The sequence below is a fragment of the Hyla sarda genome, chromosome 8 (assembly GCF_029499605.1).
Source record: "Hyla sarda isolate aHylSar1 chromosome 8, aHylSar1.hap1, whole genome shotgun sequence".
NCBI classification, from domain to species: domain Eukaryota; kingdom Metazoa; phylum Chordata; class Amphibia; order Anura; family Hylidae; genus Hyla; species Hyla sarda.
The window spans coordinates 195193702-195337024 of record NC_079196.1 but is presented as its reverse complement, the minus strand read 5'-3'; the positions used below and the strand labels follow the sequence as shown (position 1 = coordinate 195337024).

Sequence of the window (143323 nt, the reverse complement as noted above, 5' to 3'; positions counted from 1 at the left end):
CCCAAGGTTAGTGGTACAAAAGGCCACAGCAGCCCTATATTTATTAACACATAACAATTTAAACATTGTCATAACATCAACTTATATGATCATCATACAACCGTAATTACATAGCCCAACTATGACAGTTCTTAAAACCTTCTCAAACCACCATAATTGCCACTCATGCCTCCAAATCCCTCTCACGCTACCGACACAATGATGGCGTGTGACACCTTACACGCCCCCGTTCCGCCTCAACAGCACAGCTTGCTGAACCACCTCCCTAATCTCTAAAATCTGTCCCCAAAGCATTAAGATGCACCCCATTTGAAGCCAAAAAATTCCAGAGCACCCCCCTCCAACTCACGATGCTGGATCACCAGCCCACCATTCCGAGTAACAAACCTACCGACTGCCTTGTTCACCTTGACTCTGGGCCTATTCGACCCAGCCACTGACCTCACCTGACGCCATTTCCTCCTAGCAACCATGTAGACCAAGATAATGCCTGGAAACATTGCCCACAACCTCAACAAATCCACCTTAATATCTTGCATCAGATCTCTAGACCTCCGAACCCCCAGGTCATTCCCCCCCGCATGCACCACTAGTACATCCAGGGCCCTATCCATCCCCACAAAAACTGGATATGCGGTAACAACCCAGACCACGGCAGCCCCCCTTTACCCAGCCAGTGCACCAGTACCGCCGAACGTGAGAACCCCAACTGACGGTCACCGCACCTCGGCCCGAACTCCCGCTCTAGCCACGTAGGAATGGCCGATAATCCAGATGAGACACGGACCGGCACCTGAAAGAAAGAGAAAAACAGGCAATACAAGCAACAACCACCATACAGCAAAATCTTACAACAAATGAGGCTGAACATAAACCCAAAACCGCTCCCACCTCCCAATGCGCTTAATTACATCAGCATGCAACCCCCACCGAGCCGCCTCAGTGGCAGCCCTAATACGGAAGGAGTGAGAGCAGTAATCCTCAGGCACCCCCCCTATCTTCGTCAAACACAGACGAAAAACCCGAACAAACTGAAAACACAATAAAAAACTCCCATCCGCATGAATCAACAAAGGCCCGTCACTCATAGGGCGAAGCGCCCAAAAAGCTCGAAAACACGTTATAGGGCATACCGCAGTCCCCTATCCCCCAAACACACATCCCCCGGCAAAAGGCAGCCAACCACCATCCTGCTCGGAGCCATCAGCTCAGAAATGAGAAACGCACCGCCCAATATACCCCCCCCATTTTTATGGAGATAATGCCTGCTACAAAATAAGCACAGGTATGGCTGGAATAGACTTGTTAAGCCCTAATGCACTGTGGTCAGCATAATAAGTCAATCTTTCATGACAGATGAACTTTAAAGAAGCACTCTGGAATTTATTTATTTTTTGGTTATATAGTGCAGCATAGGCTATTATTAAATATGTAGAGGTTCTTGTGTATGCCGTGTGCTTACTTGTTTTAGCTGATGTGGCAGACATGGATTTTTAGCCATATTGACTTCTGTTTCCCCATTTAAAATAATTTTCTACTGCTGCCTACATTTCTCATGAATCCTCTGGCTTTACAGAGAGAGGGTGGTGGAGTCTCATCCCTGCAGTTCCCCCACCAGGTGATTTAAACTGCTTACACTCATAAGTGGGTTGATTTTAGTTCACATAATGTGCAGTTTTAATGCATTTTCTTACTTAAAGTTCATGTGGTGGCCCAGTAAAGGAGATGTTACCCCATACTCTTGCTGCTCTGTCATGCAGCATTCTTCAGCGTCCCCGGGGCCCCTTGCACCTGTTTCCCCCCTGTAAATATGTTTTGCAGTGTATTGTATTATAAAATGTGTTGTATCTTTAAGAGTTATACCATGTGATATGTCATGTGATTGTTACCCAGGAGGTATCAGTGACCAGGTAATCCCAAGAGTGACCTATGGGCTCCCTGCTAGTCTCCCCCATATAAGCCCTGGGTGGAGCTTCTCTCTTTGAGCTCTGCTCTTCTGCTAAGGCCCCTTTCATACTACAAAATTACTCCGTTTTAAAAATCCGTTCGAAGTTCCGTCTGAAAATCGGCTGTAAAACGGCCGTTACAAAATCCCATTGTACTCTATGGGATTTTTACATCATCCTTTTTAACCCGTTATAGCCCGTTATTTCTAACGTCCGTTATTTTGTGACGGAAGATAATAACGGGAGAAATAGTGCATGCACTATTTCTCCCGTTATTATCTTCCGTCACAAAATAACGGACGTTATAAATAACGGGCTATAACGGGTTAAAAAGGATGATGTAAAAATCCCATAGAGTATAATGAGATTTTCTAACGGCCATTTAGGATTTTGTAACTGCCATTTTACAGCCGATTTTCAGATAGAACTTCGAACGGATCTTTAAATTGGAGTAATTTTGTAGTGTGAAAGAAGCCTAAGCTGAGGTCCAGTGCAGTCGCCTAGTGTGTGTGTCCAGAGTGTTGGAGACCTCAAAGTCAATTCCTGCAGCCACCATCAATTCAAGTAAGATAAAATCACAGCTTTTTGAGTCGTCAAGTCAGTCCCTGTCATCTGTCAAGTCAGCGTGGTCTGCATTCAATTGTCCAGTCCTACTACAAGTCCCAGCAAGCCCTGAAGGTCTCTGCATCACTGGTCACCTCCTGGGGCCCTGGCTGAACAGTATAGACTTTACGAACTTTCTACTCTCAGTAAAGCTACTGTTGTCCGGAACTTAGTGTCGGAGTCTTTATTGCCCCAGTGCCTAGCCCAGGATCTAGTGGTATACCTTCGGGTGGTATCGTGGATAAACCACGCCCTGGCATCACGAATACAAGGGGTTAATTCTATCTGCTCCTAGGGTAACAACATCTGCCCTCATCACACCCTGCTACCACAACTTTTGGCGTCCTACGAACAGGATATGGGTGTGCGCCACAAGTCCTCCCCTAATCTGAACTGTGTCCAATATTGTCTGCAAAAACCGCATGCTGATGTGATTTAAGTCTGCACCAAGAAGTGTATGGGACTTTGCAAATGAAAAGTAGATTATTCATGGCGCTTGTGAAATAGAGGGGGAGGTGAAGAAAAGACCAAAGAGCCACCCTGTGTTGCACAGGAGAAGACTTTGCTGACCGGACCAAAACAGGAAGTTCCCAAAGTGCAGCCATATTGGAGGTTCCGGCTGCTGCATCCGGGTCTTCCGATATCCGTCAAGCACCCAGTGTGAGGACCTGCTAACATTAACTCATTAGTACCTGAAAGTCTGGTCGCAAGACGGATTACAACCGGGTGCCTGCAAAATAGAGGGGGGAGCATCCATTACAGTACCCCCATCAGTCAAGTTCACATCGCTGCAGCACTTCACCAATCATCTTAAAGGGGAGAGCACCTTATTCTTCTTAAACCGACAGCACACTCAAAACTCAACAAGATGTCAGAACCCAGCTCTCCAGATCAACCAGGCTACAGCGCCCCTTTGTCTCCAGCAACGAGGTCATCACCTGCCCCAGCAGCCAGGATCTTGTCAGCTCACCTGCACTCAGCATCAACAGTCCTGGTGTTCCAGTGTCTGCACCGGTTTTCATGGGGAACTCTGTCCTCCCTATCTACAATGGAGGCCCCTTCACCCTGAGGGATTTCAAAGAGAGAATACAGAGTTTGTTTGTCTTTTACTCTTTCCCTCCTAACCAACAGGTGCAATTGCTCACAGGACGACTCCAGGGACCTGCACTAGAGGAAGTCCGCACCTGGCCAGCCTCCGAGAAGGCGACTGTAGAGCAGATCTTTGAAGGACTGTACCAGGTATTTGAGTCACATTGAGGTACGTCTCCGGCTGTATGAAAGGTGACAAAAGCCAGGTGAGACCTTGAGAGCATATGCCATAGACCTACAGAATGCCCTAGAGACTGTCCAAAAACTAGATGGTATAACTCCTGAACAGGGAAATAAAGTTTTAATGGACAGATTTATTGATGGGGCTCATAGTAAGTGGGACAAAGCCAAGCTGAGAATGTTAGCGGTCCAAAACCCCAACTTGTCCTTTCAAAAGACTGTCTATCCAAGTGATTGAGTCCGGGACTGATTTAGAGGAAGCTTGTGCGCCCCTTACACCTGTTCCAGAGCCACTAGGGGCAGTAGCCAGATCTATAGCACCTCCGTCACCATCCCCCGCCCCAGTGCCCTCTACTTTGCCAGCCACTGCAGCCTCAGATTTACAGACTGTTAGGCAGGACATTGAACAAATGGCTAAGGCTGTGAAGGAGCTTGTCTCCCGGGTTGCTCCACCTGACCGTGAACCGCCCCTGCCTAGAAAACCTGCCCCTGCTCCCCGCAATTTCAATTACCGCAATCCTCCATCCAATAGACCCTCGGGGACTCAAAGACCCTTTCGCACTTACTGTAACAAATCAGGACATTGGAAAATGAAATGCTGGGATTTAAACTGATTTCCCCAGAGGTCGAGGACCGGCCCTAAGGAAAACAGTCATCAGGTCCAATCCCCAAACGACCTAAGTCATGACTCTCACTTTATGTCCCCTCCTGCCCCTATGTAAAAGTTATTGTAGAAGGTGTACCATTGGAGGCATTGATAGATACAGGGTCACAAGTGTCTACTATACCTAAGGGTAAGTTAACACGAGTGGATCCCCAGCGCGTATTACGCTGATACGAGCAGACACACTGCGATGTTCGATATACTCGCACATCGCGGCAACTCTCGGCCTAGCTCATAGAGCAGGGGGAGCGGCCGTGATGTGTGCGATTAGCACATCGATTCAGTGTGTCTGCTTGTAGCGGCGTATTGCCGCTCCGAGCAGACCCCTGTAAAGGCAGCATACAACGGTCCTTCAGCGGCGAATCCGCTCGTGTGAATGTACCCTAAAAGTGTTTTCTATCAGCATTGGGATGCTAGTTTATTGTGTGAGCCTGATGATATTAAATTACGAGTAGTTGCGGGTAATGGGTAACTAGTCCCCAGACATGGATACTGGGAGCCAACTATTCAGTTGGGTAAGCATGTACTTACCGGGCAGGGAGTGATTGTAACTAATGTGACAGATAAGGGGTCTGCTGAGTTTATATTGGGGATTAACATTATGAAGAATTGTTTCACTGAAGTGTTAGATGCCTTGCATGCCTCTCTTCCCCATAGGTCCCCTTCAAGCCAACGGGCTGCTCAGCACCACTTTAAAGTTCTACAGACGGAGCAGAAGTTTGCCAACAAGCAAGGTGAAATCTGCAGTATGAGTTCAAGACATTAGGTCAGTGACTTTACAACCCTACACGGAGACCATCATCTGGTGTTGTGCATGTCCCCGGAGTCAAGAATAAGGACTATCAAGCCCTGCTGGAACCTATGCAATTGGAAGATCATCCAAGGTCTTGTTCAAGCTGCGAGAATCCTTGTCACTGTCACCAACGGGAGAGTCCCGATGCGGTTAGTAAACCTGTCTGATTCTGCTACTGTCTTGCCCAAATACACTCCTGTAGCCCAGCTGTACCTCCTAGAGTCAAAAGACATTGTGATAGAACATCTGGCGGCCCAACAGTGTGCAGCTCAAGTGGTCGAAGGATCCAGTGTGAGCCCTCCAGAGCCCTGGTGGGCGCAACTCCAGGTTGGAGACGACACTACCCCAAGGGACCAAGTTAATGGAATCATCAATGTTGCCAAGAGGTACAATTAGGCTTTCAGCAAGCACCCCACAGACTTCAGGCAGACTTCAATGATTCAGCACCGAATCCTAACAGGTGACAGCCCACCTATCAAGGAAAGACACCGTCCGGTCACGCCCAGCATGTATCAGACTGTCAAGAAGATGCTGGCTGACATGAAAGAGGCAGACTTAATCCAGGAAAGTCAGAGCCCCTAGGCGGCGCCACTTGTCCTACTCAAGAAAAAGGATGGAACCATCCGATTATGTGTCGACTACAGGAAATTGAACAATGTCACACATAAGGACACTTACCCATTGCCAAGGATCGAGGAGTCACTCTGCCCTCGGGTTGGCTGCTTACTTCTCCACCCTGGCTTAAAGTGGTGGAAAACATTTTTAATTTATTTGATTTTTTTTAAATCAACGGGTGCCAAAAAGTTAAACAGATTTGTAAATTACTTCTATTAAAAAATCTTAACCCTTCCAGTACTTGGTATATGCTACAGTAGCTGCTATATACTACAGAGGAAATTGTTTTCTTTTTGGATCTTTTTTCTGTCTGTCCACAGTGCTCTTTGCTGACACCTATGTCCATTTTAGGAACTGTCCAGAGCAGCATATGTTTGCTATGGGGATTTTCTCCTGCTCTGGACAGTTCCTGACACGGATAGAGGTGTCAGCAGAGAGCACTGTGGACAGACAGAAAAGAAATCCAAAAAGAAAAGAATTTCCTCTGTAGCCGCTAATAAGTACTGAAAGGATTGAGATTTTTTAATAGATGCAATTTACAAATCTGTTTAACTTTCTGGCACCAGTTGATTTAAAAAAAAAAAAAGTTTTCCACCGGAGTACCCCTTTAACCAGTGGATATTGGCAAGTGCCCATGGCCGTGGAGGATCGGGAGAAGACTGCCTTCGTGACACCCATGGGACTGTTCGAGTTTAAAAGTATGCCGTTTTGGCTGTTTAGTGCCCCTGCTACTTCCAGCGTCTGATGGAAAGGTGCCTGGGCCATCTGAATTTTCAAAGTGTCCTATTGTACCTGGACGATGTCATTGTGTATTCCAAGTCCTACCAGGAACACCTTAGCCACCTGTCAGACGTCTTCCAAGTCCTGATGAATCATGGGCTGAAGATCAAGCTGTCAAAGTGTCACTTGCTCAAACCTCAGGTCCACTATTGGGTCATGTTGTCAGCGCAGAGGGAGTCCAGCCTACTCCTGAAAAAGTGGAAATTGTCAAGAACTGGCCGACCCCGAGCACAGTGAAAGATGTCAGGAGCTTCCTGGGGTTTGCTGGCTACTACCGCCGTTTCATTCCCCACTTCACCCAGATTGCAGAACCCCTCACAGCTCTCTTACAGGGTACTGCGAAGGAGAACTACAATGGAAGACTACCTGTTGAATGGGCTGAAGAGCAAGAGACAGCGTTTTGATCTCTCAAAAGTCTGCTGACAGAACCACCCATCTTGGCGTATCCAGACTACAGTCAGCCGTTCCGGCTGTATACTGATGACAGTTTTGAAAATCTGGGAGCAGGAAGGGCAAGAGTGAGTAATTGCCTTTGCCAGTCGTAACCTGCGAGGAGCAGAGAAGAACAATGCGAATTACAGCTCATTCAAGTTGGAACTTCTCGCCCTGGTGTGGGCCGTGACCGAAACGTTCAAAGACTATTTGGCCGCCTTGCCAGTTACTGTCTACATGGATAATAACCCGTTGGCCCACCTGAACACTGTCAAGTTGGGTGCCATCGAGCAGCATTGGGCTACAGGATTAGCCATCAAGTACAGAAGCGGCAAGTCAAATGTCATTGCCAACGTACTGTCTAGGATGACCCCGGCGAAGGATCCCCTGTCAAAGATGTGTGGAAAGACTTGGATATGCCCCATTCTACCAATGGTTCATGAACCAGAATGTTGTGACCGCCCTCATGGACGGTGAACCCAAGTCCGAAAAGGTTAAAGAAGACCTATACACCTGGAAGACTCTTCAGGACGAAAGTCGAGTCATGGGGGATCTGTATGACTACCTTCTGGCGAAAAAGGTACCAACCCATCTACGCCGAGCACAGTGTGACTACGAGCTGAAACGTCTGTGGCAAGGATTGTTGTACCTGTTGTACCGAAATTCTTTGGATCCAGTCTCTGGTGATCGACTTCATCAGATTCTGGTTCCCCAAAGAGATGCGGCGATGGTCCTCAACGCATACCAAGATCAGTTGGGACACTTTGAAATCCACAAGACCGAAGCTAGTGTCAGGCGAAGATTCTATTGGATTGGAATGCGGAGCGACATTGAGAAATGGTGCAATGAATGTGCTGTCTGTAACGTCACCAAGAACGTGCGCAAGGATGCAAGAGCACCCCTCCATTCCATCCAGAGTGAATGGCCTAACCAATTGGTCGTGCTAGACCATGTCAAGTTGTCTCCTACCTGGTCCAGGTACACCTATGCTCTCACCATGGTGGGTCACTACTCTAAATAGGTTGTCATTGTCCCCGTCAAAGATCTCACCGCCAAGACAGCGGCACAGATGTTCTGCTCCAATTGGGTGCCAACCCTCGGGTGTCCGGAGTCTGTCCTAATGGACCGTGGAACGGCCTTCGAGGCCCAACTCTTCCAAGAACTGCGTCAAGTCCATGCCTGCAAGAAACTCCAGACTACTGCTTATCACCCCCAGGGGAACGGGCTCTGTGAGCGCATCAATCACGTCTTTATCCACATGTTGCAAGCAGCCTCCATGTCAAGACGAGAAGAGTGGCCCTGACTGCTGCCCAAACTATTGGAATTTATAATAACACAGTCCACTGTTCTTTGGGGTACACCCCTTTCTACTTGATGATGGGGCGACATGGACAGCTGCCTAAAGACCGAACATTTGGGTTTCCAAGCCCCGTTCAATAACTCTCTGCAAACCTCCCTGGAGTGGGTCTCTGACCACCAGAGAAGAATCCAAGAAGCCCAAAAAATTGTTGGCAAGAAGATGGGCGAGGCTCAGTAAAGACAACGACAGGATTATAATTGTCATGCCTCTGCCAAAGCACTTCAATAGGCGACAAAGTGTAGCTGCGGAAGTTTCCAAGAAGCCATAAGTTATACTCTATCTGGGAGACAGAATTGTACACGGTGACGGCCATACCCAATCCAGATTCTGAAGTGTACGAAGTACAAAAGCATAGGTATAACCGGATCAAGTTGTGTCTAAAAGAAGATCTGCCAGTGCTCCCAGCACCACCTCTTCCAGCCGTCAAACCTGCTAGAAAGTATGTCCCAGGCGAAGGGATCCATCTATGGATTTCCCCATGTTTTCTCCTAGTCAGCCTGCGATCTTCTGTGTCTCATCAACCCCGGGGCCGGTCCAACTGTTCCAGACTCTCCAGAAGTAGTGTTGCGCAGGTCCCAAAGGTCAACACAAGGACAAATTCCCCCAAGGTACAAAGATTAGCTCACAATGTAGTGTACATGGTTATGTACCACACATAGTCAGTTCATAAGAAAACATTTAAGTTAGGACTGTAACTTTACTTGTAGTCCCAGTCCACAAATGTCCAATGTATATATATTTATATATCTGTCTAACATTTTACTGTCCTTTTGTACAGGGTACTCTACTGGCCAGAAGGTTCCCCTGAAACTAAAAGTAAGACACGTGTAGAGGCAGAGTACATTATGCAGAGGTAAAATGGTTACCGCATTTTCTGGTTTATTTATACAACGGGTGCCGCCTTATACGCCGGGTGCTGCAGTCAGCCAGGACGTCAGGGGTATGGATTATCCATACCCCGGACGTCCCGGTCGAGATTAACTTCCTCCGTCACATTCGGGACATCCCTGTGTCCCGGAAAATCTTTTCACAAAAACGCAGGGGCCGCTGGGAGGTAGCGCATGCAGGGACGTCACTGCATGCGCCCATAGCAACAGCAGAGCAGAGAGGACGCGCGGGCATGATGTTACCAGCACGCCATCTTCGGTGCTCCGACCACCATTCCTCTGGTCCCGGGACCTACTGCTATGGCCTATAGGCCATAGCAGTAGATCGTGTCGCCACAATGGATGAGCAGTGGTCAGAGCACTGAAGTGGGGCAGTATACAGACATATAGCCTACAGACATACACTGTATATGGCTGAAGGCTGTATGTCTGTGGGGGAACTATACTGCCAACTTAATGTGGGGAGAACTATACTGCCAAACTAATGTGGGGGAACTATACTGCCAACCTAATGTGGGGGAACTACAGCCTAATGTGGGGGAACTATACTGCCAACCTAATGTGGGGAACTATACTGCCAACCTAATGTGGGGGAACTATACTGCCAACCTAATGTGGGGGAACTATACTGCCAACCTAATGTGGGGGAACTATACTGCCCAAATAATGTGGGGGAACTATACTGCCAACCTAATGTGGGGAACTACAACCTAATGTGGGGGAACTATACTGCCAACCTAATGTGGGGGAACTATGCTGACAACCTAATGGGGGGGGGAAACAATACTGCCAACCTAATGTGGGGGAACTATACTGCCAACCTAATGTGGGGACACTACAACCTAATGTGGGGGAACTATACTGCCAACCTAATGTGGGGGAACTATACTGCCAACCTATTGTGGGGGAACTATGCTGACAACCTAATGTGGGGGGAACAATACTGCCAACCTAATGTGGGGGAACTATACTGCCAACCTAGTGTGGGGGAACTATGCTGACAACCTAATGTGGGGGAACTATACTGACAACCTAATGTGGGGGGGGACTATGGTTAGGTACCGTAGAGGGGTAGTCTTATACGGCGAGTATATCCCAAACTCTATATTTTAACTGTAAATGTTCGGGGTCGTCTTATACGCCCAGTTGTCTTATATGCTGAAAAATATGGTATATAGTATCACACTACTTGTTGAGTTCTGGGAAAAAGTGTTAAGAATCGAGGGGCCCCAGCAGCCAAGGCATTGGGTAGATAGCCTCTGGCAGCCCAATCTGCCAACTTGTGTGTATTGTGGTCTAAAATGTGTTCCTAGAGCTGTTACAAAGCTCATTAATCCCACATGTTTACCAAACAAAAGAGCATGTATGGACATTTGCAGTGCTACATGGACTCGTTTCTACCTTGTTCTGTAACCAGACCTGTGAAGGACATTTTGCACAATGCCCCAGGAACTGTCACTAGGCCCCAGTGACCACTTCTGTCCTCCCCCCTTCAGGACTGGGCGTTGGGGACAACTGTATTAAAGAGGGGGAGTTAGTGGTGGCCCAGTATGGGAGATGTTACCCCGTACCCTTGCTGCCCTGTCAGGCAGCGCCCTTCAGTCTCCCCAGGGCCCCTTGCACCTGTTTCCCCCTTGTACATATGTTCTGCAGTGTATATTACTACAAAATGTGTTGTATCTTTAAGAGTTTTGTCATGTGATTGTTACCCAGCAGGTATCAATGACCAGGTGATCTCAAGAGTGAACTATGGGCTCCCTGCTAGTCTCCCCCATATAAGCCCTGGGTGGAGCTAGCTTCCATCTTCTTGATCTCCTGGAGCTTCTCTCTCTTGCTTCCTGCCGAGGTCCAGTGCAGTCGCCTAGTGTGTCTGTCCAGAGTGTTGGAGACCTCAAAGTCAAGTCCTGCAGCCGCCATCAATTCAAGTAAGATAAAGTTACAACTTTATGAGTCAAGTCAAATCAGTCCCTGTCATCTGTCAAGTCAGCGTGGTCTGCATTCAATTGTCCAGTCCTACTACAAGTAGCCGCAAGCCCTTAAGGTCTCTACATCACTGGTCATCTCCTTGGGCCCTGGCTGAACTGTATAGACTTTACCATCTGTCTACCCTCAGTAAAGCTACCGTTGTCCGTAACATGGTGTTGGAGTCTTTATTGCCCCCATGCCTAGCCCAGGATCCAGCGGTATACCTTTGGGTGGTTTTAGGATGAACCACGCCCTGGCATCATGAATACAAGGGGTTAATTACATCTGCCCCTAGGGTAACAACATCTGCCCTCATCACACCCGGCTACCACATTCATTTTTCAGAGAAATATTGCCAAGAGGTGAAAGTGATTTGGCCGATAATCACAGTTGAGGTGTTTTATAAAGTCTTCAGGCTGTGTTCAGGCATTACTTTTTTACTGTATTTTTGACACATTTTTACTGTGTTTTTGCTGTAGTTTTTGCTGTACAGATAAAATGTTTTTAGCACGATTTGTGCAATTGCAGTAAAATAGCAAAGTATTTTTTCTAGGATTTTGGGCAGCTCACTGCAAAAACATAAAAAACATGGCAAAAGTGCAACATTTGAACACAGCTCTAGAGAAGGTGTATAATAACTATATATCCTGGTCCCACAAAGATAGCAGCAGTGGTATACAGATAGAGCTGGATGGGGAGGGGGTCTGTGAGCTGCCAGGAGCGATGTTATACATGATGATGTTACCCTGCATTTTACAGAAATCAGCTGACGCAGGACTGACCACTTTCTGAGACACAAAATGCCATTTTCTGGTGGTTTTAATGCTGGTCACATGACCCAGGCACAGTAATGAAAAGAATCCATGCAGCTGCGTTGAAATGAAACAGATGACGCTGTACAACTAGTGATGGTGAGTGTGCATAATATGAGCATAAAATAAAAATTTGGAGTGCTTGTTTATGTAAAAATCACCATTAAACATTTGAAATAAATGAGTAAAGAGAATTCAGTTTATACATAAGTCTAAGGATGAAATCTTAACCCCCTTAAAGGGGTACTCTGCTGCTCAGCGTTTGTAACTCTTACGAATGCTGGAGCTGTCGCCGGGAGCTTGTGACCTCATGCCCCGCCCCCTCAATGCAAGTCTATGGGAGGGGGCTGAGCAGCGGAGTACCCCTTTAGGGACACAAGACATACATGTGTGTCCTGCGTCTGCTGCCGCAGTATGAAGCGCACTCAGGAGTTATACTTGGTTCATACCAGGCTTGTCCAGGCTTGGACCCACAGCTAATGCCAGACATCACTAATCAGGTAGATGTACAGCATTTACCCTTTAGATGCTGTGCTCAAAGTTAATTGCAGTGCCTAAAACTGGCAATATGCATGTGCTGGTCAGGTAGGGAAGCTGATCGGGGCCACCGTGATAAAGTCAGAGGTCCCTTGCCATGCTCCATGCTGTCGGATTGGTGGTCCAGGAGTACAGGCAGCCTGTATAAGCGGAGCACCGATAACACTGATTAATGTTATGCTATAGCACAGCATTGTTCAGTGTTTGCAATAGAAAGATTCCATGTAATAGTTCCCTCCTATCAGGACTAGAATATTGTGAATGGTGTACATCGAGGGCGTATCTGCCTAATACACACTCCTGACTGTATAATCCCGCCCATCACCTAGTGACTTTGATTATTAAAATTAAAGGGGTATTCCTGCCAAAGACATCTTATCCCCTAGATAAGATTAGATGTCTGATCGCGGCGGGGGCCAGTGCTGCCCCCCGCACAATTTCCATGCAGCACTCGCATTCTATGCGGGGCTGCTGCCCCAGTCTCGGAAACCTCTGTGTTTCCAGGACTGGAGACGTGATGTCACGCCACGCCCCCTCCATTCATGACTATGGCCATCACGCCCCCTCCATTCATGACTATGGCCATCACGCCCCCTCCCATAGACATGAATGGAGTGGGTGTGGCGTGATGTTATGTCTCCAGTTCCGAAACACAGAGGTTTTCAAGACTGGAGCAGCAGCCCCGCATAGAATGGGGGTGCTGCACGGAGATCACAGGGATATGGGATAAGATGTCTTTGGCCGGAATAACCCTTTAAGTTCACGCCCATCTGACTGATTGCCTGAATTGTCAGACAAACTTATAGTTTCCTCATATCTCATGAACAGAAGGGCGGATCAAGAAACTGTAAAAAAGTGCATGATCAGAGTTCTTCTTTAAGGGATAAAAGGGAAACTGACAGCAGCATCACCGGCACAGACCTGGCGCTGCTGTCCCCTTGGTGCCCTAGTTCTTCTTTGTAGCTGGCCTGATGCACCCTTCTGTACATGCTGTGAGACCCCGGGCGTGCGTGGTGATACTCCGGGCCGGCTGTGTCAGAGATCTGAGCGGGCATTCAAGTGGTCTCACAGCATGTAGTGCCTACAAGAGAGAGACCAACGTCTGCTCATCTGATCGATCAGGCTCATGAATAGAATAACAGAACAGCAGTGAAGACTGACACACAGGAAAGTAGGAACAGAACGATGTAGGATTCAAGTGCTCCCCTTTGGTCACCCAGCATCTGTCTCACATCTGGAACAGCTGAATACAATGCTAAAGAAAACCTGGGGGACTTTTAATGCAGTTTAGATTTCTGGGCTCCAAACACAATCGGGGGGGGGAGTTATCAAAACCCGTCCAGAGGAAAAGTTGACCAGTTGTCCATAGCAACCAATCAGATCGCTTCTTTCATTTTGCAGAGGCCTTGTTAAAAATGAAAGAAGCAATCTGATTGGTTGCTATGGGCAACTCAGCAACTTTTCCTCTGGACGGGTTTTGATGAATCTCCCCAATGACTGGGGTATCAGGGAGTTGTATGCGGCGTCCATATCATTCCCCCATGACTATTAGTCCATCACTTGACTGCAGTTTCCTAACAGTGTCAGCTTCCTTTTACTCACTGATCATAATACTATTGTGTCACCGCTGGACAGGATGTCACCCATAACCCACAGGACACTATTTTCTACTCTTTATACTGCTCTCTATCTATATCCATAGTTCCTCCAACTGTTGCATATTTTTTCACATGATAACATTTTAAATAGTTAAAGGGAACCTGTCACTATAAAAAAAACGTTCCAATCTATCGGCATTATGTTAGAGAGCAGTAAGATCTGAGCATATTGGTATATATATCGTTGTGGGAAAAACTTTAGTATAACATATAACTTATTAATTAGATTCCAAGTCTTTCTATTCTTAGGAGTCCAGTGGGTGGTGTCACCGCCCACTGGACTCCTAAGCATGAAAAGATCAGAGATTTCTATCACTAAATGACAGGTTATACTGAATCTTTTCCCACAAAGATATATATATATATATATATATATATATATATATATATATATATATATATCTCAATCTGCTCAGCTCCTCCTGCTCTATAACATGATGCCAATCAATTAGAAATCATTTTCATGGTGACGGGATTCGTTTAATATATAAATATTCTTCATCAAGAAGTTTTCTCCAATGTAATGGTAGATTTCAGATATTCTATTTCAGATATAATACAATTCTTTAAAAAAAAAAACTTGCTGTGGTTTTGGCTCCCATGACAAATAGTTACCAGGAAAGTTGCTCATTAAACTATAGCGGCAACTATAGGTGAAAGTATCACATGTGGCCATTCATAGGGATGCCTTGTATTGAGAGATTGCACTGCTTAAAGGGGTACTCCACTGGCTAGCATTCGGAACTAAATGTTCCAAACACTGTTTTCACGCTGCGGGGGTCAGTCACGCCCCTCGTAAACGTCATAGCCACGACCCTCCATGCAAGTCAATGGGAGGGGGCGTGACGGCCGTCACGCCCCCACCCATTGACTTGCATGGAGGGGCATGTCAACCCCCCTCAACGCTAAAACTGCCTTCGGAACATTTAGTTCCGAACGCTGGCCAGTGAAGTACCCCTTTAAAGGAGTTCTCCAGTTGACTAAAATGTATCTCCTATCCAAAGTATAGGGGATAAGTGTCCGATTGCGGTTGGACCCCCAACGATCTCTTGCATGGCACCCCAGCTCTCTGCATTAGAGGAGCTGTGTCAACCACACTCCCGACACTCCCCCACCACTATAGGAGAGCTGTAGATACCTGCAGATACCTGCGCACTGCGTATTTATGGATCTCTCATAGAGATACATGGAGGGGGAGTGCCGGTGCGGGGGTCGACATAGCTGTTTTCATGCGAAAAGCTGAGGTGCTGGGCGGGAGATTGTGGGGGGTCCAAGCGCTCAGACCCCCAGCGATAAGACACTTATCCCCTTTTCCATTTTAGTAAACCGGCATACTTCTTTAATAGCAATACTCAGCTATAAGCAGGAGATCCCTTAATGTTTCCGAGCCCTGATATAGACATCCCTGTTAATAAAACATTAAATGTGACCCCAGCCTATGATTCCCTGCTCAGTTATTAGGGGTCCGCGTCTTGTTTTCCTGCACATGTATTAGCCTGATATTGTCTTAACAATCCAGAATCACTCCGGTCTGCCAGATGCTGGAGACTCAGATACTGGAGCAATTAGTGATTATTCAGGTATCGGCTGCTGTCAGCGCTGGGAGGAATGACAAGCAATTGAGGCGTATTTAGGTCTGGTGAGATATTAGCTGAAACTGAAATATTAAACTGGAAACAAATTTACACAACCCCAGGCAGCACTTAAACACAAATTGCAATTGTCACTTTCTGCTCTGGGTATAAATAATTGTTTCCAGCTCCGCAGCTCAGGTTCTAGTAGCACAGTTATGTTTTCTATTAAATGTGTTATCTGTATGGATAGAACCTGGAGACGGGAAGTGACACTTCTCTACTGACAGGCTGGATATATATATATAAGTGTTATTCCCTGCCTAAAATATCCAGCTGCCTGTAGTAGATATGAGATAGATAGATACATAGATAGATATGAGATAGATAGATAGATAGATAGATAGATATGAGATATATAGATAGATAGATATGAGATAGATATGAGATAGATATGAGATAGATATGAGATAGATATGAGATAGATAGATAGATAGATATGAGATAGATAGATAGATATTAGATAGATAGATATGAGATAGATAGATAGATAGATATGAGATAGATAGATAGATAGATAGATAATAGATTATAGATAGATAATGAGATAAATAGATGATAGATGGATAGATAGATAGATAGATAGATAGATAGATAGGTAATAGATAGATAGAAATTAGATAGATTATAGATTATAGATAGACAGATAGGTAATAGATAGATAGAAATTAGAAAGATAATAGATTATAGATAGATAGATAAATAGATGATAGATAGATAATAGATTATATATAGAAAGATAATGAGATAGATAATAGATAGATATGTGGTGGCCCAGTACAGGAGTTGCCCTCCTGTAACCTTTTCCGGCCTGTGTGGCGGACTCTATTTTAGTGCCCCCTGGGTCCACCTCCATTCTACATACCCTAAATGGTTAACAATGTTTTAACTTTAACTAACTTTCTGATATTAATGTGCTTTTAAATGTGGTTACTAAGTCCTATGTAACCAGGGAAGGTGTCAGTGACCAGGTGACTTGTGGGGGACCTATGGGAGTCCTCCAAATTACTCCCATATATTGCAGGGAGGAGCTAGTAGAGTCTAAGCTGAGGAGCAGTACAGTCAAGACCTGAGAGTGTCTGGTGTAGACCAAGGCCTAACCATTCAGCCATGCTTCCACCAACCGTGTACCCCTTCAGGTGAAAGTCAAAACCTGCTAAGCAACCACAGGGGAGAGAAGTCTAGTCTAGTCAAGTCTAAAGTCAACGTGGGACTGCATAATTGATTTCAAGTCCACTACAAGTCCCAGCGAGCGTCTCCTAAAGTCACTGGTCATCTTGGGCCTAACTGAGCTGTAAAGACTATAATACCTGTCTGCCTCAGTAGAGGATAACCACGCCCTGGCGTCACGAACACAAGGGGTTAATGCCATCTGCCCCTAGGGAAATAACATCTGCCCTTCATCAACACCCTCACAACAGATAGATATGAGCTAGATAGTTAGATAGATAAATGTAGATAGATAATAGATAGATAGATAATAGTTTACAGATAGACAGATAGAGCGATTGATTTGAGATAGATAGTAGATTATAGATAGGAGATAGATATGAGATAGATAGATAGATATGAGATAGATAGATAGATATGAGATAGATAGATACGAGATAGATATGAGATAGATAGCTAAGGATGATAGATAGATATGACATAGATAGATATGAGATAGATAGATAGATATGAAATAGATAGATAGATATGAGATAGATAGATAGATATGAAATAGATAGATAGATATGAGATAGATATGGATAGATTGATAGATATGTATATTTGGAAACTTTTTTAACATCCCTTGTAGATAGATGATCAATAAATAGAGAGAAATGTATAACAACAAATAAAGAAAGAAATGGATACATAGATATATTAAAAGATCATAGATAAATGATCAATAAATTTATTCTCCCAAAAGACAGCCTAACATAGACATCAAGAAGTAGCCTTTAAAGGGGTTCTCCGGCGCTAAGACATCTTATCCCTTATCCAAAGGATAGGGGGTAAGATGCCTGATAGCGGGGGACCCCTGTGATCTTTCACGCAGCACTCCGTTACCATCAGCATGTTTGCTCCAGGTCTGATGACTGGCGATCACGGCTCGGCCCCCCCCCCCCCCCCGTGTGACGTCACGCTCCACCCCCTCAATGCAAACCTATGGGAGGGGACGTGTTAGCTGCCACTCCATGCAGGGGTCGGCAAGCCCCCTTCCAGCAGACTGCCGGGGCTCCATTCAGGAGATTGCAGGGGGGCCCAGCTGTCAGACCCCCGTGATCTATAACTTAGGGGATAAGTTATCTTTCACTGCACTACTTCTTTAATGGGAGCGCTGGAAATACACGAGTGCTGGACACCGCTGCATACCATTCTTCTATAACATGACTTACACCACACATCATGTTACTCCTATTTTGATCTTATTAACCAATCAAGGCCATTACTGGCAAATAAACGCATTACAGCAACATACACTGCTACATAATGGCATTGTGTAACATTTGGAACACGTCCATATCTCCCATACAGGCAAATTCTCGTATATCCGACTCCAGATCCCCCCATGGAATATCCCCTCTAATGTAAATAACTGACTAGAGGAATTTGTTAAGAGTTTCTGCCATGATGTCCGCCCTTGGGGACAGAGGAGCTCGAAGAACACTACCCACAATGAAATGTATCCCAGTCGCTTGTACTTTATAAAACCCCACTTTACCATGTTATTAGTGGACACTCCAAGAAAGGTTTTATTCCCATAGGTGAGAAATACTTAACAGCTAAGTTAATTCAATCTAATAGAATTGAGTTCCTGTCTCTTTCCTCATGGTCGGTAATGGACGGCCCACTAATGTAGGCTTCGTGTGGCTCGCATTGTTTGGGTTGTATTATTATTACTTTTGGAAGCTTAGGGATTTGTAGTTTGGATGATGGAACATGGAAGGATTAAGTGGAAACTAAGTCTTTATGTATCGTGAAGAGCCGGCTAGCTGCGGGTTGGATACACCTACATGAACAATGTTGTAGCTCAGAGTGGTCAAAACTGGAATCTGTAGTCGTAACTAATCGTATAAACAAAAATGTAGATCTGGCATTTCGGGTAAAAGGAGATATATATTTAATTACAGCAAAGCGTCATATAAAAAACGTGCAGAACAAAAGCCAAGGTATTGAATAGAGTAACTGATAGACGTGTCTCTGGCTATGCTAGCCCTTACTCAGGACAAGATCATGAATAAAGGCTGGCGTAGTCAGAAACGCGTTGGTCTGTTCTTCTTCTGCACACTTTGGCTTTTGTACTGCACGTTTTACTGGATTTAAATAAATATCTTCTTCTTTTTCTTTGCACCGATGACATCCTTCCGGCTGGCGGCCATCTTGTGGGAATGTTGGACTACCCACGAGAGGGTGAAGCACCCCTAGCGCGCCGACGCGCCACCGTGGTGAAATTTGATAAGGCAAGGGGTTTTGGTACCCTACTAGATTGCAGACTTGGGGGAACCATCCTGGTGAACAGAAGGGCCGTTCAACTGGACTATCAGCCCAAAAGTTACCACTCCCTGGAGCGGGCAGAGATCGTTGAGTACACCCCTGTCAAAAGTCTGTGGGGTGAATGGGCTGCAGCAGTCACGAGGCCCGAGAATCCTACTCAACTTCCCTTTACTTATTTCCTGTCGGACAACTGTGAGGCAGACCCACACAGAATCAGGCCGATGAGGCTGCCTACCACCGCCTGTGAAGAAGGGTTCAGAGCACCCATCATGAACCCCAAGTATCTGCCGAGGTACTACTCTGATGTGTCAGCGACAGAAAATGTGCCCAGGCCTATTTCCCCCGGGCACCAACCACAGAAGTGCCTAAGCCTACTCCATGCCCATAGGTTTGGACTAACCAACAGGCAGCAACCACAGATGTGCCTAGGCCTACTCCATGCCCAGAGGTTTGGCCTAACCAACAGGCACCGACGGAAGTGCAGCGGCCTACTCCACTTAAGGAGGTGAGGCTGGATCAACCGGCACCAACAGTGTTACCAGTGGCCTCAGCAGCGGCCATTAACTTTGTGGTGAGCGTTAACCTCTCTGTCTCACAATCCCGGCTCGCCAATGTTTCATGGGACACTACTATTCATCCCATGAGAGAGTCCCCACCTAGCGCTCCTCGCTATATGTCCGAAGGGAAAAAGAATCCCGATAGGCGAGGTTGGGAATCACGAAGATACCCTGTTTAAGCCATTAATTTTCTTTTGCCTACCATTAACTGTTTGGTACCCAGTACCTTTGTTTTTCAACAGACTGTTCTATTCCCGATATCACCTGTACAAGAAGAAAAGTGCCTGGCAGGACTATGCCATGAAAGTTCCTGGTTTAGCAACGTAACCACTTAAGTTTTTGCCTGGCCCCTAGCTGAGAGACTCCTTGTCCAAGGAGATCCGTGTAAGTGAGTGCCCGGCCTTGGTACAACCGTGTTATATTATGGACCCCTGAAGTAGGTGGACTGCTGATCCTTATGTGTCCGTTTATTGTAAATAGTCATAGTAATATATTTTTGTGTGCTACAGCTTGCTCTTTTTGAGTGTTGCTGTGTAAGAGGGGGCGTGAAAGAGGAGTTTCAAAAACTGTGATTATCTGTTGTGCGGAGTGAATCTGTGGAGTGGGTGCGACTGCCTATAGCCCACATTCTTATTTTGGGTAAGTTTTTCTCTTTTGCACATAGTGGGATAACTGTTAGAGTTTAAACACCCTTTTTCATTTTTTTTTTTTTTTTTTTTTTTTTCTTCTCTGTTCCACCTCTAGGGGGAGGAGGAGTAGATTGGGCACAGGTGTATAAATCTTAGCTTGGGACTCTTATTGAGAGCTTGCTCTTTTTGAGTGTTGCTGTGTAAGAGGGGGCGTGAAAGAGGAGTTTCAAAAACTGTGATTATCTGTTGTGCGGAGTGAATCTGTGGAGTGGGTGCGACTGCCTATAGCCCACATTCTTATTTTGGGTAAGTTTTTCTCTTTTGCACATAGTGGGATAACTGTTAGAGTTTAAACACCCTTTTTCATTTTTTTTTTTTTTTTCTTCTCTGTTCCACCTCTAGGGGGAGGAGGAGTAGATTGGGCACAGGTGAATAAATCTTAGCTTGGGACTCTTATTGAGAGCTTGCTCTTTTTGAGTGTTGCTGTGTTAGAGGGGGCGTGAAAGAGGAGTTTCAAAAACTGGAGTTTGAAAGCAGGAGGTTGAGATCGCTGTGAGTTTTAATTTTTGAACCCACAAGGTCTACAAAAAATTTTAAGTGTCATTTTGACTGTCTGTTTTTTCCTATACATTTGTGAAATCCCCATAATTAGATGGCCTCCATGTTGGAAAATGCAGTCCAATGTACATCCTGTTCAATGTATGCAATCCTTGAACAACAGTTTGAGGGTGCATATTGTTGTGCGAGATGTGTGCTAGTTGTCCGTTTGGAAGCCCAGATCCTGCATCTAGAGGGGCGACTGGCAACAATGAGAAGCATTAACAACATGGAGAGGAGTCTCCTGCTCACTGAGCAGGCACTCTCGGGAATAGAGGTGGGGGAGGACAGTGGGACGGAGTTGCAGGACAGTCAGGCAGTTAGCTGGGTTACAGTTAGAAAGAGGGGTAGGGGAAAAAGTGTCAGGGAGGCTAGTCCTGAACTGGCACACCCCAACAAGTTTGCCCGCTTGGCAGATGAGGGGGATGCCATTACAGAGCTAGCAGAACTGCAGCAGGATACCGCCTCTGACCGCCAGGGGGGTGTCTGCTCCAGTAAGGAGGGAGGGAGGAGTACAGGGCAGGCCAGACAGGTACTAGTGGTGGGGGACTCAATTATTAGGGGGACAGACAGGGCAATCTGTCACAAAGACCGGGATCGCCGAACAGTGTGCTGTCTGCCTGGCGCACGAGTTCGGCACATCGCGGATCGGGTTGACAGGTTGTTGGGCGGGGCTGGAGAGGACCCAGCAGTCATGGTACATATTGGCACCAATGACAAAGTAAGAGGTAGGTGGAGTGTCCTTAAAAATGATTTCAGGGACTTAGGCCGCAAGCTTAAGGCAAGGACCTCCAAGGTAGTCTTTTCTGAAATACTACCAGTACCACGAGCCGCACCAGAGAGGCAGCGGGAGATCAGGGAGGTAAACAAGTGGCTCAGAAGCTGGTGTAGGAAGGAAGGGTTTGGGTTCATGGAGAACTGGGCTGACTTCGCTGTCGGTTACCGGCTCTACCGTAGGGACGGGCTGCACCTCAATGGGGAGGGTGCAGCTTTGCTTGGGGAGAAGATGGCTAGAAGGGTGGAGGAGTGTTTAAACTAGGGACTTGGGGGGAGGGAACCTACAGCAAAGAGGGGGAAGATAGTGTAGATAGAGAGGTGGGAATTATAAATGTACCTGGGGGTGGAGCGGAGGGAGGGGTTAGAATAGTTAATAGGAATAAGCTTCATAGGAAAATAAAACTTACACCCTTGAATCCCATTAACCCCAATAACATAAAGGATGGAAATGTAAAGTGTATGTTCACAAATGCCAGAAGCCTAGCAAATAAAATGGGGGAGCTTGAGGCCTTGATACTGGAGGAACATATTGATATAGTTGGGGTCACTGAGACATGGCTGGACTCCTCGCATGACTGGGCTGTCAATCTGCAGGGGTTTACATTGTTTCGCAAGGATAGAATGAACAGAAAAGGTGGTGGAGTCTGTCTGTATGTAAGAAGTGGTATGAAAGTCAGTGTGAACGATGCCATAGTGTGTGATGATTCTGAGGAGGTGGAATCACTGTGGGTAGAATTACAAAAGGAGGGAAATACTGAAAAAATAATATTTGGGGTAATCTACAGACCCCCTAATATCACTGAAGAGATAGAAGTTCGGCTTCATAAACAAATAGAGAGGGCCGCCCGGGCAGGTACAGTGGTAATAATGGGAGATTTTAACTATCCAGATATAGATTGGGGTCCGGGGTTGGCTAAAACTACAAAGGGGCGACAATTCCTAAATTTATTGCAGGATAATTTTATGGGCCAGTTTGTGGAGGACCCAACAAGAAGTGATGCCTTGTTGGATCTGATCATTTCCAACAACGCAGAGCTGGTTGGTAATGTAACTGTGCGGGAAAACCTTGGTAATAGCGACCACAATATAGTTACTTTTGACTTAAAATGTAGAAAACAAAGACAGGCGGGGAAAGCAAAAACATATAACTTTAAAAAGGCAAATTTCCCTGGGCTGAGGGCTGCACTACAGGACATAGACTGGGGGGAGGTGTTCTCAAATACTGATACAGAAGGTAAATGGGACATCTTTAAATCAACTCTAAATAACTATACAGCTAAATATATACCAAAGGGGAACAAATATAAACGATTGAAACTAAATCCTACATGGCTGACACATGATGTTAAAAGAGCAATAAACAGCAAAAAAATAGCCTTCAAAAAATACAAATCTGATGGGTCAGCGATAACATTTAAACAGTACAAGGAGCTTAATAAAATCTGTAAAAATGTAATAAAAACAGCAAAAATTCAAAATGAGAGACAGGTGGCCAAAGAAAGCAAAACTAATCCTAAATATTTTTTTAGATATATAAATGCAAAAAAACCAAGGACAGAGCATGTAGGACCCCTTAATAATGATAATGGGGAGGTTGTCACAGGCGATCAAGAGAAGGCGGAGCTACTGAATGGGTTCTTTAGTTCTGTATACACTATGGAAGAAGGAGCTGACATTGGCCAGGTCAGTGCTGGTAACACATCATGTAATGTACTGAACTGGCTTAATGTAGAGATGGTACAAGGTAAGTTAAGCAAAGTAAATGTAAGCAAATCTCCAGGGCCGGATGGACTACACCCAAGAGTTCTTAGAGAGGTAAGTTCAGTAATATCTGTACCCCTGTTCATGATATTTAGAGATTCTCTGGTGTCTGGTATTGTGCCAAGGGACTGGCGCAAGGCTAATGTGGTGCCAATCTTCAAAAAAGGCTCTAGGTCTTCCCCAGGAAACTATAGACCGGTAAGTTTAACGTGCATTGTGGGTAAATTGTTTGAAGGACTTATAAGGGATTACATACAGGAATACATAGGGGATAATTGTATTATAAGTGATAGCCAGCATGGGTTTACTAAGGATAGAAGTTGTCAAACCAATCTAATTTGCTTTTATGAAGAGGTGAGTAGAAGCCTTGACAGAGGAATGGCTGTGGATATAGAGGGGAGGGGGGGGGGGGGCTGTGTATATAGAGGGGGGCTGTGGATATAGTGTTTCTGGATTTTGCTAAAGCATTTGATACTGTCCCTCATAGACGTCTGACAGGTAAGTTAAGGTCTTTGGGTTTGGAAATTTTAGTTTGTAACTGGATTGAACACTGGCTCATGGATCGTACCCAGAGAGTGGTGGTCAATGATTCGTACTCTGATTGGTCCCCGGTTATTAGTGGTGTACCCCAAGGTTCAGTACTGGGACCGCTGTTGTTTAATTTATTTATCAATGATATAGAGGATGGTATTAACAGCTCTGTTTCTATCTTTGCAGATGACACCAAGCTTTGTAGCACGGTACAGTCTATAGAGGATGTGCATAAGTTACAAGATGACTTGGATAGACTAAGTGTCTGGGCATCCACTTGGCAAATGAGGTTCAATGTGGATAAATGTAAAGTTATGCATCTGGGTACTAATAACCTGCATGCATCGTATGTCTTAGGGGGGATTAAACTGGCAGAGTCACTGGTAGAGAAGGATCTGGGTGTACTTGTAGATCACAGACTACAGAATAGCATGCAATGTCAGGCTGCTGCTTCCAAAGCCGGCAGGATATTGTCATGTATCAAAAGAGGCATGGACTCAAGGGACAGGGACATAATACTCCCCCTTTATAAAGCATTGGTACGGCCTCACCTGGAATATGCTGTTCAGTTTTGGTCACCTGTCCATAAAAGGGACACTGCGGAGTTGGAAAGGGTGCAGAGACGCGCGACTAAACTAATATGGGGCATGGAACATCTTAGCTATGAGGAGCGATTAAAGGAGTTACAATTGTTTAGTCTTGAGAAGAGACGTTTAAGGGGGGATATGATAAACGTATATAAGTATATTAATGGCCCATACAAAAAATATGGAGAAAAACTGTTCCAGGTTAAACCCCCCCAAAGGACGAGGGGGCACTCCCTCCGTCTGGAGAAAAAAAAGTTTAGTCTCAAGGGGCGACACGCCTTCTTTACCGTGAGGACTGTGAATTTATGGAACGGTCTACCTCAGGAACTGGTCACAGCAGGAACAATTAACAGCTTTAAAACAGGATTAGATACATTCCTGGAACAAAATAAGATTAATGCTTATGAAGAAATATAAAATCTCATCCCTTCCCCAATATCGCGCCACACCCCTACCCCTTAATTCCCTGGTTGAACTTGATGGACATATGTCTTTTTTCGACCGTACTAACTATGTAACTATGTAACTATATACAGCAGGTGAATGTGCCTGGGTATTTCTTGTGTTGCTAAAAAATGTCTGGTAAAATATCAACAAATGTTTAATGTTTATTGTACGGAAATATCAATTCCTGTACACAAGGTTCACATTTTCTTTAAGGTGTTATAGTGTTCATCTCAAGGTGCCCTCCTAGCTCCACTGGGAGTAACAAACATTGTCACCCTTCACTAATACCCACAGGGAAACATTCCCCTCAGATAGCAAGACTGACTGCACTCGTAAAATACAGTGTACACATAGTACATTTCATAACTATCACTAGTGTACTTCCCCATAACATTCAGTACACATAATTCCGAAAAGTATCTCACAAAAACAACAAAAATGTTTCTTAGGTACTGTAACATGCAACATCTCAGTTCCATACCACTGTTTATGCACTAATATGTTCTTTTGTCTCCTACGTGTTCAGGAAGCTCTTCCTGGCCAGAAGTTACTCCTGTAGCTAAATAAAATGCACGTATCCAGAAAGGTAACAGTATGTAAGTGTTATCTAGTCAGAGTTCTAGGGGTAAGAGTGTAATACCTATAGACCCTAGTAACTAATAGTGTTGAGCGGCATAGGCCATATTCGAATTCGCGAATATTCGCGAATATATGGACGAATATTCGTCATATATTCGCGAATATTCGCATATTCGTTATATTCTCGTTTTATTTTCGCATATGCGAAAATTCGCGTATGCGAAAATCAACATATGTGAATATTAGCACATACAAAATTAGCATACGCGTAAATTCGCATATGCGAACATTAGCATACACGAATTTTCGCATATGCGAATTTTCGCACGCCAGTCTCACACAGTAGTATTAGAGCCTTCTTTACACCACACAAGCTGGAAGCAGAGAGGGATGACCACTGTGATGTGCACTGTGAAGAAAAAAAAACAAAAAAAAACCGAATATTCGTAATTACGAATATATAGCGCTATATTCGCGAAATTCGCGAATTCGCGAATATGCGATATTCGCGAATAATATTCGAATTGTGAATATTCGTGAGCAACACTAGTAACTAAGGCACTGGGCAGAAAGCCTCAGGCAACCCAATCCAAAACAAGTGTATAACTTAGGTAATAACTATGTGGTATAATAAATATGCGGTATAGAACAAAATAATAAGTGAGATTATTATTCGAGGTCGGGATATGAGGATGGGATTTAAGGACTGGATATGAGATTGAGATATGAGGACGGGATATGAGTATGGGATGAGGTTGGGATAAGAGGTCGGGATATGAGGATGGGATGAGGTTGGGATATGAGGTCGGGATATGAGGATGGGATGAGGTTGAGATATGAGGCCGGGATATGAGGATGGGATGAGGTTGGGATATGAGGATGGGATGAGGTTGGGATATGAGGATGAGATATGAGGACGGGATATGAGGACGAGATATGAGGACGGGATATGAGGATGGGATGAGGTTGGGATATGAGGATGAGATATGAGGACGGGCTATCAGGATGGGATTTAAGGACTGGATATGAGGATGGGATTTAAGGACTGGATATGAGGACAGGATATGAGGATGGGATAAGGTTGGGATATGAGGACGGGATACAAGGTCGGGATATCAGGATGGGATTTAAAGACTAGATATCAGGATGGGATTTAAGGACTGGATATCAGGATGTGATATGAGGACAGGATATGAGGTTGTGATGTGAGGACATAGAAACATAGAATGTGTCTGTAGATAAGAACCATTTGGCCCATCTAGTCTTACCACAGGACAAGTTTATCCGGCTCGACAGATTCCTGGTTACCACACGGATCCTGTATCACTGATCCCAGGATCCGGAAACTCAAGCGAAGAAAGAAGCAATGGATCCAGTGGTTGCAGTAAAATCTTACTATCATGACCTAATCACCCTTAATCATGGCCATGAAACGCGTCGGCGTTATGACTGCTCATGTCAAGTGTCTGTTTGCATGGATGTCTAAATAAATACGAATAAGATTTTACTGCAACCGCTGGATCCATTGCTTCTTTCTTCACTTGAGAGGCCCATCTAGTCTGTCCAATAGACAGGATATGAGGACGGGATACGAGGTTGGGATGTAAGGGCATACAGGTGTGGTATGGGGTGTGATGCAGGGCAGATGGAATTACCCTAGGGGCAGATGGCATTAACCCCTTGTATTTATGATGCCAGGGCGTGGTTTATCCTCAATAGCACCCGAAGGTATAGCGCTGTATCCTGGGATAGGCACGGGGGCAATAATAACTCCAAGTTACGGACAACGGTAGCTTTACTGAGTGACAGCCAGGCCCATGGAGGTGACCAGTGACTTCAGAGACCTTAAGGGCTTGCTGGGACTTGCAGTGGTTTTGGACAATTTAGTGCAGGCGGGGGAGACTCTGGTGGGGTCCCATTGGTCACCCTTAAGTCACCTGGTCACTGATACCTCCTGGGTTACAATCACATGACAACTCACATGACAACTGGTGATCACATGTTAACCTTTCTTAACCCCTTCCCACTACAGGACGCATGCATACGTTCTGCACGGGCTCCCGCAATAGAACCGCATCATATCGCGTTGGTCCCGGCAGCCAATAACGGCCGGGCCCCACGGCTAATACCGGACATCACTGATCGCGGTGATGCCCGATATTAACCCTTCAGACGCGGCGATCAAAGTTGATCGCCACGTCTAAAGTGAAAGTAAACTTTGCCAGTTAACTCAGCGGAGCTGTTTGGGACCACCGCAATGAAATCGCGATATCCCGAACAGCTTGCAGGACAGCCGGAGCGTCCCTACCTGCCTCCTCGCTGTCCGATCGCCGAATGACTGCTCCATGCCAGGCAGTGATCAGTGTAGAAGATCAGTGTGTGTACAGTGTTATAGCCCCCTATGGGAGCTATAACACTGCAAAAAAAAAGTGAAAATAAAGTGTTAATAAAGATCATTTAACCCCTTCCATAATTAAATTCAGAATCACCCCCCTTTTCCCAATAATAAAAAAAAATGTGTAAATAAAAATAAACATATGTGGTATCGCCGCGTGCGTAAATGTCCGAACTATAAAAATATATCGTTAATTAAACCGCATGGTCAATGGCGTGTGCGCAAACAAATTCCAAAGTCCAAAATAGCGTATTTTTGTTCACTTTTAAGCCCATAAAAAAAGTGAATAAAAAGCGATCAAAAAGTCCAATCAAAACAACAATGATACCAATAAAAACTTCAGATCACGGTGCAAAAAATGAGCCCTCATACCGCCCCATATGCAGAAAAATAAAAAAGTTATAGGGGTCAGAAAATGACATTTTTAAACGTATAGATTTTCCTGCATGTAGTTATGATTTTTTCCAGAAGTGCGACAAAATCAAACCTATATAAGTAGGGGATCATTTTAATCGTATGGATCTACAGAATAAAGATAAGGTGTCATTTTTACCAAAAAATGTACTGTGTAGAAACGGAAGCCCCCAAAATGACAAAATGGCGTTTTTTCTTCAATTTTGTCACACAATGTTTTTTTTTTCCGTTTTGCCGTGGATTTTTGGGTACCACACAGGTGTCATGCAATAGACTTCATGTGACTGCAGCTCCCAGCATGCCTGGACTGCTTTTTGGCTGAGAATTGTAGTATTGCAACAGCTGAAGGCACCCTGTTTAGGAAACACTGAAGTACATGAAATGCTTTAACAGGGAAAACACCTTTATGTAAAACCCAGCAGCTTAAGGTCATCTCTGATGACGTCCTATGAGGAAATACCTGTGTGTTCATACTGATCTGGGGCTGCACGTGTTGTTGCTGACATGGCCTCTGATTTCACAATCCTGTAAACTACTGGAATAGACATCAGGCGCTGTGTATGATTTACATGATGATAACATATACAGATGTAGCAGAGCGAACTTGTCACAGTTTTTACTAAGATTTTCCAAAGCAGCCAAATGAGGCCGTGCTGCAATTCCTGACACAATGTTGTTGGATCAGGAATAGGGCTGCTTAAGAAAAACACAGGGACCCCTTTGTTCTAGACATCAGTTTAGGGGTCAGTGTGAGGACCCCCCCCCCCCCCCCCCCCAATTAGACATTCATTATATATCTGCTTGATATGCTATGTGCACACAACTTAAAGGGGTACTCCACCCTAGACATCTTATCCCCCGCGATCTTTGACCCGGCACCCCGACGTTTTCACGCTCTCCATTCATGTTTACGGGAGGCGGTGTGACGGCCGCCACGCCCCCTCCCATAGAAATGAATGGAGAGAGCGTGACGTCATGAACGCGGCTGCCCGAAACTGGCGTTCTGAACATAAATATTCAGGACACCAGGGTGCCGGACCAAAGATCATAGGGGGTCCAAGCGGCCGGCTCTTCCGCGATGAGAGATCTTATCCCCTATCCTTGTCTAGGGGCGGAGTAACCTTTTAAAAGGTTTACCCGCAAAGGAAAAACTTTTGTTTGGCTTTGTATGTTTGCCCACAGTCTATAATTTTAATAGTAGTTTTTTTGAACAGTGAGAGACAGAATAAGAACAAAAAAACATATTTAAAAAAGGTTTAAATTGATTTGCATTTTACTCAGTGAAATAAGTATTTGATCCCCTATCAATCACCCGGATTTCTGCCTCCCAGGTATCTTTTATAAAGGTAACGAGCTGAGATTAGGAGCACTCTCTTAAAGGAAAACAGTCATCTCTTCACCCACACTAAACCCAGTACAACGGAGGCTTATAGTGTGGTGGAACAGGAGACAGATGAGGGGTTAATGGGTTAAATACGTACCTGCACTCCGGAGATCTGTCCCTCCGAAGATCTCCTTCCATCTTCTGTGAATTGCGCGCTGGAGCCGGGCCCGCCAGCTCAATATGAATATTCATTGCTGCGGATCATGTGAGCAATGCGCCGACATGGACCACGAAAATGAATATTCAAATTGAGCCGGTGGGCCCGCCTCCAGCGCGCAATTCACGGAAGATGGAAGGAGATCTTCGGAGGGACAGATCTCTGGAGTGCAGGTACCTATTTAACCCATTAACCCCTCATCGGTCTCTTGTTCACCCACACTATAAGCCCAGTGTATTGGGATTAGTGTGGGTGAACAGATGACCGTTTTCCTTTAAAGGGAGTGCTCCTAATCTCAGCTTGTTACCTGTATAATAGACACCTGTCCACAGAATCAATCGGTTTCCAAACTCTCCACCATGGCCAAGTCCAAAGAGCTGTCCAAGGATATCAGGGACAAGATTGTAGATCTACACAAGACTGGAACGGGCTACAAGACCATCGCCACGTAGTTTGGGGAGAAGTTTACAAGGATCGGTGCGATTATTATCAAGTGGAAGAAACCCAAAATAACAGTCGATCTCCCTTGATCAATGGATCCACCTCGTGGAGTTGTAATGATTATGAGGACGGTGAGGAAGACGCCCAGAACTACACGGGAGGATCTTATCAATGATCTCAAGGCAGCTGGGACCATAGTCACCAAGAGAATAATTGGTAACACACTGTCATGAGGGTCTCAAATCCTGCAGTGGCCGCAAGATCCCCCTGCTCAAGAAAGCTTATGTACCGGTCCGTGTGAAGTTTATAAATGAACATCCTCCCGTGTAGTTCTGGGCGTCTTCCTCACCGTCCTCACAATCATTACAACTCCACGAGGTGGATCCATTGATCAAGGGAGATCGACTGTTATTTTGGGTTTCTTCCACTTGATAATAATCGCTCCAATTCTTGTAAACTTCTCCCCAAACTACTTGGCGATGGTCTTGTAGCCCGTTCCAGTCTTGTGTAGATCTACAATCTTGTCCCTGATATCCTTGGACAGCTCTTTGGACTTGGCCATGGTGGAGAGTTTGGAAAACGATTGATTCTGTGGACAGGTGTCTATTATATAGGTAACAAGCTGAGATTAGGAGCACTCCCTTTAAAGGAAAACGGTCATCTGTTCACCCACACTAATCCCAATACAGAGGTTAATTGGCAAACCTCAAATTTGCTTACCCCCTCCCGTGTATTATATTAGTGCCATGTTAATATTTGATTTGATCATTATGCAGCATTGTCTATAGCTATGAGGACCCCTTTCCATCTTCACTGGAGAGGTCACTTAGTGGTTCCAAACTGTGGCCCTCCAGATGTTGCAAAACTTCAACTCCCAGCATGCCGGGCATGCTGGGAGTTGAAGTTTTGCAACATCTGGAGGGCCACAGTCTGAGACCATTGCTTTATATGGTCATGTGTAGCGGCCAACCAACAGCACTGTCCCTCCACAGCGCCCCCTCAGGGTTCAGCCAGTCACGTGCTCATAACACTTTTGTGAAACTTTTTTGATGGACACTTGTCTCATTCTAGAGACGGAAACGGTGACGTCATCCCTGCAGCCATGACAAAACATTTCCATCTCCAAGGAGCCACAAGGTGTGATGACATCATCGTCATGCCCCGCCCACCCCATTACAGCACAGAACATTACCCTTTTGCGACAGCCAATTACCCGCCTACTCGCTATGAGCCACGCCCATAATCCATTCGCTATTCTGTTTCAACTAAGCTAATCACCGCCCATCTGTCAAAAGCCACGCCTACAAGCCTACCTGCTTTCCAATTACCGCCTACTCGTTGCTGGCTTCGCCCACAGTAAATGTATCCTTGTTACAACGAGTCACCACCCACTCCACACAAGCCCCGCCTCACAAGATATTCCACCGCAAGTCTGCACGGGGGGTGCAAATTTTCACCTCACACCGCCGCTCTCATACAACTAAACGAATCCCGACACAAGCCCCGCCTATAACCCAATCCAAGTTTAACAGCAACAGCCAATTACCGCCCACCTAATACTAGACCCGCCCACAAGCCGTCCACTATTCTATTAGAACTGAGTTTATCACCGCCTATCTGCCATAAACCACACCCTCTATCCGACCGCTATTCTATTACACTAAGCTAAGCACCGCCCACAACCTATTCCACCGCTCTCTTCTTACTTAGATAATCCCCGCCCAGCATACACAAGCCCCGCCCACAAAGTCTTCTGCCGCTGTGAGGTGGTTTTTTGCGCCCCCGTAGATCCATGCGTCCGCTCCTCCCCCAGCTCTCCGAACATTTCCGAAGCTAGAGCTGGGGCAAGGGGAGGCAGGCGCAAAAAACCACCTCACACCGCTATTTTACTACTGAGCTAATCCCCGCCCTGCCGATACAAACCCCGCCCACAATGTTTTTTCGCCGCTCTCTTACAACTGAGCTAATCCCCGCCCTGCCGACACAAGTCCCGCCTACAAAGTCTTCTGTCGCTTTCTTACAACTGAGCAAATCCCCGCCCTGCCGATATAAGCCCCGCCCACAACGTATTCCACCGCTCTCTTACAACTGAGCTAATTCCCGCCCTGCCAACACAAGCCCCGCCCACAACGTCTTCCGCCGCTCTCTTACAACGGAGCTAATCCCCGCCCTGCCGACACAAGCCCCGCCCACAATGCCTTCCACCGCTCTTACAATTGAGCTAATCCCCGCCCTGCCGATATAAGCCCCGCCCACAACGTATTCCACCGCTCTCTTACAACTGAGCTAATCCCCGCCCTGCCAACACAAGCCCCGCCCACAACGTCTTCCGCCGCTCTCTTACAACGGAGCTAATCCCCGCCCTGCCGACACAAGCCCCGCCCACAATGCCTTCCACCGCTCTTACAATTGAGCTAATCCCCGCCCTGCCGACACAAGCGCCGCCCACCCCCTGGTTCTGTGTTGTTCGGCTGGTCACAGGCTCACACGCTGAGCTCCGGTTGGAGGTGACAGTGTTGTGCGCTGCTGTGTATGGAGGACACCACGTATCTGTGCTGAGGGGAGCGCTACACCTCACCGGAGCCCTATACAGTAAGCTGCTCTTACATTGCTTCTTACGCATCTAATAGACTATACTATTATACTGAGCTTTATTCACTTCTGGCATCTGCTGGAAAGTTGGAGATCAACAGGTCCTACTAGGTCTGTGGGGGTTACTTGTATCGTTTTTGCCACAACTGGTGCAAATTATCACCAGATCTAGTTTAGATTTAATGTCCAGCATGCGCAGGGTTAATGCATGGTAACTGTACACGAGGGTGACAGCAGAGATCGTCAACCTGTGGCCAAACTACAACTCCCAGCATGCCCTGACAGGCTATGGCAATGCCATAACTGTGGACGAGTGTGACAACAGATATTATTAAAGTGTGGTTCGCTGGCTGTTGCAAAACTACAACTCCCAGCATGCCCTGCCAGGCTACAGCATGCAGAGGGTTAATGCTAGAACTTCAAATGAGTTAGACGGACGGAGCCTATCAACCTGTGGCTCTCCAGCTGTTGCAAAACTACAACTCCCGGCATGCCCTGATAGGCTATGGCATGCACAGGGTTAATGCCGTAACTATAAACGAGCGTGACAGTGGAGGTCGTCCACCTGTGGCTCTCTGGCTATTACGAAACTACATCTCCCAGCATGCCCTGTCAGTCTAACATGCAGAGGGTTAATGCTATAATTGAACGCGTTTAAAGGGGTACTCCGGTGGAAAACATTTTTATTTATTTTTTAATCAACTGGTGCCAGAAAGTTAAACAGATTTGTAAATGACTTCTATTAAAAAATCTTAATCCTTCCAGTACTTATATGCTCCACAGGAAGTTCTTTTCTTTTTGAATTTCTTTTCTGCCTGACCACAGTGCTCTCTGCTGACACCTCTATCTGTCTCAGGAACTGTCAAGAGCCGGATAGGTTTGCTATGGGGGTTTACACCTGCTCTTGACAGTTCCTGAGACGGACAGAGGTGTCAGCAGAGAGCACTGTAGTCAGGCAGAAAAGAAATTCAAAAAGAAAAGAATTTCCTGTGGAGCATACAGCAGCTGATAAGTACTGGAGGGATTAAGATTTTTTTAATAGAATAGAAAATTTTCACCGGAGTACCACTTTAACAGCAGAGATCAATCAACTCCTTGCTCGCCAGCTGTTGCAAATCTACAACTCCCAGCATGCCCTGACAGCCTGCGGCTGTCAGGGCATGCTGGGAGTTGTAGTTTTGCAACAGCTGGCAAGCCACGGGCTGAGGATCGCCGTAATTGAAGACCAAAGTTCTTGGTGTCTATGATCTCTGGCTGTGCTTTGTACGGATTGGTTGTGTATTGTATGTACATTAGTGAATGTATGGTTGTCAGGGGGGCCCTATCTGGGGGGGCCACACCACGGATCTTACAGGTTTGACCTCAGTTTGTGTATAGGGGCTTCCAGATCCTCAGAGGACATCATAATTTTAAGGGGTACTCCGGTGGAATTTTATTTTTTTAAATCAACTGGTGCCAGAAAGTTAAACACATTTGTAAATGACTTCTGTAAAAAAAAATATTTATCCTTCCAGTACTTATTAGCAGCTGTATGCTACAGAGGAAATTTTTTACTTTTTTTTATTTCTTTTTTGTCTTTTCCACAGTGCTCTCTGCTAACACTTCTGTCCGTGTCAGGAACTGTCCAGAGCAGCATAGGTTTGCTATGGGGATTTTCTCCTTCTCTGGACAGTTCCTGATACGGGCATCAGGTGTCAGCAGAGAGCACTGTGGACAAGACAAAAAATTCAAAAAGAAAAGAATTTCCTCTGTAGCATGCAGCTGCTAAAAAGTACTGGAAGGGTAAAGATTTAAAAAAAAAATAAAATAAAAGGAATTTACAAATCTATTTAACTCTCTGGCACCAGTTGATTAAAAAAAAAAAAAAAATGTTTAGCAGTGGAGTACCCGAGTTGGGCGAGGGCGAAGGCAAACTGCATAAGTCGCAAACTAAATCTTTGTACAATATGGCTGCCACTTTACGGTCCTGTACAGCGGTGGGTCGACTATAAGAAAATGACCGATTCGCAGGTTGTGAATGCATGTGACTTACATTGAAGTCAGTGCCGGCAAAGATGGATTTTTTTGCAATAGTTGTTCTGCGGTCACGTCAGACAAGGGGTTGTCATATACGGTCCTTCGCGCAATCAAAGGCGAAGTCGCCATGTTTTCCTGCCCTGAGGATTGGGATCCTTGACGACTTTAGCCGTGAAACTGGCCACGTGGGCAGAGATCGCCATGTTGCACTGTTTAAATTGTAAGTGAAAATGAAAGTGAATTGGTTTGTGTGGTGACCCAGAACTGATCACAATAGGTTCCAGAAACCTGTTAGGACAGACCGCGTTTCCTCCACTTCATGGAGATCTTTGGGCGGGCATCCCATGTGGGAGCCAAAACCATTGTGTGACTCCGGCCTTATACAGCTTCTGCTGAGACCGTACTTGGATTGGTAGTGATGTGCACATCCATACTACTATCTTAAGTGTTGACTTATTAGGAGGTCCCGGTTGCGATTTACATTTCTTCTTTTTTTTTTGTTCCGGACAGAGCCAAGAACCTTCTATTCCATCTGGTCAGACTTTCTATTAGTCATTTATACTGTGCTCAGTCCCAATAGGTCATTAATGGGCAAGGATACCTTAGATCTACTAGGAGAAATACCTTTAAAAGCCACATTCCAGCCGCTCCGGTCCAGGTAGATGTCCCCAGTACAGTCCAGGTTGATTACCACGGTACAGTCCAGGTGGGTGTCCCCGGTACGGCCCAGGTGGGTGTCCCCAGTACAGTCCAGGTTGATTACCACGGTACAGTCCAGGTGGGTGTCCCCCGGTACGGCCCAGGTGGGTGTCCCCCGGTACGGCCCAGGTGGGTGTCCCCCGGTGCGGCCCAGGTGGGTGTCCCCCGGTGCGGCCCAGGTGGGTGTCCCCCGGTACGGCCCAGGTGGGTGTCCCCCGGTACGGCCCAGGTGGGTGTCCCCCGGTGCGGCCCAGGTGGGTGTCCCCCGGTGCGGCCCAGGTGGGTGTCCCCCGGTGCGGCCCAGGTGGGTGTCCCCCGGTGCGGCCCAGGTGGGTGTCCCCCGGTGCGGCCCAGGTGGGTGTCCCCCGGTGCGGCCCAGGTGGGTGTCCCCCGGTACGGCCCAGGTGGGTGTCCCCCGGTACGGCCCAGGTGGGTGTCCCCCGGTACGGCCCAGGTGGGTGTCCCCCGGTACGGCCCAGGTGGGTGTCCCCCGGTACGGCCCAGGTGGGTGTCCCCCGGTACGGCCCAGGTGGGTGTCCCCCGGTACGGCCCAGGTGGGTGTCCCCCGGTACGGCCCAGGTGGGTGTCCCCCGGTACGGCCCAGGTGGGTGTCCCCCGGTACGGCCCAGGTGGGTGTCCCCCGGTACGGCCCAGGTGGGTGTCCCCCGGTACGGCCCAGGTGGGTGTCCCCCGGTACGGCCCAGGTGGGTGTCCCCCGGTACGGCCCAGGTGGGTGTCCCCCGGTACGGCCCAGGTGGGTGTCCCCCGGTGCGGCCCAGGTGGGTGTCCCCCGGTGCGGCCCAGGTGGGTGTCCCCCGGTGCGGCCCAGGTGGGTGTCCCCCGGTGCGGCCCAGGTGGGTGTCCCCCGGTGCGGCCCAGGTGGGTGTCCCCCGGTGCGGCCCAGGTGGGTGTCCCCCGGTGCGGCCCAGGTGGGTGTCCCCCGGTACGGCCCAGGTGGGTGTCCCCCGGTACGGCCCAGGTGGGTGTCCCCCGGTACGGCCCAGGTGGGTGTCCCCCGGTACGGCCCAGGTGGGTGTCCCCCGGTACGGCCCAGGTGGGTGTCCCCCGGTACGGCCCAGGTGGGTGTCCCCCGGTACGGCCCAGGTGGGTGTCCCCCGGTACGGCCCAGGTGGGTGTCCCCCGGTACGGCCCAGGTGGGTGTCCCCCGGTACGGCCCAGGTGGGTGTCCCCCGGTACGGCCCAGGTGGGTGTCCCCCGGTACGGCCCAGGTGGGTGTCCCCCGGTACGGCCCAGGTGGGTGTCCCCCGGTACGGCCCAGGTGGGTGTCCCCCGGTACGGCCCAGGTGGGTGTCCCCCGGTACGGCCCAGGTGGGTGTCCCCCGGTACGGCCCAGGTGGGTGTCCCCCGGTGCGGCCCAGGTGGGTGTCCCCCGGTGCGGCCCAGGTGGGTGTCCCCCGGTGCGGCCCAGGTGGGTGTCCCCCGGTGCGGCCCAGGTGGGTGTCCCCCGGTGCGGCCCAGGTGGGTGTCCCCCGGTGCGGCCCAGGTGGGTGTCCCCCGGTGCGGCCCAGGTGGGTGTCCCCCGGTACGGCCCAGGTGGGTGTCCCCCGGTACGGCCCAGGTGGGTGTCCCCCGGTACGGCCCAGGTGGGTGTCCCCCGGTACAATACAGCACCGCCGTTTTGGATACAAGACCAGTCCTTAACCCCAGTATTAGGGATTCCACATCACTGTTGTCTTCTTATATGGTTTTCCTCTGGAGGACTTCTATGGTCCTAGGAAATGTCTGAAGGGGGGTCTACCAGAGGTCTCTTTATAGGCCAACATTAAACATTATTATAGTCCAGACAAGACCTGATGATGTTGTGTCTAGTCTAGTCTGTGTGATGGCGTCTGACGTGTTGTGTGATACCTGCACTTCCTAAAGACTGAGTCAGATCCTTGTCAGCCGTTGTGTAGATGTCGCCCATCGCACTACTCTGTCATCTGCTGTAGAATTATCTTAGTCTTCCAGTTTGCTGCTGGTCCATCTCCGATCTGTCTAAACTTGTTGGACTAGTAGCATCTATAATGTGACTGGAGGTATCTTACTATGGAAAAAAGAATCCGGGTGACCTTGGGTTCATCACAAACCCCACTAAATCTGTGTGCAATGTCGTCATTGTGTATCCTCAGGATAAACCATCAGTATTAGACAAGCGGGGGTCCGACTCATGCCCCCCTACTCAAACACCCAGCGAACCTATTATTGATCGCCTATCCCAGTGGTCTCCAACCTGCGGACCTCCAGATGTTGCAAAACTACAACTCCCAGCAGGCCCGGACAGCCGTTGGCTGTCCGGGCCTGCTGGGAGTTGTAGTTTTGCAACATCTGGAGGTCCGCAGGTTGGAGACCACTGGCCTATCCTATTCCCAGTGTACCCAGGGCCACATGCCCCACCTGCCCCATTGGAATTAAAGGGGTATTCCAGGAAAAAAACTTTTATTTTATTTTTTTTATATCAACTGGCTCCAGAAAGTTAAATAGATTTACTTCTATTAAAAAATCTTAATCCTTTCAATAATTATGAGCTGCTGAAGTTGAGTTGTTGTTTTCTGTCTGACAACAGTGCTCTCTGCTGACATCTCTGTCTGTCTCGGGAACTGCACAGAGTAGAAGAGGTTTGCTATGGGGATTTGCGGTGTCATCAGAGAGCACTTAGACAGAAAAGAACAACTCCACTTCAGAAGCTCATAAGTACTGAAAGGATGAAGATTTTTTAATAGAAGTAATTTACAAATCTGTTTAACTTTCTGGAGCCGGTTGATATATATAAGTTTTTTCCTGGATAACCCCTTTTAAAGATGTTGTCCAGGATTAGAAAAATTATTTTTTTCTTGCAAGAACAGCACCCCTACTGTCTACAGGTTGTGTCTGGTATTGCAGCTTGGCTTTATTGAAGTGAATTGGACTGAGCCGCAGTACTACATACAACCTGTGGACAGGAGTGGTGCTGTTTCTAATCCTGGGCAACCTCCTTAAAGCTATGTACCTGAAAGTGTTTTCCTCTTTATTAACATTATGTGCTTTTATGTATTTTGCAGTCACCTCAGAGATGGCTGCTATCAAGGCTCTCCAGCAGTGGTGCAAGCAGCAGTGTGATGGCTATCGCGATGTTACCATCACTAACATGACCACGTCCTTCAGGGACGGACTGGCTTTCTGTGCCATCCTACACAAACACCGACCGGACCTCATGTAAGTATCTTCACACTGTGTCCATTTCTGTGATAAATTGTCTTCTGAATATTTTCTTCTTGAAAGTGTATCTGGTCTATTGTGTATTCACTCTCTTATTATACAAAGTCCTTATGAGATTGTATCCGGTCCCTTATATCCCACAAAGTCCTTTATGAAAGTGTATCTGGTCCCTTATATCCCACAAAGTTCTTATGAAAGTGTATCTGGTCCCTTATATCCACAAAGTCCTTTGTGGGATATAAGGGACCGGATACACTTTCATAAAGGACTTTGTGGATATAAGGGACCAGATACACTTTCATAAGAACTTTGTGGGATATAAGGGACCAGATACACTTTCATAAGAACTTTGTGGGATATAAGGGACCAGATACACTTTCACAAGGACTTTGTGGGATATAAGGGACCGGATACACTTTCATAAAGTCCTTGTGAAAGTGTATCTGGTCCCTTATATCTCACAAAGTTCTTATGAAAGTGTATCCGGTCCCTTATATCCCACAAAGTTCTTACGAAAGTGTATCTGGTCCTTTATGAAAGTGTATCCGGTCCCTTATATCTCACAAAGCCCTTATGAAAGTGTATCTGGTCCTTTATTTTCCCACAAAGTCCTTATAAAACTGCATCTGGTCCTTCATATTCTGCAAAGTTCACAACGGGCCAAGGTAACCGTGTGATGCTCAAAGCTTCTCCTGCGAAGCATCAGAGGCTATGACTGCGATCAGACATCTTGTCTCCTATCCTGTGTAATCTAAGCAGCCTGGTCTCCAGTCTAAGGGTATGTTCACACTGCGGAATCTCCGCTCGCATTATTCCGATAGCAGAGATTCCGTCAGGCGGCCGCCGCCGAAGATACTTTGCAGGAAGGACCTCGCTATGCAGTACTCGTGGAATTCCGCGCAAAGAATTAACATGTTCTTTCTTTGCGCAGAACAATTTCAGCAGAATTGTCTGCCGCTGAAATTCCGCCGTGTGAACATTCCCTTAAAGAGGTTATCCGGCCAAAGACATCTTATCCCTTATCCAGAGATCTCCTAGGCTGGATACAATTGTAGCAAAGTCACAAGACCAATCACAGGCCTCCAACAGGACACTATGAGGTCTTAATTGGGGTCAACCAGCTCGCGCAACGTGTTGTTGATATAAAACACATACTGTATTTTATTCGGACCAAGATTTCCTTTAGTATCATTATGTGGGCTCTCTCAAATAAAATACATGTTTTATATCAGCAACAAGTTTCGTGAGCTGGCTGGCCCGAATTAAAGGGGTACTCCACTGGCCAGCGTTCGGAACACTTAGTTCCTCTGTGTGCGCGCTGTGGGGGTCGGCCATGGCGTGATGTCCCGGGGGGGGGGGGGGGGTAGTTGATCCCCGCAGCGCGCACACAGCATTCAGAACTAAATGCTCTGAACGCTGGCCAGTGGAGTACCACTTTAGGACCTCAAATGTCACAGGGGGGGGATGTGACAGAAGGGGGGGGGGATGTGACAAGGGGAAGGAGAATGTGACAAGGGGGAGGAGAATGTGACGGGTGTGTGACAAGGGGGAGGAGAATGTGACGGGGGGAGAATGTGACGGGTGTGTGACAAGGGGGAGGAGAATGTGACGGGGGAGAATGTGACGGGGGAGAATGTGACGGGGGAGAATGTGACGGGGGAGAATGTGACATGGGGGAGGAGAATGTGACATGGGGGAGGAGAATGTGACGGGGGAGAATGTGACAAGGGGGAGGAGAATGTGACAAGGGGGAGGAGAATGTGACAGGGGTGTGTGACAAGGGGGAGGAGAATGTGACGGGGGGAGAATGTGACGGGTGTGTGACAAGGGGGAGGAGAATGTGACGGGGGAGAATGTGACGGGGGAGAATGTGACGGGGGAGAATGTGACGGGGGAGAATGTGACGGGGGAGGAGAATGTGACGGGGGAGGAGAATGTGACATGGGGGAGGAGAATGTGACATGGGGGAGGAGAATGTGACATGGGGGAGGAGAATGTGACGGGGGAGAATGTGACGGGGGAGAATGTGACGGGGGAGAATGTGACATGGGGGAGGAGAATGTGACATGGGGGAGGAGAATGTGACATGGGGGAGGGAGAATGTGACATGGGGGAGGAGAATGTGACGGGTGTGTGACAAGGGGGAGGAGAATGTGACGGGGGAGAATGTGACGGGGGAGAATGTGACGGGGGAGAATGTGACGGGGGAGAATGTGACATGGGGGAGGAGAATGTGACATGGGGGAGGAGAATGTGACGGGGGAGAATGTGACAAGGGGGAGGAGAATGTGACAAGGGGGAGGAGAATGTGACAGGGGTGTGTGACAAGGGGGAGGAGAATGTGACGGGGGGAGAATGTGACGGGTGTGTGACAAGGGGGAGGAGAATGTGACGGGGGAGAATGTGACGGGGGAGAATGTGACGGGGGAGAATGTGACGGGGGAGAATGTGACGGGGGAGGAGAATGTGACGGGGGAGGAGAATGTGACATGGGGGAGGAGAATGTGACATGGGGGAGGAGAATGTGACGGGGGAGAATGTGACGGGGGAGAATGTGACGGGGGAGAATGTGACATGGGGGAGGAGAATGTGACATGGGGGAGGAGAATGTGACATGGGGGAGGGAGAATGTGACATGGGGGAGGGGGAATGTGACATGGGGGAGGGGGAATGTGACATGGGGGAGGGGGAATGTGACATGGGGGAGGGGGAATGTGACATGGGGGAGGGGGAATGTGACATGGGGGAGGGGGAATGTGACAAGGGGGAGATGTGAAATAGGCGGTGGGCATAAAATGGGTAGGTAGATGTGAAATGGAGGCGATTGGACATGAAATGGGGGGCTTTCACCATTTTTTTTTTTTTAATTATATCGCATCGTATCTCGAAATCGCAATCGCACATTTTCCCCATATCTTGCAGCCCTACTTTGAACCCAATAAAGCAGTGGTCTCCACTGCAACTGTTGTAAAACTACAATTCCCAGCATGCCCGGACAGCCGTTGGCTGTCCGGGCATGCTGGGAATTGTAGTTTTGCAGCACGTGGAATTTAATTTTCACATGTGACCTTAATGCATTTATCTGGAAATAACGTCGCCTGGTGAAATAGACGGGAACCTGTCCGGCGCTGTCATTTGTGCCCTGAAGATAGGGCGTAGATGTTCCTCAGAAGTCAATGGGGCATTCATGAGTCTTGATGAGGAGGGACGCGTTGCGTGTGTGTGTGGGCAGCGCTGGAAAATGTGAAAACAGGCTGTTATTGAGCAGTGCGGAGGAATAATGTCCAGCCTGTTACATGTGCCAGGGCACAGTACATCACATTATGGCATTGATGAATATGTTCCCTGCAGATGACCTCGAGCTGGCAGGAGGACATTTAAAAGTTATTACACTTTATCAGGAGTTAGTCCAACATTCTGTGCAAAATATCAAACTTCGTTTTGAACATTGTGAGACGGCACCTGTTGTGTGTGGACATTAGGTATCAGGAAGCACCTATCTTATCCAGGGAAAGCTAGGTGAGATATGGGAAATCCAGGAAAGAGTTAAATCTCTAGTAAAAGTTTTGGTAAGTCCTGTTATTGGGCTTGTATTTTAAAGAGTACCTGTCATGAACTTTTTAAAGGGGTACTCCGGTGAAAACCTTTTTTTCTTTTAAATCAACTGGTGCCAGAAAGTTAAACAGATTTGTAAATGACTTCTATTAAAAAAATCTTAATCCTTCCTGTACTTATTAGCTGCTGAATACTACAGAGGAAATTCTTTTCTTTTTGGAATTCTCTCTGATGACATCACGAGCACAGTGCTCTTTGCTGACGTCATTATAATACTAATAATAATAACTCTTTATTTATTGTTGTCCTTAGTGGGATTTGAACCCAAGACCCCAGCGCTGCAAGGCAGCAGTGCTAACCACTGAGACACCATGCTGCCCTTAGCATACATCTGCTATGCACGGTTACTAAAATGGACAGAGATGTCAGCAGAGAGCACTGTGCTTGTGATGTCATCAGTGTTCCAAAAAGAAAGGAATTTCCTCTGTAGCATTCAGCAGCTAATAAGTACTGGAAGGATTAAGTTTTTTTTTTTATAGAAGTAATTTACAAATATGTTTAACTTTCTGGCACCAGTTGATTTAAAAGAAAAAAGGTTTTCACCGGAGTACCCCTTTAAATGTTATAATCCTCCCAGATCACTGCCCCCATCATGATAAACCATCCCCTGCCTTTATTTTTATTATTTGTTAGTTTTCTACCTTGATATTGCTCTGTATTTTCTGCTAAGATTCACAGACTGGGAAGGGGCGTTCCCCAGCAGGCTGTGAGATCATCTAAAGCCATACAGGGGAGAACTTCCTCCCTCACTCTGCTACACACAGCCCAGAGCAGTTCAGTGTGAGATGAGCTATGATTGGATAAGGCTGCACCCCCTCTCAGCACTCCAGACTGCATTTCCTGATTTTGGACTTCTGCCAGGCCAGTAGGAGTCCAAAGTCTGTGCAAGAGATGGGGAAAATGTGCTCTGGACAAGTAGGGAGACACCTAGTGGCAGCTTTTTTAAATACAGTGTCTTAGCAGCAAATACAGCTGACAGATTCCCTTTAATCATCATTTATAGAATAATAGATTCAGACACTATCTATACAAAACCACCAAGAAACACCCACTTTGGAACATATTTTTTATAAACAAATCCAATTTTTTGTTTTGCCCGGGCTCTCTGTGGACTTGGTTCTTCACATTATTATTATCTTTCTGCTTTAAAGGGGTACCCCGCCCCTAGACATCTTATCCCCTATCCAAATGATAGGGGATAAGATGTTTCATCGTGGGGGTCCCGTCATTGGGCATCCCCGCAATCTCCCCCAATATTTATTTAGAGCATTGGGTGCAGCGCCAGAGGCTCGTGTTGTCTTGCCCCCTCCCATAGACTTGCATTGAGGGGGAATGGCTGTGATGTCACGAGCAGGGCGTGGCCGTGACGTTCCGAGCCCCCGCCTCGCATCGCCAGACATCCAGCACGGAACGAAGTTCGCTTTGTGCAACCAAATGTCTGGGGTGCCGCAGCCGAGATCGCGAGGGTCATCCGTGCGGGACCCCTGCGAGCAGACATCTTATCCCCTATTCAAGATGTCTAGGGGCAGAGTACCCCTTTAAAGGGGTATTCCAGTAAAAAACATTTTTTTTTTCAAATCAACTGTCTCCAGAAAGTTAAACAGATTTGTAAATTACTTCTATTAAAAAGTCTTAATCCTTCCAGTACTTATAAGCTGATAAAGTTGAGTTCTTTTCTGTCTGACCACAGTGCTCTCTGCTGACACCTGTCTGTCTGTCTCAGGAACTGTCCAAAGCGGTTTGCTATGGGGATTTGCTCCTACTCTGGACAGTTCCTGAGACAGACAGACAGGTGTCAGCAGAGAGCTCTATGGTCAGACAGAAAAGAACTCAACTTTATCAGCTTATAAGTACTGGAAGGATTAAGACTTTTTAATAGAAGTAATTTACAAATCTGTTTAACTTTCTGGAGACAGTTGATATGAATTGTTTTTTTTTTTACTGGAATACCCCTTTAAGGCTTGAGATCACAATTCCTTTCATCTGCAGAACTTCAACCAACCATTAGGTTTTGTTCTTAAAAGCTAAACCTATAATGTGTGACCTTTGAGCTGCCATAAAATGAATGAGTGATGTGTTTTTTATTTTATAACGTTTATAAAAGTGCAGGCCTATCTGACTTTTCTGATGTATCCTCTGATGTCCTGGTTTAGGTCAGGATTGGGAGTTTCAGTTGTCGGAGTGCAGCAGGAATTTCTAAATCGGAATGATAAAATTAGAGTTTGGTGAAACACATTACATGAAAGTAAGTCAAGTCCATCATGTCAGGTGGGACCTTCTGACTAATGTGTATAGGGGTCTCCTGACTCTCTTCTGAGGGGTTGGATTTTATGATCCCCAAATCTTTGTTCCTGCTGAGCCAGGTAGTTGTTTCCACCCCAATCCTCAGGACCCACCAGCATTTAGTTTTTTTTATAGTGACTCCATTGGAATAGAACAGGGAACATTGAAATCCTGGACTGATGGTGGGGTTTGAGGACTGGGTTGAGGACCTTTGATCTAAAGTGTACGGCCACCTTCACTCTTCTCTAAACAAGTACTGTAGTGTTCGCTGTATCTGAATGTTAAATGTAATTTTCTACTTCAATATTGCATCTATAGGCATTGTCCTATAAAGACAACACCTTCCTTAAAGGGGTACTCCAGAAGAAATAAAAACTGGTAACAGAAAGTTAAACACCTTAGTAAATTACTTCAATTTAAAAATCTTAATCCTTCCAGTACTTATCAGCTGCTATATACTACAGAGGAAGTTGTGTAGATCTTTCCTTGGACCATAGTGCTCTCTGCTGACACCTCTGTCCATGTCAGGAACTGTCTAGAGCAGGAACAAATCCCTATAGCAAACTTCTCCTGCTCTGGTTTGTTATTGTCTTTATACATCTTAGTCTGAATAAAGTTTATGTAGATGTAAAATGTTTGCTTTGTAGGTGTTCTTTTAATTGCTGGTGACCATCGTGCGCTGACAGCCGGTGGTTACATCACCTGTCACAATGCGAGATCCCTCTGCACCAGTACTATTACTTATTCATGCATCAGAACTGTCGGCAGGGACTTTACCTGGATCATTTCCTTCATTTTCATGTACTCAGGGATTGGAGGTCTTCTTATATTTACAATCATGCACGGGGCTTCAGTGTTAGTCAGTGACCACTTATGTTTAAAGGGGTATTCCAGGAATTTCTTTTATTTGACTATGCTAAAGGGGCTGTAAAGTTAGTGTAGTTCATAATATAGTGTCTGTACCTGTGTGTGACGGTTTTCTCACAATTCTTCTGTGATTTTCACCCCAATATTTATTTTTACCAGCATACAAAATGACTCTTCTAAAGCAGGCACATCTAAAGTAGGGATCGACCGATTATCGGTATGGCCGATATTATCAGCCGATAATGGCTATATTGGGCATTATCGGTATCGGCAATTACCTTGCCGGTAATGCCCCGCACCGCGACCGCCCCCCACAACCCGCCGCACCGCGACTGCCCCCCCCGACCCGTCGCACCGCGTCGCACCCCCCCACCGCCCCGGCCCCATTGCCTCCCCCATCCCCGGTTTTATAATTGCCTGTTCCCGGGGCCCATGCTACTTCTTGCTCCTGCTGCGTCCTGCGTTACACTGTGGCAATGACGAGTGACGTGCGCGACGTGACGTCACCGTCAGTGCGCACAGTGACAGTTCAGGAGGACGCCACCGGAGCCAGATGTGGAGTGGACCCCGGGAACAGGTAATTATAAAACCGGGGATGGGGGAGGCAATGGGGCCGGTGCGGTGCGGGGGGTCGGTCAGTCGTGGTGCGGCGGGTCGGGGGGCGTTCGCAGGTGCAGTGCGGTGCGGGGGGTCGGTTGGTCGCGGTGCGGCGGGTCGGGGGGGCGGGTGCGGCGGCGGTTGCGGTGCGGCGGGGGGGAGCGGTGGTGATAGGTCTCAGGACCCCCGGACAGGCAGGGGTAGAGAAGCGGGTGGCGGCGGCGGCCTATGGCACTGCAAAAGCCACTGCAGTGCATTGATTTAAAGCGCCCGTTTTAAATCAATGATCTGCAGCGGTGTCGCGGGGGGATCAATAGCCGATAACTTATACCGGAATATCGGTATAAGTTATCGGCTATCGGCCCTAACCTCCACCGATTATCGGTATCGGCCCTAAAAAAACGATATCGGTCGATCCCTAATCTAAAGGCACCCTGTAGGGGTCCTTCAGCGGGGGGATCTGCAGTGTACAAAACGCTGTGGATCAGCTCGTCTGAACGTACCCATATAGGTGCAGCATTCCGGGAGTTGGAGGATTGGTTGGATAAATACCGGCCATTGCATTGCCGGTTGCCATGTGCCGGTAAAATACCGTCCATGTTTCCACCCAAGGCTCATTGTGATTTTTGCTATGGGGCCTCAAGTCTCCATTTGCAAACTAAAATAGAAGTATTTAAGTAACATATTCAAATGTTAACAGGAAGACGTTGCAAATCCCTGGGTCCAGTCCAAACAAGGTTTAAGAACCGCTGGGTCAGAAAATTGAACATACAGAGACTTAGTTTCTCCCGGCAGCCGGTGAGGAGAGGATGTGCGCTGTCATCCTTGTAAAGTCTGCCGTGCAGGAAACTTCAGGAAGCCGGATAAAACAATCCTAATGCCTTCTATTTTGGGTGCTGGGGTCTCCAAGTCACTGGGCCTTTCCTCCCACTTGGTATTTTTTCCGGTTTTGATCACTGGAGCGGACTTGTTCTTCTACGTCTGGCTGATATCACACAGCTGTCCTCCTAGATAAAAGGATCTGCTTAAGAGATCTGCAGAAATGGGGGAAGAGAGAGACTAATTCCGAGGAGGGAAATGTAAATCAGGGATTCCTGGAAGTTGTCAACCCATGGCTGCTCTCTCAGGCTCTGGAAGCTGCTGTAGAAGAAGCAGCAGTATGGAGGACATTATAGAGCATAGAAGGCTTACTGGAAGTTGTTTTGCAACAGCTGGAGGTGCCACGTTTTGGAGACCAAGGCTGTAGGTTACGGCTCTCTTAATGCAGAACATGCAGTAACCAGGATGTCCATATTAATTGGTCAGTGGCCGTTGGCGGTTCGGGCATGCTGGGAGGTTTAGTTTTGTAACATCTGGAGGTCCATAGTTTGGACACCACTGTTCAAGACTCCGATTTAGCTTTGTAAAGTGCATGTTCTGCAGGAGATGTCTCCCGGGTGCTTGGTTCTATAGGGAACCAACAGGCCGTTCTACCTTAGTCAGGATTTTATGAACTAAAGCTTTGGCTGTGAAGTGAAAGTCTAGGCTTTAAGGAATAGATGCACCAAGAAAACCCTGTTCAGGATTAAAGTCTATCTATAAAGATAGCAGCAGTAGCATACAGATAGAGTTGGAGGTGTATAACTACTCTATACTGCTCCTGATATCTCTATGAGATCAGAATATATAGTTGTAATATACCTCCCCTCCAGCTCTCTCTATACTGCTGCTGCTGTTTTCTCTATAGGATCAGGATATATAGTAGTTATACACTTTGCCTCTAGCTCTATCTGTATACTGCTGCTGCTGTTTTCTCAGGATCAGGAAATATAGGGAGGTGTACAACTACTATATATCCTGATACCATAGAGATAGCAGCAGCAGCAGTATAGAGCGGGAGGGGAGATATATACTGATCCCATAGAGATAGCAGCAGCAGTATATGGATAGAGCTGGATTGGAGATATATATACAGTGATCCCTCAACTTACAATGGCCTCAACATACAATAGTATCAACATACAATGGTCTTTTCTGGACCATTGTAACTTGAAACCAGACTCAACTTACAATGCTTTGGAATCTGCAAAACGTGTCAATGGCTGGAAGAACCGACCAATCAGAATGGGCATTCCCTGGTAAAACATCTGTGCATGTACTGACTGGTGTCTGGTAGCGCCCCCTACAGCACAGGGAGGTATTACATGTTCTGTACTCTTTACCTGTGCCCCGGTTAGCTTCTTCTTTGGGCATCAGGTGAGGGCGGCTCCATTTTCCTTTTTTTAGACATTGCGTGTTCTGTACAGGACCCTAAAGAAGCTCCTGTCCTCTACATAGACCAGTGTTTCCCAAAGAGGTTGCCTCCAGCTGTGGCAAAACTACAACTCCCAACATGCCCGGACAGCCTTTGGCTGTCCGGGCATGCTGGGAGTTGTAGTTTTGCAACAGCTGGAGGCACCCTGGTTGGAAAACACTGACATAGACAGTGATTACAGCTCCCAGCAGATCTTTCTTACTTTTATATGTAAGGATTTGCTTTATCTGTATTCGTTATCTACTTATTTTTCTTTAATCCTCACTTTTTCCTATTTTTTTGATGACATTTTGCGGCTTCAGAACCAATTACCAGGTTTCCATAGAGTTATGGTCTCAACATACAATGGTTTCAACATACAATGGTCGTCCTGGAACCAATTAATATTGTAACTTGAGGGACCACTGTATATGTATATGTATGTATATATATATATATATATATATACCACCAGGCAAAAGACCTAACCTTTAAGTACTTTGAGGCAGACTGATTGCTAGGGACATCTCCCCCCATGACCCTGATTTAAAATAAAATAAATAAAGGAGTAGTTGGGCAGTGGATTCATAGCAACCAGCCTGTCCCAGCTTTTTACCTCCAAACTGCATTGTTACTGTGATGGTCCGAGAGGGTGAAATACAATTTGGCAGCTACATATTGTGACCTACTACTTGTTTCTCATGTAATCTATTCCAGTGTTATCCCTTGAGATCTTATTCAGTAATCTGGACATATGATCCTAACCAGATGTTGTGCACGGCTCGGTCACCCCCCCCCCCCCTCCTATAAATAGTTTGCGGTAGTGAGTGGTCAATGCACTGGGACTATCATCAGCATGTGACAGCGCCAAGAAGGTGGAATTTGTGGTCACTGACATATACCGCATTTGTGGAGCGTCTGCCAGCAATGATGTGGCAAGAATGACTCAACAAATTTTCCCAAGAAACTGTTGTTTTTCTGCTAGTAAGTGTTTTCCAACAAGGGGTGCCTCCAGCTGTTGCAAAACTACAACCCCCAGCATGTCCGGACAGCCGAAGGCTGTCCGGACATGCTGGGAGTTGTAGTTTTGCAACAGCTGGAGGCAACCTGGATGGGACACACTGTAATAAAACATTTTTTTGATTATTTTGCCCTTTTTATTTTTTTTTTCTGCAACATATGGAACGAGGCATTTAGTCCTTTACAAGGTAAAGGTCGGATAATGACACGTTATACAATTTTCTAATAGGCAGATTTGTGCTTTTTGTCAGGCAGCCAAAATGTTCTGCTTCAACTCTGACTGTGGGAAATGAAGCAGGGGGTTTGGAGCTTTGTACCAGGAAAACTGAATTCTGGCCCTATAAATGCTTGTTGGAAAAATAGGCGGGCCAAATTTATTATTATTATTATTATTTTTAAATCAACTGGTGCCAGAAAGTTAAACAGATTTGTAAATGACTTCTATTTAAAAATCTTAATGCTTCCAGTACTCATCAGCTGCTGTGTACTACAGAGGAAGTTGTGTGGTTCTTTTCAGTCTGACCACAGTGCTCTCTGCTGACACCTCTGTCCATGTCAGGAAATGTCCAGAGTAGGAGCAAAGCCCCCACAGTAAACCTCTCCTGCTCTGGACAGTTCCTGTCATGGACAGAGGTGTCAATAGAGAGCACTGTGGTCAGACGAGCATACAGGGGCTGATAAGTACAGGAAGGATTAAGATTTTTAAATAGAAGTAATTTACAAATCTGTTTAACTTTCTGGCACCAGTTGATTTAAAAAAAAAAAAAGTTTTCCAGCGGAGTACCCCTTTAAAGTGTATCAAAAGTTTAGATAGGTCAGGGCCCTTAAAACTTTCTCCATTCTGTAGATATAGCCAGGGGAAGCACGCAGATGTGGACTTCGCTCCTCTACTCACTCTTCACACTCAATGCTAAGCCAGGTAATAAAGAGCATGGCAGTGCACTACATCCAGCTATATGTAGAGATCAGTGGGAGACTCAGTACTGAGACCCTGACTGATCTAAATTCTTTGGGACATGTAGAATTTTTCTAATGACAAGAATACCTTAAAGAGTACCTCTCATTAACTTGATAAATGTTATAATCCTCCCAGTTCACTGCCCCATCATGATAAACCACCCCCTGCCTTTATTTTTATTATTTTTTAGTTTTCTACCTTGATATTTCTCTGTATTTTCAGCTTAGTCTCAGTCAGATTCACAGACAGGGAAGGGTCGTTCCCCAGCAGGAGTGACATAATCTGAAGCCATACAGGGGAGAACTTCCTCCCTCACTCTGCTACACACAGCAAATGGCAGTTAAATGTGAGATGAGCTATGATTGGATAAGGCTGGACCGCCCCCCCCCCCCCCTCAGAACTCCAGACTGCATTTCCTGTGTATGGACTTCTGCCAGGCCAGCAGGAGTCCAAAGTCTGTGCAAAAGATGGGGGGAAATGTGCTCTGGACAAGTAGGGGGAGACACCTAGTGGCAGCTTTTTAAAACACAAATAAAAAAAAACATAGAAAACTTCAAATTTTTTGTGAGGGGGGGGGGGGTGAGAATGGTAGGGCATGTTGGATTTCAGCATGCGTGATCCTTTAATTTTTGGGAAGATAAGCCAACAAAAGTGTCTGGCAAGTGCTTTGAAGGCCCCCCCCCACCCAAATTCGGAAGACATGCACATTCAGTTGAGCAGAGCGTGCATGTGTTTGTTGGGGGAAGCTATCAGGAGAAATTGTTGTTGGTCGGGTAAGTTACCTGCTGATATGACCCATTTTTGGCTGGTGAATGGATGAGGGATGTAGCTAGAGGATTGAGGGGGGAGGCTCCCGCTGCAGCCTGATGATTTTGCAGAAGGTAGATATGGCAGAACTCTTGGGATACACAGACAGAGAGAATTGAGAACCCTCTCTATTATATATATATATATATATATATATCTTTTTTCATTTTTATTTTTTGAATTGTATAAAAAAATTGGATCAAAGAAAAGAAGATCAAGGGAAGAAGTGTTTTTTGTTGAAGTTTCAGTGTTTTAGTGTTCCTTTTATGTGCCATTATTCTGGGCCTATTTTTCTGTCTGCTGTGCATTGTTTGCATGTCCTGTTTCATTAGCTATGAGATCTTTATCTGGGTGCTGTGGTCCTGTCAGTCCTGAATGCTGTGTTACAGGAAGCACCTGGATACATACATAAGGGTCGGGCCATGCAAATGATTTGGGGATGTGACTGTATGGTGGGTTGGCCTGGCTGTACAATCGCAGGTACAAGGATGCCGACCTCTGATGTGCCCCGCCGGTGACTCACGTCGTAAATCTTTTGTCTCGTCACCATTGTTGTGGGATTTTTAGGGCTGATGTAATTGACTTAAAGGTTGGCTAATTGCGGCCATAAAATATTCCTGGGAATTACATTGGAAGGGGGGCTGGATACACGCTGGTGAAGCTGGTCGTACAGTACGGGGCAGGATAGGTTCTAAGGCTGGGCTCTGTGCCACTCAGCTGGGGGTCTGACCATTAGCCAGGAATGTATGTGACCGGAACCTTCTCCATATCACATGTCTTTTTTATTATCCTCCCAGTTTCAGGTCATTATTATGTCACATGAGGTTATCTGTTTATTTTCCCAAAAGTTTGATAGATCTCATGGGAGCAAACCTACCAAGTAGGAAAAGGGAGAATCTCTTGGTGCTAAAAAAAAAGAAATATTATAATTACTTCTCACTCATTTTCTCACTTTCTCACTCTTTGCACTCTTTCTTTCTTTGTTTTTCTCTCACTATTGTCTCTCGTTTCATGCTCACTTTCTTCTCTTTCTCTCTTTTACTTCTCTCTTTCTCTCTTACTTTCTTCTCTCTTTCTCTCTCACTTTCTTCTGTTTCTCTCTTTTACTTCTCTCTTTCTCTCTCACTTTCTTCTCTCTTTCTCTCTCACTTTCTTCTCTCTTTCTCTCTCACTTTCTTCTCTCTCTCTCACTTTCTTCTCTCTTTCTCTCTCACTTTCTTCTCTCTTTCTCTCTCACTTTCTTCTCTCTTTCTCTCTCACTTTCTTCTCTCTTTCTCTCTCACTTTCTTCTCTCTTTCTCTCTCACTTTCTTCTCTCTTTCTCTCTCACTTTCTTCTCTCTTTCTCTCTCACTTTCTTCTCTCTTTCTCTCTCACTTTCTTCTCTCTTTCTCTCTCACTTTCTCTCTCTTTCTCTCTCACTTTCTTCTCTCTTTCTCTCTCACTTTCTTCTCTCTTTCTCTCTCACTTTCTCTCTCTTTCTCTTTTACTTTCTATCTCTTTCTCTCTTTTACTTTCTATCTCTCTTTCTCTCTTTTACTTTCTATCTCTCTTTCTCTCTTTTACTTTCTATCTCTCTAGCAGTGATACAAATCTGTGAGTAAATTTTCTGTCAACTAGGTTGTGGAAACCACATTGACGAGATGCAAAATGTCGTACTTGATGTAATCCACACTGACATCTATGTAAGATCCACCACATTGGGGCCTTTATATCTCTCAGATTCAGCCCTGGTTGGTCCTGTTGCATGCTGAGAATCTGTGCAGAAATCTCCTGCCTAGTTGGGTCATGAAAAAGGCATGATAGGAAAAAATATCGCCTGAAGTCGGCTGCAACCTTGCACTAGGGCTGAGCGATATATCACGACATGTCCTATTTGTGACTATTTTGATGGGGGAATGGCTATGATGAAATGGGGGGGGGGGAATGGCTATGATGTAATGGGGGGGCGGGATGGCTATGATGAAATGGGGGGGGGGGATGGCTATGATGAAATGGGGGGGGGATGGCTATGATGAAATGGGGGGGGGATGGCTATGATGAAATGGGGGGGGGGGATGGCTATGATGAAATGGGGGGGGGGAATGGCTATGATGAAATGGGGGGGGATATGGCTATGATGAAATGGGGGGGGAAATGGGGGGGGGGAATGGCTATGATGAAATGGGGGGGTGGTGGCTATGATGAAATGGGGGGGGGGAATGGCTATGATGAAATGCGGGGTGGCTATGATGAAATGGGGGAGGGAATGGCTATGATGAAGGGGGGGGATGGCTTTCATGAAATGGGGGGGGGGGAATGGCTTTCATGAAATGGGGGGTGGCTATGATGAAATGGGGGGGGGGAATGGCTTTGATGAAATGGGGGAGGGGTGGCTATGATGAAATGGGGGAGGAAATGGCTATGATGAAATGGGAGGGAATGGCTATGATGAAATGGAGGGGGAATGGCTATGATGAAATGGGGGGGGGGGGGTGGCTATGATGAAATAAGGGGAATGAGACATCAAATGGGGGAAATATCACAATTATATTGCAGTCGCCATATGACCTTTTCCCCAATACATGCAGCCCTACCTTGCCCCATAATAGGGGCCCTCATTTTGAGGTTTGCCATAGCTCCCTGTGTTTGTGCCAATAACCTAGAAAACCAAATTCTTCAGATCTTGCACAATCACTAGTAGATCAGTTTTTTTTCTTAAGATAGTGCCCTTTTTGGACAAACAAATTCTGCACGTCTCTCCCTTACCTCCGAATCTTATTGACGCCCCTCTCGGACGTATATTTTCCTATGAGAACCTGAAGCTTCTCGTGAAATCTCCTCTGACCCATTTTCGCCTACAGAAGGTTTTGTTTTTACATGTTTTCTAAATAAACATGAACGGGCAAATCTGGGTGTGCGAGAAAGTTACGCAGAAGTTTGTCTTCACTTTTATGGTTTTTGCCGTTGAGTCAGTCAAGTTTATTGTTTAGATACCATTTCGGTCCCTGGCATTTGCGGGCCTCGTGCTTTAATCCAAAGGTTGGTTTCATGCCCGGACGGCCATTGTCTGTCTGGGCATGCTGGGAGTTGTAGTTTGCAACAGCTGGAGGGCCGCAGTTTGGACACCACTGATGTAGGACATTCCACGTTTTTTGGCAGCTCCCCAGGCAGTATGCAGATCATGGGGGTCCGACATCCTACGCGTAGTTGGTCACGGTTTTTCCTCTATATCCTCTGACTAACATCTGGCAGCCCCTATAGACATTATATAGGGGGAGATTTATCCAAACTTGTGCAGAGGAAAAGTTGACTAGTTGCCCATATCAACCAATCAGATCGCTTCTTTCATTTTGAAAAGGCCTCTGAAAAATGAAAGAAGCTGAGTGGTTGCTATGGGCAACTGGTCACTGATTACTTTACACAGGTTTGGATAAATCTCCCCTTTTCTATGGCCAAGTTCACATTTAGTTACAAGATAAAACCTTGATATAAGGTTTTACCGTGTGACTGGGTAAAATAATAATTATTAATTTCTCTTTTTTATTTTTTTTAATCCTCCAGAGATTTCAACATTCTTAGCAAGGAGAATGTCTATGAGAACAATCAATTGGTAAGTTCATATTTTGTTTTCTCATATTTAATATTATTTATATTGACAATGGTATTCTATAAGGCATTGTTTCCCAACCAGGGTGCCTCCAGCTGTTGCAAAACTACAACTCCCAGTATGCCCGGACAGCCTTCGGCTGTCCGGGCATACTGGGAGTTGTAGTTTTGCAACAGCTGGAGGCACCCTGGTTGGGAAATAATGACATAAGTCAATTCATACAAGTCTCATGACTATGTGATTTTTAAGACCGAATTCCTGGCAATAGATTTGGTTGAGTTACAAATATTTCAAATATTTTTTGTTTCTTATAGATTGAAGTTGATAACATGTTTGCATCACCTAACATTCAATATGAATGGGCGTGCGAGCTTCACTTAAAGGGGTACTCCGGTGAAAACCTTTTTTCTTTTAAATCAACTGGTGGCAGAAAGTTAAATACATTTGTAAATTACTTCTATTGAAAAATCTTAATCCTTCCAGTACTTAATAGCTGCTGAATGCTACAGAGGAAATTCCTTTCTTTTTGGAACACTGATGACATCACGAGCACAGTGCTCTCTGCTGACATCTCTGTCCATTTTAGCAAACATGCATAGCAGATGTATGCTAAGGGCAGTATGGTGGCTCAGTGGTTAGCACTGCTGCCTTGCAGTGCTGGGGACTTAGGTTCAAATCCTACTAAGGACAACAATAAATAAAGCGTTATTATTATTATAACATCAGCAGAGAGAACTGTGCTCGTGATGTCATCAGAGAGCATTCCAAAAAGAAAAGAATTTCCTCTGTAGTATTCAGCAGCTAATAAGTACAGGAAGGATTAAGATTTTTTTAATAGAAGTAATTTACAAATATGTTTAACTTTCTGCCACCTGTTGATTTAAAAGAAAAAAGGTTTTCACCGGAGTACCCCTTTAAAGGGGTACTTTGGAGGGAAAAAAGGTTTTCAAATCGACGTATGCCAGAAAATGAAACAGATTTGTAAATGACTTCTATATAAAAATCCTAATCCTTCCAGTACTTATCAGCTGCTGTATGCTCCAAAGGAAGGTGTGTAGTTCTTTCTAGTCTGACCACAGTGCTCTCTGCTGCCACCTCTGTCCATGTCAGGAACTGTTCAGAGCAGATGCACTTCCCCATAGCAAACCTCTCTTGCTTTGGACAGTTCTTAACATGGACAGAGAGAGATGGCAGCAGAGAGCACCACTGACTTGCATCGAGGGGGCGTTGTCGTGACGTCACAAGCTTCCGGCGCTGCATCGGATGCACTAAACGAACGCCGGGTGCAGCAAGGAGATCGCAGGGGCCCCCCCCCGCGATCAGACATCTTCAAAGGATAGATGATAAGATGTCTAGGGCCGGAGTACCCCTTTAAGATCAAACAATATGACTTCACTTCCTGATATGACTTGAGCAAAAATGGCCGCCAAAACAAAACAAAAAAAATATCAGTATGGGACATACTGATATTTTTCTAGTTTTGTTTTGGCGGCCATTTTTGCTATAGGACTAAAGTAAGTATTGTTTAGTATTGTATGAAGTTGTGAGCATAGAAGACGTTATTAGCACAGGGTGGACATCCCTTGGAGACTTGTCACCCGCTGTGTGTTATAATGTGTACAAGAAGTTGTATTTGTATATATGTTGTGTAATATAGATAGATAAGACAGTGCTGAGCTGCTGATGGTAGATTTAAAGGGGTACTCCGCCCCTGGCATCTCATCCCCTATCCAAAGGATAGGGGATAAGATGTTAGATCGCCGCGGTCCCGCTGCTGGGGACCCCCGGGGATCGCCGCTGTGGCACCCCGCTATCATTACTGCACAGAGCGAGTTCGCTGTGTGCGTAATGACGGGCGATACAGGGGCCGGAGCAGCGTGACGTCACGGCTCTGCCCCTCATGACATCACGGCCCGTCCCCTTAATGCAAGTCTATGGCAGGGGGCGTGATGAACGCCACGCCCCCTCCCATAGACTTGTATTGACGAGGGTGGGCCATGATGTCACGAGGGGTGGAGCCGTGACGTAACGATGCTCTGGCCCCTGTATTGCCCGTCATTACGTGCAGAGCGAACTCGCTCTGTGCAGTAATGCTAGCGGGGTGCTGCAGCAGCGATCCCCGGGGTCCCCAGCAGCGGGAACCCGGCGATCTGACATCTTATCCCCTATCCTTTGGATAGGGATGAGATGTCTAGGGGCGGAGTACCCCTTAATGGATAATGTCGGCTGTTTGGGGTCCACTCTCCAGCTCCCTATGTAAGGCTGCATTCACACCACGTTTTTGCAATACAGTTCCCGTATCAGGTTTTTGATGAAAAACGGATTCCTCAAAACCGGACTAAACTGTATCAAAACATGTGTACACATTTTAATCCGTATACAGTTAAAAACCATATACGGCTTAAAAAATAATGTCCGGTTGCATCCATTTTTTAAGAAAAAAAAAAGTAGACGTTTTTAACTTTTCACTCCATTATGAATAAAGTTTCACTTGTTTGATTTGAAATTCCAAGAAAAAAAAACTGTGCAAATTCAAAAACCGTATGGTGAAAGCCGGATGGAACCATAAGCACATACTGTTCTGTATGGTTCCCATTGACTCCCATGTTAAAAAAAAAAAAAAACGTATACAGTTTAATACAGTTTTTCACCCGGACCAAAAACGTGGTATACTACGGTTTTGGGTACGGGAAAAAAACTGACAAAACCATATAAGACGCAAAACGGATACAACTTGATGCATCTTTTGGCATACGGTTTTCAATGGAGAGTCAATGCATATGGTTTCCAGTACGGTTCCGTACGGTTTTCACATAGAAAATGTATACGGGAACTGTATTGCAAAAACGTGGTGTGAATGCCGCCTAAGAACAGATCTAGTAATGCTGCGCTCATTGTTGTAAGTTAATGTCTCCCATGAGTCCCTTGTTATCCTCCATGCTGCAGGCTTTCCGTGTTGCTGAGGAACAGCTTGGGATTCCAGCTCTCCTAGATGCGGAAGATATGGTCCAACTTAAGGTCCCAGACCGGCTCAGCATCCTGACTTACGTGTCCCAGTACTACAATTACTTCCATGGACGGTCGCCCAGTGAGTAACCAGCCTTATTTATCATTGTATTTGTTAGCGATGCAGCTGTGGGGGGCACAATGGTACCTGAGATGGCCCCTCTTCCACATTACACTAGTATGGCACATGGTGGGTTGGGGTCTACATTGGGGCCCAGGAACGTGTTATTCCTCTGGCATCTATTTTGTAAACCATATAAACTATGTCCATTTCTGTTTTATATGTATAAAGGTTCCCTAAGCTATACACCGTACCACATGCTACACAAACACTCCACTCCATCACTCGAGTTCGAAGAAACAAAGTAAAAAAAACAACAACATATTGCAGTCTATGATCGGGGGAGGGGCGTGGGATCAGTTGGCGTAGGGGGGAGGGCGGATGACAGGGTCAAACTACTGGGCAAATGTATGGGGAGGTAGGGGAAGCAGAAGGCTGTTAAAGGGGTATTCCAGGAAAAAAACTTTTTTATATATATATCAACTGGCTCCAGAAAGTTAAACAGATTTGTAAATTACTTCTATTAAAAATCTTAATCCATTCAGTACTTATGGGCTTCTGAAGTTAAGGTTGTTCTTTTCTGTTTAAGTGCTCTCTGATGACACGTGTCTCGGGAACCGCACATGCACTAATTTTTCTTCCATCACAAGAAATGGGAAAATTAACGGCCATTATTTTTAACATTGAAGTCTATGGGTTACGGATGAGCCTTTATGTCATCTGTTTGCACACAGTTTATTATATCCGTTATTATTTCTGAGCATGCTCAGAAGAGGTGACATCAGCAGACTCCTGCAGTGCTGAGGGAGGACTACTGCTCCCATCATGGAACAGACTTGTTTCCATGATGGGAGTAGAAATTCCCTGGCTGTGGGAATCTGCAGACAGCTGGGGAGGCTAGATTAGTGTTTGTACTACTACCCCCATCATGGAACAGAGTCTGTTCCATGATGAGAGTTGTAGTACAGGGGCTGAGGGATTGATCGCATCTGGTTTCACTTCTGAGACCCGATGCGATCAAAAGTTATTAAGCAGGGGAGCGGGCAGCATGCTCCCCAACCCTGCGATGTATCAGTGTGTTTTAACTTTCATTTTTGAATCCCCCGCAGGGAGAGCTGAATGGCCGATCAGGACTCTCAGCGAGAGATTGAAAAAATGAACTTTGAGAGTAGCAGGGGCCAAAGAGCACTGTGGGGGGCAAGATATATAGCGCTGCAGAGGGGGGGGGGCAGACATATAGCCTATATATCTAGCCCCCCAGCAGCGCATTAGATATGACCCCCGCCTGCGCATTAAATATATACCCGCTGGCGCATTAAATATATACCCCCCCGCCGACGCATTAAATATATACCCCCCCGCCGACGCATTAAATATATACCCCCGCAGCGCATGTATATGTGCCCTCGCAACTCTACTATATACACATGACCCTACCGCCGTATGAATGAAAAGTATTTCTATTAACAGCGCATGGAGTCGGCTCCCGGCAATATCCGCTGCTAATAGAAATACCTTTCATTCATACGGCGGTAGGGTTATATGTATATAGAAGAGCTGTGGGGGGCAGACATATAGCGTTATCTGCCCCCCCAGTGCTTCTACATACATATACCTATACTGCCATATGAATGAAAGGTGTTTCTATTAGCAGCGGATATTGCCGGGAGCCGACTCATGCGCTGCTAATAGAAATACCTTTCATTCATACGGTGGCAGGGGCATATGTATATAGAAGAGCTGTGGGGGGCAGACATATACATGCGCCGGCGGGGGTATATATTTAATGCGCCAGCAGGGGGTATATATTTAATGCGCAGGCGGGGGTCATATCTAATGCGCTGCTGGGGGGCTAGATATATAGGCTATATGTCTGCCCCCCCCCCCTGCAGCGCTATATATCTTGCCCCCCCACAGTAGTAGTACAAGCACTAATGTAGAGAATTTCTACTCCCATCATGGAAACAAGTCTGTTCCATGATGGGAGCAGTAGTAGTCCCGGCTGTGGGAGTCTGTAGGCAGAGGTGTTTGGCCATTATTTCATCCGTTATTAAACGTCGTTTTTACACAGAAAACGGACATTTAATAACGGATGAATGCTCATAGTGTAAAAGCAGCCTAAAAAGTCATTTATCGATCATATGAGCCGCTGTTTTTATATATATTTTTGTTATGTTTTTATATCAGGTTGTTGTTTATAAAGGCAGATCCTTAGTATTGTGTCCTCTGAGGCTTATGGGGCTGGTTTTTGTGTCTATTTGAGGCTGTTTTCAGATAATAGGTGGCACTGCTCCCCCCTCCTCTGTGGGAAAGCCCTCTATAGCGGGAGAAGGGTATGAAAAGGATCAGTCTCCCGGGAGGATTGTTTCAAATGTTTTCTATTGTGCTCCTCCTATGAGGGTGAAACTTCTTCCAGTTTGCAAGCGTTGAGGAATGTGCGCTGACAAAATGACCTCTGCCCCTCACCCCGGCATCCTGCTTTAATACCTAGAGCATAAAAAAAGTCATGTAGTCTTGAAAAATCATTAAAAATAAATAAATTAATGAACACATTACCGTATTTTTCGCGGTATAAGACGCACTTTTTCTTCCCCAAAACTGGGGGGGGAAAGTTGGTGCATCTTATACGGCAAATACACATTAAAACCGGCGGTCCCTGCGGCCATCAACAGCCGGGACCCGCGGCTAATACAGGACATCACCGATCGCGGTGATGCCCTGTATTAACCCTTTTAGACGCGGCGATCAAAGCTGACCGCCGCGTCTGAAGCCCAGCTTCTCAGTCGGGCTGCTCGGGACCGCCGCAGGAAAATCGCGGCATTCCAAACAGCATACAGGACACCGGGAGGGACCTTACCTGCCTCCTCGGTGTCTGCTCCGTGCCGGGATGCCCTGCATGGCCGGCGCCCTCCTTCCTCGTCATCACATCGTCGCGCATGCCGCCCCGTCATCCAGTAGGAGCGGTGTGCGTAGCGACGTGACGGCAGGGACTGAGAGCGGGGATACTGGGCAGCAGAGACGTTCCGGAGTGACAGGGACACCCCGGGGAACCCAGCAACAGCGATGGATGGTGACTGGTCCGGAGCGGCGGGGACACGTGAGTACTACCTCCTATACCAGTGGTCTTCAACCTGCGGACCTCCAGATGTTGCAAAACTACAACTCCCAGCATGCCCGGACAGCCAACGGCTGTCCGGGCATGCTGGGAGTTGTAGTTTTGCAACATCTGAAGGTCTGCAGGTTGGAGATCACTGTCCTATACTTTACATTGTATTTGGTTCAGAATCTTTATTTTCTAGATTTTTATGCTTTAAAATTGGGTGCGTCTTCTATGACGAAAAATACGGTAAATAAAAATGAAAAAAAAAACGTGACCTAACACACCAGGCAACCATGCTAGAGCTACCTAGTTTGGTGGGATCTGCAAGGATGTCCGTTAGATGTCATTCATGATCATTGGAGGTCAGTGGTCTCCAAAGTGTGGGCCTCCAGATGTTGCAAAACTACAACTCCCGGTTGGAAGTTGTAGTTTTGCAACAGCTGGAGGTCCACAGTTTGGAGACCAAGGCTGTAGGTTGTAGCTTTCATAATGAAGAATATGCAGTAACAGGGAAATTAAGTCCATTATAATTGAAGGCCAGTGGTCTTCAAACTGTGGACCTCCTGATGTTACACAACTACAACTCCCAGCATGCCTACACAGTCAACAGTTCTCCGGGCATGCTGGAAGTTGCAGTTTGCAACAGCTGGAGGTCTCCAGTTTGGACACCAAGACTGTAGGTTATGACTCTCATAATGCAGAACACAGAACATGCAGTAACCAGCCGAGGATGCCCTTCGGATGTCATCCTTGATAATTGTAGGTCAGTGGCCTCCAAACTGTGGACTGTTGCAAAACTACAACTCCCAGCATGCCCAGACAACTGTTGGTGGAAGGTGTAGTAAAGGGGTACTCCAGTGGAAAACAATTTCTTTCAAATCAACTGGCTCCAGAAAGTTAAGCAGATTTGTAAACTACTTCTATATAAAAAATCTTAACCCTTTCAGTACTTATCTTTTAGTTGCTGTATGATCCAGAGGAAGTTGTGTAGTTTGTTTCAGTCTGACCACAGTGCTCTCTGCTGACACCTCTGTCCACGTCAGAAACTGTCCAGAGTACGAGCAAATCCCCATAGCAAACCACTCCTGCTCTGGACAGTTCCTGACGTGGACAGAGGTGTCGGCAGAGAGCACTGTGGTCAGACTAAAAAGAACTATTCAACTTCCTCTGGAGCATACAGCAGCTGATAAGTACTGGAATGATTAAGATTATTTTATAGAAGTAATTTACAACTCTGCTTGACTTTCTGGCACATGTTGATTTGAAAAAAAAAATGTTTTCCACTGGCGTGCCCCTTTAAAGAACATCCGAATGTCCACAGTTTGGAAACCAAGGCTGTGTAGGTTATGGCTTTCTGAATGCAAAACGTGCAGTAACTGTCAGCACCAGCAGGGTTAACAGGTGCTGACAAGGTGTTGTTTGCTAGGTTGCTGGGCTACGCCCTGCTGTCTGAGTGGCTAGCTACTGATTGACCACATGTGCATCTCCCTATATTACCAGGCATCAGACACTGGGAAGATGCCTGTGAAAGCAGTCATTACCTGAGTAGCTAGCATTCCCTTATTCCCTTGTATACCCGGCAACTTGACTTGTGGCTTCCTATCTGACTTCTCTTTGGTTATAGCGATTCGGCACCTCTTCCCACTCCTGGCTTGACTCGGTTTGACTGACATTGACTTTATGTGTGTATGTTTAGTTTGTCTTTGTTAGTTGCTTGTTTCCCTGTTGCTCCTGACAACTGACAGGATTGTATTTAATTGTGTTGACATTTTACTCCCCTCACTTATTTAGGAAGGGATTGTCGACCAGTTTCCGGCCTATCATTTAGGATAGGCGGACAAGTAGGCAGGGACAAGGGCGTGGGTGAGCTTAGCGAGCACTCCTTCCCTGCCCATACGTGACAGTAACAAGCTGAGGATGTCTCTTTGATCCCTGATAATTGAAAGTCAGGGGTCTCCATGCTGGGCTCTCCGGGCATGCTGGGAGTTGCAGTTAAAGGGTACCTTCCATCAAAAGAACTTTTGATATGTTAGAGATTAATGTATACAGAATAACTTTCCAATTGCATGTTATTAAAAAAATTTTCTTTCTATTTAATTTTCCACTTAGAAAAAATGACCACTAGGGGTCTCCCTACCTGTCCTGGCTGCAAGCCCGTTTTTATAGATTTCAGACTCATGCTAGAGTCCTAAATCTCAGACTGCAGCCAGGACACAGACAAGCTCAGCACTGCTCCCTGCCTGTCAATCAGACAGGCAGGAGCCAGCACTGTGCTCATAGCACAGCAGAGCATACTCCTGACTGCCTTACTGCATGGCCTCATTCATTTTACTATCTTTCTTCTCTCTGCACATGCAGTTGTAAACAGAGAGGAGAAGATTCAGAGCTGCCAGCTGAGCTTGTCTGTGTCCCGGCTGCAGTCTGAGATTTGGGACTCCAGCATGAGTCGGAAATCTATATAAAGGGCTTGCGGCCAGGACTGGTAGGGAGACCTCTAGTGGTCATTTTTTCAGAGTGGAAAATTAAATAGAAAGAAGCATATTTTTTAATAACATGCAATTGGAAAGTTATTCTGCATACATTAATCTATAATATATCAAAAGTTTTTTTGATGAAAGGTACCCTTTAAAGAACATTTGGAGGTCTACATTTTGGACACCGAGGATGTAAGTTAAGGCTTTCTTGTTGCAGTAACCTGCCGAGGAAGTCCATTAAATGTCATTGATTAGGGATCGATCGATATCGATTTTTTTAGGGCCGATACCGATAATCTGTGACCTTTCAGGCCGATAGCCGATAACTTATACCGGAATATCGGTATAAGTTATCGGCTATTTCCACCCTCCCCCACCCGGCCCCGCAGAAGCCGCTGCAGATCAATGATTTAAAGCGGGCGCTTTAAATCAATGAACTGCAGTGGCTTTTGCGGGCCAGAAACCGCCGCCGCCGCCGCCGCTGCCCCATTGCCTCCCCCATCCCCGGTTTTAGAATTACCTGTTCCCGGGGTCCGCGGTACTTCTGGCTCCGGCGGCGTCCTGAGCTGTCACTGTGCGCACTGACTGTGACGTCGCATTGAGGGCGTCACTCGTCATTGCGCTGCGCAGCGCGCAGGACGCCACAGGAGCCAGAAGTAGCGCGGTCCCTGGGGCCCAGGAACAGGTAATTATAAAATTAGGATGGGGGAGGCAATGGGGCAGCAGCGGTGGCGGTCTCTGGCCGGCGGTACATTATCGGCATATGGGCAAGGTAATTGCCGATACCGATAATGTCCAAAATCGTGAATATCGGCCGATAATATCAGCCAAACCGATAATCGGTCGATCCCTATCGATTATAATTGAAGGTCAGTGGTCTCCAAATTGTGGACTTCCAGATGTTACAGAACTACAACTCTCAGCATGCCCAGACAGCTGTTGGCTGTCTGGGCATGCTGGGAGTTGCGGTTTTGGAACATCAGGAGATCCACAGTTTGGACACAAATGTTGTAGATTATTGCTTTCTTAATGCAGAACATTCAGTAGCCAGCCAAGGTGGTTTAATTATCCTTGGAAAAGTCCCTAAGATCACACTTCTCAGTCCCAGTTATGGGAAATCGCAGGCTCCGGGAATGGTGATATAACTAATTACAGATCTGTTCAATTGGAAGGAGATATTAAGTTCCGCCATACTGCTGCGGTAGTGCTGGACTATACCGTACCAGCCAGCCTGTTCCCTTCCTATGGAACAAGTAAGTTCCTCTAAGGGTGGCCTTACACTTTTATTGGACTGCATTTATTGCCTTAAAGGGGTTCTCCGGTGCAAAACAATTATTTTTTCAGATCAGCTGGTGCAAGAAAGTAAATTTCTTCTATTTAAAAATCTTAATCCTTCTAGTACTTATCAGCTGCAGAGGAAGTTCTTTTCTTTTTGAATTTCTTTTCCATCTGACCACAATGCTTTCTGCTGACACCTCTGTCCGTATCAGGAACCGTCCAGAGTAGGATAGGTTTTTTATGAGGATTTTCTCCTACTCTGGACAATTTCTGACATGGACAGTGGTGTCAGCAGAGAGCACTGTGGTCAGACAGAAAAATTAAAAAAAGAAAAGAACTTCCTCTGGAGCATACAGCAGCTGATAAGTACTGGAAAGTTTAAGATTTTAATATAAAAGTAATTTACAAATCTGTTAAACTTTTTGGCACCAGTTGAGTAAAAAAAAAAAAAAAAAAATATAGTTTTCCACCGGAGTACCCCTTTTTAAAGGGATATTTCCATTTATCACCTGGCCAGCTGCGCTCCTTGGTTGACTTCAACTCGTTTCTATACCACCCTACCCACCCTTTATATTCTCTTTTTGGCATACTTACCTTAAAGGGGTTATCCAGGAAAAAAACTTTTTTTTTATTTATCAAATGGCTCCAGAAAGTTAAACAGATTTGTAAATTACTTCTATTAAAAAAAATCTTAATCCTTTCAGTACTTATTAGCTGCCGAATTTGAGTTGTTCTTTTCTGTTCATGTGCTCTCTGATGACACCTGTCTCGGGAAACACCCAGTTTAGAAGCAAATCCCCATAGCAAACCTCTCCTACTCTCCTGTGCAGTTCCCGAGACAGACAGAGATGTCAGCAGAGAGCACTGAACAACTCAACTTCAGCAGCTGATAATTATTGGAAAGATTAAGATTTTTTAATAGAAGTAATTTACAAATCTGTTTAACTTTCTGGAGCCAGTTGATGTATATAAAGTTTTTTCCTGGAATACCCCTTTAAAGGGTATGCCCCTATAAAGGGGTATTCCAGGCAAAAACTTTTTTATATACATCAACTGGCTCCAGAAAGTTAAACAGATTTGTAAATTACTTCTATTAAAAAATCTTAATCCTTCCAGTACTTATGAGCTTCTGAAGTTAAAGGAGTAGTCCAGTGGTGACTCAGTGGTGAGCAACTTATCCCCTATCCTAAGGATAGGGGATAAGTTGCAGATCGCGGGGGGTCCGACCGCTGGGGCCCCCTGCGATCTCCTGTACGGAGCCCCGACAGCCCGCGGGAAGGGGGCGTGTCGACCTCCGCACGAGGCGGCGGCCGACACGCCCCCTCAATACAACTCTATGGCAGAGCTGCAGTGCTGCCTTCGGCAATCTCCGGCTCTGCCATTGAGATGTATTGAGGGGGCGTGTCAGCCGCCGCTTCGTGCGGGGGTCGACACCCGCTATCTGGGCCGAGAGTCGGGGCCCCGTACAGAGAGATCGCAGGGGGCCCCAGCGGTTGGACCCCCCGCAATCTCAAACTTATCCCCTATCCTTAGGATAGGGGATAAGTTTTTCACCACTGGACTACCCCTTTAAGGTTGTTCTTTTTTGTCTAAGTGCTCTCTGATGACACCTGTCTCGGGAACTGCCCAGTTTAGAAGAGGTTTGCTATGGGGATTTGCTTCTAAACTGAGCGGTTCCCGAGACAGGTGTCATCAGAGAGCACTTAGACAGAAAAGAACAACCTTAACTTCAGAAGCTCATAAGTACTGGAAGGATTAAGATTTTTTAATCAAAGTTACAAATCTGTTTAACTTTCTGGAGCCAGTTTATATATATATATATATATATATATATATATATATATATATATATATATATTATAAATTTCCTGGATAACCCCTTTAAGCCTCAGCCCAAAAAGTTCCCTGAGAAATAAATCATTGCTGGATTTTCCACTCTTTTTATTTTTTGGCGATTTCCTTCTGTGTTTACACCTGATTTCTTTCTAATTTGTGCTGTGGATTAAGGTGTGTACTTCTCGGAAATCAAATATTTCCTCAATAAATACACAAGCTGTTTAAATAGAAGTTGGCTGCAGTTCTGTCCTAAACCTGCCACGGAGGAGGCTTCAACATGTTCTTGTTCGGCTTTCCGGCTGGAACTGTTTAGTGGGGAAAAAAACAAAAAAAAAAAGTTCTTTAATTCATTTAATTTCTTTTTGTTACTTGTGCGCGGGGGTAATGAAGGAAACGACATTTGTATTGTTTAGTTACAGACGCGTTTTGTGCTCTAAGACGTCTGTAGGAAACACTTCTTGTGTGATTCCATTATCCTTCCTAATCGCTGGTTAGCGCTGCATACATAAATACCTTGGCTCCGATTTCTGGCTAAGGATTAAGAATAATAGAATGATTAGATGCCAAAGCCAACATGATGCCTAAAAGCTCCAGGACATGGCTGTTATCAGCAGTACCTGGGCTTTGTACATGCAGGGCCCCTTTAGGCTCTCTACCTCCTTCCATCCATCTTGGATTCCATTATTATTCTATTCCCATGGATCTAGGAGTCCCATACGGATGTCTGTAGAATGGGAATTAAGACCCATTGTAATAATAGGGCCCATGGGATGACTGGGCACCAATAGCAGGGCCACCTATACTGACTGCAGATCATTGTTTCCCAACCACGGTGCCTCCAGCTGTTGCAAAACTACAACTCCCAGCATGCCCGGACAGCCTTCGGCTGTCCGGGCATGCTGGGAGTTGTAGTTTTTTAACAGCTGAAGGCACCCTGTTTGGGAAACACTGGTGTAGATGACTGGGCTAACCCAACCATGTATAGGTAGAGAAGCAGCTTGAGTTGTGCTATAGCTACCGCAGTAGGTATGCCTTAAAGGGGTTATCCAGGAAAAAAACTTGATATATATATATATATATATATATATATATATATATATATATATATATATATATATATATATATATATATATATATATATAATATATATATAATATATATATATATATAATATAATATCAACTGGCTCCAGAAAGTTGAACAGATTTGTAAATTACTTCTATTAAAAAATCTTAATCCTTCCAGTACTTATTAGCTGCTGAATACTACAGAGGAAATTCTCTTCTTTTTGGAACCCAGAGCTCTCTGCTGACATCACAAGCACAGTGCTCTCTGCTGACATCTCTGTCCATTTTAAGAACTGTCCAGAGTAGGAGAAAATCCCCATAGAAAACATATGCTGCTCTGGACAGTTCCTAAAATGGACGGAGATGTCAGCAGAGAGCACTGTGCTTGTGGTGTCAGCAGAGAGCACTGTGTTCCAAAAAGAAAATGATTTCCTCTGTAGTATTCAGCAGCTAATAAGTACTGGAAGGATTAAGATTTTTTAATAGAAGTAATTTACAAATCTGTTTAACTTTCTGGAACCACTTAATAAAAAAATAAAAAAAAAGTTTTCCAGCGGAGTACCTCTTTATGGGGGCATAAGGGGCTTTAAGGTAAGTATGACAAAAATAGAATATAAAGGGTGGGTGGGGTGGTATATAAATGAGTTAAAGTCAACCAAGGAGCGCAGGTGGCCAGGTTCTAAATGTAAATATCCCTTTTAAAGGGGTACTCCGGTGGAATTTTTTTTTTTTTTTAAATCAACTGGTTCCAAAAAGTTACAGATTTGTAAATTATTTAATATATCAAAATCTTAATCCTTCCAGTACTGATCAGATGCTGTATGCTCCAGAGGAAGTTCTTTTCTTTTTTGAATTTCTTTTCTGTCTGACCACAGTGCTCTCTGCTGACACCTCTGTCCATGTCAGGAACTGTCCAGAGCAGGAGCAAATCCCCATAGCAAACCTCTCCTGCTCTCGACGGTCCCTGATACGGACAGAGGTGTCAGCAGAGAGCACTGTGGTCAGATAGAAAAGAAATTCAAAAAGAAAAGAACTTCCTGTGCAGCTGATAAGTACTGGAAGGATTAAGATTTTTAAATAGAAGAAATTTACAAATCTGTTTAAATGGGCACTGTCACCAACTTTATTTTTTGATATGTTGTAGTACTTATGTACTACAACATATCTCTAATATACTTTTATTATTATTTTTTTCATTAAAAAGGTTTAATTTACATTTAAAAACCAGCCACAGAAAAAGGACTGATTTTGAAGTGGCAATCAGTCCTTTTTCAGTTAGGCTGCACTCGCTCCCTGCCTGTCAATCAGACCGGTGAGAGCTGGGAGGCCACTCCTTCCGCACATCGCCGCCGCATCCTTGCCGCCGCTGTCCCTGCATGCCCTCTGCCGGACTCTGCAGTAACTGCAAGTCTAATGAGGGAACCGGGTATGCGTGGCGGGGCGGGGGGATGGGGGAGGAGGGAATGGGCTATTGCTGTAGCGGGGGGTGGGGTGAAACGGGCTAGCTAAAAAAAAAAATAGGATGGTGGGAGCTACCCTTTAACTTTCTTGCTTGCTGGGAGTTGTAGTTTTGCAACAGCTGGAGGCACCCTGGTTGAAAAGCACTGCTGTAGGTAAATGACAAGGAGCTACTGATTTTAAGATCTCACAGTATTTTATTATCAGCAGATGCCTTATTATTATTTTTAATATCCTTTATATCATTACATTTTTACATACTATGGTTTTAGAGTTTTTTTTGTGCAACAAGTTAAAGCATAGAAAATGGTATACCGAAGTGACATTTCAGGAAATGTGCCCCTGCGCAAAATGTATCAAATGCTCTCCGACCATTTCATCAATGTGGCGCATGTACATGTTAGCACCGCACAAAATAAAGTTAAAAAAGGTTTCTCTACACCAATAATGATACATTTACCTCTATATGTATGAGAAGGTATGAGAAAAGTCCTAAGGGGGGGAGATTTATCAAAACCTGTCCAGAGGAAAAGTTGTCTAGTTGCCCATAGCAACCAATCAGATCTCCTCTTTAATTTTGCAGAGGGCTTGTTAAATATGAAAGAAGCGATCTGATTGGTTGCTATGGGCAACTAGGGAACTTTTCCTCCGGACAGATTTTGATAAATCTCCCCCCTAGGTTAGATGTGAACACGTGGAGGGGGTATATGAGAACAGGGAGGGTTTATGTAATCACAATAAGGGGGGGGGTGTATGGGGTATGTAAGCACAGTAGGGGCTGTATGCATAGTTAAGGGGGTATGTGAACTTAATGAGGGAGGTATAAGGGTATGTGAGTGCAAGAGGGGGGATAAGTGAGCACAATGAGGGAGGTATGGGGGTATGAGAGTACAAGAGGGGGGGATAAGTGAGCACAATATGGGAAGTATGGGGGTATGTGAGTACAAGAGGGGGGATAAGTGAGCACAATGAGGGAGGTATGGGGGTATGAGAGTACAAGAGGAGGGATAAGTGAGCACAATGAGGGAGGTATGGGGATATGTGAGTACAAGAGGGGGGGATAAGTGGAGGTATGGGGATATGAGAGTACAAGAGGGGGGATAAGTGAGCACAATGAGGGAGGTATGGAGGTATGTGAGTACAAGAAGGGGGATAAGTGAGCACAATGAGGGAGGTATGGGGATTTGTGAGTACAAGAGGGGGGGATAAGTGAGCACAATATGGGAAGTATGGGGGTATGTGAGTACAAGAGGGAGGATAAGTGAGCACAATGAGGGAGGTATTTGGGTATGTGAGTACAAGAGGGGGGATAAGTGAGCACAATGAGGGAGGTATGGGGATATGTGAGTACAAGAGGGGGGGATAAGTGGGGGTATGTGAGTACAAGAGGGGGGATAAGTGAGCACAATGAGGGAGGTATGGGGATATGTGAGTACAAGAGGGGGGGATAAGTGGAGGTATGGGGGTATGAGAGTACAAGAAGGGGGATAAGTGAGCACAATGAGGGAGGTATTTGGGTATGTGAGTACAAGAGGGGGGATAAGTGAGCACAATGAGGGAGGTATGGGGATATGTGAGTACAAGAGGGGGGGATAAGTGGAGGTATGGGGGTATGAGAGTACAAGAAGGGGGATAAGTGAGCACAATGAGGGAGGTATGGGGGTATGTGAATACAAGAGGGGGGATAAGTGAGCACAATGAGGGAGGTATGGGGGTATGAGAGTACAAGAGGGGGGATAAATGAGCACAATGAGGGAGGTACAGGGGTATTTGAGTGCAAGAGGGGGGATTAGTGAGCACAATGAGGGAGGTATGGGGGTATGTGAGCACCGTGGGGGGTATGTGAGCACAGTGAGAAAGGTATGTGAGCATATAGTATAACCCCTATGTCATCCTCATGTCCACCCCCTCCCCCATCCATCATTTTGTAACGTTTGATAAAACTATAGGAGTATCTATCATTAACTTGTTTGACCTTCTCTTCCAGTTGGAGGCATGGGAGGTATAAAGCGTCCTCCGCCAGACACTACTGAAGAACCGGCCGGAAAGAAACAAACCAATCATGTACCTCAGCCCAAACCCACTCCCCAGCCGGCACAAAAGGGCGGCCCAGCTGTTGTGGAGAATGCTCCAGTCCGAGCGGTAAGGCCTTACACGTTGAGTTCAATCCCATTAACCCCCATCGTTCTGAACTGCATATCCCATCATCCGACAATACCTGCCCAGGTTCTGTAATTCCTCAATCACCAAAGAACCAGTTTTAATATCCTATTCAGCTGTTGTTACATTTTTCTTTTGACATTGACTATACAGGTTACAAGGTTTTACAAGTTACCGTAACCCATACAAACAGGTGATCACGAACCTGATCTCATTCTTCTATCTTTTCCAGGGTTCTCTATGTTGACATTAACATATTCCTTATCTGTTGAACATTGTAATTGAACTTTTCTTTTTCTTTTCTTTAGGGCATTAGAGAAATTAATCCTAACAGTACAGTAAGCAGCAACTGTGCCATCTGCGGTAAACATGTCCACTTGGTTCAAAGGCACATGGCTGATGGCAAGCTCTATCACAGGAATTGCTTCAGGTAAGTCTTGTAGACATAGCATCCATGACCGGTGACTACTGTACCATGCGAAGGACTTCTGTGTTATACTTGGCTATTCAAAAATACTGTATGTTGTATTTTTTCAGGTGTAAACAGTGTTCAAGAACATTGCAACCAGGGATGTATAAAATGGGAGACCATATGGGTATATTAGTCTGCACAAATCAACACTGTAACACTCCCTCCCCTACGTCAAATAGTGTTTCATCCAATGGACCATACACACCTGTAGTATCTTCTTCAGGTGGTAATCGCAGCAATCCAGTCACAACTAGTCAGCCAAGCAGCACCCCTACCAATAGAACTTGGCAAAGCACCACAAGTCCATCTATGTCAGCACCAACCAACAGGACAGCTGCTGGCTTTGCCAACAAAAACACTACTGATGTCCGTAACACAACAGGGCAAGAGTCTGGATATAGTCAACCAAGCAGCACCCCTACCAATAAAATTTGGCAAAGCACCACAAGTCCGTCTGTCCCAGCATCGACTAACAGGACTGCTGCTGGCTTTGCCAACAAAAACACTACTAATGTACAAAGTATAACAGGACAAAATTCTGGATATAGTCAACAAAGCAGCACCCCTACCAATAAAACTTGGCAAAGCACCACAAGTCCGTCTGTCCCAGCATCAACCAACAGGACTGCTGCTGGCTTTGCCAACAAAAACACTACTGATGTCCGAAGTACAGCAGGACAAGAGTCTGGATATAAGACCACTCCTACTGTACAATCCATGGTCATTAAGGAACCAACCCCAACAAGCACAACCAAACCTGAATCCACAAACAGGACCGTATTGGGATTGTATGTTAGCCATGAATCTAAAACTAATTCCTCTAGTCCTTTGGTCCCAAAGAACAACATGGCTTCCAACAGTCCGACCACTAGCTATTTACAGACCAGCAAAGAAAACAAAGATACTAGTAACTCTTTGTTGTCTCAGAAAGACACCCAAAAAGATTTAAGACCTACTGGACCCCAAACCAAATTGACTGGCACCTCAGGAAATGTCATAACGGTGTCTTCTCTGTCCACCGGAAAGTGGTCTCCTAAAGAGGAAACAAAGGAACAAGATACCCCTGCAAAGCCTTGGCTTTCATCAGCTGCAAAAAATAAAGAAGCCCGTGAAAAGTTTTTTAAGTCAAGTCCTGTTGTTCCAGAGCCAACAACCAGTCATAATTCAACTGGACCAGAATCTCCCAAAATATCTGTGTCCAACGGGCCTGGTAGATCGCTGGTTATTAATGTAACACCACAACCATCTGAGAACAATGCTGGAAAAGATAAAGCCAGGAACTTTCTTCTGCAAAATATACCCAAGTCCTCTCCTAATACTGACGCATCCAGCAGTGTATCCACTCCCAAAAGGTAAGGTCGGCTTGTTTGTTGTTTTCCAGTTGTATTTGTGGTGGCATAAATAGTTTCTTTAAAGGGGTATTCTGGGTTTATACATCTCATCCCCTATCCTTTGGATAGGGAATACGATGTATGATTGCAGGGGTCCCGCCCCTGGGGACCTCTGCGATTTCGGTGCAGCCTCCGGTATTCTGTGCCAGGCACTGCCTCTGAGATGGGGACGTGAGGTCACGTCCACGCCCCCCTAATGACGTCACCCCACGCCCCCTCCATTCATGTCTATGGGAGGGGGCGTGACAGACCTCCCGTAGACTTGCATTGAGGGGCGGGGCGGAGTCGTGACGTCACGCTCTTCCGCCATTGTGGTCGGGATCTGAAGCCTCCAGCGTTGCAGGTGTGAGGTGGAAGCCGTGCAGGTGGGTGCTCCAGCCGAGATCCCGGGGGTCCCCAGCAGCGGAACCCTGGCGATCTGACATCCCCTATCCTTTGGATAGGGGATAAGATGTATAAGGGTGTGGAGTACCCCTTTAATAAGTTATATGATAATGGGTTTTCTAAACTTTAATCCAGTGTGGTCAACTTTAAAGGGGTACTGCATCCATAAGATGTCTGATCGTAGGGGCCCGCCACTGGGGACCACCGGGATCTCCCTGCTGCACCCGGCATCCTTTTAGAGCGTCGGGTGCATCGCTGGAGGCTCGTGGTGTCAGACCCGCGCCCCGCTTGTGATGTCCCTGGCTATGCGGGGTGGAGGCATGTGACATCACGGCCATGCCCCCTCAATGCAAGTCTATGGGGGGGAGGGGGGGCGTGATGGCCGTCACGCTCCCTCCCATAGACTTGCATTGAGGGGGCATGGCTGTGATGTCACATGCCTCCACCCCGCATAGCCAGTTATCTGGCAGGGAGCAAAGCTCGCTCTGTGCACCAGATGTCTGGGGTGCCACAGGCGAGATCGTGGGGATCCCCAGCGGTGGGATAGAGATGTCTAGGGGCGGAGTATCCCTTTAAGATTTTACACAGCTGTAAAGGCCACTTTAGACCATTTTGTAGCCAAAGACAGGCACAGCCAAATTGACCATGGCCGACATCCATCACCATTCAAAATGGATTTGAAGCTCAGAAAAGACCTACGTAAAAAAAAGCTCTATGCTGATCAAGTCAAAATAGAGGGGGCCACATACTTCATTGTTTTTTAACCAAATAATATTTTAGGTTACAGGATCCTCAGCCAAATGGAACAACTGTTTCTACTCCAAAAACTGAGCCTGAGAAACCTGTTCCTAAGGAAAGAAAAAGTAAAGTGCCAACATCTGTGTCAAGTCCTGATCCCCCAAAAAGTAGTCCGTCACCTGGTATCAGCAAAGGATATGGAACTCCAAGCTCTAATAATAATAGTCCTGTTCCAGCACCTCGTACACAACCGGCACAGCCTAGTGTTCTCACCCCTGCCAGAGTCCAGAAGGTTGAGGAGTCCTCCCCAAAAAGTAAGTTCTCTACCATTACAGGTCTTGAGTTGGGTTGAAGAAAACAAGTGGACAATTTGGCTCCATCTGCACATTCCAGCACAGTGTTTTCTATCCTCCCTTCTTTATCTGATTGCTTTGGCGTTCATGCCAACGTGGTTCATCGGTAATTTTGCCCTCGTTAATTTTTTTTGTTTTTTACATTTCAGCACAAAATTCTGACAGTAAAGTGGCCCCTGAGAACTGGAGGGCAATGCTGAAGTCTGTGGACAAGAAACCTGTAGTTCAGCGGTAAGTTTCTGTGGAATAGCGGTTGTTTAGGATTAGACAACAGGGTTCACTTTAAATTATTTTATTTTTTTAACCAGCGCCACTCTTACCCATGGGCTGAGTCTGGTTTTGCAGCTTATTCCGTTTCACTTGAATGCCAGACACAGCTCATCAGCAAAAGCTGTCTCTGAAAGGGAAACAGATCCTTATTTTATTTTTTTTTTAACTATGGACAACCCCCTTAAAAAAATAAAAAAATAATAGTTTTTAGTATTCTGATAAAAAATGAATAGTACCCAAGCTACTGAAGTAGCAGTTTCCTTAGGCCAGTGGTGTCCAAACTGTGGCCCTCCTCATTTTGCAAAACTACAACTCCCAGCATGCCCGGACAACATCAGGAGGGCCACGGTTTGGACACCACTGCCTTATGCTTTGAACCCCTACATTGACTCATTCTTCATATTTTTGTATTCCGTTGATTGTGTACCTTCTGCAAAACTGATCTCAAAGTGAGCTGCGCTTTTGTGCGTGTTTCTGGAAAGATTAAGGGTGGCACTTAAACCTCAGGTGCGGGACTTGCTGTGCCAAAAATGGGGATTTAAATGTTATATAATATGTTAAATGTGGACTGCTCCATGGTGGCCCACAAGGTCAGTCAGTGGACACAATTTTGCATCCAACTAGGGTTGCCACCTGGCCGGTATTTTACCGGCACAGCCAGTATTTTGTCCGGTATCCAACTCCCAGAATGTTATACCATATACTATACCAGATCGTCCCAACCAGAGAGCCTCCAGCTGTTGCAAAACTACAACTCTCAGCATGCCCGGACATCCAACGGCTGTCCGGGCATGCTGGGAGTTGTAGTTTTGCAACAGCTAAAGGCCACCCTGGTTGGGAAACACTGACCTATACTATATACTACTATATAGTCCAAAATGCTGGGAGTTGTAGTTTTGCAACAGCTGGAGGCACCCCTGGTTGGGAAATACTGACCTTTACTATATACTAATATATAGTCCAACATGCTGGGAGTTGTAGTTTTGCAACAGCTGGAGGCACCCCTGGTTGGGAAATACTTACCTATACTATATACTACTATATAGTCCAACATGCGGGGAGTTGTAGTTTTGCAACAGCTGGAGGCACCCCTGGTTGGAAAACACTAATCTATACTATATACTACTATATAGTCCAACATGCTGGGAGTTGTAGTTTTGCAACAGCTGGAGGCACCCCTGGTTGGGAAACACTGACCTTTACTATATACTACTATATCGTCCAACATGCTGGGAGTTGTAGTTTTCGTTTGGGGCAGCTGCTGAGCCACAGGCTGTATCAGGGCATGCTGGGAGTTGTAGTTATTAACTGCAACTCCCGATTTTAATTTAAAAAAAAAAAAAATCAATAAGTCACATAAAAAATTGGCACTGTTAAAAACTACAGATCGGGTCGCAAAAAATATTCCCTAATACAGGCCGTATAAGGAGAAATAAATAAGTTATAGGGGTCAGAATAGGACAACATTTCCCCTGCATAGGTGTATCCTGTGATGTTACGCATATATAATTAATTATGCAAATTAGCATGGCCGGTATTTTTTGGTAAGAAAGGTGACCACCCTACATCCAACATCTTAGAACTTCCAGGGATTACTAGTGAAGAATTTGTGTCTCAGAATTTTAAGCAGCAGTATTTCCCTAAAATTAGGCACAGCTATATGGGCCTCTGGAATAGTTTAGATGTCTTGGTTCCTTAAATAGACTAATTTACATGAATTATTGTGTAACTGTGAATGATTAACTCCAGACCCAACCAAGTGTGGGCTTTGGGGATATTTGTATGGCTTTAGACAGATGTGTGTTTACAGCATGTGTCTGGGAAAATCCTGGGACTTTGGCACGACTGACCCCTCTGGCTGCAGAACTGCTCCCTGCGTGCCGAAAAACACTTTGTTATCGAGCCCGAGTCACCGCCGCTTGTTAACCACAGATACCACGCATATTTTACTCTCCTTGTTGCCTCTAACAGATGACGCATGTTATGTCCCTTACAGTACCGTGCATGAGCCGAAGCCAATCACAAAGGAATCGGAGAGCACTACAACTCCCAAGAAACAAACTACTGTCACCATCATCTCCCCGAGCCCTGCAGACAAAGAGAATAAGCCTGCTCAGCCGGCTGCACCCACTACCACGCCAGGTCCAGCAGTCACAGGTAAAAACAAAAAACACATTACTGTATGTATACACATCGGATTGGGATGTCAGAACATGACGGGACTACAGAGATAAGCGGCATGACATAAGCATTGCTTATCTCTTCCTGCAGCTGCTCTCTGCTACAGATCACTTTCCAATCTTTTTAGCAAGCCAGTAGATTTAACCCCTTAAAGGGGTTATCCAGGAAAAAAACTTTTTTTCATATATCAACTGGCTCCAGAAAGTTAAACAGATTTGTAAATGACTTCTATTAAAAAATCGTAATCCTTTCAGTACTTGTGAGCTGCTGAAGTTCAGTTGTTCTTTTCTGTCTAAGTGCTCTCTGATGACACGTGTCTCGAGAACTGCCCAGTTTAGAAGCAAATCCCGATATCAAACCTTTTCTACTCTGTGCAGTTCCCGAGACAAGCAGAGATGTCAGCAGAGAGCACTGTTGTCAGACAGAAAAGAACAACTCAACTTCAGCAGCTAATAATTATTGAAAGGATTAAGATTTTTCAATAGGAGTAATTTACAAATCTGTTAAACTTTCTAGAGCCAGTTGATATAGAAAAAAAATTAGTTTTTTTCGGGGAATACCCCTTTAATTACCAGTTTTATTTTCTGTTTGTTTTTCTCTTCCCTTGTTTTAGGAACCAAAACTTTTTTTTTTTTTTTTATAATGATGCGGCTGTATTAGGCTATTTGTAATGCGGCTAAAATTGTGTTTGTTTGCCGCAGTTTAGGTATGTGTGTGTGTGCATATATATATATACATATATATGCATATGCTGGGAGTTGTAGTTTTGCAACATCTGGAGGTCCACCAGTCTACTACTATTCTGCTGTTGCATGTACCAGAAGTGGCATAAACCTTGCTTGTTGACATCTGTTGGGTGAATAGAGTAACATGTATATATCTGACGTATACTCAGGGCGCATTCCCGGTAAAAGTTGACCTCTACTGTGATGTGAAAAGTGTGTAAATTGTGTTAAAAAAATGAATGGGACCTTGTTGCCCCTTAGCAACCAGCCAGTGACCACACTTATTCACTTCAGCTTCCAAACTGAAAGCTGATCTCTGATTGGTTGTGATAAGTGAGGCCCCTCACCCTTCCTCCCTTGTTATGTGTAATCCCATCCTAGTATGTACATTGATAAATATGTATTCTGCTCTCTGACTGTGCTTCTTCTCCTTCTGTCTTTTGTTCACTTCTTCTCAAACTTAGCTGAACATGTAAAGTGAGATCACATAGTCGTCCCCTAAGGTGCGGTGTCTTGGGTGAGCCGGCTGCATTGACCTTCACTCATGGCGTTCCCTTCACGCTGTGATATGTAATCTATGCATGCTCCGTGTGCCGTGCTTTGACCCCCTGCATGTGTTTGGAATTCAGCCTTAAAGTGAACCATGATTTGCATTAAATAGATTTATAAAAGTGATGTCTAGGGAATCTAGAAAGTGGTTATCTTCACGAAACAAGGGCTTATCCAGGACTAGCTGAGTGCCCGCCATTGCCCGGTCTTCCTACCTAAACCTTGTAGGAAAAGCAATAATGATGCTCCATCCTCATATATCCCCATATATCTTGTCTTTGTATACCCTCCTCGTATCCCCCTCCACGTATCCCGACCTCTTTTCCCCTCCTTATATCCCGTCCTCATATCTCGTCCTCTTATCCCCTCATCATTTACAGACCTCATAGCCCCTCATCATTTCCAGACCTCATATTCCACCCTCATATCCCCTCCTCCATGCTAACTATTTTCTGCACCTGTCTGCTGGACAGTCAGCAGGATGTTTAAAAGTCCCGGCAAATCTCTGCAGCCCAAGAGTAATGTGATCATGAGATGTACCGGAGGTCCCATAAACTTGCATTAGACTTCAGACTCAATTCAAACCCTGACCCTTTCATAAGGGGGTGGGTTAGGGTTGAATTAACTGTACTTTATTTTTAGTTGACATATAAATATCATTTGAATCAGGTTGTGTGTGGTATTGTACCTCATTTCCATTAAAGTGAATGAAGCCGAGTTGTAATACCACATGTAACCTGTGGACAGATGAGGTGCTGGATAAGGTGAGGATAACCTCTTTAATTCTCTCATTTCCTACCTGGATGAGGACATAAATCATACCGATCCTGTTTCATGAATAGAATGCCAAAACTAAAGTGAAGCCTGACATCAAGTCAAAGCAATAGGGAAGCAAGGTTAAATGTATGTATTATCAGTGTGTGTGGAAAGCTGGGTGACACCACTGAGCATGAGTGACTGTCATGTCTATCCAGCATATGTTACACCATGATAATCCATAAACAGCTGACTTGGGAGCGCTGCCATTCCATTGTGATGGGATCCCAGAATGGTCAGTCTCCGGAATACCTCCTACGTGTGTCCGCATGCTTCTGCTTTTCTCAGTAAAACATGTCTCAACCACTCTGTTGCGTGAGAGTGTTGTCTTTTCTTCCCTTTAAAGAGACATAAGATTTGGTATGAAGAGCGTGAGTGTGCATGGGGGTAGCCATAACGTCCGGGGATAGTTTATGATTTACCATCCCAATGATATATCCATCTGCTACAGATGTACAGAATTGTTTGTTATCTAGTACAATGTTCATTGTGATATCATCCTGTGTTTTCCCTGGGACTGCATGTAGACTTTGTGCGTCAGTATAAGGGGTTGTCTGAGGCTCGGATGGGGGGGGGGGGGGGGGGTTATAGAACACAGGGAACCTATGGATTATTAAAAAAAAGCAAGATACTTTCATATCAGGTCGTGTTCCGATTCTTCATCTTTTCTCCTGACTATGTAACCCTGACAGACCACATCAAAGGGCTCATGCTAAGATTAAGAGCAGGGGATACCTAGCTGACTAATGGAATCCCAAACGATCACAAGAATGCTGGGAGTTGTAGTTTTGCAATAGCTGGAGACACACTTTGTGTCCCCTATAATGCCCTCATGGTTTCCCAAGAAAAAAAACAAAACCACATACTCCCCTAACCCCGATCCCACGACAAGTGAAGCAGCTGAGGCCTCCGTATTAGCTTGGGTCAGGCGCCAGGACACCAATGTTATTTTCATCACCTTAGTATCTTGTAAGTTTAAAGGGGTATTCAAGGAAAAAACTTTTTTTTTTATAGATCAACTGGCTCCAGAAAGTTAAACAGATTTGTAAATTACTTCTAGTAAAAAAAAATCTTAACTTCAGAAGCTCATAAGTACTGAAAGGATTAAGGTTGTTCTTTTCTGTCTAAGGGCTCTCTGATGACACGTGTCTCAGGAACCGCCCAGTTTAGAAGCAAATCCCCATAGCAAACCTCTTCTAAACTGGGCGGTTCCCGAGACACGTGTCATCAGAGAGCACTTAGACAGAAAAGAACAACCTTAACTTCAGAAGCTCATAAGTACTGAAAGGATTATGATTTTTTTTTACTAGAAGTAATTTACAAATCTGTGTAACTTTCTGGAGCCAGTTGATATATAAAAAAAACGTTTTTTCCTGGAATACCCCTTTAAGGGTATGTTCAGCCTGCGGAATCTCCGATCGCGGAATTGTGGTAGCGGAGGTCCCATCTGGCAGCCGCCGCTGAAAATACTTCGGCGGTAGGACCACACGGCACTGCACCATCACCATTGACGGCTATGCAGTGCTCACGGAATTCCGCACAAAAAAAGAACATGGTCTGCAGTATGAACGAGTCTCGCGGAAGACCCATTCACACTGATGGTAATGTTCACAGCGCGGAATTCTACTTGCAGAATTCCGTGGGAATTTCCGCCGTGTGAACATACCCTAAAGGGGTACTTCGGAGGAAAAAAATTTTTTCACACGAACTGGTGCCAGAAAGTTAAACAGATTTGTAAATTACTTCTATTGCAAGCTCTTAATCCTTCCAGTACTTATCAGCTGCTGTATACTACAGAGGAAGTTGTGTAGTTTTTCCAGTCTGACCGCAGTGCTCTCTGCTGACACCTCTGTCTGTGTCAGGAACTGAAAATGACCAAAATAATAAAGAGCCTAAAACTAATACTTTATTGAGATGATTTAAAAGCCACCAAATCAACTGATGTTATCCCAAAACACATAAAAAAAACGTGCCCCAATCATCAAAAAATGGACTAAGGTGAAAATAGAGCCACCGTAGTAGAAGCAGCAGATGGTGGGTGGTCAATATTCAGCACATGTTTATCACAAGCCACTCAATCTAACTACTACCATATACAGTACATAACTCTCAACGTGTTTCTACTGAAGGTATTCTCAGCGTCATCAGGAGAGAACACAACAATATTGCACAAACTACACTTAGCCCAAGTAATTAAAGGCGAAGTGTAAACCGAGGGGTTAAATGGGTACTCCACCCCTAGACATCTTATCCCCTATCCAAAGGATAGGGGATAAGATGTCTGATTGCGGGGGTCCCGCAGCTGGGACCTCCCTGATCTCTGTGCAGCACTCGACGTTCATTTAGAATGCTGGGTGCGTGCAGTGGAGGTCGTTAAGTCACGGCCACACCCCTTCTGATGTCACACCACGCCCCCTCAATGCAAGTCTCTGGGAGGGGGCGTGGCCGCCACGCCCCCTCCCATAGACTTGCATTGAGGGGGCGTGGTGTGACGCCCCAAAGGGTGTGGCCGTGATGCCATAACGCCCGCTCCAAGCGTTCAAAAGAAAATGTTCCGAGCGCTGGGGCAGCAGAGTACCCCTTTAAAGCAGTCCTGGTGTATGCTATCTAAACATCAGAATTTAGATTGCACGCATAGTGTTAATATTGCACATAATATATATTGCACAACACTTAATGCAATAGAATAATGTATATTAGACAACACTTATTGTACTAGAATATCCACTGCAAATTCCCTTATTGCACATATAGTCATATTGCACATATAGTCATATTGCACATATAGTCATATTGCACATATAGTCATATTGCACATATAGTCATATTGCACATATAGTCATATTGCACATATAGTCATATTGCACATATAGTCATATTGCACATATAGTCATATTGCACATATAGTCATATTGCACATATAGTCATATTGCACATATAGTCATATTGCACATATAGTCATATTGCACATAGTCATATTGCACAGAAAACATCTATTGCACACAATCCCTATAGCACCTGAGTAACTGGTGATGGTTTACATTGGGGGCCGGTCACCTAACCAGCCTCACATTACTCACTGCACCCCTTGGTGGAAGTGTGGAGCAGCGTTCAGTGGAGCTAGGTACGTCCAGTCTCTTCAATGGCAGAAACCAGTCTGATGACAGCGTGCGCTTATGGCGTCCTACGTTATCAGAGGCTGCTAGGAAATCTCGACGCCCGCCGGATGACGTCTTCTTGGCTCGTCTCCTGGCAACCTCCCAATGCTAGCGCTTAGGTCAAACACGCCCCCCGCCCACCCAGAGGGCTTGCCCAACAGAGTTTCCCATATACTGTCAGACACGGCTTAGTGCGCGCATCATAAGGATTAATTGGACTGGTGAAATGTTAGTACACAGGATACAAAAACTGCGGCATAGAACAATCAAAGTTAAGAATAGTTATTAGTAATTAAAACTGGTGACAGAAAGTTAAACAGATTTGTTAATTAATTCTATTTAAAAATCTTAATTCTTCCAGTACTTATAAGCTGCTGTATGCTCCACAGGAAGTTCTTTTGTTTTTAAAAAAAAATTCTGTCTGACCACAGTGCTCTCTGCTGACACCTGTTCATGTCAGGAAATGTCCAGAGTAGAAGAAAATCCCCATTGCAAACCTCTCCTGCTCTGGACAGTTCCCGACATGAACAGGTGTCAGCAGAGAGCACTGTGGTCAGACAGAAAAGAAATTAAAAAAGAAAAGTACTTCCTACGGAGCATACAGCAGCTGATAAGTACTGGACGGATTAAGATTTTTTTAATAGAAGTAATTTAAAAATCTGTTTAACTTTCTGGCACCAGTTGATTTAAAAAAAAAAATTGTTTTCCACCGGAGTACCCCTTTTTAAAGGGATATTTCCATTTATAACCTGGCCACCTGTGCTCCTTGGTTGACTTCAACTCGTTTTTCAGGGGAGTACCCCATACCCCTTTTATGAAAAAGTATGACCTGGACCATATAAATCAATGGTTAGATCACAATTAGTTATGAATATAAAAAAGTTATTACAAAAAATAATAAATTATATTGAAGGGGCCTGACTAAAAGGAGGGAAGGGACTGAATCCCCTCCAAAAGTAAGAAAAGTCCATGTCAAGAACTGTCCACAGCCGGAGCAAATCCCCATAGCCGACCTCTCCTGCTTAGAAAAAATGACGCTAACACAAGATCCTCGGGCACCAAATTAGAAGTCCAGGGATATTAGAAAGTATCTTGCTTTTTAAAAAAATATTTATTTTGTCCCCCCAGTGAAATATTTTTTCCATGTTTTTCATGTCTTCCCTTATAATTTCTTTCATCTGTCTAGAATGGACTAAACTGGCACCCCCTAAGAAGAAACTTCTGGTTGCCAAAATAGACCTGATAAGTGATTGGCCCAAACCTGAGCAAAAGTGGCAAGATGGCCCCGTGATCCTTGACCCAGAGGTGCCAAGCTGGCGCTCACACAAGATTCCTGCAAATGACATCTCTGGTAAGGTCCATGTATAACATAAATCATGTTGGCATTATTCTGGATTATGTTAAAGGGGTATTCCATGAAAAAAAATTTTTTATTATTTTTTCATATCTTCTGGCTCCAGAAAGTTAAACAGATTGTAAATTACTTTAAAAAAAATCTTTACCCTTCCAGTACTTCTTAGCAGCTGTATGGTACAGAGGGAATTCTTTTCTTTTTGAATTTCTTTTTTGTTTTGTCCACAGTGCTCTCTGCTGACACCTCTGTCCGTGTCAAGAACTGTCCAGAGCAGCATAGGTTTGCTATGGGGATTTTCTCCTCCTCTGGACAGTTCCTGATATGGGCATCAGGTGTTAGCAGAGAGCACTGGGGACAAGACAAAAAAAGATAGCATACAGCTGCTAATAGGTACTGGAAGGATTAAGATTTTTTTAATAGAAGTAATTTACAAATCTGTTAAACTTTCTGGCACCAGTTGATTAAAAAAAAAAAAAAAAAATGTTTTCCACCGGAGTACCCATTTAATCCTCCCAGTACTTATCAGCTGCTGAAGTTGAATTGTTCTTTTCTGTCTGACAACAGTGTTCTCTGCTGACACCTCTGTCTGTCTCAGGAACTGCACAGAGTTGCAGCAAATCCCCATAGCAAACCTATCCCGCTCTGGACAGTTCCTGAGACAGACAGCCTGTCAGCAGAGGTGTCAGCAGAGAGCACTGTTGTCAGACAGAAAAGAACAACTCAACTTCAGCAGCTGATAAGTACTGGAAGGATTAAGATTTTTTAATAGAAGTAATTTACAAATCCGTTTAACGTTCTGGAGCCATTTGAGATATAATATATAGTATTTTCATGGAATACCGCTTTAAAGGGGGTCTCGTACAGCTCTCCAGTGATCCCACACCTCCTGTTTGATCCACCCCCAAGGAACAAGGGCAGTCTTACATTGAAAAGTGCAAGAGCTTTTGTTGGCAGCTACCATATGGAGTACTGCCATATTGTGTGCAGATAATACTCCGTTGCTATATAGTGGCGCCAGCACTATAAACTGTCAATATATTATAATCTGTGCTCAAATAATACAACATAGGGCAGTATTTCCCAACCAGTGTGCCTCCAGCTGTTGCAAAACTACAACTCCCAGTATGCCCGGACAGCCGTTGGCTGTCCGGGCATACTGGGAGTTGTAGTTTTGCAACAGCTGGAGGCATACCGGTTGGGAAACACTGAGATAGGGGGCCAAATAATAGCTATATACTACTGTATATACATAAATTAATCTCATATGTATATAAACACCATACAATGTACACCATAAATAATACTGCTATACAAGGTGAACGGTTCGCCCCCGCACAGGTCACACACACCCCTGGCAGTATATGTCATATAGGTGTTGATGTTATTTTTAACTCTCTTGGAGAGAATGAAAGGGAATGCATGCAGACGTCCGTCGGGCTGAACACATGATCCCGGTATTGTGACCGGTTACACAAGTTTCTGCCTTGCCCGTGTGAGTCAATTTTGTGACCTAGGCGGCAAATAGTCATGGCTCGTATCAGCCGCGCACCTGCAATACCGCCTCCCCAGGGCTAAATTTAGAGGCCCGTCTTTATTTAGCCGACCATATTAAAAATAGATTAAAGGTGAGAAGCTCCTAATGATCTAACAAAGACTTTAATCATTTTATTAAGCGTATAAAATGGCTGCCCCAGAAATGCGCTCCGTCTCCTGCGCGGCACAGCGTTACGTGCTGGCAAGCGTCCTGTGTTCAGATTAAGTGAATTGGTTTTTTGTTTGCACTTGTGTTTCCTGACCCTTTGATCATTGTAGCTGTTTTGGCCCAAAACAGAGGTAGCGGGGCTGAATTTGTCCTATGATCAAGGACACAATGGGCTTCTAAAACGCCTAAGTGAGTGTGCTGACAGCTCTGTTCTCTAAACATTGTAAAGTTTATTTAAAAAAAAAAAAAAAAGAAAAAAAAAAAAAAAAGAAAAAAAAAAAAAAGGTTTCCCAGTAGACTCTTTATAGTGCTGAACACGATTCTTTGTATACTTGCCTGAATGTGAATTATTTCGGGGAAGCACCGAAATGTCATTTTGTTACTTTCTACAATGTGTGGTTCCACATATCGTAAAGTTACTATCTCATTTCTACTACAATTGGCGTAAAAGTAGCCATTCACATGATAAAGCTCATTCACATCCCATTCTCCTTTAAGGTGTACATTGTACAAATAAACATGCCGAACAGTGCCCAAGTATTAAAGGGGTACACAGATTGGAAAACATCTTTTTTTTTAAATCAACTGGTGCCAAAAAGTTAAACAGATTTGTAAATTACTTCTATTAAAAAATCTTAATCCTTCCAGTACTTATCAGCTGCTGTATGCTCCACGGGAAGTTCTTTTCTTTTTACATTTATTTTCAGTCTAACCACAGTGCTCTCTGCTGACACCTCTGTCAATGTCAGGAACTGTCCAGAGCAACATAAGTTTGCTATGGGGATTTTCTCCTGCTCTGGACAGTTCCTGACAGGGACAGAGGTGTCAGCAGAGAGCACTGTGGACAGACAGAAAAGAAATCCAAAAAGAAAATGATTTCCTCTGTAGTATTCAGCAGCAGATAAGTACTGGAAGGATTAAGATTTTTTTTTAATAGAAGTAATTTACTAATTTGTTTAACTTTCTGACACCAGTTGATAAAAAAATTAAAAATAAAAAAATAAACCTTTTCCACTGAAGTACCCCTTTAATGCTGTACAGCATAATATACTGTTTTGACCTGGCCCAGTCTTATGCTGGATCGTGCTGTCTGCACCTTCTTATGCTCCTCCCCTCTTTATGGCATACTGTCATACAGTGTATGAATAAACATGCCCATCAATGCCTAAATATTAATGCCGTACAGCTTAAAATACTGTTTGGACATAGGCTGACTTTATTTTGGATGGTACATGAAATACTGTTTGGACCAGGGCTGTGGAGAGGGTAGATAAATGTTCTGACTCCGCAATTTTTTGTACTCCCAACTCCCCGACTCCTCTGTATTAATATGTGAATGTATTAAAGTTTAAGCTAACAAGTTTTTATAGCCTTAGCTGAATGACAGCAGTTTTTCTAATGGTTTACAGCTTCAGTGTTGAACTATTGACCCTCCATTCCCTTCACTTATACAAGTGTCTCTAGTCCTGCAAAAAAACATATTTCCTTAACCCCTTATCAGTGAGAGGCTAGGTTACCCATGGGTTCCCTGTAACAGCAGAACACAACACTATGGAAAGTATAAGTATTGCCGTTGCGTGCCATATAGTGAAGCACATAAAAAGCATGCTTCTTCACGGTCACTTAACGTGTTCGTTTTGCGGTTACGTGAGGCACTGCATGCATTGGTCTTTATTCTTACAGTAGAGAAGTAATTAATTATAACTTTTTGTGAATTGGGACATTTAAACTTGCTTTATTTTTCATTCCAATCTAAATTTAGTAGGAGTCGGAGTCGGTGCATTGTTTGCCGACTCCGACTCCAGGTACCCAAAATTTCGCCCGACTCCTCTACTCCAACTCCACAGCCCTGGTTTGGACATAGGCTGACTTTATTTTGGATGGTACATGAAATACTGTTTGGACATAGGCTGACTATATTTTTAATCATACATGAAATACTGTTTGGACATAGGCTGACTATATTTTTAATCATACATGAAATACTGTTTGGACATAGGCTGACTATATTTTTAATCATACATGGAATACTGTTTGGACATAGGCTGACTTTATTTTGGATGGTACATGGAATACTGTTTGGACATAGGCTGACTATATTTTTAATCATACATGGAATACTGTTTGGACATAGGCTGCCTTTATTTTTGGAACTTCTGCCTACGTACAGTGGAGGAAAATTTAGTTGATTTAGTATGTTTGCCCACTGAGGGAGAAATGATCAGTCAATAGTTTTAATGGTCAGTTTATATGAACAACGAGAGATAGACTAACAACAACAAAAATCCAGAAGAACATATTTCAAATTAGTTATGGACTGATTAGCATTTTACTGAAATACGTATTTAATCCCTTATCAATCAGCAAGATTTCTGGCTCCCAGGTGCTTTTTATACAGGTAATGAGCTGAGATTAGGAGCACTCTCTTAAAAGGAGTGCAGCTAATCTCCCCTTGTTACCTGCATACCCCTAAAGCATTTGATTAGTTTAGCTCTGCTACATCTATACAGACTTTAATCTGAGGCATCTTGTCAATCTGGCAGCAAGAAACAATACGAAACTGTCCTCTACAGTTCTCCATTACTCAGTGTCCGATACATTTACAAAATATACCCTTCTATATTGGGATTTGAGGACCTAGAAGAAAACCTTACATTGCTTCTACCTTTTTATGTGTCCTCTACATTGTAGGAGCATTTTGCTCCATAACTTCTATGCTAATTTTATACCTTTTTATGCAAAGTATGTGCCTTGGATGACCCGTACAGGAAGGAATAAAACAATAGACTGTTGGTTTCCTCTTGGATCAGGAAGAAATGCAAACATGGGAGAGGATCAGTTATTTTTTAACCTGTTTATCCTACATATGCATAGCACTTATAAGCAGTGCGCTATTTCTCAGAAGATGGGGCAGTGCCCGAGACAAAAAGTGAACTAGCGCCCCCTTCCTTCCTTCCTTCTGCAGAATGTAGACTTGCAGATACAAACTGTGTAACTGCAAAAATGTCGCCTTCTCTGCCGAGTACTGGGGGAGGTGCATTTGGGTTCCAAATGAATACTTTGCACTTTTAGCCAACATTCTGGGTCAGATAAGGTGCACCATATTAAAATGTTTCCTATGCCAACATGACCCATTTACAGCTCCAAGTGCTCACAGTTTTTTTTTTTTTTTTTATAGTGAAAGATTCCATTACAAGACCAGTGGAAAACAGCGATACAATCTCTCCTAACAAGGTTTGTAGATTTATATTCTACCCATATAAATAGCAATTTTCAGGGAGGTATAACTAGATAATGCTGGGTTTTATGGCAAACTCTTGAAAGCTGCCATTTTGCTGTAGGCCTTCTCAAAATCCCTAGGTCAATACCTGCTTAAAGGGGTACTCTGCCCCTAGACATCTTATGCCCTATCCAAAGGATAGGGGATAAGATGTCTGATCGCAGGGGGTCCTGCCGCTGGGGACCCCCGCGTTCTTCCTGCTGCACCCGGCATTTGTTTAGAGCGTCGGGTGCAGCGCCGGAGGCTCGTGACGTCACGACCACGCCCCTCAATGCAAGTCTATGGGAGGGGGCGTGACGGACGTCACGCCCCCTCCCATAGACTTGCATTGAGGGGGTGTGGCTGTGACGTCACGAGCCTCTGCCCGTAGACTTGCATTGAGGGGGTGTGGCTGTGACGTCAAGAGCCTCTGCCTCTGCTCGCTCTTTGCACCAGATGTCTGGGGTGCCGCCCCCGAGATCACTGGGGTCCCCAGCAGTGGGACCCCCGCGATCAGACATCTTATCACCTATCCTTTTGATAGGGGATAAGATGTCTAGGGGCAGAGTACCCCTTTAAAGAGTCTACAGGTCACTGTAGGTCTTCAAAGTGGTAAAAGTCCCGATAAACTTGCCCTTGTGCCCTCCCTATATTTCAGCCCTGCAGGTACCCCATGGCTCGAGCTCTCTAGCTCCTGTGTCTGTGGTACAGTGACCTTAGTACACAGTGTTTGTAGTCTGAATAGTTCATCTGGATCATTGCAGACCCGTCCGGAGTACATCCCTGAAGAGGAGATCCAGAGACAGCTCCAGATCATTGAGCAAGAGCTGGATTACTTGGAACAGCAAGGAGTAGACTTGGAGAAGCAGCTGCGTAGTTGTGATGGAGGTAAGGCCTTTACTCGCTATGGTGCATTCTATGTGCTAAAAATACATGTGGATATGAATCTCATTGTTTTCATTGGGAATAGACGCTATAATTTACACTAATTACTGTGCACAGATTTCTCTTTTGCTCCACCTTTTAAATATGGCTTCCGTTGTTTACAAAGAAGCCAGGAATTGAATTTCAGCTATAAAGGACATAGTATCAAATAGTGAAATACATGGCAGAAATCAGAGGGCATGCTTTAGATTTCATAGATTGTGTATCAGTATTGCCGGTGTGAGGTGCTGAACTGCGTCCTATGCAGCTCTGCGTTGGCTCCTCCCCTCAGCTGTCCGGAGATTTCCGAAGATACATCGAGGGGAGGGGAAGGTAGAGCTGGGCAGCACGCAACTCTGCACCTCCGTGCGCCCTGTACACAACTCCCACCACGCACCTCCCTCAACAGGAGTGACGTTAATTTCACAGCCCCGCTCGCACCTCAGTCCTGCTCCTGTCAGTAGGAGGGACGTAGATTTTTACAACCCCGCTCGCACCTCAGCCCCGCTCCTGTCAGCAGGAGGGTCGTAGATTTTCATAGCCTGTGAATATCTGCATCCCTCCTGCTGACAGGAGCGGGGCTGAGGTGCGAGCAGGGCTGTAAAAATGTACGTCCCTCCTACTGAGGGAGGTGCGTGGTGGGAGTTGTGTAAGGGACTGAGGGAGGTGCAGAGTTGCGTCCTACCCAGCTCTACCTTCCCCTCCCATCACTGTATCTTCAGAAATCTCCGGACAGCTAATGGGAGGATCGAACTCAGAACTGCATAGGACGCAGTTCTGCACCTCACACCGGAACAAAAGACAAATGTTCCGTTATAGTACAGTTATGGAGACATTGTTGGTCATGATATCAAATGGCAGGAAAAAAACAACCCCTCTATTCTCCCATAGTGTGTGGGAAGGGGTTAGGAACTGGTTCCTCTACTGTCTATGATTTCTCCTCTCTATGGTTTTGTATGCCCCCCTTCCCTGCCTATTGCAGTATTCTTGCTCCCATTACCCTATATATAGCACCTCCTTACATGCTGTATACATGGAGGGTCCCAGTGTGATATATTCCTGGTGGGCCCAAGGAACCCCAGTCCGAGGCTGCATAGAGGACAGGAACCCCTAAGGTGTTAATGAATAGTGTTGTCCTCTCCTGTGTCTTGTAGATGAATCAGAGGATGCACTTATGGTGGACTGGTTCAAGCTCATCCATGAGAAACAACTTCTGCTGAGACAGGAATCTGAGCTGAATTACATGTGAGTATTATACTGTAAAATGACACCTGTACCTTCTGTATGGCAGCAGTTACATAGTAGAATACAGTCCACATGGAAGACATAAGATCTCGTCTTAAGTGAGTACCGTATATACTCGAGTATAAGCCCAGTTTTTCAGCTCGATTTTTTTGTGCTGAAAACGCCCCCCTCAGCTTATACTCGAGGGAACTCTCCGCCTGTCAATCCCTTCTCAGTGGTCTTTAACCTGCGGACCTCCAGATGTTGCAAAACTACAACTTCCAGCATTCCCGGACAGCCATCGGCTGTCCGGGCATGCTGGGAGTTGTAGTTTTGAAACATCTGGAGGTCCTCAGGTTGAAGACCACTGCAGCCTTCGTCATCATCCATACCCGGTGGGGAGGGTTAGCCGTTCCGGGCTGTTCATCTTCACCAGGAGGCCCTCTTCTTCGCTCCGGGCTGGCCCCAGACTAGTGACGTTGCCTTGACGACGACGCACAGGGACGTCCGTGCGCAGCAGACATCCGTGATGTCCCTGTGTGTCGTCTTCATGGCAACGTCACTAGTCCGGGGCCTCCCGGTGAAGATGGACAGCCCGGAATGACTAACCCTCCCCACCGCACGGTCCCTGCAGCATAGATTGCCTTGACCAGCTCACCCTTCCTTCCCACCGAGGGGAGGGGAGTACAAAACTAAAGGGGGGTCTGGATGATGACGAAGGCCGCAGTGGTCTTCAACCTGAGGACCTCCAAATGTTTCAAAACGACAACTCCCAGCATGCCTGGACAGCCATCGGCTGTCCGGGCACGCTGGGAGTTGTAGTTTTGCAACATCTGGAGGTCCGCAGGTTGAAGACCACTGATGAAGGGATTGACAGGTGGTGATGATGACGGGGTGATGATGACGGGGTGATGATGACGGGGTGATGATGACGGGGTGATGATGACGGGGTGATGATGCTGAGGGTGTTTATGACGGGGGTCTGGATGATGACAGGGGGGGATGATATATTTCCCACCCTAGGCTTATAGTCTAGTCAATAACTTTTCCTGGGTTTTTGGGGTGAAATTAGGGGCCTCGGCTTATATTCGGGTCAGCTTATACTCGAGTATAGACGGTAGGTTTCCTCTGGTCAGTTATGGTAGGTGTACACAAAATATTCCTACAAGGATTGGCCACTTTCCAGGTAATCTCAGGTCACAAGATATAAGACGCTTACTCTTGTGACTAAGTTTCTCTAGACGTGCAGACTTTAAATATCACCCAAAAGGAAAAAGCATTCAGATGGACTATAAAATCCCCCGAAGATGCTGTCTTTCAGCGAAACGTGTGTCGGGCCTAATGGGTGTCTCCCTTTCCTATGTACTTTGGCTTTAAAGGGGTACTCCGCCCTAGACATCTTATCTTATCGAAAGGATCTCCCTGCTGAACCCGACGTTCATTTAGAGCATCTGGTGCAGCGCCGGAGGCTCGTGACGCCACGACCACTTCCCTCTCGTGATGTCACGCGCCCCCCCCCCCCCCATAGACTGGCATTGAGGGGGTGCGGCCGTGATGTCATGAGCAGGGCATGACCTTGTCATCACAAGCCTCCGCCCTGCATCGCCAGTCATCCGGCACAGAGTGAAGTTGACTCCATGCATCGGATGTCTGGGGTGCCGCAGTAGAGATTGTGGGGTGGTGATCAGACATCTTATCCCCCTATCCTTTGGATAGGGGATAAGATGTCTAGGGGCGCAGTACCCCTTTAACTACCCCCCCCCCCCAGGGTTTCATGTGGGGTCAGCATGGGTTCGCCATTCATTGTTTTCGTTACCTTACCTGCTTGTCATACCTTTTTGTAATGTTTTCATCTTAGATTTTACCGGTATATCATGTTTCATTAAAATTCGTTTTTTTTTGTCCATTTGCACCTCTTTTCCTCTCGGGTGTGATCTTTAGACAGTGTTAGTTATGTTTCATTACGGGGCCACGCTGTATATTGGAGCCTTCAGATCTTGTGTACAACTTTATAATTTATTTACCTACACAGGGAGAGAACTTGGCTCTCTAAGAATCCAAGAGATAACATCCACACCATTCTGGCTAGTGTTTCTGAAGGACCCGATATATGTAGAAGATCCCTGTCGTAGAAGATCCCTGTCTACATCAGTGTTTTCCAACCAGGATGCCTCTAGCTGCTGCAAAACTACAACTCCCAGCATGCCCGGACAGCCAACGGCTGTCCGGGCATGCTGGGAGTTGTAGTTTAGCAACAGCTGGAGGCACCCTGGTTGGGAAACACTGATCTACATACTAAAGCTGGCCATACACAATAGAAAGAAGTCGGCCAAACCTGATGATTTTGGTCAGAATGGTAGATCTAATGTGTATTCGTACCTGATGGCAGAAAAAACAGTCAGGCACATTGGATTTCAATATGTCCGTTTCTTTTGTTCTCAATTAAAGGGGCACTCCACTGGATAACATTTTTTTTTTTTTTAAATCAGCTGGAGCCAGAAAGTTAAACAGATTTGTAAATTGCTTCTATTTAAAAATCTTAATCCTTTCAGTACTTATCAGCTGCTGTATGCTCCACAGGAAGTTCTTTTCTTTTTGAATTTCTTTTCTGTCTGACCACAGTGCTCTCTGCTGACACCTCTGTCCATGTCAGGAACTGTCCAGAGTAGGAGCAAATCCCCATAGCAAACCTCTCCTGCTCTGGACAGTTCCTGACTGTTCCTGTGGAGTATACAGCAGCTGATAAGTACTGGAAGGATTAAGTTTTTTTTTTTTTTTTTTTTAATAGAAGTAATTTAAAAATACGTGAGCATTAGCCAATACTCACCTTTCTGTATCAAGGCTGCTGTATTGAGGTACCATTGTTTGCTCCAGTATTATTTACATATATTTAATTTACAAATCTGTTTAACTTTCTGGCACCAGTTGATTCCAAATAAAATGTTTTCCACTGGAGTATAGCTAGCTGTATAATAGAGGTCTGAGGTAGTCAGGCAGCTGTTCTGTCCACCATGCTTTATACTGCAGCTTTTTTTATAAATCAAGTAATCAGACATTGTGAAAACTACTTGAATTAAAGGGGTATTCCAAGAACTTTTTTTTATATATCAACTGGCTCCAGAAACTTAAACAGATTTGTAAATTACTTCTATTTAAAAATCTTAATCCTTTCAATAATTATCAGCTGCTGAAGTTTAGTTGTTGTTTTCTGTCTGGCAACAGTGCTCTCTACTGACCTCTCTGCTTGTCTCGGGAACTGCACAGAGTAGAAGAGGTTTGCAATGGGGATTTGCATCTAAACTGGGCAGTTCCCGAGACAGGTGTCATCAGAGAGCACTTAGACAGAAAGAACAACTCAACTTCAGCAGCTCATAAATACTGAAAGGATTAAGATTTTTTAATAGAAGTAATTTACAAATCTGTTTAATTTTCTGAAGCCAGTTGAGATAGATATTATATATATATATATATATATATATATATATATATATATATATATATATATATATAGTTTTTTCCTGGATAACCCCTTTAAGTTGGGTATGGAACACAATGGGATTGCATAGTACAAAGCAGAAGATATAGCGGTAGAGTGATCTAGCTATGGGGTGGAGGTGTAGTATTAGCAGTGTCACCCCCTCTGTCACAGTGTTATAAATGTGACATTGCACTGGGGGCCCGAGATATCACAGCGTGACAATGTTGCATCCTGGTACACAGCGTGTAGTCCTATGATTGGAAAAGAAGCAATGTTATTAGGTCTTTTTATTATCCAACTATATGGCCACATTTATGGATCAAGTCCTATTTGGATACCAGAGCCGGCGGTTATACAATCCTGCGGAGCAGACGTTCACAGCGGCTGGTTTTCTTCTCCACCGTATGAAACACATGAAAGGTTTAATTCAATGTAACCGTTCCCATTGTATCGTAAACTGCGCTGGAAATTAGGAGTGGGCAGGGGGGTGTGTTTGTTGGCAGACGCCGGGCTTTGTAAACAAGCGCTGATTGAAAGATAGTAGCTTGGCTGCCTCTCAACGCTCAGACAAAGTATACAGCTCCTAATGGTTTTGTCAATGTTTTCCAGATCCAGACAGCAGGCTCTAGAGAACCAGCAGCAGGACGTGGAGACCGAGCTCCGCAACCTAATGAACAAGCCAGGTGAGGCCAGGAAAAGTGCAAGTCACCCGTGAGATAGCCTAGAGGTGTGCGCAGGGTGTGAGTCAGAACCGTAACCTCTTGATAAGCCGGAAACCCCGGGGGCCTAACGTTGGCCTGATCTGTAGAGCGACACACCATAGAATGGAATGGAGAATAAAGGAGCAGCCGGTAGGAAAATAAAGTGCAGGGTTAGACAAGTGAATGTTCCGGATCATGTCAGCAAATCCATAGTCAATTCTATATATCAATGCAGAGTGTAGAAAGCAGCTCACCGGCACTGCTGCAGCTTGTAATATGTGGTTCCGATACCACGCTCCTCCTGGAGAGGAAGATGCCGCACCGGCGACCACAACTGTGCCACTCAAGATGGTGCTCAGTCAGAAGAATAGGAGAACTTCAACATAAAAGAACAGAGAGACAAGACGGCACTCACCATACAGTAGGGGAATTTATTCTTCAGTTGCGTACATACAAAGACAGGTTGGGGAGTCAGGCAGACAGCGGGAGACGCATTGGGATGACCATTTTGTGTGTAATGACTCACTTCCTCGAGCGTCGACTAGAAGTGCATCATTATGCACGAAACGGTAGTCACGATGCTTCTCCCGCTGTCTGCTTGACTCCGAAATGACCGTTTTGTGCGTAATGACGCACTTCCTCTAGCCGACGCTGGCATCAGGTAGTGCATCATTACGCACAAAACGGTCATCCTAATGCGTCTCCCGCTGTCTGCCTGACTCCCTGACCTGTCTTTGTATGTTCGCAACTGAAGAATAAAGTACCCTACTGTATGGTGAGTGCCGTCTTGTCTCTCCGTTCTTTCATGAATTCTATATGTGCGTAAGACTTTTTTTTTTTCTCAGTTGCGAACATACAAGGACAGGTCGGGGAGTCAGGCAGACAGCAGTAGATGCTTTGGGACGACCGTTTCGTGCATAATTACGCACACTTCCTCCAGCCGACACTAGCGTCGGCTAGAAGTGCGTCATTACGCACGAAACTGTATTCCCGATGCGTCTCCCGCTGTCTGCCTGACTCTGAAACGACAGCTTTGTGCGTAACGACGCACTTCCTCTAGCCGACGCTAGCGTCGGCTAGGGAGGAAGTTCGTCATTACGCACAAAACGGTCATCCCGATGCGTTTCCTGCTGTCTGCCTGACTTCCCGACCTGTCTTTGTATGTTCGCAACTGAAGAATAAATTCCCCTACTGTATGGTGAGTGCCGTCTTGTCTCTTCGTTTACTTCATGAATTCTATATGTGCGTAAGACAGAGATCTGTTGTAAGCAATCTATTGGTCTCTGTTATCAGCCGCAGGCAGCAGAGGGTCCCTGTGCAGGAACAGTATCATAGAATGTCTCTCAAACAATCCACCCATAAGTGTGACCTATGACATTTGTTAGATCAGTCACTTCCATGTAATAGACCATAGAGTACTTTTAGCTGCTATACAGGGAAAGTGGGCCCCTTCACCCACCGGGCCGCTGCACACGTTGCACATATACCTGCCGCCCCTGTTAGCCATGTTTGAGTGGAAAGGGAGACCCTGTTAGTTTTCTTCTTAAGGGGGAAAACTATAGATCATATGTGCATTATAATGAACAAGCCAATTTATGTACCCTCACCTCTTTTGTACCTTAAAGGTGATGTCTAGAATAGGCCATTATAACCTAATTGGTCGGGTCCGACTCCCAGCATCCTTGCCAGTTATGTAAACTAAAGGATCAAACTGCGATCCTGCAGCGTTGTGACACTATAAGGCAAAGCACCGTATACTGAGTAGCGGCTGTACCTTGTATTACAGTTCACCCTGAGCTGCAATACCAGGTGCTGCCACTACCCTGTGTATGTCGCTGTGCCTTGTAGACAGTGAAGGGGCCAGAGTGCCCACATGAGTGCAGGTGATTGACTGGTGCACCTTGATCACATATTGGTGGCCTATCCTTGTGTTTCCCAAGCAGGGTCCCTTCAGCTGTTGCACAACTACAACTCCCAGCATGCCCGGACAGCCTTCGGCTGTCCGGGCATGCTTGGAGTTGTAGTTTTGCAACAGGTGGAGGCACTCTGGTTAGGAAACACTGGTCTATCCTAAGGAGAGCCCATTGATTCAAACAAATCCTGGAGATGTCCTTTAAAGGGGTACTCTGGTGGAAAACATTTTTTTTTTTTTTTTTATCAACTGGTGCCAGAAAGTTAAACAGATTTGTAAATGACTCCTACTAAAAAATCTTTACCCTTCCAGTACTTATTAGCGGCTGTATGCTACAGAGAAAATTATTTTTCTTTTTGAATTTCTTTTTTGTCTTGTCCACAGTGCTCTCTGCTGACACCTCTGTCCATATCAGGAACTGTCCAGAGCAGGAGAAAATCCCCATAGCAAACCTATCCTGCTCTGGACAGTTTCTCACACGGACAGAGGTGTCAGCAGAGAGCACTGTGGACAAGACAAAAAAAAGAAATTCAAAAAGAAAATAATTTCCTCTGTAGCATACAGCTGCTAAAAAATACTGGAAGGGTGAAGATTTTTTTAATAGAAGTCATTTACAAATCGGTTTAACTTTCTGGCACCAGTTGATTTAAAAAAGAAAATTCAAATGTTTTCCACCGGAGTACCCCTTTAATGTGATCATGCCATAAAATAGTTTATTGGTCCCAGAAAAAAAAAAAAAAATTATTATTATATATATAAAATCTCTCTTATTCCTTCCAAAAATTCCAGAGCATCTAAAATCTGAAAGGGACAAAACCAAAGAGAAGGAACTTCTGGAAAAGTATCTGCTCATAGTCAACGACCGCAGTGAGATTATTGAGTGCCTGGATGAGGACCGATTACGGTAAGAAAGATGTTCCTGTGCTCCATAGTTGTCGAGCTTAAAGGGGTACCCCGCCCCCTCAATGCCACGCCCTCTCCCATAGACTTGTATTGAGGGGCCGGGGCTTGATATCACGAGGGGGTGGAGCCGTGACGTCATGATACTCTGGCTCCTGTATCGGGAGTCATCAGCCACAGAGCGAACTTAGCTCCATGCAGCTGATGACTCGGGGTGCTGCAGGAGAGACTGCGGGGGTCCTCAACGGCGTGACCCCCCCCCCCCCCCCCCCTGATCAGACATCTTATCCTCCTATCCTTAGGATAGGAGATAAGATGTCTAGGGGCGGAGTACCCCTTAAAAGGGCGGAAAAGCAAAAGCTTGGGTACATTTGAGTTGTTGGGCAAGGCCATGGTGAAAGCTGGCACCGATAACAACTATATCATCAAGTTAAGGGGGCCGTACACCTTCCATTGTTGGACCAAAAGCTCATTCAGCTGACAGCTACTCATCGTGATCCCCCCCCCCATCCTCAACTGAGCATACATATGTTTTCCATGGAGAGGTACCAAACCTTTCTGGTTGTGACTTATCTCTAGGGAAAACATATCAAGTTGTGTGGTGAAATTCAACATGTCCGATCTTTCTCTTCCAAGACATTGATTGGGGTGGACCCGTAACCTATTAGTTAGCCGGTTCTGCCAACCTTTCTGTAATGTGTATGAGGGCCTATAGGCCATGCAGAGACCTGACCAGGTTGTTGTATGTAGAACGTTCAGCTCACCCTCCTAAATGAACGTGCACGAATCCCACACCCAGCCTCGTGCGTAGTACAGAGCAAAGAGGAAGGCGATCCAGCACTTGTCCCAAATAGAAAGCAGCTTTAATTAAAATCAAGACAACACATGATTCAGGTAAAAGGTTACGGCATCAGACGCCTTTCGAGTGCATGCACGCTCTTCCTTGGTCATAGGAACACTTGTCACTGAGGAAGAGCGCGCATGCACTCGAAACACGTCTAAGCCGTAACCTTTTACCTGAATCCCGTGTTGTCCCAAATAGAAATCAGCTTTATTGAAAATTAAGACAACACAGGATTCAGGTAAAAGGTTACGGCTTAGACGCGTTTTGAGTGCATGCGCGCTCTTCCTCGGCGACAAGTGTCCTATGACCAAGGAAGAGCACGCGTACCTGAATCCTGTGTTCTCTTAATTTTCAATAAAGCTGATTTCTGTTTGGGACAAGTGCTGGATCGCCTTCCTGTTCTTTGCACCAGACCAGGTTTGAATGTGTTGTGAGCTCTTCTGTCCACAGACCTATGATGTTAGCCAACAAGGTTTTGGGGATAGGACATGGGGGCAACGAAGTGCTATCTCCAGTCCTAAGTCGATAGGGTTGTTATGGTTTAAAGGTGTACTCCAGTAAAAAACTTTTTTTTTTTTTTTTTTCCCATATCAACTGGCTCTAGAAAGTTAAACAGATTTGTAAATTACTTCTATTAAAAAATCTCAATCCTACCAGTACTTATCAGCTTCTGTAGTTGAGTTGTTCTTTCTGTCTGACCACAGTGCTCGCTGCTGACAACTCTGTCTGTCTCAGGAACTGTCCAGATGAGGAGCAAATCCCCATAGCAAACCTCTCATGCTTTGGACAGTTCCTGAGACAGACAGAGGAGACAGCAGAGAGCACTGTGGTCAGACGGGAAAGAACAACTCAACTTCAGCAGCTGATAAGTACTGGTAGGATTAAGATTTTTTATTTTTTTTATATAGAAATTTGTAATTTACAAATCTGTTTAACTTTCTGGAACCACATCTGTATGTTTACACAGATTATATCTCATACCTATGGTATCCTTCAAATTTTTTTTCACCCTAGTACCCCTTTAAGGGGTTATCCAGGATTACAAAAAAAAAAAACATAGCGGCTTTCTTCCGAAAACAACACCACCCCTGTCCTCGGGTTGTGTGTGGTATTACTACTCTGCTCTTTTCACTTCAATAGAACTGAGCTGCAATACCACACTCAATCTAAAGACAAGAGTGGCGCTGTTTCTGGAAGAAAGCATCTATTTTCTTCTAATCCTGGATAACCCCTTTAATTGACACCCAATAGGGGCTCCATTTAAATCTTCGCTATTAGGCTTCCTCACTTTCATCTACCTCTGCACCCAGGCTGTCCCTGATTTATGACCAATAATATGGTTGTAAATTCTCTGGCTTCCTCATTGCTGTTATTGGCCAGACGTGTATATAGCAGTATCATAGAATGTGACCCGTATAACCAGAAACGCAAGTCCGCTAAAGCACATGATCTATCCGTTCTCGATGCCACTGCTGCCATATATCACTTATGACAATTTAGCTTCACGACACCTATTTTTATTAAAGTGGAGCTTTGTAATTGAAGTTTGCAATTTCCATTTGCATTATGCGAAAATTGGGAATTGCCTCGAGTGTTATCAAGTGTTTCGAATTAAGCGAGAAAACGGCAGAGAAATTTAAAGGGGTCGTCAGGGATTAGGAAAAAAAAAAACAAAGGAGCCGTCTTCTTATTTTCGGAATAAACACTCCTCTTGTTCATGGGCTTTGTCTTTTATTGTGGTTTTCGCTTGAATGGGGCTGAGCTGCAATACTGGACATAGCCTGTGGAGAAGAGTGGCGCTGTTCCTTGAAAAGTAACATGTCCTTTAACCCCTTAAGGACCGGGGTTTTCCCGTTTTTTGCATTTTCTATTTTTGCTCCTTGCCTTTAAAAAATCGTAACTCTTTCAATTTTGCACCTAAAAATCCATATGATGGCTTATTTTTTGCGCCACCAATTCTACTTTGTAATGACATCAGTCATTTTGCCCAAAAATCTACGGTGAAATGGAAAAAAAATCATTGTGTGACAAAATTGAAAAAAAAACGCTGGTTTGTAAATTTTGGGGGCTTCCGTTTCTACGTAGTAAATTTTTCGGTAAAAATGACGCCTGATATGTATTCTGTAGGTCCATACGATTAAAATGATCCCCTACTTATATCGGTTGGATATTGTCGGACTTCTGGAAAAAATCATAACTATATGCAGGAAAATTTATATGTTTAAAATTGTCATCTTCTGACCCCTATAACTTTTTTATTTTTCCATGTATGGGGCGGTATGAGGGCTCATTTTTTGCGCCGTGATCTGAAGTTTTTAACGGTACCATTTTTGCATTGATATGACTTATTGATCGCTTTTTATTCATTTTTAAATTATATAAAAAGTGACCAAAAATGCACAATTTTGGACTTTGGAATTTTTTTGCGCGCACGCCATTAATGATATATTTTTATAATTCGGACATTTCCGCACGCGGTGATACCATATATGTTTATTTTTATTTACACTGTGTTTTTTTTTTTTTTTTATGGGAAAAGGGGGGTGATTCAAACTTTTAATAGGGAAGGGGTTAAATGATCTTTATTCACTTTTTTTTTCACTTTTTTTTTTGCAGTGTTATAGGTCCCATAGGGACCTATAACACTGCACACACTGATCATTGTTATCCCATAGGGACCTATAACACTGCACACACTGATCTCCTATGCTGATCATTGTTATCCCATAGGGACCTATAACACTGCACACACTGATCATTGTTATCCCATAGGGACATATAACACTGCACACACTGATCTGCATCATTGATCACTGGTTTCTCATAAGAAACCAGTGATCGACGATTCTGCCGCATGACTGCTCAGGCCTGGATCTCAGGCACGGAGCAGTCATTCGGCGATCGGACAGCGAGGAGGCAGGTAGGGGCCCTCCCGCTGTCCTGTAAGCTGTTCGGGATGCCGCGATTTCGCTGCGGCTATCCCGAACACCCCACTGAGTTAACCGGCAGCTTTCACTTTCGGTTTTAGGCTAAAGGGTTAATAGCGCACGGCTCCGCGATCGGCGCTGCACACTATTAGCGGCGGGTCCCGGCTTCACTATGACGCCGGGCCCGCCGTGATATGATGCGGGGTTACCGTGTAACCCCGCGTTATATCAGGAGAGCAGGACCAAGGACTTACCGGTACGTCCTTGGTCCTTAAGGGGTTAAAGAAAGAAAAATAAAAAACAGAGCTAATTTCTTCCAAAACAGCACCACTTCTGTCCTCAGGTTGTGTGTGGTATTACAACTTGACTTCATTAACTTCAATAGAACTGAGCTGCAATACCACACACAACCTGATGACAGGTGTGGTGCTGTTTTTTAAGAAATTGGTAACCCTTTAGGGCAATGTTTCCCAGAAAGTGTGCCTCCAGCTGTTGCAAAACTACAATTCCCAGCATGCCCGGACAGCCTTTGGCTGTTCGGGCATGCTGGGAATTGTAGTTTTGCAACAGCTGGAGGCACCCTGGTTGGGAAACACTGCTTTAGGGCTTGTCTAACAGCTGGGTTTTTTTTTGGTTGTATTTATGCTTACCATTTCTTATTACAGGGAAAAGCAAGAAGACGAAATGATGGAAAATATGATCCGAAAACATTCAGGTAAGCATCTTCCTATTATTATACGTACAATATGAAAACATGTGAACCTCCTATTATATATATATATTTATATATTTTTTTTTTTACTGCAATTAGAGATGAGCGAACTTACAGTAAATTCGATTCGTCACGAACTTCTCGGCTCAGCAGTTGATGACTTATCCTGCATAAATTAGTTCAGCCTTCAGGTGCTCCGGTGGGCTGGAAAAGGTGGATACAGTCCTAGGAAAGAGTCTCCTAGGACTGTATCCACCTTTTCCAGCCCACCGGAGCACCGGAAAGCTGAACTAATTTACGCAGGAAAAGTCATCAACTGCCGAGCCGAGAAGTTTGTGTCGAATTTACTGTAAGTTCGCTCATCTCTAACTGCAATCTTTTATGAGTAAAATCTGATTAAAAAAGGAATCTGCTTTTTATTTTCTAGAAGCAGCGCCACTCTAAAGGCTGTTTCCTGTATTGCTGCTCCATCCCATTTAAAGGGGTACTCCGGTGGATTTTATTCTATTTTTTTTTTTTCCATGTCAACTGATAGTTGTAACTGAAATTTAAACAGATTTGTAAATTACTTCTATTAAAAAATCTTAATCCTTCCTGTACTTATCAGCTGCTGTATACTACAGAGGAAGTTTAGTTGTTATTTTTTGTCTGATCTCAGTGTTCCCTGCTGACACCTCTGTCCATGTTAGGAACTGTCCAGAGTAGGAGAAAATCCCCATAGAAAACCTCTCCTGCTCTGGACAGTTCCTGACATGGACAGAGGTGTCAGCAGGGAGCACTGTGGTCAGATAGAAAAGAAATTCTAAAAAAAAAAAAGCTTCCTCTGTAGTATAAAGCAGCTGATAAGTACTGGAAGGGTTAATATTTTTTAATGAAAGTAATTTACAAATCTGTTCAACTTTCTAGCATCAGTTGATATGGAAAAAAAAAAAAAAAGAGTACCCCTTTAAGCAAATGGAGCTGAGCTGCAATACCAGCTACAGCCACTTGACAAGAGTGTCGCTGTTTCTCATACAGCCTCTTTAAAGGGGTACTCCACTGGAAAACATTTTTTTTTTTAAATCACCTGGTGCCAGAAAGTTAAACAGATTTGTAAATTACCGTACTTCCATGAAAAATGTTTAATCCTTCCAGCACTTATCAGCTGCTGTTATGATCTACAGGAAGTTCTTTTCCTTTTGAATTTCCTTTCTGTCTGACCACAGTGCTCTCTGCTGACACCTCTGTCCATGTCAGGAACTGTCCAGAGCAGGAGAGGTTCGCTATGGGGAGTTGCTTCTACTCTGGACAGATGTGTCAGCAGAGAGCACTGTGATCAGACTGAAAAGAAATTCAAAAAAGAAAAGAACTTCCTGTGAAGCATAACAGCAACTTATAAGTGCTGTAAGGATTAAGATTTTTTTATTAGAAGTAATTTACAAATCTGTTTACCTTTCTGGCACCAGTTGAAAATGTAAAAAAATAAAAGATTTAAAAAAAAATGTTTTCCAGTGGAGTACCCCTTTAATGGGGTTATTGTGGGATAGAAACAGCTGATTTCTTCTAAAAACAGCATCACCTCTGTTCTCAGGTGGTGTGTGGTATTACAAGTTAGCTCCATTCACCTCAATGGAACTGATGACGGGGGGGAGCTGTTTTTGGAAGAAATTAGCTCTTTTTTTTCTATTTCTGGATAACCGCTTGTGGCCTTTAATGATTTCATTGGACGCACAAAAGATTCAATCAGCCGACAAATAAGCGTTTGGGAATCGCCTTCCCCTTTACACATATGTTTCTATGAACTGAATGGCTTGTGTAAAAAAGACCTTAGAGGGGTACTCCACTTTTTTAAAACGTATCCCCTATTCGCAGGATAAGGGGATAATTGTCTGATCGCGTGTGGTCCGACTAGTGCAGGGTCTATGGGAGTGCTGGAGATACACGAGCTCAATGCTCACACGTCTCCAGCGCTCCCATAGAGAATGCATGGATCCTGTTCTAACACAACACTCCGTGCACAGGAAGAGATGGAGACCCATTCTGGAGAATGTGAGGGGTCCCCCCCCCCCCAGAGGTTGGGACCCCCCCACAATCAGACACCTATTTCCTATCCTATGGGCATACATTTTAAAGTAGTGGAGGAGTTCCCCCTTACAAGGGCTGTTAGTGTTATGCCATGTTCACACGGGAGGAATTTCCGAGCAGAATCCAGGGGGAAAATACCACTTTGAAGTTGCGTTGCAGCAACCTCCCAAATTTTTCCATTAGGATTCTGCTGCACCGTGCACACTGAGGAATTTTTGCAGTAGAAACATCTGCTGCAGCAATTCCGGTTCCAGCCTCTGTAGAAAGAATTGACGTGTTAATTTTTCTGCAGAATCTGCTTGGAAATACATTGCTGTCTATGGAGATTATGCACATGCGAGCGGTCGTAACGCTGTTGTGTTCTGCCAGTGCCCAATGTCTGCAGGATGTCCCCCTGACCTCTCGCCATGTGAACACAGCCTTAAAGGGGTACTCTGCCCCTATTCATCTTATCCCCTTTCCAAAGGATAGGGCACAAGATGTCTGATCGCGGGGGACCCCTTTGATTTTGGATGCGGCACCCCAGACATCCGGTGCATGGAGTGAACTTCTGCCAGATGACTGGTGATGTGGGGCGGAGGCTCGTGATGTCACGGCCATGCCCCCTCAATGCAAGTCTATGGGAGGGGGCGTGACGGATGTCACGCCCCCTCCCATAGACTTGCATTGAGGGGGGTGGCCGTGAAGTCACGAGCCTCCGGCGCTGCACCCTACGCTCTAAATGAACGCCGGGTGCAGCAGAGAGATCGCGGTAGTCCCCAGTGTCAGGACCCCCCGATCAGACATCTTGATATCTAGGGGCAGAGTACCCCTTTAAATTCCTGATTCAATAGAACCTATTTATTTATTTATTTTTTTCAGATTCCCAACAGAAGCAGCCCAGTCCGGAGCCAAACTTGAAGAGGAGATCCCGCTTCAGCTTTTCAGGCTGGTTAAAGCCAAAAGATAAAAACAAAACTTGAGCCTGCCTTGACCGGCAGCAGATATACGCCTGGCGGTAAGCCGCTGTATCTTGCACGCGTCATCTTGTGGAAACACTGGATCACCGTTCACACTACTTTGCACGCTGTGCTCAGCGACGGGCTTTATCCCGGACAATCGCAAGCATTAACTCCTTCTTCTCCTCCTCCGTACCGGACAATCACTTGGGTGACCGCTGTCCAATCTTGCACTCTGATATATTGCTGCAGGCCGTGAATGTCTTCCACTGACCTGTTAGACTCCGAATGTCACATGACACGCCTGCGACTTCACTTTTACGGTGTCGGCTTACTTTTACTGCTATGCTTCCTTGAGTGAGTCATATGGTATCTGAGAATTTCCCACCATTGCTCGTTGACGTCGACTGCCAGCTATATGCATTGTTTACATAACCTGCGCCATGAAGCACGGACAATACTGCAGTCTGCAACCATCCGGCACCATATAGGGAGCCATAATCCATATTCGCAACACCTTAAACAGTACATAAAACTCATCAAGACCAACAAGTCAAGACCAACAAGACTTGCCCCAAGACATGTTTGTACAGCACGACGAGGAATACTCCTGCGGCTCTCAGGCCGTGAACGCCGGCAATGCCCCCCCATATCATCTGTCACATATGTGTGAGGAGCCAAATCCCTGCTGAGCCAGATCCAAAGTCTTCTATTGTCTTGGGCCCAGCCGAGCACACTGGGGAAAATTTACACAGAGGACTGCGAAAAATTCCTTCAGTACATTCCCGGCAGAACTTGGTCAACCCTGTGGTGATTTGTGTTTTCTTTGTGTTTTTTTTTATTTTTTTTTATTTTTTGTGTGTGCAATTTGCCTTTTAGGAAAACAGATAAAACACTCCGTCTTTTGTGCACTTCTATTTAAATAAGCCGTGTTTCCTTTTTAGAACTAAAAGTCGGAGACGTGCTGAATAAAGCCAATGTTTATTGTAGGTCCTTGTGTCTCTTATACTGTTTATTTGGGACTTGGCTATATAGAAGGAGTGATGTTCTACAAGGGTAGAGGGGGGGTTGTGCTGTTTACTAGATAGCGTGCCAGGGACACGGGTTGTCTGTGTCTAGATGCCAATGGCTACTAAAGTCCATTGACTAAATTACACTCTATCGTCTGCTTATGGGTCTAGGGCAGTGTTTTCCAATCAGGGTGCCTCCAGCTGTTTCAAAACTACAACTCCCAGCATGCCCGGACAGCCTTCGGCTGTCCGGGCATGCTGGGAGTTGTAGTTTTGCAGCAGCTGGAGGCACCCTGGTTGGGAAACATTACTTTAGGGCTTGTTTAACATGATTTTTTTTTTTTTTTTCGGTGGGAGTTGTAGTTTTGCAACAGCGGGAGGTACCCTGGTTGGGAAACACTACTTTAGGGCTTGTTTAACATCATTTTTTTTTTTTCAGTGGGAGTTGTAGTTTTGCAGCAGCTGGAGGCACCCTGGTTGGGAAACACTACTTTAGGGCTTGTTCAACATCATTTTTTTTTTTTTTTTTTTTCGGTGGGAGTTCTAGATTTGCAACAGCTGGAGGCACCCTGGTTGGGAAACACTACTTTAGGGCTTGTTTAACATCATTTTTTTTTTTTTAGTGGGAGTTGTAGTTTTGCAGCAGCTGGAGGCACCCTGGTTGGGAAACACTACTTTAGGGCTTGTTTAACATCATTTTTTTTTTTTTTTCAGTGGGAGTTGTAGTTTTGCAGCAGCTGGAGGCACCCTGGTTGGGAAACACTACTTTAGGGCTTGTTCAACATCATTTTATTTTATTTTTTTCGGTGGGAGTTGTAGTTTTGCAACAGCTGGAGGCACCCTGGTTGGGAAACACTACTATAGGGCTTGTTTAACATCATTTTTTTTTTTTTTTCGGTGGGAGTTGTAGTTTTGCAACAGCTGGAGGCACCCTGGTTGGGAAACACTACTTTAGGGTTTGTTCAACATCATTTTTTTTTTTTTTCGGTGGGAGTTGTAGTTTTGCAACAGCTGGAGGCACCCTGGTTGGGAAACACTACTATAGGGTTTGTTTAACATTATTTTTTTGTTTTTTTTTCGGTGGGAGTTGTAGTTTTGCAACAGCTGGAGGCACCCTGGTTGGGAAACACTACTTTAGGGCTTGTTTAACATCATTTTTTTTTTTTTTTCGGTGGGAGTTGTAGTTTTGCAGCAGCTGGAGGCACCCTGGTTGGGAAACACTACTTTAGGGCTTGTTTAACATCATTTTTTTTTTTTTTTTCGGTGGGAGTTGTAGTTTTGCAGCAGCTGGAGGCACCCTGGTTGGGAAACCCTGACCTGCAGCATATTGTGGCACATTGTGTGGTAACACTCGTCCAGGAACCAGGCAGAAAATAATAATTCCTTTATTTATATAGCGCCAGCATATTCTGTAGCGCCGTGCCAAGTTTGTCATCACTCAGACTGGTCAATGTCCAATATAGTAAAACAAAACACAATGCCAACATTTTCCTATATAAACGACCATACGAAGCCAAAATACAGTATTGTCAAGTGTCCACAGAATACAGCCATATGGTACCTAGGAAATACTGCTATAAAGTGCCACAATATAGTACTGTCATACATTACCTGAAGACTACTGCCATACAGTGCTCAGAGGGCGCCTCTATATCAGTGTTTTCCTACCAGGGGGACTTAAGTTGTTGCAAAACTGCAACCCCTAGCATGATTAGACAGCCTTTGGCTCTAAATAGTACCTGAGGGATACGGCAATACAGTGCCTGAAGGATACGGCAGTACAGTGCCTGAAGGATACGGCAGTACAGTGCCTGAAGGATACGGCAATACAGTACCTGAAGGATACGGCAATACAGTACCTGAAGGATACGGCCGTACAGTGCCTGAAGGATACGGCCGTACAGTGCCTGAAGGATACGGCCGTACAGTGCCTGAAGGATACGGCCGTACAGTGCCTGAAGGATACGGCCGTACAGTGCCTGAAGGATACGGCCGTACAGTGCCTGAAGGATACGGCAATACAGTACCTGAAGGATACGGCAATACAGTGCCTGAAGGATACGGCAATACAGTACCTGAAGGATACGGCAATACAGTACCTGAAGGATACGGCAATACAGTACCTGAAGGATACGGCCGTACAGTGCCTGAAGGATACGGCCGTACAGTGCCTGAAGGATACGGCCGTACAGTGCCTGAAGGATACGGCCGTACAGTGCCTGAAGGATACGGCCGTACAGTGCCTGAAGGATACGGCAATACAGTACCTGAAGGATACGGCAATACAGTGCCTGAAGGATACGGCAATACAGTCCCTAAAGAATACAGCCATAAATTATCTGAAAAATAAAACCATACAGTCTCTTAAGAATACAGATTTCTTGCAATCTGTAATTTGCTGTGTCCTGTGAGATGGCTCCTGAAGACAAGAGGAATGATTTAGGTAATCCTAAATCTTAATCCTTCCAGTACTTATCAGCTGTTGTATGCTCCACAGGAAGTTCTTTTCTTTTAGAATTTTTCAGTCTGACCACAGTGCTCTCTGCTGACACCTCTGTCCAGAGTAGGAGCAAATGCCCATAGCAAACCTCTCCTGCTCTGGACAGTTCCTGACATGGACAGAGGTGTCAGCAGAGAGCACTGTGGTCAGACAGAAAAGAAATTCAAAAAGAAAAGCACTTCCTGTGGAGCATACAACAGCTAAGTACTGGAAGAATTAAGATTTTTAAATAGAAGTAATTTACAAATCCGTTTAACTTTCTGGCACCAGTTGATAAAAATAAAAAAAATAAAAAAGTTTTTCACAGGAGTACCCCTTTAAAGGTGGCCATACACCCGCCGAGTTTGGCACCACCAGTGTGTTTTAGACTTTGTGGGGCAAAAAAAGCATCAGGCGTGTCAAGTGTGCAGGATTATAAGATGGTTGGATAGTCTTAAAGGGGTACTCCAATGCTCAATGTTTGGAACAAACTGTTCCGAACGCTGGAGCCGGCGTCGGGAGCTCATGACATCATAGCCCCGCCCCCTCCATGCAAGTCTATGGGAGGGGGAGTGACGAGCTCCCGGCGCCAGCTCCAGCATTTGGAACAGTTTGTTCCAAACGCTGAGCAGCGGAGTACCCCTTTAAGCAAGTGTTTGGATGACCACTGCTGTAGGGGTATGGGCCCAGCTCTGTCCATAATACGGTAACGCTTTCCTTTTTGTATGTCTTCACCATTTACCCTAAAACAACCTCCATTATTGCTATTTCCATGTTTCTCTTTACGGTGGACGGTTCCATTGCACCTGACAGGTGTGTTTTATAGGAGACGCCGCTATGTCGTTCACGCCGCTCCCTCTACCAAAGTCCAACCATGATAGAACACAGTCTTCTCACTTGTGCCTCCGATATAAACACGTAGCCTTCCACATATTGGGTACTCTTATTAGGTGCTGCCACCTATTGGTGGCCAACATGACTTACAATATCAAGCAGGTAAATATGCCCAGGTTTCATAGGATTGGCATTATTTTAGATGTTTCCTCAATGCTTGGTGTTCTCTAATGTTCCATGATAACATCTGGTTTCTACCACGTAATGGACTAATGGATATTTCTAGTTGAAGGTGTTGTCAGGAATTCTATTCTGGGAGCCCCATAGCATAGTTTGGAATAAAGTTCTCTATCACAGTGTTTCCCAATCAGGGTGCCTTCAGCTATTGCAAAACTACAACTCCCAGCATGCCCGGACAGCCTTCGGCTGTCCGGGCATGCTGGGAGTTGTAGTTTTGCAACAGCTGGAGGCACCCTGGTTGGGAAACACTGATGTACAGTCAGTATAGGTGGCTGGAAGTTGTAGTTTTGCAACAGCTGGAGGCACCCTGGTTGGGAAACACTGATGTACAGTCAGTATAGGTGGCTGGAAGTTGTAGTTTTGCAACAGCTGGAGGCACCCTGGTTGGGAAACACTGATGTACAGTCAGTATAGGTGGCTGGAAGTTGTAGTCTTGCAACAGCTGGAGGCACCCTGGTTGGGAAACACTGATGTACAGTCAGTATAGGTGGCTGGAAGTTGTAGTTTTGCAACAGCTGGAGACACCCTGGTTGGGAAACACTGATGTACAGTCAGTATAGGTGGCTGGAAGTTGTAGTTTTGCAACAGCTGGAGACACCCTGGTTGGGAAACACTGATGTACAGTCAGTATAGGTGGCTGGAAGTTGTAGTTTTGCAACAGCTGGAGGCACCCTGGTTGGGAAACACTGATGTACAGTCAGTATAGGTGGCTGGAAGTTGTAGTTTTGCAACAGCTGGAGGCACCCTGGTTGGGAAACACTGATGTACAGTCAGTATAGGTGGCTGGAAGTTGTAGTTTTGCAACAGCTGGAGGCACCCTGGTTGGGAAACACTGATGTACAGTCAGTATAGGTGGCTGGAAGTTGTAGTTTTGCAACAGCTGGAGACACCCTGGTTGGGAAACACTGATGTACAGTCAGTATAGGTGGCTGGAAGTTGTTTTGCAACAGCTGGGGGCACCCTGGTTGGGAAACACTGATGTACAGTCAGTATAGGTGGCTGGAAGTTGTAGTTTTGCAACAGCTGGAGGCGCCCTGGTTGGGAAACACTGATTTACAGTCAGTATAGGTGGCTGGAAGTTGTAGTTTTGCAACAGCTGGAGGCACCCTGGTTGGGAAACACTGATTTACAGTCAGTATAGGTGGCTGGAAGTTGTAGTTTTGCAACAGCTGGAGGCACCCTGGTTGGGAAACACTGATGTACAGTCAGTATAGGTGGCTGGAAGTTGTAGTTTTGCAACAGCTGGAGGCACCCTGGTTGGGAAACACTGATGTACAGTCAGTATAGGTGGCTGGAAGTTGTAGTTTTGCAACAGCTGGAGGCACCCTGGTTGGGAAACACTGATGTACAGTCAGTATAGGTGGCTGGAAGTTGTAGTCTTGCAACAGCTGGAGACACCCTGGTTGGGAAACACTGATGTACAGTCAGTATAGGTGGCTGGAAGTTGTAGTTTTGCAACAGCTGGAGGCACCCTGGTTGGGAAACACTGATGTACAGTCAGTATAGGTGGCTGGAAGTTGTAGTTTTGCAACAGCTGGAGACACCCTGGTTGGGAAACACTGATGTACAGTCAGTATAGGTGGCTGGAAGTTGTAGTTTTGCAACAGCTGGAGGCACCCTGGTTGGGAAACACTGATTTATAGTCAGTATAGGTGGCTGGAAGTTGTAGTTTTGCAACAGCATAAGGGACCCTGGTTGAGGAAATCAGGACATTCTAGGCTCATGCTATGCAGGGAGAGTGCCACTGCTGTGCCCTTCTTCCTGACAGATCGAAACTCTTAAAGGGGTACTCCTTTGGAAAAAAAATGTTGTTTTTTTTATTTTTTTTTAATCAAACTGGTGCCAGAAAGTTAAACAGATTTGTAAATCACTCCTATTTAAAAATCTTAATCCATCCAGTACTTATCAGCTGCTGTATGCTCCAGAGTAAGTTGTTTTTTTTTTTCTGTCTGACCACATTGCTCTCTGCTGACACCGCTGTCCATGTCAGGAATTGTCCAGAACAGGAGCAAATCCCAATAGCAAACCTCTTGCTTCGGACAGTTTCTGACATGGACAGAGGTGTCAGCAGAGAGCACTGTGGTCAGACAGAAAAGAAATTTAAAAAAGAAAAGAACCTCTGGAACATATAGCAGTTGATACTGGAAGGATTAAGATTTTTTTACTAGAAGTAATTTACAAATCTGTTTCACTTTCTGGTGCCGGTTGATTAAAAACAACAACAACAACAAAAAAAAAAGTTTGCCACCGGAGAACCCCTTTAACAAGTCTCTGTAACGCGTCAAAAATTTTGATAAATGACAGGAACGCTTTAAAGCCTCCTGTGCCACCTTATATGTGATCAATCCAAACTGCAAGGAACTCTGTAAGGGCACTCCTACACAGGGCGGTACCTACCTACAGGGGCCGCATGTCACCCCTAGATTGCAAATGGAAAGTCCTGGTGCTGCCCGCGATTAGTGGCGATTCGTTGCGACCACTAGTACTTGCAAACCACCACTAATTGCTGGCGGCACCTGGACTTGCCACCTGGACTTGAGAAAAGTGTCGGACCCCCGCGATCTACTGTACGGGCAACTCACCAGTCCCCGCAGCGCTCTGACTCTCACCTTTGGAGACAAGCAGGAGTGACTGCCCGCCCAACCAATCACTGCCTGTGAATATGGGATAAAGTTGTTTTCCCCGGAGTACCCCTTTAAAGCAGAAAGGCCAGCTGCCGCCTGCAATAAAGGGACACAAGCCCAGGCTGCAGGTCAGTATAGCAGCAGGTAAGAGCGCCCTATAGAGGTCTAGGAGGAGCATGCAGCCGCAGAGAGAGTGACAGATACAAAGCTGCAGCTTAAAGGGGTACTCCGGTGGAATAATTTTTTTTTTTTAAATCAACTGGTGCCAGAAAGTTAAACAGATTTTTAAATGACTTCTATTAAAAAAAATATTTGTCCTTCCAGTACTTATTAGCAGCTGTATGTTACAGAGGAAATTCTTTTCTTTTTAAATTATTTTTTTTTTTTGTCTTGTCCACAGTGCTCTCTGCTGACACCTGATGCCCGTATCAGGAACTGTCCAGAGCAGGAGAAAATCCCCATAGCAAACCTATGCTGCTATGGACAGTTCCTGACACGGACAGAGGTGTCAGCAGAGTGCACTGTGGACAAGACAAAAAAAGAAATTCAAAAAGAAAAGAACTTCCTCTATAGTATACAGCTGCTAATAAGTACTGGAAGGATTAAGATTTTTAAATAGAAGTAATTTACAAATCTGTTTAACTTTCTGGCACCAATTAATAAAAAAAATATATATATATTTTTCATCGAAGTACCCCTTTAATCTTCTATTAAGTGTTCTATCTCCTCCTCCGCAGTGCTATATTACTAGAAGCATTACTTATGACTGCTGTGCGATGCCCCCCCCCCCCCCCCGATGATGTAAGAGATACATCACACAGATACACACATATGTGTGATGTCTGTATCTGTGAGACTCTTTCCATAGACCTCTATGGTTTGCAGCTGTAACCTGATCTCTAAGTGAAGCTGAAAGTCCATCTTCTGCCACATGTGTATAGATTTTACCAGTGAATTCAGAATGAGAGATCAGTGCAGGTAAGGTGAGGAAAGGGAAAAAGAGGCATTTTTCTTTGATAAGATATATGACAGTTACTTACTGTCCCTTGTACTATTGATTTAAGAAAAGTTGTTAATAGTCGGAGGGAGACTTTTCCTTTGCAATACATCTGTCATTATGTGACACTGTTGTGGGGGAAGGACTGCCACCTTGTGGCCTTTATGGAGTACAGCTGCTTATGTATTACTGTACACTACACCAGCTGCATAGTGAATAGTTGCTGGAAACTGAACAAATAATGCCGCATATAATGCTTATAAAAGAGAGCGTCAGGCGGTGTTTCCCAACCAAGGCGCCTCCAGCTGTTGCAAAACTACAACTCCTAGCAGGCCCGGACAGCCGTTGGCTGTCCGGGCCTGCTGGGAGTTGTAGTTTTGCAACAGCTGGATAGCACCCTGATTGGGAAACACTGGTGTGAGGGGATGTTCACACAGGGTGTTTATGGTGCAGGTTAAAGGAGTACTCCAGTGGAAAACGTATTTATTTATTTTTTAAATCAACTGGTGCCAGAAAGTTAAACAGATTTGTAAATGACTTCTATAAAAAAAAAAAAATCTTTACCCTTCCAGTACTTATTAGCAGCTGTATACTACAGAGGAAATTATTTTCCTTTTGAATTTATTTTTTGTCTTGTCCACAGTACTCTCTGCTGACACCTGATGCCCGTATCAGGAACTGTCCAGAGCAGGAGAAAATCCCCATTGCAAACCTATGCTGCTCTGGACAGTTCCTGACACGGACAGAGGTGTCAGCAGAGAGCACTGTGGGACAAGACAAAAAAAGAATTTAAAAAAGAAAATAATTTCCTTTGAAGCATACAGCTGCTAATAAGTTCTGGAAGGGTAAACATTTTATTAATAGAAGTCATTTACAAATCTGATTAACTTCTGCCACCAGTTGATTTAAAAAAAAAAAAAAAGTTTCCCACCGGAGTACCACTTTAAAGGTGCGTTCCCACATGGTGTATATGCAGCGTATTTCATGCTGCGCAAAAATTTGGGAACGCACCCTCAGTGTGAAAAATCCACTGCATGTTACAGCAGAGTGGATGGGAGATCTAGAAATCTCCTCAGCATGCTTTCTAAGGGTTTGTTCACACAGCGTAATGTTTGCTGACGTATTTTATTTGACATGTGCATGATAGGCATTAGAGATGAGCGAACTTACAGTAAATTCGATTCGTCACGAACTTCTCGGCTCTGCAGTTGATGACTTATCCTGCGTAAATTAGTTCAGCCTTCAGGTGCTCCGATGGGCTGGAAAAGGTGGATACAGTCCTAGGAAAGAGTCAACTATGAATGTATCCACCTTTACCAGCCCATCGGAGCACCTGAAAGCTGAACTCATTTATGCAGGAAAAGTCATCAACTGCCGAGCCGAGAAGTTTGTGACGAATCGAATTTACTGTAAGTTCACTCTAATAGGCATAAAAGTGGGCGCAATTTTTATTTTTTTTTCGTTGCTGCACTTTTGTCAATTACGAACATAAATGAGTATTTAAAATTAAACCCGCCACTGCACAAAATCCCCTCCGAAATTGACCTGCGCTGAAGATTTTAAATCTCCTGCATTCCGATTTATCCTGCAGAATTAGGGTATGTTCACACACTCACAACTAGCAGCGGATTACCTGCTGTGGATGATCTGCTATGAGTTAGCGTCTATACACACGGGCAGAATTTCCGCCTGAAATGAAAGCCCAATACACTTCTATGGGATTCCGCATTCCCGTTGACACTTCGGAAATCCCCCTATTCCACCTGGTAAATAGACCCTTAGGGTACGTTCAGACGAGCGGATTTATAGTGTATTTTACGCTGCAGATCCGCCGCTGAAGGACCTCTGTATGGTGCCCTTAAATGTGCCTGCTCGGAGCGGCAATACACCGCTCCGAGCAGACACACTGCGATGTGCGAATCGCCGCGCATGCGCGGTGTACTCGCACACATCGCAGCCGCTTCCCCTGCTCAATCAGCTAGGCCGAGAGCTGCCGCGATGTGCGAATACAGTGGTCCCTCAACATATGATGGTAATCCGTTCCAAACGGACCATCGTTTGTGGAAACCATCGTATGTTGAGGGATCCGTGCAATGTAAAGTATAGGACAGTGGTCTACAACCTGCGGACCTCCAGATGTTGCAAAACTACAACTCCTAGCATGCCCGGATAGCCAACGGCTGTTAGAGGAAGTTGTACTAACCTGTCCCTGCCGCTCCGGAACATCACCGCTGCCCTGTATGTCGCCGTCCATCGCTGTCGCCATCACGTCGCTACGCACGCCGCTCCTATTGGATGACGGGATGGTGTGCACAGCGACGTGTTGAGGACGATGGAGAGCGCCGACGATGCAGGGGATCCTGAAGAGGACGCGCCGGAGCCCCGAGGACAGGTAAGTGATCGTCACTGAAGCACACGGGGCACTGTAAATGGCTATCCGGGCATGCTGGGAGTTGTAGTTTTGCAACATCTGGAGGTCCGCAGGTTGAAGACCACTGTTAGAGGGAGTTGTACTCACGTGTCCCCGCCACTCCGGACCATCACCGCCCGTCACCGCTGCCCTGGATGTCGCTGTCCATCGCTGTCGCCTCGTCCCCGTGGTGTCCCCGACGCTCCGGTAAGGCCTCTGCTTCCCCGGCATCCTCGCTCTCCGTTGCCGCCATCACGTCGCTACGCACGCCGCTCCTATTGGATGACGGGACGGCGTGTGCAGCGACGTGATGACGATGATGGAGAGCGCCGACGATGCAGAGGATCCCGAAGAGGACGCGCCGGAGCCCCGAGGACAGGTAAGTGATCATCACCAGAGCTCACGGGGCACCGTAAATAGCTATCCGGTGGCAGCTGAAGCAGTCTGCGCTGCCGGATAGCCGTTTATGCGATGGCCCCGACATACAAAAGCATCGTAGGTTGATGCTGCCTTCAACATGCGATGGCCTCTGAGAGGCCATCATATGTGGAAATGATCATATGTCGGGGCCATCGTAGGTCGGGGGGTCACTGTAAAGGCAGCATATAGGAGGTGCTTCAGCGGCGGATCCGCAGCGAAATACGCTGCGAAAATCCGCACGTGTGAACGTACCCTTAGGCTACCATTGACCAATCTGCAGGTCCATTGAAGTGAATGGTAGCAGAACTCGCACGTACCCTTATTGCTAATTTAAACCTTTGTTTCATGGGGAAGTCAAAATCTACAATCAATCCACACAGCATAAAATCTGCGGCGCATACAGTATGTGTGTACATAGTATATTCTCAAATATTAACACAAACAAATCTGCAACAATTCAGTGCAAAAAATCTGCACAATTTGGTCCAGAATTTCTGCAGCGGATTTCGGTATGGTATGGCTGTGGCCTTTATGACTTACATGTTTTTAGCAATTCTTGTATTGTTGGTATAATAAGACTGTATTCCTGGTATTACCTAACACAGAACGTTCTCATCTTCTCATGTTGGTGACATACTCCTCCCGGTACTGTACATGAATCCTACGACGCATGACATCATACCAGTCTCCAGTATCAGCATTAGAAACATGGCCGCTACCCCCTGTCATATTTCATCCCTGCCCCCTTAATCGTTCCCTGTGCCATTTCATTACCCCCCTTATCACCCTCTATCCAGAGCCAACACTAAAAAGTTAGTAGCCAGCATCTGAAGCACCCGCCCAGCCACCACCACCATCTCTATAATGTATGTTTGTTACAGTGTGTCACCCCAGTAGTAAGGAGATTACATGAGGAGGAGGTTTGTTACAGTGTGTCACCCCAGTAGTAAGGAGATTACATGAGGAGGAGGTTTGTGACAGTGTGCCACCCCAGTAGTAAGGAGATTATATGAGGGGGAGGAGGTTTGTTACAGTGTGTCACCCCAGTAGTAAGGAGATTACATGAGGAGGAGGTTTGTTACAGGGTGTCACTCCAGTAGTAAGGAGATTACACGAGGAGGAGGTTTGTTACAGTGTGTCACTCCAGTAATAAGGAAATTACATGAGGAGGTTTGTTACAGTGTGTCACCCCAGTAGTAAGGAGATTACGAGGAGGTTTGTTGCAGTGTCACCCCATTAGTAAGGAGATTACATGAGGAGGAGATTTGTTACAGTGTGTCACCCCAGTAGTAAGGAGATTACATGAGGAGGAGATTTGTTACAGTGTGTCACCCCAGTAGTAAGGAGATTACATGAGGAGGAGGTTTGTTACAGAGTGTCACCCCAGTAGTGAGGAGATTACATGAGGAGGAGATTTGTTACAGTGTGTCACCCCAGTAGTAAGGAGATTACATGAGGAGGAGGTTTGTTACAGTGTGTCACCCCAGTAGTAAGGAGATTACATGATGAGGAGGTTTGTTACAGTGTGTAGAACCAGTAGTAAGGAGATTACATGAGGAAGAGGTTTGTTACAGTGTGTCACCCCAGTAGTAAGGAGATTACATGAGGAGGAGGTTTGTTACAGTGTGTCACCCCAGGAGTAAGGAGACTACATGAGAAGGGGGTTTGTTACAGTGTGTCACTCCAGTAGTAAGGAGATTACACAAGGAGGAGGTTTGTTACAGTGTGTCACTCCAGTAGTAAGGAGATTACATGAGGAGGAGGTTTGTTACAGTGTGTCACTCCAGTAGTAAGGAGATTACATGAGGAGGAGGTTTGTTACAGTGTCACCCCAGTAGTGAGGAGATTACATGAGGAGGAGATTTGTTACAGTGTGTCACCCCAGTAGTAAGGAGATTACATGAGGAGGAGGTTTGTTACAGTGTGTCACCCCAGTAGTGAGGAGATTACATGAGGAGGGGTTTGTTACAGTGTGTCACCCCAGTAGTAAGGAGATTACATGCGGAGGAGGCTTGTTACAGTGTGTCACCCCAGTAGTAAGGAGATTACATGATGAGGAGGTTTGTTACAGTGTGTAGAACCAGTAGTAAGGAGATTACATGAGGAAGAGGTTTGTTACAGTGTGTCACCCCAGTAGTAAGGAGATTACATGAGGAGGAGGTTTGTTACAGTGTGTCACCCCAGTAGTAAGGAGATTACATGAGGAGGAGGTTTGTTACAGTGTGTCACCCCAGTAGTAAGGAGATTACATGAGAAGGTTTGTTACAGTGTGTCACCCCAGTAGTCAATGGGTAGAGTCAAGAGGGTGACAAAATTAGGTTTTCCTAGGGTGGCGAAAAATCTTGCACCACCTCTGCCTCTATGTTATTTCATCACCCCCTCCTGTCACTATGTCGCTTCATTCTCTCTGTGCCGCTATACCAACCTTCCCCCTTCATAACCCCCTGTGCCACTTCATTCTCCCCCTTGATCCCATAATGTGCCGCTTCATCCCCCCCATACTGATCTTACCACTACATTGGGATTGGGTGAAATAGCTTGTGTGTATATGGCTACCTATAAGCTCATGTTTTATCATCTCCCCCCCCCCCCCATTCTTGTCTCGGAAAATGGGCGATGTAGTAAACAGCACCAGGAAGGCGAGCGCAATAGATTTTTGCTATGGTATTTTTGCTAAGAAATCATCCGTGCAGTGGTCTCCGAAAATCAACCCCCCGCGTGTTTCTGAGGTTTATTGAACGCTTTCTTTAGTGTTTCCTTCCAATTTTCTTTTTCTTGGGATGATATAAACCATATGTACTATAATAATATAAACCATATCCTATGTATAGAGCAGTGTTTCCCACACAGTTCTCCTCCAGCTGCTGCAAAACTACAACTCTCAGCATGCCCGGACAGCCGTTGGGGCACACTGGTGTAGGGTATACATCACAGTGTCATATTCTGTAGCTTTCATCACTTTACCCCAATACTTCTGCAGTGAACATGTCTGGCTCATCTGTAAGCAATAGGGAAATTGAGCAATAATCTCGTCTATACGAAAACTTAACCATTTGCCATCTTGAGAATAGTTTATCTGCATTGTGGGGAAAAAAAAACTTCTGGAGACCGAGGCTTTGATGAAACTGCTTCCACTGAGAGGGGCTCAGGGACCCTTCCTGGTCACATATACTGATCATAATTAGGGATCGGCCGATATTGATTTTTTAGGGCCGATACCGATAATCTGTGAACTTTGAGGCCGATAGCCGATAATTTATACCAATATTCCGGAATAAGTTATCGGCTAACCCCCGCCCCCCCCCCGGCCCCGCAGAAGCCGATGCAGATCAATGATTTAAAGTGGGCGCTTAAAATCAATGAACTGCAGCAGCTTTTGCGGGGCCAGAGACTGCCGCCCGCTTCTCTCCCCTGCCTGTCCTGGGGTCCTCCGGAGTCCAACCACCACCACTGCTGCCCCTGACCCCCCCCCCCCCCCCCGCCTATCCTCTGGCCAGAGACCGCCGCCGCCCGCTTCTCTCCCCTGCCTGTCCTGGGGTCCTCCGGAGTCCAACCACCACCGCCGCTGCCCCTGCCCCCCCCCCCCCCACCTATCCTCTGGCCAGAGACCGCCGCCGCCCGCTTCTCTCCCCCCTGACGGTCCTGAGTCCAACCACCGCCGCTGCCCCATTGTCTCCCCCATCCCCGGTTTTATAATTACCTGTTCCCGGGGTCCGCGCTACTTCTGGCTCCGGCGGCGTTCCTGAGCTGTCACTGTGCGCACTGACGGTGACATTGCGTTGAGGACGTCACTCGTCATTGCGCAGCGCACAGCAACAGCGCAGGACGCCGCAGGCGCCAGAAGTAGCGCGGACCCGGGAAGTAGCGCGGTCATTGTATTATCGGCATATCGGCAAGGTAATTGCCGATGTCAATAACGTCCAAAATCGTGAATATCGGACGATAATATCGGCCAAACCGATAATCGGTCGGTTCCTAATCGTGACCTATACTATAGATTGCTAAATTCAGTAAAGCTGCTGTAAACAGTGTAATTTATGACACAACTGACAGCCTGGTCACTCACACTAAACCCACTGGATACACTGGATTATAGTGGTGGTGAACAGGAGTCCATAGAGGGGTCACTTACTTAAATTGCTTCAGTAGGTCCTGAGATATCAGCTTCCGAAGTTCCCATGCTGTATTCAGGGAGCTGCGCAGTGGAGGCGGGGCCCCCAGGTAGCGCTACTGTCTCCCTCTGTCACCTCCTAATCCCACCCCCGCTATTTGAATATTCATAGTTTTCAACTCCTTGTCCTAGTGACGTGGAGCCCCCAGTCACGTGAGCGCAGCGGTCTCTCAGCAGAGCGCATGCGCCGGAAGATCTTCCCCTGCTCTCACTTCATGATTAAATGGGCGCTGTCATCATCTTTATTTTTTGATATGTTGTAGAACTTATGTACTACAACATATCTCTAATATACTTCTATTATTTTTTGGGGGGGTAAATAATTGTAATTTGCTCTTGAAATCTGGCCACTAGGGGTCTCCCTCCTAGTGGCCGGCTGCAGCCTGCTGTGACGTCATAGCTGAATTTGGAACGATCCCGGCCGGGCAATCAGTCCGAATCCGTTCAGCCTGCACTCGCTCGCTGCCTGTTGTGGTGTGTCATGGGGGGTGCGATGTGAGGTGTATGGGGCAGATGTTGTAGCCCACAGGCAGATGGTGTGAACCTCTAAATGTTTGTGACGCCAGGGTGTGGTTTTACTGAGAACCACCCCAAACGGTAGCACCGCTAGTCCTAGTTAGGAAGGGCAAATAAGAGTCCAAGGCCAGGTTAGGGTTAACGGTAGCTTTACTGAGGTAGACAGATGGTACAGTCTTTACAGCTAGGCCAGGATCCCAGAGAGGTGGCCAGTAACACAGGGGACCTCGCAGCTTGCTGGGACTTGTAGTGATTTGACAGACTATAGGCCACACTGACTATAATAGACTTGACTGAGGGTAGTGACAGCAGACAGAGATGACTTGACTTACTGACTTGTGGCTGTAATTGTGGATGTAATTCCAGAACTTATTTGTGGCTGTATACTACAGAGGAAATTCTTTTCTTTTTTGGATTTCTTTTCTGTCTTCAACACAGTGCTCTCTGCTAACACCTATGTCCATCTCAGGAACTGTCCAGAGAAGGAGAAAATCCCCATAGCAACCATATGCTGCTCCAGGCAGTTCCTGACATGGAAAGAGGTGTCAGCAGAGAGCACTGTTGTCAGATAGAAATGAACTACACAACTTCCTCTGGAGCATACAGCAGCTGATAAGTACTGGAAGGATTAAGATTTTTTTTATTGGAAGTAATTTACAAATCTGTTTAACTTTCTGGCACTAGTTGATTTAAAAAAAAAAAAATTCCACTGGAGTATCCCTTTATGGAAAGTGACTTCACACTGACAAACACGGAACTATGGGATTTGTAGTTTAAGAGACCGAACTCGAACAGGAAATATCCAGTTCACAAAAAGCTAGCCACAGTGTTATGGTAATCTCACAACATGGCCATTTAGCCCCAAGACAAGCGCAGATCCTTCCTAAGCATGTCCATTACTGCCTGCCAGGTACATACTAAAATCACCTTATGGTGGAGAACTCCTTTAAACCAAAGCTCATCCTATATTAAAGGGGTACTCCGGTGGAATTTTTTTAATTTTTTTCATTTACAAATCTGTTTAACTTTCTGGCACCAGTTGACTTAAAAAAATAAAATAAAAAAAAGTTTTCCACTGAAGTACCCCTTTAATATTCACCTTCAGCTTAGCCAAGTGGTCACCAAACTGTGGATCTTCAGATGTTGCAAAACTACAACTACCAGCATGCCCGGACAGCCGTTGGCTGTCCGGGCATGCTGGTAGTTGTAGTTTTGCAACATCTGGAGGTCCACAGTTTGATACCACTGGCTTAGCCTATAGAGAAAGAAATGGAGAGCTCTAATGTATTATCTAAAGGTGCACTGACTGCTTCTTTGAGGGTTGTATCATCTTTAGAGATGAGCCAACTTACAGTAAATTCGATTCGTCACGAACTTCTCGGCTCGGCAGTTGATGACTTTTCCTGCCTAAATTAGTTCAGCCTTCAGGTGCTCCTGTGGGCTGGAAAAGGTGGATACCGTCCTAGGAGACTCTTTCCTAGGACTGTATCCACCTTTTCCAGCCCACCGGAGCACCGGAAAGCTGAACTAATTTATGCAGGAAAAGTCAGCAACCGCCGAGCCGAGAAGTTCGTGACGAATCGAATTTACTGTAAGTTCGCTCATCTCTAATCATCTTCAATATATGTTAGATTATTGGTAGATCCATCCGAATCCGACAGGATCTGCCAATTGTAATGTAATGTTATTGGACGCCTTTAATTTGCCTTTGCTGAAAAAAAAAAAAGAGAGATCTCAGTAATGGGAAAAACCCTACAGACGATGAAGCCAAGGTGATCTATCACTGGACCCAGGAACAGCCTCCCTTATTGTCTACAGATTCCAATAGCCGGGATTCCCATCCAGGGACTGAGCGTTCTGCAGCCCGAGGCGCCCCCCCCCCCCCCCCCTTATAAAGCCCCTCTGATATAATGTACATTATGAGACAAATACTTCATCATTATAGGCCCCACCAATCACTTCCTGAATGAAGAATAGAATTTATGGCAGCAAATATAAAGCATGTTTTATTAATTATTCCTAATATTTTGATGACCCTTCCGATCCCGCCGGTTGGGAAAGCGTCCCCATTTTGGCTTATTATGGAACATCTCCTGTCCCCGTGGACAAATTAGCATGAAAAATACCTATTTCCCTGGCTTTGCCAAGCAATAACCTCTCACGGAACATAGTCAACAAAACATTCTCTTAATATAATGTCTCTCTCAAGGAAATATACGCCGTTTCTAAGGAGAGCGGGATTTTCATGTGACTTTTTATGACCGTTCATTCGCAGACAGATGAGGCATTAGAAGCTGGAAACTATTTTTGCTTATGTTCATATTTACTGGAATAAATGACTGATAAAATGTTCTCTATGGCCGTCATATGCCTAAGGAAATAACTACAAAAAAGTGTTCCAACCCCCCCCCCGAAACTGAAAAGGAAACATTTTTGAGTTATTAGTCCCAGGGATGTAAAAACTGCGACCAGGCCCGAGGTATAGAGGAGACCACCCGGACACTCGTAACTTCAGGGTCTCCATCCACGGGCATGGATCAGCCCACACTGGTGGGGGAGTTGGGTATCGGTAAACCTCTCCTCAGGGTCTGTCATGCCCCCTTGGTATGAACGAAATTCTCTCTGCACTCCAGTCCGCACTTAAAAAAATAACAAAAAAAACTTCAGGCTTTCTTAAATCCGTGTTAAAAATGTATACAAGAACGGAAGGAGAGGTTAAAGGGGTACTCCGATGCCCCAGCGTTAGGAACATTTTGTTCCGAACGCTCGGAGCAAGCGGCGGGGGTCGTGACGTTAGGGCCACGCCCCCTCATGATGTCATGCCACACCCCCTCAATGCAAGTCTATGGGAGGGGGCGTGGCGGCCGCCACGCCCCCTCCCATAGACTTGCATTGAAGGAGTGTGGCGTGACGTCACGACCCCGACCACCCACACCTTGCATTCTAAACGAATGCCGGGTGCTACACCGAGATCACGGGGTTCCCAGCAGCGGGACCCCTGCTATCAGACATCTTATCCCCTATTCTTTGGATAGGGGATAAGATGTATAGGGGGTGGAGTACCCCTTTAAAATGTTCAGAACACCAACGCGTTTCAGGAAGACCCTTTATCGAGGCATAACAAATGAAATATCAAGCCCGAATAAATACACACTAGTAGAATAAGCGCACTCCCCCTTCTCACATTCCCAATGGTCCTCTGACTTCCTGTGACCAAATTTAACCCTATCCTCGGGAAGAAATGTTAACATGTTAACATTTCTTCCCTAAAGTTTTTTTAGCTATTTTTCAATTGCGTACTGGAGTGCTGGTTTTTCTCCTTTGGAAAAAGGATTTCTTTCATTCACATTAGAGATGAGCGAACTTACAGTAAATTTGATTCGTCACGAACTTCTCAGCTCGGCAGATGATGACTTTTCCTGCATAAATGAGTTCAGCTTTCAGGTGCTCCCGTTGGCTGGAAAAGGTGGATACAGTCCTAGGAGACTCTTTCCTAGGACTGTATCCACCTTTTCTAGTCCACGGGAGCACCTGAAGGCTGAACTCATTTACGCAGGATAAGTCATCAACTGCCGAGCCGAGAAGTTCGTGACAAATCGAATTTACTGTAAGTTCGCTCATCTCTAATTCACATCATCGTGCTTACGGCAGCTACGCCCTTGCACCTGGCCAACTTGGACATTGGAGCTACAAGGTGGAGGGGTGAGTGGAATTTTTTCTTTTATTTGATTCACTCCCCCTTGGTAGCTGCCCACCTTTTGCCCTTCCATGGCCTCTCACAATACCCCTGTTTCTGTCTGGCTCGGTGGTTTTCTTAGAAACCAGCTTGACAGGTCTGAGAGGACAGTATGAGTGCCGAACCACCAAGGAGGGGCCACAGGAAACCTGGCAGAGTTTTTTACGGGTCTGAATAGAGTTGCCACCCAACACAGCCGGTATTTTAATGTCTCTGCCGGAAATTTTGTAGAAAAAATATACAAAGGAAAGAGCCCCCGGTCACTGTGGACAGAATCAAATGAAGTGCCCTGTGCCCTGGCCCTGCAAAAGAGTATGGTACGGGGGGCAATCAATTAAAATGGTTATGGCAGAGGGGGATTGGTGGGAAGGGGGTATCAATCAGTTTGTATGGTTATGGCACAAGGGAATCAGTGGAAAGGGGGGATGAATGGTTGGTTATGATATGGGGTTCAGGGGGGATCGAATTAAATGAGTAAGAGTATGGCACGGGGGGATCAGAGATTAATATGATGTCATGCATATATAATTAATTATGCAAATTAGAATGGCAGGTATTTTTGGGCAAGGTCCCCCATGATCCACTCTTACCCGCGGTCCCCATGAGTTGTCAATTCACCCCTGCCCCCTGCTGTGGACCTCACTGCCAGACTCCGGAGGCTGAGGGGTTAATTTGCTGACGCTGGGCTGGGTCGTGACACAACATGTCTGGACATGGGCGGAGCTTCCGGTGATATCACGCATATATAATTAATTATGCAAATTAGCATGGCCAGTAATTTTTGGGAAGAAAGGTGGCAACCCTAGGTCTGAATGAAACACTTCTTTGGGCCTGCTGGTGGTCGAGATCCAGAACAGATGGGGTTTTACCGTGATTTGCCACCGTTCTACTGCATAACGATAGTAATTCACCGTAAAACCGTGTGCAAATGCTATGGCTGCATCCTTATAAAGTACATAGGGGGAAGAGTTATCAAGCTAAAAAAGTAAGTAAAATAATTTTTGTTGCTCATGGCAACCAGTCAATGGTCAGCTTTCTTTTTCTCATATTGTTCTGATAAAATGAAAGCTGAGCTCTAATTGGTTGGTATAGGCAACAAGGAGAATCTCCCCACAAGGCCCTGTTCACACTATGGAAATTCTGTGCAAGTTCTGCTCGCACCACGCTTTCATTGATGTTCATGGGAGTTCTGCTGCTCAGTTCACGCACGGGAGGTTCCGTCACAGAACTTTCAAAGAGGAATCGGATTCCAGAGGAAGACTGAACATGGTTTCCAATGGAATGCCAACAGATTGCCACGGACAGAAGTGCCGATTCCGGTGGATTTTCAGTGGCACAAATTTACTGTAGAAATCCAGTGTGAACAGGGCCTAAGACAGCTTAATAAATCTTTCCCATTGTGTTACCATGAATTACAACTTACAAAAATCATAATGCAGGAAAAGGCTACAAGTAGAGATGAGCAAATTTACAGTAAATTCGATTTGTCGCGAACTTCTCGGCTCGGCAGTTGATGACTAATCCTGCATGAATCAGTTCAGCTTTCAGGTGCTCCCGTGGGCTGGAAAAGGTGGATACGGTCCTAGGAAACTCTTTCCTAGGACTGTATCCACCTTTTCCAGCCCACGGGAGCACCTGAAAGCTGAACTAATTTATGCAGGATAACTCATCAACTGCCGAGCCGAGAAGTTCGTGACGAATCGAATTTACTGTAAATTCGCTCATCTCTAGCTACAAGCAGGGGAAGGAGCTGTAGGTGGGATGTAAATACAGGGCCGGCCCTACATTGAGTCCCGCTGGGTCCTGTGGACCCAGGCGGCACCTTCACAAGGGGCTGCACATTGCCGCCCCGAGTAGATTTTTGACCCGCTGTGACCCATGACAGACCCAGTCCGTCATGGTGCCGCTCAGGGTGTATCCTGACTCGAGCCCACTCCAAACCTGGTGACCCCCAGCTGTTTTCAGCAGCTAAGAGCCACCGCTAAAAGCCATCATGGAGCGACAACTAAAAGGAGATTTAAACCATCCCTGGTGGTCTAGTGGGGGGTGAGGCGAACCGCTCTGGAGGTAGCTGGAGGGTTTACCTCTCCTCCTGTCCCGATCCATTGCTCTGCATGTGATAGTGTCTGGCTGCACCAGATCAGAGCACACAGATTAATATAGGTCTATACTACATTGATCTGTATGAGGAATCTAATGATTCCTCCTTAAAGTCCCCTAAGGGACCAATAAAGTATATATATATATATATATATATATATATATATATAAAGTTTATTAAAAGTTTAAAAAGAATACTGGACCCAGGCAGCACAATGTGTTGGGCTGACCCTGTGTAAATGTAGCCGTAGCTTCTGAGCCCTGGTGCCTTAGGCAGCCCATATGCCCCTTCACCACATTAAAAGACGCCAGTATTGTCAATGCCCCATTTAGGTGTCAATGTAGGTGCAGGTCCTGTTATAGATTTTGCATTGAGACACAAAAGCTCCAAAATATGCCTCTGCTGGTGACATTGTTACGGGGGACTTTGTGGCATATGCTGTTCTACATTAGAATCAAATGCCTTAGGAATGCATATAATGCTAGTCAAGGCCGAAAAAGTTTGAAGCGATTGGTTAGACAAATGCATGCCAGGGGGCCCAGCAATACACCCTGGGGGACAAATGGATCTATATTAGGAAAAAATGTGACTGAAATTGGAAAACATATTATTTAAATGGGGTGTCTGTATACCAGTGGTCCCCAAACTGTGGCCCTCCAGATGTTGCAAAACTACAATTCCCAGCATGCCTGGACAGCCGTTGGCTGTCCAGGCATGCTGGGAGTTGTAGTTTTGCAACATCTGGAGGGCCACAGTTTGGGGACCACTGCTGTATACCATTGGTCGTGTTGTCGGATTGCAATACAGGCTAACCTGAGCCCTTCCCTTGACCTCATTTACAGATTAGGCCAGTGTTTCCCAAGCAGGGTGCCTCCAGCTGTTGCAAAACTACAACACCCAGCATGCCCGGACAGCTGTAGGCTTTCCGGGCATGCTGGGAGTTGTAGTTTTGCCACAGCTGGAGGCACCCTGCTTGGGAAACATTTAATTAGTCTAATTAAATATGTCTGAATAGATTTTATTTCCAACATTAAATCCTTATTTCTTATCTACTAATCAGTTTATAACATCAGCAAACTGCAACTTTTAATAGATTAAAAAATCAGCCATCAACGGCACTTGTCAGTTCTTGTGCAGCAGGTGGCAGCATTATCCTCTCGTATATATATATATATAGAGCGTATAGATGGCATTGCAATCGCACATTACCTAGTCTCCTACAGCCATAAGTTATAGCTTTTACATAACGTGGTGTCCCAGATATCCGATCATAGGGGTAACAACCATTATGAACTCTGTAAATTATAAACATATATATATATATATATATATATATATATATACTGCTCAAACAAATAAAGGGAACACTAAGATAACACATCCTAGACCTGAATAAATGAACTAATCGTATGAAATACTTTCATCTTTACATAGGTGAATGTGCTGACAACAAAATCACACAAAAATTATCAATGGAAATCAAATGTATCAACCCCTGGAGGTCTGGATATGGAGTCACACTCAAAATCAAAGTGGAAAACCGCACTACAGGCTGATCCAACTTTATGTAATGTCCTTAAAACAAGTCACAATGAAGCTCAGTAGTGTGTGTGGCCTCCACGTGCCTGTATGACCTCCCTACCATGCCTGGGCATGCTCCTGATGAGGTGGAGGATGGTCTCCTGAGGGATGTCCTCCCAGACCTGGACTAAAGCATCCGCCAACTCCTGGACAGTCTGTAGTACAACGTGGCGTTGGTGGATGGACCGAGACATGATGTCCCAGATGTGCTCAATCGGATTCAGGTCTGGGGAACGGGCGGGCCAGTCCATAGCATCAATGCCTTCCTCTTGTAGGAACTCCAGACACATGAGGTCTAGCATTGTCTTGCATTAGGAGGAACCCAGGGCCAATCGCACCAGCATATGGTCTCACAAGGGGTCTGAGGATCTCATCTCGGTACCTAATGGCAGTCAGGCTACCTCTGGCAAGCACATGGAGGGCTGTGCGGCCCCCCCAAAGAAATGCCACCCCACACCATTACTGACCCACTGCCAAACCGGTCATGCTGGAGGATGTTGCAGGCAGCAGAACATTCTCCACGGCGAATTTGCTAATTTTGGTGTTCTCTGGTAAATGCCAAACGTCCTGCACGGTGTTTCGCTGTAAGCACAACCCTCACCTGTGGATGTCGGGCCCTCATACCACCCTCATGGAGCCTGTTTCTGACCGTTTGAGTGGACACATGCACATTTGTGGCCTGCTGGAGGTCATTTTGCAGGGCTCTGACAGTGCTCCTCCTGCTCCTCCTTGCACAAAGGCGGAGGTAGCGGTCCTGCTGCTGGGTTGTTGCCCTCCTACGACCTCCTCTACATATCCTGATGTACTGGCATGTCTCCTGGTTGCGCCTCCATACGCTGACAGACACAGCAAACCTTCTTGCCACAGCTCGCATTGATGTGCCATCCTGGATGAGCTGCACTACCTGAGCCACTTGTGTGGGTTGTAGACTCCGTCTCATGCTACCACTAGATTGAAAGCACCGCCAGCATTCAAAAGTGACCAAAACTTCAGCCAGGAAGCATGGGAACTGAGAAGTAATCTGTGGTCACCACCTGCAGAACCACTACTTTATTGGGGGTGTCTTGCTAATTGCCTATAATTTCCACCTGTTGTCTGTTCCATTTGCACAACCGCATGTGAAATTGATTGTCAATCAGTGTTCTTCCTGAGTGGACAGTGTGATTTCACAGAAGTGTCATTGACTTGGAGTTACATTGTGTTGTTTAAGTGTTTTTTTTGAGCAGTGTATTTAATGGTTAGCTGACTGATAGAAATATATATGGCATTTGTATTACTTTTTAGTTTTTCGTTAATGTTTTCTTTATTGACATATCAAAGTGACAGTCCTGCCACAGCTATTGTGGTTTTAGCGACATTGTTTTTCGCCTTGTAGGAGCCATGACTTTTATATTTTACTGTGAACAGAGCCGTATGAGGACGTTTAGTTGTTTTTTTATTTATTTATTATTTTTTATTTATTTTTTGGCGGGAACAGTTGTACTTCATTTATCCACATAATGTCTTGCAATGGGAAAACACAATTTTAATTTGTGGGTTAAAATTCTGTCAATTTGTGGGGGGTTTCATTTTTACAGGATTGATTTTGTCGGTCATGTATGAACACAGCTATACCACATTTATATTATTCTCACTGTGTTATACTACTTTAAAGGGGTACTCCACTGGAAAAAAAAATTTTTTTTATATCAACTGGTGCCAGAAAGTTAAACAGATTTGTAAGTTACTTCTATTAAAAATTTTTATTCCTTCCAGTACTTATCAGCTGCTATATGATCCACAGGAACTTCTTTTCTTTTTTGAATTTCTTTTCTGTCTGATCACAGTGCTCTCTGCTGACACCTCTGTCCATAACAGTTCCTGAAATGGACAGAGGTGTCAGCAGAGAGCACTGTGGTCAGACAGAAAGGAAATTCAAAAAGAAAAGAACTTCCTGTGGAGCATATAACAGCTGATAAGTACTGGAAGGATTAAAGGGGTATTCCAGGCCAAAACTTTTTTTTATATATCAACTGGTTCCGGAAAGTTAAACAGATTTGTAAATTACTTCTATTAAAAAAATCTTAATCCTTCCAATAGTTATTAGCTTCTGAAGTTGAGTTGTTGTTTTCTGTCTAACTGCTCTTTAATGACTCACGTCCCGGGAGCTGTGCAGTTCCTATGGGGATATTCTCCCATCATGCACAGCTCCCGGGACGTGACATCATCATTGAGCAGTTAGACAGAAAACTTCAGAAGCTAATAACTATTGGAAGGATTAAGATTTTTTAATAGAAGTAATTTACAAATCTGTTTAACTTTCCGGAGCCAGTTGATATATAAAAAAAAGGATTTGCCTGGAATACCCCTTTAAGATTTCAATCATAGTGCCTACAGCTGTTGCATTAGTTGCATATTGATCCCTCCACCCATTGAAGCAGACAGGCTCCCTGTCATCAGCTGACTAGTGAGTCAGGTCTCGGCCGCATTGCAACCTGGGAAAAATCTGAGACAACAGTCGTTTTGTATGCTGGTAAAAATAAATATTGGGGTGAAAATCACAGAAGAATTGTGAGAAAACCGTCACACACAGGTACAGACACTATATTATGAACTGCACTAACTTTACAGCCCCTGTAGCATAGTCAAATAAAAAAAATCCTGGAATACCCCTCTAAGGAAAATGCTCGGACCTGACACCCTTAATGTGGTGGTCACCATCTTGCTGGAAAAACTCAGGGAAGGTGCCAACTTCAGTGCATAAAGAGGGAAACACATCATCATGTAGCAATTTTGCATATCCAGTGGCCTTGAGGTTTCCATTGATGAAGAATGGCCCCACTATCTTTGTGCCCCATATACCACACCAGACCATCAATGTTTGTGTCCCAACAGTCTTGGAGGGATCTATCCAATGTGGGTTAGTGTCAGACCAATAGCGCTGGTTTTGTTTGTTAACTTCACCATTCACCTAAAAGTTTCCTCATCACTGAACAAAATCTTCTGTGTAAACTGAGGGTCCTGTTCCAATTTTTGTTTTGCCCATTCTGCAGCACCTGCAACTACGGATACTGGAAGCCTGTGCTAGCATTTCTCCTGCGGTGTATATAGTAGTATATAGCAGTGTATACGGATACTGGAAGCATGTGCTTGCATTTCTCCTGCGGTGTATATAGTAGTATATAGCAGTGTATACGGATACTGGAAGCTTGTGCTTGCATTTCTCCTGCGGTGTATATAGTAGTATATAGCAGTGTATACGGATACTGGAAGCCTGTGCTAGCATTTCTCCTGCGGTGTATATAGTAGTATATAGCAGTGTATACGGATACTGGAAGCCTGTGCTAGCTTTTCTCCTGCGGTGTATATAGTAGTATATAGCAGTGTATACGGATACTGGAAGCCTGTGCTAGCATTTCTCCTGTGGTGTATATAGTAGTATATAGCAGTGTATACGGATACTGGAAGCCTGTGCTAGCATTTCTCCTGCGGTGTATATAGTAGTATATAGCAGTGTATACGGATACTGGAAGCCTGTGCTCGCATTTCTCCTGTGGTGTATATAGCAGTATATAGCAGTGTATACTGATACTGGAAGCCTGTGCTAGCATTTCTCCTGCGGTGTATATAGTAGTATATAGCAGTGTATACGGATACTGGAAGCCTGTGCTAGCATTTCTCCTGCGGTGTATATAGTAGTATATAGCAGTGTATACAGATACTGGAAGCCTGTGCTAGCATTTCTCCTGTGGTGTATATAGTAGTATATAGAAGTGTATACGGATACTGGAAACCTGTGCTAGCATTTCTCCTGCGGTGTATATAGTAGTATATAGCAGTGTATATGGATACTGGAAGCCTGTGCTAGCATTTCTCCTGCGGTGTATATAGTAGTATATAGCAGTGTATACGGATACTGGAAGCCTGTGCTCGCATTTCTCCTGTGGTGTATATAGTAGTATATAGCAGTGTATACTGATACTGGAAGCCTGTGCTAGCATTTCTCCTGCGGTGTATATAGTAGTATATAGCAGTGTATACGGATACTGGAAGCCTGTGCTAGCATTTCTCCTGCGGTGTATATAGTAGTATATAGCAGTGTATACAGATACTGGAAGCCTGTGCTAGCATTTCTCCTGTGGTGTATATAGAAGTGTATACGGATACTGGAAACCTGTGCTAGCATTTCTCCTGCGGTGTATATAGTAGTATATAGCAGTGTATATGGATACTGGAAGCCTGTGCTAGCATTTCTCCTGCGGTGTATATAGTAGTATATAGCAGTGTATACGGATACTGGAAGCCTGTGCTAGCATTTCTCCTGCGGTGTATATAGCAGTGTATAAGGATACTGGAAGCCTGTGCTAGCATTTCTCCTGCGGTGTATATAGTAGTATATAGCAGTGTATACGGATACTGGAAGCCTCTGCTAGCATTTCTCCTGCGGTGTATATAGTAGTATATAGCAGTGTATACGGATACTGGAAGCCTTTGCTAGCATTTCTCCTGCGGTGTATATAGTAGTATATAGCAGTGTATACGGATTCTGGAAGCCTGTGCTAGCATTTCTCCTGCGGTGTATATAGTAGTATATAGCAGTGTATACGGATACTGGAAGCCTGTGCTAGCATTTCTCCTGCGGTGTATATAGCAGTGTATAAGGATACTGGAAGCCTGTGCTAGCATTTCTCCTGCGGTGTATATAGTAGTATATAGCAGTGTATACGGATACTGGAAGCCTTTGCTAGCATTTCTCCTGCGGTGTATATAGTAGTATATAGCAGTGTATACGGATACTGGAAGCCTGTGCTAGCATTTCTCCTGCGGTGTATATAGTAGTATATAGCAGTGTATACGGATACTGGAAGCCTGTGCTAGCATTTCTCCTGCGGTGTATATAGTAGTGTATAGCAGTGTATACGGATACTGGAAGCCTGTGCTAGCATTTCTCCTGCGGTGTATATAGTAGTATATAGCAGTATATAGAGAAGAGGGTTGCATTGACAATCCAACACAATGGGCAGCACATTGAACACATTTTATAAGTGGTCAGAAACTTGTAAATAACTCAGGAAAGAATAAAGTTACGTTAAAACCAAGCACATCATTGTTTTCTTGTGAAATCCCCAATAAGTTTGATGTGTCACATGACCCTCTTCCTATTGAAAAAACAAAAGTTGGATTCAAAATGGCCGACTTCAAAATGGCCGCCATGGTCACCACCCATCTTGAAAAGTTCCCCCCCTCACATATACTAATGTGTCACAAACAGGAAGTTAATATCCCCAACCATTCCCATTTTATTAAGGTGTATCCATATAAATAGCCCACCCTGTATATTAGGAAAATGCTCAGTTTAAAATAGTAAGTAAAAAAAAAAAGTTGTTTCTAATGACAGTAATGCTTTACCAGTGGGCTTCCTGTGCAATCCAGAACAAGAGACAATCGTGCGTATACTCGCTGAACTTGGGGCTCCCCGCTATTAATTCCGAATTCCTGAGAAAACCGTTTAAGGCATAAGTTCCCTTGAAGAAATCAGAATAAATGAGGATAATGGCACAATTCATGGCAGAACGGTTTGATTCTATGTAGATTTACCCAGTGAGCACAAACACTTGTGAATGATAATTAATTAAGGCAATAACATTCAGAATAATAAGCTTGTTCATTGATTAGAGCAGATCGGCTCCCGCTCCTGATTCCTCTTCAGCCGACAGTATCTACTCTTCTGGCTAATTGCCTGTTTTCTCTCTGCACTTTTTTTTTCTAGCTGTACACAATATCACAAAACCTATTAACATTACACTGGGGCAGAGATATAACCTAAAACTTCTGGGCCCTGATACAAAATATCACTGAGAAATTAGCTCCAGCTAAAATTACTAAAGTTTAAAAGGTACCTCTCATCAAATAAACTTTTGATATATTTTAGATTAATGAATGTTGAATAACTTTCCAATAGCATGTTAATGAAAAATATGCTTCTCTCTATTGTATTTTTCCCGATCAGTCCTGTCAGCAAGCATTTCTGACTCATGCTGGAGTCCTAAACCCTCAGAGCTGCCAGCCTGCTTTGTTCACAGCCAAACAGGCTGTGAACAAAGCAGGCTGGCAGCTCTGAGTGTTCTCCTTTGTGAACAAAGCAGACTGGCAGCTCGTAGTGTTTAGGACTCCAGCATGAGTCTGAAATGCTTGCTGCCAGGACTGGTAGGGAGACCCCTAGTGGTCATTTCTTCAAAGTGGAAAATTAAATAGAAAGAAGCATATTTTTTAATAACATGCAATTGTAAAGTTATTCTGCACACATTAATCTATAATATATCAAAAGTCTTTTTGATGAGAGGTACCCTTTAAAGTTTATTATGCTCTAAAAAGATACAAAAACAAAATGTCCTCAAACATGAGAAAACAACTTTCAAAAATGATTTGGATAAAGCTGAGAGTATAGAGGTCTAATGAGGTGCTATACCATATCTAACAATAGCATTAATCTGGTTACAACCAAGATGACAGCAATTCATTGTATTGCATAAATATCAGTGTGGTAATGGGGTGTGATGAGGGCAGATGGAATTACCCTAAGGGCAGATGGAATTACCCTAAGGGCAGATGGCATTAACCCCTTGTGGTTTATCCTCGATGCCACCCGAAGGTATACCGCCGAATACTGGGCTAGGCACGGGTGCAATAATGACTCCGACGCCAAGTTACGGACAACGGTAGCTTTACTGAGGGTAGACACATGGTAAAGTCTATACAGTTCAGCCAGGGCCCAAGGAGGTGACCAGTGACTCACAGACCTTAAGGGCTTTCTGGGACGTGTAGTAAGACCGGACAATTTAATGCAGGCCAGGTTGACTTGACAGTTGCCGATAGGGACTGACTTGACTAATGACTTGATAAGGACAAAGCTATGACGGTAGCTTACTTGCAATTGACTGTGGCTGCAGATTGGACTTGAGGCCTCCAATGACTCTGGACACACACACTAGGACTCGACTTGACCTTGGCAAAGACTCAGGAACTAAAAGAGCGAGCTAGCCCCACCCAGGACTTATATGGGGGAGACTAGCAGGGAGCCCATAGGTCACCCCTGGGATCACCTGGTCACTGATAACTCCTGGGTAAAAATCACATGGTACATTTCTTAAAGTGACAACACATTATATATCACAATACACAGCAAAACATACGTACAGGGGGGAAACAAGTACAAGGAGGCCCAGGGGACATAGATGGGAGGCTGTCTGACAGGGCAGAAAGGGTACGGGGCAACAACTCCCGTACTGGGCCACCACATCAGTCTGTACAGTACAATAGCCCCCAACATTTTTGAAGGAATCACAACCTTTGTCCCAACCAGTTTCTCCCCCTGAAATGATATTGAGGTTCATCAGAGGACCAAGAAAACAAAGGACATGAATGAACAAATAACATAAAAAAAGATCAATGTGCAAAGAAATATGCCAAAGTACAGAAACGCATATAGATGAATGTGTTATAGATTGATACCAAGGTCCACCATTGTAAGTTACTCTGTATTATGGCAGACATCCAGCTGACTACCATGGAACTGGGGTACCAGTCAACCCTCACACAATTTCAACCAATGGAAATGTTATCTTCCCTACCGTGTTGCAACTTTTACTAAATATTTTACATTGCATTTCAAAAGAAGCAATCCACCAAGCCGAGCCGGTGTCCAAGTATATATTTCTACCTAGACCATAACATATCTGATTGCGGGGTGCCAGTGGCGTTCATGCAGCACCCAGCATTCTGAAAGCTTTTTTTCCAGAATGCTGGGTTTGGGCGGCCATGGCCGTGACATCACCCCTCTCCATTCATGAATAGAGGGGGCGTGGTGTGACGGCACGACCACGGCCGCCCATACCCAGCGTTTTGATAAAAACTTTTGTGGTGGCACAGTACAGGAGTTGTAAACTGTATGTGGCTTGTAAACTGTATATTGTACGTTCCTTCCATTCCCCTTCCCCCTGACCCTCTGACCCGGCGGCAGTTTCATTATGTGAACATGTAAAAACTGGCGCTTTTTTCTCTGTAACTCATACTGCCTGACGAAGAATCCGGTCCGGATTCGAAACTTTTAAGTTGCACCATTTTACTAATAAAAATTGCCTTTCATACGCTTTGGCAATTTTCTTCAATTCCTAAGGAAGGCGCCGTCCGGATTGTCCATATCTTTTATCCTAACCTCCTTTTCTTACCGTACCGAAGAGTCACGGGAAAAGGACGCGGAGGCTGCCACCTATCACCGGCTCAGCGAGTCTACATGCCATCATAGGTGTTGCACTCTCAGTGCAACACCACACGGTAAGGTGCATTATTTTTATCCATCTTACTGATATACCCCGCAATATTTCACTAGGAGCGCACCTGTTTTTGTTCATTTTAATACCATTTGTTCATTTTTGTTGCACCCCTGTACCATAGCTGCCCTGTCAGGTGGACTCTATTTCTGTGACCCCTGGGCCCCCCTTTGTTCTATGTTCTATAAACAGTACTAAGTGCCTATGTTATCTAATGTAATGTGTATATATTGTTATGTGCCTTTAAATACTGTTGTCATGTGTTGTAACCAAGGAAGGTACCAGTGACCATGTGACTTATAGGGTGACCTATGGGACCCTTAGCAACGGTTGACAAGTGCAGGGCCTCCACCCCAGCGAAGGTGCACAATTGCACTTGGGGTCGAGTTTCCTGCTTTAGCCATGTCCATCCAAATATAAGCCGGCAAGCGTCTTTTAAGGCTTATACCAATGTGCCCTTTTATCTTATTGGGTAGCGTTGGGGGTTTCACCTGTGAGGCCTGTTATATATAGACCAGCAAGGGTGGGGCTTGTAACCTGTCTCCCCCCTCCCATTGTATGTGTGCCTAGTTCACACTGGAGGCGACTGGGGAGCAGTCTGCAAGTTGGACCTTAGGCTGCTGTATATCTGGTGCCTGGTTCTATGTATCTGGCCAGGCAAAAAAGGTTAGTGGTTAGGTCCCGCATCACATGAGAAACCTTGGTGTGGTGTGCGGGCTCAGGTATGTCCTTCATACAAGGATATACTGGCTAATGTCTCATTTTTACATCGGTTTTGAGGATTAGCTAATGTCATTGTATATTTACCACAGGATTGAAACCCCATTCTTGTCCATGGGTGCGGGTCCTCTACCCCATTGTATGTGTGCACAATTGCACTTGGGGTTGAGCACCTGTTATCACCTTGAGACTACATTGTTTTGTTTTTTTGACCTATGGGACCCCTCCAGAGTCTCCCCCATATAAACCCTGGAGGAGCTAGTTCAGTCTCTTCTCTTCACTTGTGTAATTGCTGCTGAGGAACAGTGAGGTCAAGTCCTGAGAGAGTGTCTGGTGTCCCGAGGAGGCCTGAAGTGTACCATGCAGCCACACTTCCAAAAATCCCCTACCCCCCAGGTGAATGTCAGAACCTGGTAAGCTACATACGGGGTGAAGTCAGTCTAGTCAAGTCAGTCAAGATCAGCCTGTCAGCGATGGCCTGCAGCAAATTGTACAAATCCACTATAAGTCCTACCGATCCCTAGAGTCTCTGAAGTCACTGGTCACCTTCTTGGAACTAACTGAGCTGTCAAGACTATTACACCTGTCTACCTCAGTAAAACTGCAGTTGTTCCATAACTTGGCGTCGGGGTAATTGTTTGCCCCATGCCTAGCCCAGGATGCAGCAGTATACCTTCGGGTGGTGCAGAGGTTAAACCACGCCCTGGTGTCACGAATACAAGGTGTTAATGCCATCTGCCCCTAGGGTAATTACATCTGTCCTCTACACACCCTCACCACACTTTCAGAACAGGACCCCCGCGATCAGACATCTTATCCCCTATCCTTTGGATAGAGAATAAGATGTCTAGGGGTGGAGTACCCCTTTAAAGTTGTAAAAAGAATAAATAATATTTAAAGCAGACCAGACATGAGTAAGAAATGTCCACCTTCTCCTTCTTTTTCTGTCTGAATTGCACATTAAAATAATTAGCCATATTTCAGCATATTTAAGAAATAATTAAACGTGTCTGGTTGAATTAGTAAGAGCGCTGGTCTCACCTGGCGAAGACCTCTGCAAAAATAGCTGAGAAATTCACTTTGGTCCAATAAGGGGTGACCTTTATACCGACACACGCAGCAATGGCATCATTAATTGGGAGACCTGGGATCCATGTTCTGGGGGTGAAAGAGAAATGAAACAAAAATATAACAGAAATATTTTAAGTATAAAGGTAAATCTCTGTCTTTGCAAAGAAATATTTCTTGTTAGGAAACCAAATGTACTAATTATAAATCGCTCTATAACACTTAACAAGTTTGTACAATTGTGGAGGAACCCCAAAAGGCAAAGCACTTTTATGGAGTACACATGATCCCAGTGTCCTGAAACACTATTTTTCTATAGGACCCCCTAAAACCATTAAGTTGGCCATTGCATTAGAAAATATCTAATGGATAGAAGGGCTCATTCACAATAAATTATCCACAAAGTGGAGCCTCAGTGATCAGCTGTAGTCTGGGAGGAAATTTGGTGATAATGTTCAGTCTTTGTGGGGCCACCGTCACAGGTGAAATGACACTGTGCCCTTTCAAAGCAATTTATTTCTATGTGAGGGGGCAGTCAATAGACATGAATGGAGGAGGCCCGGTGTGACGTCACGTCTGAGGCCACCCAAACCCAGCGTTCTATCCCCTTTGGATAGGGGGATAAGATGTATGTGGGCAGAATACCCCTTTAAAGTGATACAGTCAGTTAATTCAACTTATGAAATGCTGCACAGACACATTAAAAGACCCCCCTCCCAATCAATCCTTAAATATAGACAGGAGAAGCATGGTGGTACTCCTTACTCCCCAACTCTGGGAAATGAGCTCTGTAGATGATAATGGAGCCTGTTCCTTGCAGTCAGTCGGATTGAAAGCCGAGCCCAGGAGTGAAGTGCATTGTCACGTGCTTCACCCGGATATATCTAACAATCGGTGGGGGTCTCAGGCCTAGTGTGCGACATTGCAAAAGTTTAATTACTGTGTTTTCGCAAACGTTCGTAACTGTACATCTATTTTAGAGATGCATTTTCCCAAAAGGACATACAGTTACGTCCATTAATGTTACTGACACAGCAGTTGTGCAGTTGTTATCATTGGTTGGAGTGGAGCTAAGACCCTGGCAACCGGTGCATCTAACAGTGTGATAGAGGGAGGGTGCTCCATCTGTTCTCCATCGACACCCTGCGAAGCAATCGCGGAGTGGCAATGGTAGCCATGGCAATCAATGGCCCAAGAATGGCCTTTAGTCTGCTGGGTATGCAAACTGATCAAGCTCTGCCCGATGCAGAGTCTAGTCAGCTATGCCTGTCACTGTAACACTGATAATCATAATACACTGCTGCTCAGTCTAGTCCCCTAGTGCGGCAATAAAAAAGTAAAAATTTTATAAATAAATAAATAATTGTAAAATAAATACAATAAATCTAAATACATAAAAATAGAAACTTAGAATGTGTCGGCAGATAAGAACCATTTGGCCTATCTAGCATGCCCAATATTTCGTAATACTATGAATAGTCCCTGGCCCAATCTTATATGAAGGATAGCTTTATGCCTATCCCATACATGCTTAAACTCCTTTACATTTGCAGGGACCACTTCTGCAGGAAAGCTATTTCAGATACACAACCTCCATATCCCCCTTTAAACATGATGTTTTTGTGGTCTTACAAAGCGATTGTAATGCGTGAAACGGCTGTTACTCTTTTAATATTCTTGGCGAAGAAAGTTTTCAGCAATTTGTTTTGTACTTAAACAACAAAAATTCAATGAATATGGCTTTCACCTCAGTTTACAACAACTTGGAAATTGCCTTTCTAGACGTGGTCATTTCTATTAAAGGCTCCGAATTACAGACATCGGTTTACAGAAAACCCTCTGCCCCCTTACTATATCTCCATCATGACTCATACCATCCAATACACACTAAAAAAATCACTCCCATATAGCCAGTTTTTGCAGCAAAAAAAAGATAAATAGTGATTCTCTTATCTTTAAGAAGCAAGCAGAACAACGTAAGTCGCATCTGATTGAGAGGGGATACCCGACGACATGCCTAAATGCAGCCCTCCATAGAGCTGATGAGAAGCTGAGAGATGAACAAATTGATAGGAATGGCCCTTATGTTTCTGATGACTGATCAACATATTAATACTAATATTCCAATATGCCATTGCTGATGCTGGAGAAAGATATTTGTTAAACTACCCTTAACCCATAAACCAGCTTGCCATCTGCTTGCAACTCAAAAACCTTGGAATGACGCCAGGAGGCCCAAGATGAGACGATAGAAGACAAAACATTTGAAGAAGATACAGATTGTATAGAAGGGCAAAGATCTGGGATTTTCCAGTATGAGAGCGAGAGGGCTGCGTAAATGAACTTTGGCCAAGAAATAAATAAAATATTAAATATGCTAATAAATACAGAGATAAAGCTCAAATAACCAATCAAAATGTAACATGATGATTTTGACGTTATAACTAAACCTCCCTTTTTTGTCAAATGTAAAAACAATGTACTTCCATGTAATTAAATGGAACTCCTTAAGGGCAGCTGTTTAGTGAGTATGCTGAGAAGGAGATATTATACCAACATTCTGTATGTGTGTATATCCTTGTGCCGGCAATCAGCAATAAACAGCAGCAGTCACTCACATTTTAATGCCTCATCTCAGACCATCCTTGATAGTATCACCAAACCCAAGTCCACATTTCCCCCTCCTCCAAGACACTTCAGTTTTTACTTCAAGCACATTGAAATGTCTAGTGTGATCAGTTGGGCCATTTACCGCCATTGGCACATCATTGAGGATGACCCTTTGCTCAGAGACATAGTGATGAATAAACGTTTGATCGCACATAAACGCACTAGAACTTTAAAAAATGAACCAGTATGCAGTTTATTTACTTGAAAATCTGCACCACCATCTACCTGGTTAAATGATTTGCGTCCCACAGGTAACCATAAGTGTGGGAATTGTTCAATCTCTCACCAAATTAAACAGGGAAATAATTACCACCTAGGGGGAGAAGATATACATGTCACCAACATCATTACATGCAGAACCAAGTTCGTGATCTACTGTATACAGTGCCCCTGTGGTCATTTCTATGTGGGCTGTACTATTCGCCCCATGTTTGTTCACTTCAGAGGACATGTCCATTTGTCCAGGCTGGGAGAAGGGGTGCTCAGACTGGCAGAACATTTAAGATAATGGTAAACACTAAAGATAATGGTAACCCGGCAATATTAAAGGGGTACTCAGTTGCTCAGGGTTTGGAACAAATTGTTCTGAATGCTGGAGCCGGCGCCGGGAGCTCGTGACATCATAGCCCCACCCCCTCAATGCAAGTCTATGGGAGGGGGCGTCATGCCCCCTCCCATAGACTTGTATTGAGGGGGTGGGGCTATGATATGGCGAGCTCCCGCCTCCAGCGTTCGGAACAGTTTTATTCCAAACGCTGAGCAGCGGAGTACCCCTTTAACTTTCTTCGGCATCGAAGTTGCCGAAAGTACTCTTACTTTTATCACCAGACAGACCTTTTTGTTTCAAACAGAAGCACTCTGGATCTCCCAGTTGGGAGCCACCAGCCCGTTGCGATTTAATGAACTAGTGTAGACTAGTAGGTTTAAACGCAGTTGTTTCCTTTTGACATGTTGCCTTGTTTATCCGTTGTTCCTCCCTCTCTCTCCCCCCCCTTCTATCTCTTTATACTATACGCAAAGCCACCTTTTGTGGCTCCCTTCCTCCTTACTTTCGTTACAGATGGATGCAACATACCGGGCACAGCTGGAAGATGTACAGAACTGTCCTCGGCAGCGCTGGAGGGCAGCGTTCACCGGCTGCTGAACTGGAGCGTCATGTTGCCCGGCAACTGCACATCAGCTGATCTTATGTCACGGCAGTAGCTTATTTAAACGAGGCCGTAAGCGCAATCTGTGGGCATGACCAAGCGGATAACCCGCGAAGCGGGACCGTCGTTCCACAAGCTCACCGGAGCTCTCGTTTCTTCTTCCCGACCCAAACCCTTCCTCCTAATGTTCATCATGGAATAAAGTTTTTCAGCCGGCATTTTTTGGGTGAGTGCGATAATTCTTTGAACCTTTTTCTTCACCCTTTTAATAGAACATCATACATGACACTTTCCTGTAGAGCTTACTTGTACAGAGCTATAAGACCAGAGAGGTAGTTGTGTAGACCTAGAAAGTGTAGACCTAGAACTTCTTTTTGGGTGTCAGTACGATGCTGGCACAAGGCTTTATACCCCAGGAGGTGTCTCAATCTAATAAAGTGAAATGCCCAATATAGAAGTCATAAACTTTATCTACTATTTTAATAATTCATGATGGTTTTTTTTAGCCAACGCAAAAACAAAGGAAAGCAATTCTCGTCTGATGACAAAAGAGATATTAGCTTTGATCGGCTGTAAGGAGGTTGGATCAATAAAAGCTATTATCTAATTGGAAGCTATAGATTATAGTATTTGTGCCGTTTGTTACACAATTAAGTAAGACGCTTTGTCT

The 143323-nt window shown here is 45.2% G+C and overlaps 1 protein-coding gene across 3 annotated transcripts; it reads left to right on the top strand.

Moving 5' to 3' along the window:
- Nucleotides 1-32930: 32930 nt before the first annotated feature.
- MICALL2 (MICAL like 2) lies at nucleotides 32931-106629 on the top strand. 3 transcript variants are annotated; one of them, XM_056534750.1, is made up of 18 exons: nucleotides 32931-33283; nucleotides 39040-39193; nucleotides 55157-55205; nucleotides 58149-58290; nucleotides 71471-71625; nucleotides 71952-72073; nucleotides 72181-73467; nucleotides 74671-74942; nucleotides 75131-75212; nucleotides 77248-77408; nucleotides 83867-84031; nucleotides 88915-88970; nucleotides 89760-89883; nucleotides 91074-91164; nucleotides 95231-95304; nucleotides 98024-98138; nucleotides 102571-102620; nucleotides 105543-106629. In XM_056534750.1, the coding sequence occupies exons 1-18, from the start codon at nucleotides 33079-33081 to the stop codon at nucleotides 105641-105643; spliced, it is 3405 nt and encodes a 1134-aa protein (XP_056390725.1). In that variant the 5' UTR covers nucleotides 32931-33078; the 3' UTR covers nucleotides 105644-106629. The 3 variants fall into 3 exon arrangements, with proteins under 3 accessions (XP_056390725.1, XP_056390728.1, XP_056390727.1); XM_056534753.1 differs by lacking the exons at nucleotides 32931-33283; nucleotides 39040-39193; nucleotides 55157-55205; nucleotides 58149-58290 and adding an exon at nucleotides 62863-63029; XM_056534752.1 differs by lacking the exons at nucleotides 32931-33283; nucleotides 39040-39193; nucleotides 55157-55205; nucleotides 58149-58290 and adding an exon at nucleotides 62863-63051.
- Nucleotides 106630-143323: the final 36694 nt, after the last annotated feature.

Coding starts and splice junctions, on each gene's coding strand:
- MICALL2 (XM_056534750.1), top strand. CDS start 33,079: ATGCCTTCCACCGCTCTTACAATTGAGCTAATCCCCGCCCTGCCGACA. Junction 33,284..39,039: donor CCTCACCGGAGCCCTATACA/GTAAGCTGCTCT, acceptor TGTATTTTGCAG/TCACCTCAGAGATGGCTGCT. Junction 95,305..98,023: donor CAACCTAATGAACAAGCCAG/GTGAGGCCAGGA, acceptor CAAAAATTCCAG/AGCATCTAAAATCTGAAAGG.